General features: G+C 46.3%; 5 protein-coding genes across 34 annotated transcripts in view; 1 reads left to right on the plus strand and 4 right to left on the minus strand.

The window, feature by feature from the left end:
• Positions 1-2,939, plus strand: part of Camk1 (calcium/calmodulin dependent protein kinase I) — a 15,837-nt gene extending 12,898 nt beyond the window's left edge. For all 6 annotated transcript variants that reach the window (XM_045133672.1, XM_045133671.1, XM_004651467.3 and 3 more), the window contains 4 exons: positions 32-110; positions 209-296; positions 2,447-2,564; positions 2,672-2,939. In XM_045133672.1, coding sequence (XP_044989607.1) covers positions 32-110; positions 209-296; positions 2,447-2,564; positions 2,672-2,742 — 356 coding nt within the window. In that variant the 3' untranslated portion in view covers positions 2,743-2,939. The remainder of the gene's footprint in view (positions 1-31; positions 111-208; positions 297-2,446; positions 2,565-2,671) is intronic.
• Ogg1 (8-oxoguanine DNA glycosylase) lies at positions 2,874-11,776 on the minus strand. 4 transcript variants are annotated; one of them, XM_004651466.2, is made up of 7 exons: positions 11,574-11,776; positions 10,686-10,933; positions 9,536-9,715; positions 5,901-6,082; positions 3,602-3,752; positions 3,402-3,451; positions 2,874-3,206 (listed from the first exon to the last, which is right to left on the minus strand). In XM_004651466.2, the coding sequence occupies exons 1-7, from the start codon at positions 11,705-11,707 to the stop codon at positions 3,120-3,122; spliced, it is 1,032 nt and encodes a 343-aa protein (XP_004651523.2). In that variant the 5' UTR covers positions 11,708-11,776; the 3' UTR covers positions 2,874-3,119. The 4 variants fall into 4 exon arrangements, with proteins under 4 accessions (XP_004651523.2, XP_044989608.1, XP_044989609.1 ...); XM_045133673.1 differs by lacking the exon at positions 3,402-3,451; XM_045133674.1 differs by lacking the exons at positions 2,874-3,206; positions 3,402-3,451 and having other exon boundaries at positions 3,619-3,752; positions 5,990-6,082.
• A 3,684-nt stretch (positions 11,777-15,460) lies between these two features.
• Brpf1 (bromodomain and PHD finger containing 1) lies at positions 15,461-37,883 on the minus strand. Of its 7 annotated transcripts, none has more exons than XM_045133766.1 (14): positions 37,548-37,883; positions 34,778-35,383; positions 25,257-26,216; positions 23,978-24,140; positions 23,485-23,616; positions 23,033-23,161; positions 21,960-22,269; positions 21,353-21,673; positions 20,751-21,035; positions 20,157-20,304; positions 17,976-18,112; positions 17,755-17,873; positions 17,256-17,410; positions 15,461-16,317 (listed from the first exon to the last, which is right to left on the minus strand). In XM_045133766.1, the coding sequence occupies exons 1-14, from the start codon at positions 37,562-37,564 to the stop codon at positions 16,134-16,136; spliced, it is 3,666 nt and encodes a 1,221-aa protein (XP_044989701.1). In that variant the 5' UTR covers positions 37,565-37,883; the 3' UTR covers positions 15,461-16,133. The 7 variants fall into 7 exon arrangements, with proteins under 7 accessions (XP_044989701.1, XP_044989700.1, XP_044989703.1 ...); XM_045133765.1 differs by having other exon boundaries at positions 23,015-23,161; XM_045133768.1 differs by lacking the exon at positions 20,751-21,035.
• Positions 37,884-44,880: 6,997 nt separating this feature from the next.
• Cpne9 (copine family member 9) lies at positions 44,881-82,720 on the minus strand. 8 transcript variants are annotated; one of them, XM_045133779.1, is made up of 22 exons: positions 82,590-82,720; positions 82,049-82,089; positions 81,896-81,942; positions 81,716-81,819; positions 81,219-81,255; positions 81,059-81,061; positions 80,795-80,871; positions 71,247-71,310; positions 71,024-71,127; positions 70,776-70,880; positions 68,375-68,416; positions 67,996-68,071; positions 67,863-67,916; positions 66,290-66,351; positions 64,916-64,962; positions 61,923-62,104; positions 61,575-61,702; positions 54,859-54,961; positions 53,046-53,103; positions 52,652-52,725; positions 46,512-46,584; positions 45,085-45,275 (listed from the first exon to the last, which is right to left on the minus strand). In XM_045133779.1, the coding sequence occupies exons 1-22, from the start codon at positions 82,655-82,657 to the stop codon at positions 45,226-45,228; spliced, it is 1,599 nt and encodes a 532-aa protein (XP_044989714.1). In that variant the 5' UTR covers positions 82,658-82,720; the 3' UTR covers positions 45,085-45,225. The 8 variants fall into 8 exon arrangements, 7 of the variants coding, with proteins under 7 accessions (XP_004651527.1, XP_044989716.1, XP_044989712.1 ...); XR_006633456.1 differs by having other exon boundaries at positions 45,141-45,275; positions 52,630-52,725; XM_004651470.2 differs by lacking the exon at positions 46,512-46,584 and having other exon boundaries at positions 44,881-45,275.
• A 1,454-nt stretch (positions 82,721-84,174) lies between these two features.
• The window catches only part of Mtmr14 (myotubularin related protein 14), a 66,797-nt gene continuing 10,158 nt past the window's right edge, over positions 84,175-140,813 (minus strand). The window contains exons 3-19 of one of the 9 annotated variants that reach the window (XM_045133770.1): positions 139,901-140,009; positions 130,414-130,489; positions 130,049-130,109; positions 127,636-127,755; positions 120,677-120,750; positions 113,514-113,584; positions 112,234-112,308; positions 103,928-103,994; positions 103,551-103,636; positions 103,207-103,283; positions 102,697-102,733; positions 98,889-98,959; positions 98,174-98,244; positions 97,628-97,766; positions 96,788-96,967; positions 88,600-88,755; positions 84,175-84,741 (exon numbers count right to left, since the gene is read on the minus strand). In XM_045133770.1, coding sequence (XP_044989705.1) covers positions 84,558-84,741; positions 88,600-88,755; positions 96,788-96,967; positions 97,628-97,766; positions 98,174-98,244; positions 98,889-98,959; positions 102,697-102,733; positions 103,207-103,283; positions 103,551-103,636; positions 103,928-103,994; positions 112,234-112,308; positions 113,514-113,584; positions 120,677-120,750; positions 127,636-127,755; positions 130,049-130,109; positions 130,414-130,489; positions 139,901-140,009 — 1,654 coding nt within the window. In that variant the 3' untranslated portion in view covers positions 84,175-84,557. Of the gene's footprint in view, positions 84,742-88,599; positions 88,756-91,482; positions 91,660-96,787; positions 96,968-97,627; positions 97,767-98,173; positions 98,245-98,888; positions 98,960-102,696; positions 102,734-103,206; positions 103,284-103,550; positions 103,637-103,927; positions 103,995-112,233; positions 112,309-113,513; positions 113,585-120,676; positions 120,751-127,635; positions 127,759-130,048; positions 130,110-130,413; positions 130,490-139,900; positions 140,010-140,813 lie in introns of those variants that run through there. The other 8 variants (XM_004651471.2, XM_045133769.1, XM_045133775.1 and 5 more) reach the window with 8 other exon arrangements.

Here is a 140,813-nt window from a genome sequence, read left to right on the forward strand (position 1 = left end):
TGTGTGTCTGTGCTTTTGTTTGGGGCTTCAGCCAAAGATTTCATTCGGCACTTAATGGAGAAGGATCCAGGGAAGAGGTTTACCTGTGAGCAGGCCTTGCAGCACCCATGGTGAGAGCCTCTCCGCCCATGTTGTGTATTGGGATGGAACCTGGGGCCCCAGGCCTGCCTCTGCTCTCACAGGCAACCCTGCACATGCCCTAACCTAGGATAGCAGGCGATACGGCTCTAGATAAGAATATCCACCAGTCTGTGAGTGAACAGATCAAGAAGAACTTTGCCAAGAGCAAGTGGAAGGTAAGCCTCGTGTTCTTAATACTGGGTCCTAGTCTCCCTAGGCCTCTTCCCACCCCTTCCTAGGCTTAACTTGCACGACACCCAGCATTAAGTCAGACATGCAATAACTGTTCAGAGACATTTTCTGAAGGATCTTGTTCATTCACTCAACGAATGCTCTCTGATACTAAATTTTAGAGGGACCCTGACCTTGAAATCTAGAGGAAGAATATTCTGTAATTTTCCTGGAGGCATTTGATGCAGCCCATAGGACCCAAGAAGGATCACACATGTGGTGACAAACATGTCAGTAGAGTAGGAATTAGCCAGGCACAGGGATATACCTGAGGCAAGGGCGGGGTGGGGGGAGACATAGGGCAAAAGAAGGTAGCCACTTCAGGAAGAAAATGATAAGCCTGCTGGACTGGAGGCTTAGTTGAGGGGACTAGGCAACAGAAGCTTAGTCTGGAGAGAAGTTAGTAGAGGCTGGGCCACAGGAGGCTTCAGATACAAAGAGGAGCACACACTTGATGGGAGAGAGCTCACTTGAAAGGGCTCTCAGGATACACAGAGGGCATGCAGGGAAGACTGGGAGGCCCAGTAGGAACCTACGTCCGAGAAGCAGCAGATGCTGAGGGCTTGAGCTAGGGCAATAGGAAAGAGCAGTGGTTGAGAGCAGAAGTGCTGGGCCAGGCAAATCACAGAAGATGGAATCCATGTTGATCAAATGGGGAGGAGATGGCAAGGACCAGACCATCTTTCTGTTTGGGGACAAAATGGACAGTGGCACCAGCACTCTGATGGTGATCCTAGGGTCAGATATGTCTTGGGGGGTGGTTTAAGTTTTGGACATGGTCAATTTGAGGGGTGTGTATGACATCTAGGGGGATAAGCTGAACATAAAATGTTACATACATACTCACAAGTTACTTAAAGTTTATGTACTCCAGTCTCCTCCTTTGAAATTAAAGATATCTCAGCACTCAGGAGACTTAGGCAGGAGGATCAGAAGACAAAGGTCAGCCTGCCTGGGCTACATGACACTGTGTTTTAATAAAATCTAAATACAAAGAGAAAGGGGAGCCGGCGTGATGGCTCACGCCTTTGATCCCAGCACTCAATCGGGAGGCATAGGTAGGAGGATCACCATGAGTTCAAGGCCACCCTGAGACTACATAGTGAATTCCAGGTCAGCCTGAGCTAGAGAGACCTGACCTTGAAAAACAAACAAACAACAATAAAAATGATAGCAGTGTTTGCCAGCCTAGTGTGGTAGCACACATCCCAAGATGTGGGCAGGGGCATCCTGCTGTGAGTTTGAGGCTGGCCTGAGCCATACACCCAGAACCAGGCCAGCCAGGGCTACACAACAAAACTCTATCTCAAAAAACAAGCAACATAATAAAAAAAGGGCTGCCCTCAAGCTGGGTATGGTGGCACACACCTTCAATACCAACACTCAGGAGGCAGGGATAGGAGGATCACTGTAAATTTGAGACTAGTGTGGAACAACAGAGTTCCAGGTCAGCCTGGGGAAAAAAAAAAAAAAAAAAAAAAAAAGGTCCGCCCTTAGATAGTTTTGAAAAAGATAAAATGAGTAACACCAGAAAGTGCTTAGAGCAGCGTTTGACATGTGATTCATTTGCTGTGTGAATATGAATTATAGTTATGTGTCTATGTATACATTTTACATGTATGTGCATATGTAAACATGTAATATAACTGAATATAATGTAATAAGGCCTTGTAGAGGTTTGGGGAGTGCTAGGGGAGTCACTAGCTAGGAAGATGCTAAGTGGGTAAGAGTGCTTATTGTACAAACATGAAGACCCGAGTTTAATCCCAAGTACCCACATAAAGAGCCAGATCTGGCAGCTCCTGTAGCCCTAGTGCAGAGGGAGGCAGAGACAGAACCCTGGTCAGCCAGCCTAACTGAAAAACCAAGGGGCTTCAGGTTCAGTGAGAAACCGTCTCAGGAAAATAAATTGCAAAGAGGGCATTCAGCATCTTCCTCAGGCCTCCGTATGTGTGCATGCGACAAGCACATCTGCAACACCCCCTCCATGTCAAGAGAAATTAGTAGTAACACCTGAGTGACCATAACAGAATCACCGCAAGATTCCTACTGCCAACCCCTGGCCCATGATGTTCCTCCTCCCATCACCCTACAGCAAGCCTTCAATGCCACGGCAGTGGTGCGGCACATGAGGAAGCTACAACTGGGCACCAGCCAAGAGGGCCAGGGACAGACGGCAAGTCATGGGGAGCTGCTGACACCAACAGCTGGGGGTGAGGCCCAGGGCTTTGTGGAAGGGCACAAGTGCTCCCTGAAGAGGTACCAGACTGCAGCGGAGGGGTCTGCTCCATAGCCAACTCTGCCTTCTCTTCCCTTGCAGGGCCAGCAGCTGGCTGCTGTTGCTGCGAATGCTGTGTGGAGCCAGGCCCAGAACTGCCCCCACAGCTCTAGGGTCCTGGATTAGATGTCAGGATTTCTTCTGTGGGAAGGGCTGGGAGCAGCCTGCTCCCGGCCCCTCCCTAACTGGGGAGTTATCCTGCCCCATCCCCTCCTCAACCCTTTCCTTCTCATTCCTCATTGCATTTTCCATACAAATGTTTCTATTTTATTGTTCCTTCTTGTAATAAAGGGAAGAAGATAAAACCATATACAGCTCTCTTCAAACTGTCCCCATTCCCCCCTTGCTTTGTGACTTGCTTCATTTTGGGGGTCCTGGCCTCTAAGGTAGTTGCATGGAGTCCTCCCAGATGTGAGACTCGGAGGGGATGGGGAAGGGAAGGAAGGAAATAGAAAGGTGCTGGGAAATTCCTTTGTCTTGAACACCCCACTTAGCCTTCTGGCATTTTAGACCCCTTTCTGTGCTTTGCTGGTGGTTCTGGAGCCCGTGGGTGGTGCAGGTCAGCACTGAACAGCACCTGTATGAAGGGCATAAGGAGTCTGTGGGAGGAAGACATACTGGGATCAAGGCTAGGGTGTCTGTAGAGAACTTCTGGGTCCTGTTGGGTGGTGGTGGTCATGAGGATGGGTGGCTAAAAACTCACTAGGTCAGGGCTGAAGAAGGAGTTCTGTAGGGTCTTGATTAGACAAGGGGGCAATCTCAGAATACTTACTGCTTGTGCCCAGCCAGCATAAGGTCCCCACAGGTTTCTGAAAAAGTTTCCTACATCACAAGCAAGGAGGCTACATTAATTGATGCCACCTGAACCCCCGCCTTCCTATCCACAGAGATGGAGTGAGGGAGAGGTGATTGAGAGAGTAAGGATATTCTACCATCTCAGCCCAGTACTCCATTATCAGTCTGTCTCCTCACCCAGTTCCTTGTTGGCCTGGGGGCTTGGGCTCTTAGCCTGAGACTTGGTAGGTTGCCAGCTGTAGTCACGTCGGGCAATCTGCCACACATGGACATCCACAGGCACAGCCTGGGGTTTGTCCAGGGCCATTAGGCAGATGCAGTCAGCCACCTTCGACAGAAAGAGAAAGAGCCATTGTGAAGGAATGGCAGGATTCAGCAAGCATCCTACATCTATTTCCAAAGCCATCTGCTTTTTCCTTTATTCTGATACTACTGTTCTGCAAGATATATTATCTACTACTTCTAAAAACAGCTCCAAAAGTGCTATTTCTGAAGGAACACCTGTGTGGGCCACATTCTCATCATAACCGGAGAGAAAGTAATGCCATACCATTGTATTTATTTATTTATTTATTTGGGGGGGGGGGGAGGGAGGGATGGAGAGAGAATGGGCATGCCACGGCCTCCAGCCACTGCAAACAAACTCCAGATGCCTGTGCCCCAATGTGTTTATGTGGGTCCTGGAAACTCAAACTGGGATCCTTTGGCTTTGCAGGGAAATGCCTTACTTAACTGCTAAGCCATCTCTGCAGCCCTGCCATACCTTTTTTTTTTTTTTTTTTGTTTTTTCAAGGTAGGGTCTCACTCTGGCCCAGGCTGACCTGAAATTCACTATGTAGTGGCCTCGAACTCATAGTGATCCTCCTACCTCTGCCTCCCGAGTGCGGGAATTAAAGGCGTGTGCCACCATGCCTGGCCCCCCCCTTTTTTTTTTTTTTGGTTTTATGCCATACCATTTTTACAGACATGAAAACTGAGGCTATGAGGGATGAATTGTCTTGGCCAAAATCACATGACTAGCAACAGGCAAGACCAAAATTTAATGTCAGTCCATTAAAAAACACTCTAAGGGGGCTGCAGAGATAGCTTAGTGGTTAAGGCATTTGCCTGCAAAGCCAAAGGATCCCAGTTCAATTGTTCAGGACCCATGTAAGCCAGATGCACAAGGGGGCGCATGTGTACGGAGTTCATTTGCAGGGGCTGGAGGCCCTGGCACACCCATTCTCTCTCTCTCTCTCTGCCTTTTTCTCTCAAATAAATAAATCAAATATATTTTTAAAAAATACTCTTAAGGACTGGAGAGATGGGTTAGCGGTGAAGGTGCTTGTCCGCAAAGCCTAAGGACTCATGTTCAGCTCCCAAGATTCCACGTAAGCACACGCAAAGTCACACATATGCACAAGGAGGCACACAGCTGGAGATTGATGATAGTGGCTGGAGATCCTGGTACACCAATTCTCTCTCTCTCTTAAAAATAAAAAAGCCAGTTTGTTGGGCTTGCCTCAAAAAACAAAACAAAACTTTAAGCCGGATATAGTGGCGCAAACCTTTAATCCCAGCACTGCAGAGGTAGGAGGATTGCTATGATTTTGAGGATAGCCTAGGACTACAGAGCGAGTTCCAGGTCATCCTGGACTAGAGAGTAAGACCCTACCTCAAAACAAAACAAAATAAACAAAATCCTCTAAGCCAGGCATGGATGCTTATGGTTGTAATCCCAGAACTCAGGAGGCTGAGGTAGAAGGATCACCATGAATTTGATGCTAGCTTGGGCTACATAGTTTCAGGTCAGCCTGAGCTACAGTGTGAGACTCTGTCTCAATGTCCACCTCCTCTGCAAAAAAAAAAAATAAGTTCATTAAAAAAAAAAGTATAGCCAGGAATGGTGGCTCATGTTTTAATCCCAGTACTCAGGAGATTAATAAGGTACAAGCATCACCATGAGCTTGAGAACCTGGGCTACAATGATATCTCACCTCAAAAACCAAAAATTGGGCTGGAGAGATGGCTTAGTGGTTGAGGTTTGCCAGCAAAGCCAATGGACCCAGGTTTGATTCCCCACTATTCACTTCAAGTCAGATGCACAAGGTGGGACATGTGTCTTAGAGATAGTTCACGGTGACTAGAAGCCCTGGCAAGCCCATTCTCTTAGTCAAATTAAAAAAAAAAAAATTAGCCAGGTATGGTGGTACAGGCCTTTACTCATAGCACTTGGGAGGCAGAGGTAGGAGGATTGCTGTGAGTTCGAGACCACCCTGAGACTACATAGTAAATTCCAGGTCAGGTCAGCCGGGGCTATAGCAGGACCCTACCTGGAACGAAAAAACAAAAAGAAAAAAAAACAAAAAAACAAAAAAGCCAAAAAAGAAAGAAAGAAAGAAAAAAAAAAAACACCAAACAAACAAACCACACATGGGTTGTGTATGTGTATGTGTGTCGGGCAGGATATCTTCAGTATGGGTGGAGGGGGCCTCACCTTAGTGCCCACCCCAGGCAGGGTACAGAGGGCCTTATGGGCCTCCTCATAAGGACCTTCTCGAAGCTTCTGCAACCAAGCCAACCCACCTTTCTCTTCCAGAATGGCTCGGGCACTGGCACACACATAGCGGGCACGGTACCCCAGTCCCAGCTTTCTGAGGTGAGCCTCCACCTCTGGCCCTGTAGGGATGGAGAGAACAGAGGTCAGGCACCCTCAGGTTCCTATCCTTAGTTTAGTGTGTGAGCCCTCCATTTCCTAAGAACCCCCTTCATTCTTCACTGTCCTCCAGGAGTCAGTGGACACTGGGTTGGTGCATGCCTTTAATTCCAGCACTTGGTAGGCAGAGGTAGGAGGATCGCCATGAGTTCAAAGCCACCTTGCGACTCCATAGTGAATTCCAGATCAGCCTGAATTAGAGTGAAACCCTACCTTGAAAAAAACCAACCCCTTCCCCCCAAAAAGAGCCTGGGTTCTGCCCCCTGTAAATGTTTTCTAAGAATTTACCACATGCTGGGCTCTGGAGCAGGGATTGGGAAGGCCTCATTGCTCTACAGGAGCTCCCCATTTCAGGTCTTTAGCTTTCCCCAAAAATGTCAATACCCATGGTCTAAAAAATTATGACAATACCAAGAACTGTCTTCAAGTGTTGGTATCACACATTGGTAAAGTGCCACTTTGCTCACTTTCTCAAGGTCTCTAATGAGAAAGCATTGTCCTTTCAGCCCACTTTACAGATGAAAAAAAATAGGGCTGAGAAGACTAAATAACTTGTTCTAGAAAGGACATGGAGCCAGGTGTGGTGACATACACCTTTAATTCCAGCACTGGGAGGCTGAGGTAGGATAACTGCCATGAGTTCAAGGCGAGTCTGGGGCTGTAAACTCTACCTCAAACTAACAAACAAAATAAGTAAATAAATAAGAAAAGAATTGGCATGCAGGCTTGGGCAATGGCTCAGTTAGTCAAGAACCTGTAGAGTAAGCATTAGTGCATGTACCTCTTGTGCATGTGGGTCCTGGAGAGTTGAACTGGGATCCTTTGGCTTTGCAGGCAAATGCCTTAACCGCTAAGCCATCTCTCCAACCTCGCAATATATATATATTTTTGAGGTAGGGTCTCACTCTAGCCCAAGTTGACCTAGAATTCACTATGTAGTCCTAGGCTGGCCTTGAACTCACAGTGATCCTCCAACCTCAGCCTCGCAAGTGTTGGGACACCCAGCTAAAAATATTTTATTTACTTATGAGTAGGAGAGAAAGGGGCAGATAGAGAGAGCCTCTAGTCATGGCCAGTGAAGACCAGGTGCATGCACCACCTTGTGCATCTGGCTTTACATGGGTACCGGGGAACTGTACCCATGTCCTTAGGTTTTATAGGCAAGCATCTTAACTGCTGAGCCATCTCTCCAGCCCCTCCCCATTTTTTTTTTTTTTTTTTTTTGAGGTAGGGTCTAGCTCTAGCCCAGGCTGACCAGGAATTTACTATGTAGTCTCAGAGTAGCCTCGAACTCACAGCCATTCTCCTACCTCTGATTTCTGAGTGCTAGAATTAAAGGTGTGCACCACTATGCCTGGCCCAAAATTTTATTTATTTATTTATTGTTGTTTTTCAAGGTAGGGTCTCACTCTAGCTCAGGCATATCTGGAATTTACTATGTTATCTCAGGGTGGCCTTGACCAAAAATATTTTTAAAAAGGAGATTTTATTTATTTATTTGAGAGAGAGAAAGAGGGAGGGAGGGAGGGAAGGACAGAGAGAGAGAGAATATGGACATGCCAGGGCCTTCAGCCACTGTAAATGAATGATGCATGCACCACCTTGTGCATCTGGCTTACATGGGTCCTGGAGAATCAAACTAGTATCCTTTGGCTTTGCAGGCAAATGCCTTAACCACCACTAAGCCATCTCTCCAGTCCCCCACCCCCCGCCAACAAATTTTTAAAAAAAAGGAAAAAAAGGAAGGAAAGAGATGGTAGAGATGGGAGATCTTATACCAGGCAGAAGTGATTAGTGTCTATATTCTTTTTCTTTTCTTTTGACCTGGAATGCACTATGTAGTCTCAGGGTATTCTCAAACTCATGGCGATTCTCCTACCTCCGGCTCCCAAGTGCTGGGATTAAAGGCGTGCACCACCACACCTGGTTAGTATCTACATTAACTCATTCCTCAGCACAGCCTTAGGATCACTTTATTCACTCCCCAGCCTTTCTACATAGAGACCGTCATTCCCATTCTATAGTTAAGCCATGCTTGGAAAGGTAAAGGGACTCCTTGAGGCCTTACAACTAATAAGCCAAGAGCTGAGAGACTCAAGACCTGTTTTAAGCATCAAAAACATTCCCTTTTTGAGAATGAACCACAGACAGGCTCTCTCCTTGCTATTTCATCCCCAAGCACTATGCCTAGCTTGATTCTCATATCTGCCAACCCACATACTTGGTTCTGTAAAAACACTGGATTCCCGAGAGTTCAAGGCCACCCTGAGACTACATAGTTTTCCAGGTCAGCCTGGACCAGAGTGAGACCCTACACCTCGAAAAACCAACCAACCAACCAAACAAATAAATAAATAAATAAAAATAAAAAAAATAAAAACACTTGCCTCCCAGGGCTGCTGTGAAGGACACCATGAGTTCTTGGGTATAAAACTATTGGGCTCTAGCTGGGCAGGGTAGCACATGCATTTAATCTCATCATTAGCGAGGTAGGAGGGTCGATGTAAGTTCAAGGTCAGCCTGGAACTACAGAGTGAGCGCCAGGTCAGCTTGAGCTAGAGACCCTACCTCAAAAAAAACAAAGCAAAACAAACAAACAAAAAATTGTTGGCTGGGCATGGTGGCATACTCTTTTAATCCAAGCACTTGGGAGGCAGAGGTAGGAGGGTTGCTGGGAGTTCAAGGCCACCCTGAGACTTCATAGTGAATTTCAGGTCAGCATAGGCTACAGTGGGACCCTACCTCAAAAAAAAAAAAAAAAAAAAAAAAACAAAGCAAAGGATCCTGGTTTGATTCTCCATGACCCACGTAAGCCAGATGCACAAGGGGGCACATGCATCTGGACTTTGTCTCAGTGACTGGAAGCCCCGGTGTGCCCATTCTCTCTCTGCCTTCCTCTTTCTTTCTTTCTCTTAAATAAATAAATAAAACATGTTTAAAAAACATGTCCTTTAAAACAAAACAAACAAAAAATTGTTGGGCACACTGCATAGCAGCTTGTGTTCTCTACTTTTTTCCTGTGTGCTGAACACTGTGCTAGATGCAGAATGTGAATCCTTTATTCAGTTCTCATGAGGATGTGGACAGGTAGGTGCAACATTACTATCCCATTTCACAGAGAAACCGAAGCAGACAGATGCTAAACAATGTGCACAGGTGTTAGCTGGGATTTAGATCCAGCCAGCCTGTCTCTGGAATGCTGCTCTTAACTGCAAACTACTAAACAGCTACTTCTCTGATGGGACCTTGAACCTACTGGCAAACAGCACTGACTAAGTGCTGACATTTCATGGATGAACATAAAGAATGAAGTGTTATGGGGACTACTCAGACCAGGCAGGGTGGTTCTGGATGGAGGCAGTGTTTGGGAGGTGGAATTTTCCTGTATACAAGCTGAAGGGGATCCATTTACTCACCAGCCAGGGCCTGCAGGCTGGGGAAGCCATGGTAAATGACATCATCAAGTTGGATGAGCTGGGGTCCAAAGGCCTGGCACAGCCGGTCCACCATGCTGGTGATGCGGGCAATATTGTTGTTGGAGGAACAGATGAAGGAGAAGAGGCATTCTATGGGGTCTTGTTGTAGCAGTCGCACACCTAGAGACCAGAAAGGCAGGGTAGGAACACTACTTGCTTCCTTGACTTCCTTGCACCCCGACATCAGATCCTACACTGAGGTCCCAAAGGGATCCCAGGATAATAAGGGATTGCCTCAGTAGAGAAAGCAATTATAATATCTTGGGAAATTTGGATTACTACTTCATTCCACTAATAAGAAGAAACCATATAAGCAACCAAGAGGGTGGGAAATTATGTGCTTTTTTCTTTTTTTTTTGTTTTACAAGGTAGGGTTTCACTCTAGCTCAGACTGACCTGGATCACTATGTAGTCTCAGGGTGGCCTCAAACTCACGGCAATCCTCCTACCTCTGCCTCCCAAGTGCTGGGATTAAAGGCATGCAACACCATGCCTAGCTTTTTTTAAAAAAAAAATATTTATTTGCAAGCAGAAAGAGAAGAGAGAATTGGGCACTCCAGGGTCTCCAGCCACTGCTAACGAACTCCAGAGACATGTGCCACTTTGTGCATCTAGCTTTACGTGGGGCCTTAGGCTTTGCAGTCAAGCACCTTAACCATTAAGCCATTTCTCCAGCCCCTTTATGTTCATCTTGTCCCTTGCTATGTTCACAGTCCCACAGTAGATGCTCTGTAGATATTTACAGAATGTATGAAGTCACCTGCCCCAGGATGCACAGCCAGGACGCTGAGGCCCTATATCACTTTACTGTGGTGATCAGCATAGTAATAATGACAGTAATAATTACAATGTGCTAGACACTGCTTTAAGCACTTTACATCTACTAACTCATTTAATCATCAGAAAATTCAATCTCAGTTCACAAAGGGCAAACTGAATCACAGAGAAGTAACTTACTCTGTAACAACTACCATCACCAGCCAGCATGGTAGCTCATACCACTTGGGAGCTAGAAAGATGACTATGGGAATGAGGCCAGCCCAGGATACACAATGAGTTCCAGGACTATATCCCTACCCTTTGTACTCACCTTGGAATTTCTGAGCCACCTCTTGGAAGTGGGAGTCCACAGAAGCCCAATGGCTATATAGTTGTGCCAGGCTGACCTCCAACTGAAAGTACTTGCGTAAGGTCTCTAGCTCCTCTAGTGTGGGTTTGCCAACCGGGCCCTTGTCTCCTCGATACACAGTGCAATAGAGCTGCTCCTCAGTCTGCGTCAGTGTCCATACTTGGTCTGCCAGCACGCCACTCCAGTGTGCAGGGCTTTGTTCTCTCCACCTGAGTACCCAGGTGTAGACAGACTGGGTTATGTGTCCTGCATCCTTTTGGGTCCCTCCCATCCTACAAATGTCCTATTCACAAACTGATTCATTAATTATAGAGGAAAAGTTGTTATATTTGTCATCAGTTAAAAAAGTGGCCTTAGCCGGGTGGTGACGCACACCTTTAATCCCAGTACTTGGTAGGCAGAGGAAGGAAGATCTCTGTGAGTTCGAGGACAGCCTGAGACTACATAGTGAATTCCAGGTCAGCCTGGGCTACCTCAAAAGACAAAACTTCCTTGATCTGACTGCAGGATCCTCACAATCCTGCCTACTTACTACCTCCACATTGTAAGGGAGTATGTAATAGGCTCACCACCAGAACGTGTTCACTTTTTTTTTTTTTTTTTGTGGTTTTGATTGTTTTTCGAGCAGGATCTCGCTGTAGCTCAGGCTGACCTGGAGTTCTCTATGTAGTTTCAGGCTGGCTTAGAACTCCCAGAGATCCTCTGCCTCCGGAGTGCTAATTAAAGGCATGCGCCACCACATCTGGCACTCGTTCACTTTTTTACCCTGATGTAAACCCTATCAATCACTTTCACTTGGCAGTACTAAGCCAAGGTCAGGGAAGTGGTCCCTGAAGCGCAGTGACTCACCGGAAGGACTGTCCAGAGGCTAAAACCAGGTCCAGACGCAGCTCAGAGCGTGGACACTGGATAGAGGCCCAGAGGGCCGGGCTGGAGATTAGGGTACGATGCCTCATGCTCCCAGGAAAGGAGCGCGCTAACATTTGGGCAGCGGTCTCCACCCCATCAAGGTCCAGTCCACTCAGAACCCGACCATCAACTCCCGAAGACCCCGCCTACCTGATCCTACCTTCCTGTTCCGCTTAAGGGCCCTCCCCATTTAATTTGACCTTTCTTCCAAAGCCCTTCCTACTGCCTCCAGCTTTTCCGCAGGGCGGATCCTTCCTCCGCTTCCCGCCCGGCCCCGCCCCGCCGGTATTCCCGCTGCGCAAGCACGGTGCCCGGGGACTGGGCGCGCCTCACCGGAAGCACGTTGAACAGTGCCGCTCATTTGACCCAAGAGCTGCGCAAGCTGCTGGCACGCTCGGCTCGCTGCGCGCCGCGGATCTCTCGGGCGCTGCGTTCCGGGCGCGCTGTGCGGGCTAGCCAAGCCCTCCAGCCACTCCTCGGGGTAGCCCGTCTCGAGAAGTACCCCCTTGCCCAGCGTGGTGGAGCAGGGCTGTAAGCTCAGCACCGGAGAACCAGAGACAGAAGGATCGCGAGTTCAGGGCCAGTCAGCACCCACCCCAACACACACATCTTCCTCCAGCTCAACCCCAGAGAGCATTTCTTCACCTTTTTTTTTTCTTTTTTTTTTTTTTTTATTTGAAAGGGAAGAGACAAAGAGAGAGAGAATGGGCACACCAAGGACCTGGGAACTCAAACCTGGATCCTTTGCCTTTGCAGGCAAGCACCTTAACCCTTAGGCCATCACCCCATCCCGCCTTTCTTTTAAAAAATGTTCTATTTGAGCTGGAGAGATGGTTTAGCCACTAAGGTCCTTGCCTGCTAAGGCTAGGGACCCATGTTTTACTCTCCAGTTCCCACGTAAGCCAGATGCACAAGGTGACACGAGGTCACACAGCTCACAAGATGGCGGACACATCTGGAGTCCATTCAGTAGCTGGGGGCCCAGGCGCCCCAACTTTCTCAAAATACACAAAAGTATTTACTTATGAGAGAGAATATGAATGGGCGTGGCAGGGCCTCCAGCTACTGCAAACGAGCTCCAGATGCATGGGTCACCATGTGGCTTACGTGGATTCTGAATTGAACCCGGGTACTTAGGCTTTTCATACAAGTGCCTTGACCCCTAAGTCATCTCTCCAGGCTCTTTCCTCACCAATCACTTCAGTCTTTCTCTTCCAGCTGCCTTCTTTGCATCAGGAGCTTTGTTCTGGGGCACTTCAGAGCCCTGGGGATTGTCTACCTTTGTCCCCAGACCTCTGTTCTTCAGCACTGTCCCTGACAGCCAGGCCTTCACTGTGCAATCTCAGGCCTTCCAGTCTTTCAGAAGCTGGTTTCTGGCTTCTGGATTTCAGACACTGTCCACTGTCCAGCTGCTTCTTTCAGTCCTGAGCATTCCTTCAGTCTATGCCATCAGCTGCTCACACCCGTCTGCCAAATGGGGCCTAGAGGTTTTTCCTGGGGTTGGGCCCAGACAACAGCTGAATCCCAAGTGAAAATTCATGGCCCTGGCAGCCTAACTGTTCAGTACAGTTGGAAGTCCCTACCATCTGGACCCCAAAATGATAATCCTCCCCTCCTTTTTTTTTTTTGAGGTAGGGTTGCATTCTAGCTCAGGCAGTCCTGGAATTCAGTATGTAGTCTCAGAGTGGCCTTGAACTCAAAGAGATCCTACCTCTGCCTCCCCAGTGCTGGGATTAAAGGCATGTGCCACCACACCCAATTTATAATAATTCCTTTCTTGAGGAAAAGATTTCTGTATTTATTTGAGAGAGGGAGAATGGGCAGGGGAGGGCTTCTAGCCACTACAAACGAACTCCAGACACATGCACCCCCTTGTACATCTGGCTTACGTGGGTCCTGGGGAATCCAACGGAGGTCCACTGGCTTTGCAGGCAAATGCCTTAACCGCTAAGCCATCTCTCCAGCCCAAGAAGAGTAATTTTTTTTTAACTTTTTGTCTTTTCTTTTTCAAATTATTTATTTATTTATTTGAGAGCGACAGACACAGAGAGAAAGACAGATGGAGGGAGAGAGAGAGAATGGGCGCGCCAGGGCTTCCAGCCTCTGCAAACGAACTCCAGACGCGTGCGCCCCCTTGTGCATCTGGCTAACGTGGGACCTGGGGAACCGAGCCTCGAACCGGGGTCCTTAGGCTTCACAGGCAAGCGCTTAACCGCTAAGCCATCTCTCCAGCCCAACTTTTTGTCTTTTCAAGGTAGGGTCTTGCTCTAGCCTAAATTGACCTGGAATTCACTATGTGGTCTTAGGATGGCCCTGAACTCTTGTTGATCCTTCTACCTCTGCCTCTGAGTGCTGGGATTAAAGGTGCGTGATACCACACCCCCACCTGAGAAAAATGTGAAGAAAAACCAAACCAAAACAAAACAAAAGAAACAAAAAATAGGTGTGGTGGTACACGGCTTTAATCCCAGCACTCGGGAGGCAGAGATAGGAGAATCAAAATGAGTAGTGAACTCCAGGTCAGCTTGGATTTAGAGACTGACCCTACCTCAAAATAAACGGAGGGGAAAAGTAGTGAGTAGTCTCTGAAATCCATAAAGGATTTGGCAGTGGTCTTGTTCTTTGGCAATTCAGCATGCTGGCTAAAGAGCCTTGCACTCACAGCAATCCTCCCACCTCAGCCTCCTGAGTGTTGGCAACTTAGTTGTAGGAACATTTTTGGCAAGTTACCAAGTTTTCCTTCTTTTAGTATTTTTCTTTATTTGTAAATAAAGAGTGATGTGCTAGGGCCTCTTATGGCTGCAAAAGAACTCCAGATGTATGCACTACTTTGTGCATCTAGCTTATGTGGGTATTGGGAAAATGAACTCCAGGTTGTCAAGCTTTGCAAGTAAGTGCCTTTAACCCTATAGTTACTAAAGGGATTGTACATACATCTTAACGTACTTAAGTTTTAGGCCTGCCACCATAGAGACTACCACCCTATTACTAGCCCACCCCAGTCACCAGTGATTATGACAAACTAATGTATCTGAAGGCATGTAGTGCAAATCCTGCTACTCGGGAACTACTCCAGAAATGGGAGCTGTCATAGTATCTTTGCTATTGTGACCTTTTATTTATTTATTTTCTTTGAGGTAGGGTCTCACTTTAGCCCAGGTTGACCTGGAATTCACTATATAGTTTCAGGGTGGCCTCAAACTCACTGTGATCCTCCTACCTTTACCTCTTGAGTGCTGGGATTAAAAGGTATGTACCACCACACCCTGCATGACCTTTTATTTTTAAAGAAAGAGAGACAACCAGGACCTCTAGCCACTGCAAACGAACTCCAGATGTGTGTACCACCTTGTGCATCTAGCTTAGGTGGGTACTGGGTAACTGAGTCTGGGTCCTTGGGCTTCACAGGCAAGCACCTCAACCATTAAGCCATCTCTCCAGCCACCACCAACCCCCCCTTTTTTTTTGGTTTTTGAAGGTAGGGTCTCACTCTATCACAAGCTGTCCTGGAATTCATTATGTAGTCTCAAGGTGGTCTTGAACTCATGGCGATGCTCCTACCTCTGCCTTCCAAGTGCTAGGATTAAAGGCGTGCACCACCACACCTGGCTGAGAAAGTTTCTTGCTATGTAGCCCAGACTACTACTGAACTCATGGTAATCCTCCTGCCTTAGGCTTCAGAGTACTGGGATTATAGGCCTGTGCCACCATACCCATCTTACTTTCGTAAATCTTATAACTAACATGCACAGCAGCCAGCTGCCATTTAGGTCCAATTACATACCACCCTTTTGAATCCCTTTGTTCTGGTTGAAGGCAAAAACAAAGAAATCTAAATAGACTTTATTTTCTAAGAATCAATATATTTTATCCCTTTGAAATAAATACAAACCAGTTTGAAAGGTAAGGGGAATCTATGGGAAAGAAAAAGGAAGCGGGGACAAGCCCCAGTTTTTTGTTTTTTGTTTTTTTTTTTTTTTCAGTACCAAATGACTCTGGCGCGACCCGGAAACGCAGTTACAAATGAGAATAATTTAAATTCTCCAATAATTACAGTTATTTACAACAGCGGGGGGAGGGGGTCACCTTGTGCCCCTCGGACAGGCATCAAATCCCACTGCTAGGCTGGGCAGATGCCCGCTCACCTCACCATCTGCAGAGGCCTTAGGCCTCTAGGCAGTCTCCTGGCATAATCAGACAGAAGTGGTGGCATGGCCTGTTTTATGCAGTATTCTAACCTTGGCCCACCACCCTGCCCTATAACAACATGCGGTCTCTGGAGCTCTTTTTGACCTGTGGGACCTTCCCTCTCCTTGCACTGAGTGGCCATGGGCCCTTGGAGTGTTCTGTACAGTCCAGATGCACTCAGGGCAGGAGGGACCTCCCCTACCCAGCTTCCCCTGAGACTGGCCCCAAGACCAGGAATGAGTCAGTGCGGAGGCCCGTGCCACTCCAGGACAGTGAGCAAAGGGAAGGAGAGAGGTCACAGGGCACTGTAGATCAGTCACTATCGCTGGTTTCACTGCTCTGCTCCCCCTGCACCTTGCTGCGGTGCTGCAGAGCCCTGTGGTAGGCGATCTGCACTGACTTGCGGATGTTGGACTTGCGGCCCTCCAGCATCTTCTCCTTGTCCAGGTCCTGGTTCACACCCAGAGGAACAAGCTTAGTCCTTGGCAGCCACTGCCTATAGGACAAGAAGATCAAATAAGTTATCTTGGGGGAACAGGCACCTGCCTTCCTTACTCCAATTTATTTAGAAACATCTAAGTAGTGACTACCAGACTGTTTGGCACTGGAAAGATGGAGCTCAAGAGACATAGTCCCTACCCTAAAGGACTATGCAGCCTAGTGATAAAGAACCCAGTCATACTGGTTATACTGGGAGGATACACAGGGTGTTGTGAGTGCAAATCACAGGAACCCAAGCAAGGTGTGGTGGCACACACCTTTTTTAATCCCAGCACTAGGGATGCAGAGGTAGGAGGATCTCCATGAGTTTGAGGCCAGCCTGAGACTACATAGTGAATTCCAGGTCAGCCTGAGCTAGAGTGAGACTCTACTTCAAAAAATCAAGACGACGACGACAAAATTAGAAAAACAACAACAAAAGGAGCAGGAGCTCTGATCTGATCAGAAATAGGAACCCTGTCCCAGAAGCTCCAGGCAGATTTTCCCAACATTGAGTATCATCTGCAGGCAGTTGATAAAATTTGACAGAATATGGGCTTACAAGCCAGCCCACACCTTTAATTCCAGCACTCGAGAGGCAGAGGTAGGAGGATTGCCATGAGTTCAAGGCCACCCTGAGACTACATAGTGAATTCCAGGTCTCCGTGGGCTAGAGGAAGACCCTACTTTGAAAAACCAAAAAGAATATGGACTTAGAGCCTAAATGTTTATGCCTGCTTTATCCTCATCATCATGGATGAAGAGGTGGGAAAATTAAGTCCAGAAACCATCTGAATCTAAGAGTGGAGAGCCACTTCATGTTTGTTGCAGTCAGGATGGTTATGCTATGGTAAGTCCCTTCCACCTGGTCTGTTGCTGGAGTTTCTTGCCAGTCTGCTCCCACACTGCTACATCTGTGGCTATAAGTCACACCAAATGATCCCCTTTCCTTACCAGGTCCGTTTGTTGTCAAAAAAGAGAACGAGGTAGAGATGCTCTCGGGCCTCCTGTGTCATCTGCTCCCCAAGTTTCAGCACCTCAAGTGGGGGTACAGGAATGGGAACTCCATGGTGGAACATACCTTCTCGGGGCATCTTTGGATCAATGATCTGAAGGTACAATACAAACCCAGTTTGATTCAGTTTACTTCCTCCCCAAAGCTAATCATACCCAAGAATTTGGATATTATGTGTATAGTGTGGACAGACAAGCAATCACCATGCTGCTGCTAGGACTGCCATGCTGACCTATTGCTCTTTCTCATGAACTATTTCAGAACTTGGGGGTTAAGAGAAGGGACTGGCAGAGGCTTCTACAAGGTACTCAGGCTCTACTAGTTTATCTGCTAAGGAACCCTATATACTTCACAGATCAGCAGGGAAAGCCAACAGTTATTAGTCCCAGTTCTGGGGATGGAAAGCAAGGGGTAGGACAAGAGAAGTCAGAAACCTACCAGAGCTGGGTATGATGGGTAGCCTCGGCATTTGGCCCACACAAGGTCCAGAGCATCCAGTGGGGAGTCCTCATCCTCTGACAGCCAGCCAGCTCCCCGGCCCAGACTCTTCCTCACCACTTCACAGGAACGGGAGACAGGGGATGGATCAGCAGCAGGGTGGCTGGCAAGGCCCTGACACTGGGTTCCCAGCAGCCCTGGCTTTGGGTGAGGGTACTTACTGCTGTGGCCCACGCCGCGGCCAGTGCCCACGGAGTAGGCCTCGTTTTCAGTGCCTGAGGTATCTTCACTGCTGTCTTCTGGGAAGGTGCCTCTGGAGAAGGAGGGCTTGCCCCGACCTTGTTTTGAAGGTGTTGTGCTGTAGACAGGGCAATGAGAACACAATTTTAAAAAGAGGTAAAGAATGGGTAATGGTATGGCGGCTCTCCTCTTCTTGTCAAAACCCCCAAGTCTACATTGTAGAAAGCAGAGTCAGAATGAGAAATTTCCAACTCATAACATATCAGGCGCTAGGCTGGTGAATGGACTGATGTGGAACCCTGTCAAGCAGCAGGAGGATATGCCTGTTTAAAGGCACATTGACAAGTATCCAGACCTCTGTGTGTGCGTGTTACTGAGGACTGCATGTTAGGCAAGTGATCTATCACTGAACTATATTCCCAACCCTTGTTTTTTGAGACAAGAGTCTTGTTATGCAGCTCTGGCTGACCAGGCACTCACACTGCAGCTCCGGCTGCACTTAAACATGTAGTAATTCCCCTGCCTCAGACTCTTGAGCACTAGGATTATAGGCATGAGCTACCACACATAGCTGACTCTCTAATTTTTTTAATATATTTTTTAAATTTTATTTATTTATTTATTTGAGAGCAACAGACACAGAGAGAAAGACAGATAGAGAGAGAGAGAGAATGGGCACGCCAGGGCTTCCAGCCTCTGCAAATGAACTCCAGATGCGTGCGCCCCCTTGTGCATCTGGCTAATGTGGGACCTGGGGACCCGAGCCTCGAACCGGGGTCCTTAGGCTTCACAGGCAAGCGCTTAACCGCTAAGCCATCTCTCCAGCCCACGACTCTCTAATTTTTACCTGTTTGTTTTTAGACAGGTTATTATGTGGCCAAGGCTGGCCTCAAACTCACAATGTAGCAGAGCAAATTTTGAACTTGTGGTCTTTTTGCCTCCGTCTCCCAGGTACTGGGGATTACAAGCATGAGTCACCATATCTTCTGTTAGATCCTCTTGATTTTGTTAAAAGTTTTTTAAAACTTATTTATTTCAGAGAGAGAGAGGGCATGTATGGCATATCAGGGCCTTTAGCCACTGTAAATGAACTCCAGACACATGTGCCACCTTGTGTATCTGGCTTACATGGGTCCTAGGGAATTGAACCTGGGTCCTTTGGTTTTGCAGGCAAGCACCTTAATGCTAAGCCATTTCTCCAGCCCTTTTAATTTTTTCAATTTTTAAAATTTTTATTATTTACTTGAGTGTGTGTCGGGGTGGGGGAGATAGAATGGGCACACCAGGGCCTCCAGCCACTGCAAACCAACTCCAGATGCATGTGCCACCTTGTGCATCTAGCTTACATGGGTCCTGAGGAATTGAACCATGGTTCTTTCGCTTTGCAGGAAAGTGCCTTAGCCATTTCTCCAGTCCTTTTTTTTTTGAGGTAGGGTTACATTCCAGCTTAGGCTAACCTGGAATTCACTATGCAGTCTCAGGGTAGCCTCCAACTCACAGCAATCCTTCTACTTCTGCCTCCCAAGAGCTGGAATTAAAGGTGTGTGCCATCATGCCCAGCATTAATTTTTATTTTGTGTGTGTGTTGGGGGGGGGGGGAGGGATGGCAAGCACCTTAACTGCAAAACCATCTCTACAGCCCTAGATCCTTTTGATTTTTTTTAAAAAAAATTTTTTTTATATTATTTATTTGAGAGAAAGAGGGAGGGAGGGAATGGATGTGCCAGGGCCTCCAGCCAAGGCAAAGGAACTCCAGATGCATGTGCCCCTTGTGTATCTGGCTTACGTGGGTCCTGGAGAATTGAACGGGGGGAGGAGGGAAGGAGGAATCCTTTGGCTTTGCAGTCAAACACCTTAACTGCTAAGCCATCTCTCTAGCCTTGATCTTGATTTTTTTTTTTTTTTTTTTGATCCTCTTGATATTATGTCTGCAGACCAAAGCAGGCCACAAGGCACCAGTTTATATATATTCTCTGCTGTAAGCTATAGCTTATCTGGTATGGTGATACTCTGATTTATCCCATTTATTTTACACATACTTGGGTTTGAGCTCCTGTTAGGCTGAGAGGGCTGCCACCTGACTTCCAGCAGGAAAACCTGAGAAGGCCTGTGAACTCTGATGGGCACCCCTGGAAGCTACCCTTGAAATGGAGGGCTGGTACCTGGTCCGGTCTGAGGCGGCACTGCTACTGCTGCTGCTGCTGGACTCAGAGTCAGAGCTGCTCCGGGGAAGGTTGCAATCATTACGGTAAACCAAGAAACTCTTCTTCACCGGCTGGTTTCCACTGCTGAAGCCATTGGCTGGTAAGTCTTGGTTGGAGGAGGGAGGAGGAGGGAAGGAACCAGTCAGAAAGATATATATCAGAGCTAGCACAGAGGTAACATGGACCAAGGATATGGGTTTTCTTTTGGGCCTGGAAAATTTCTTCTGCCTTGGCCAACCTGCCCCACCCATACTTTCCTTGGCTGGAGGACCCAAATGTCTTAAAGAGCAGGAGATTCCCCAAAGAAGGTAAGAAGAGAAAAGGTAGAGGAGTAATAACAATGGAAAGAGCCTTGGGTGGGAACCTAGCTGGGTCAGTGTCTCTGGGTCTGTTTTCCCCACTAAGAAATAAGGGGATGAAATGACAGGATTATTAAAGGCCCTTCTAGCTCTATTTTTTTTTTTTAAGGGAAATAAAGCGATAGTTGGAAGTATGCTGGGAAGAATGGCAGCTTTTCTCTCTCTTGGGGGACTGGGTGATGGTGAAGCTCACCCATTGGGGGGTCCTCTGTGGACTTATCACTGTCGCTGTCTGAGCTTGAACTGGGCCGGGGGCTCCTACCCCGTTTGCGCTGACGCAGGGAGCCCATGATGGGAAGCTGGGGGGGCCCCACAGGACTGCCTCCGTGGCTGGGGGTCATCTGGCTCTCCCGGTTTTTGGGGGGCCGGCCCGGCCTCTTGGGCGGTCCAGCTGTCTTCGGGTTCTTTTTGGAGAACAGAACTGAGGTTCTCCTGCCCACCTCATGTGCGGGGGTTGAGGACATGTTGGGACCCAGGCCTGGAGCAGAGAAAGAAAGAAGAGTTGGTGAGGGGCCTGATGTGAGAAGGGTAGACATCCAGGGTAATGCCCTGGGAATATAGGACCATTACTGTAGCTAGAATTGAGAAGATAATTTAGGGGACAGGAATTCAAAGCCACGACTCATACAAATAACCACAGGGGCAGCTAAGAGAGACCCCTGACTGGGGAATGAGGGAGAGTGTGCAGCTAGCTACACAGGAAGGACCTCTGCCCAAGGGATGGCAGGGGCTGAGTATGTGCTGCAGAGCCAGAGCCTGACTTGTTTGGGGTCCACCTTGCCATAGCATTCAGACCTTTGCTTGTCTCCTGGCTGCTGCTCTCCTCTGCGGCACTGTCAGTCTGCCCGTCCTTGTCACAGGCTGCTGGGTGGGGTGTCAGACTCCCCCGGCTGGAGGAGCCATGTCGCTCAGGAACATCCCTTCCTGTTTCCCGCTGGTGAGCTAGCTTCCGCCGCAATGCTGTCATCTCTTTCTTGATCATCTTTGCTCGTCGGGAGCGGCCTGCGCTCTGCTTGCTGGCATTGACCTCATCCAGCCGCTCTAGGAGCAGCTTCAGCTGCTCTTCGACTGGCAGATGCTTCTGGTTCTCCAGCAGGACCAGCCGCTCTTCCTCCCCTGCCAGAAGGTTGGGGGGGAAAGTTCAGGCTCAGGGATGCCCACTGGGCCCCTTCAACTTTAGCAGGCAACAGGAAACTCACTCCTTACTCCCTTAGCTTCTTTCTAGGACAGCTGTGAAATAGTAGGACTAATATGTAGAATGGCAGACACTAGTATCTATTTACCCAGTCTGGCTTCTCAGCCCAGCTGTTTTCTGCCTACACTGCCTCTTCCAAGGAGGGGACTTTTAGAAGACTGTCCATCCCTGACACTGGCCTCTGTGTGCTTATAAATTATCACCCACCATCTTCAGTGTGGTGTGGGGCCTCCTCTCCAGGAAGGTTGTGGGGGATATGCATGCCCGTCTCAAAGTCGATGCCCATTTTTTCTGCCTGGCGCCGGGCCTGACGGAGCACAGCACCACCCTGCTCACGGAGCCGTACTGCTGCCCTGTAGAAGATGGTGTCCTTGGCATTATACTTGAGGCAGTTGCTGACAATTAGGTTGAAGTCCTCTTCAAAATCATCAAAGTTCAAGTAGCGGTAAGCCTCCAAGTTCTGCTTCATGGTGAAAAAGTCCATGGGCTTTTTGATGTGGTCTAGGTAGTCAGGTACCTGGGGAAGCCGGGTAGGTGTCTAAGTGGAGATATATGCCCTTGTTCTCCAAACCTTGCTCCTAATATTACCCCCTGAGATGCATCCAGCAATCTCCTCCCACCAGCTAGAGGCAGGCATATAGCACAGAGGAAAGCTGGATTCTAGTCCCAACTTTACCACTGTGTGACCTTGGTAATTCTCTTAATCTCTCTGGGCCCTTCTTTTTCTCTCCTGGAAAATGGTGATAGACATACAGCCAAGTACTGTAGCCATGTGTGGCTACAGTGAAAAAATAACCAAAGGAATTTTCTAGAAATAGCACCACCTTGTGTTTCTAATCATCTTTTTACTGATTACTAAGACTTATAAAAGGCTGCTTCCTCATGCCTCTCATGTTATATCTTTCAGAGAGAAAAGTCAGAACCTAGGACTTCAGAGTTGGGTCTTTAGATGCTGAGCCTTCTAAGTTTCTGTTCTATAGTTCAACACCCTGAACATGTCTTCCTGCCCTGGAATTATTCATCTGGCAGACTCAGTCCCTGCCTCTGGGGAAGGAGTGCAGACTGCCTCCCATTCTGGGCCCTTGGGGTGTGACAGAGACAAGACAGAGTCCAGGTGATAGATGTGGCTCCAGTTCATCCCGCCCCAGAGCCACTAACTCCCCTGGCCAAGGTCCCCATCTAGTCCCTGGGCCAGACCTGCAGCAGGGGTCCAATTGGGAGAAGAAGAAAAAGAAGGTGGAGTGAGGGGAAGGGATTCTTACTTCGTCCAATTCGGTTACCTCAGACAGAGGGACCGGCTCGCTGAAGATGTTGCCTGTGTCCTTTTCTTGCAGCTGCTCCAAGGTTTTTCGGAGGAGGATAAGGAAAGGGGTCAGCTGCATCTCCATGGCAATCTGCTGGACCTTAATCTGCCACACAGAAAGGCAGAATCAGCCAGGCCCAGACTTGCTGCCCAGCAGAGTTTGAAAGAGATGGTCCCTATTGGCTTCTTTGTTACCCCTATGCTAAGGAGCAGGCCCCATGCAGGAAAACTTCCCCCAGCCACTCTGGCCTTTCCTTAATTCAACAATGGTCTGAGTTGCCTGGGTCACAGAGGTTAGGATTCTGTGCAAACTTCTCTATGACTAACTTAGCTTTTCCTAAGTCTGAGAACACAGCATGGGCTCTGGTGTCTCCTGGCCAGGAGACACGCTCTTGTTCCTCCAAAGCTGTGTGACCCAGGAGCACTCACCGTCTCCCTCTTGAGCTTTTCCCGCTTGCGGATCAGTTCCACCAGCAGCCGAGCTCGCTCCAGATCATGCCGGAGCCGCTGCCAGGACTTGAGCTGTTCTTTGAGGGCCCAGTTCTTATCATCAGAATCTCTCTATATAGGCAAAAAGGGCATCAGGAGATAGTGAGAGAGCCAGAGAGTCCAGAAAGGAGCGCCCAGGGAACCCAGGCCATGTGCAGGGCAAGTTAAAGGAGGAAGTGCAGTAGACTGTCAGTAGCACCTCCATATATGTATTCCCAGGGTCTGGCACTGAGGAGTTGCTAGGTATGTGTTTGTTGAATGAATGCATACTTTCCAGCAAGCTAATAATGTATAAAGATCTCATGAAAAGCCTGGTTTGGAGGCTGAGAGAAGGAAATATCATAAGCTCTCTGGTGCTAAAAGCTATAGCTGCAAATTTTGGTTCTAGCCCTTTGGTACTGGTTCCCACAGCCCACAAGAAATTGGACAGTACCCCAACTTGATCACAGTTCCTCTGAGACTGCAGGTGTGTCTGTAGGCGTCGTAGCAGTGGGACCCCATTCCGTGACTGCCGCTTCAGGGTCCAGTAGCTATGTAGCCTCTGCATGAACTGGCTTTTCCTCTGGATGGTCAGGCGATTGGTGATTTTACTGAGCCTGGGAGCCAGGGAACAAAGGAAAAAGCTTGTTAGGTCCTTATTCTTGTAAACAGAAAAAAGGTCTCTGGTCAGAGTTCCTGAATGGGGATAAATGGAGCCTATCTCTTGACAAAAATGCCTGGTACCCTGGGCTTATGGCAAAGGACAATAAATGTGCCATGGGTAGAAGCACCACAGCAGACAAGAAGCTCTCACACTAAACCAAAACCACATCAGTCCGCCTCTAAGACTACTGTGGCTACTGCAGCCCAGGTCACAGTTTGACTCTGACTGAAACTTTGAAGGGGTTAAGATAAAGTATGAATTGTTCCTTATACTTCTTGGCCTTTTGGCTAAGATATGAAGATAAATTATAAGTAGAGTATAGTAGAAGATAAATTACAAGTATAGTGGCAAATCAACTAGATAGCATGCTAGTTAAAAATAATTGATCATAAACTGGGCATGGTGGTACATGCCTTTAATCCCAGCACTTGGGAGGCAGAGATGGGAGGATTGCCATGATTTCAAGGCCACCCTGAGATTTCTTAGTGAATTTCAGGTCAGCCCTGGGCTAGAATGAGACCCTACCTTAAAACAAAAAACAAAAAAAAAAAAAACACCACAAAAACTGATCATGCTGGGCATGGTGGCACACATCTTCAATCCCAGAACTCGGGAGGTAGAGGTAGGAGGGTTGCTGTGAGTTCAAGACCAACCTGAAACTACATAGAGAACTCCAGGTCAGCCTGGGCTAGAGTGAGACCCTACCTTGAAAAACCAAAAAAGACAAAAGAAAAAAATTAAAAAAGTACAGATTCCTGACATGTGGGAAGCAGGAAGGGGTAGAGAGCCGTTGTGGGAGTAGGGGCCCCTTCTTCTCAGCTGAGCTGGGCTGAGATGAAGGGAGCTTACCAAAGCAGGGACCTGGAAGTTCAAGAGGGGTGAAAAGCCAAAAAGAGCTCTTCTTTTTGCTTATATACATAACGCTAAAATGAAAGACAGTTTAAACACTTGCAAGGTTTCTTAGAAAAAGGTTCGAGTTTTGAATTTATTTTGCATTTCACTACACTGATCCTGATAGCAGGCCCTCCCCAAGGGCTTCTTCTCTCCCTTCTGCCTGCTGCCCACATACCTATGTGGTGGGATGCAGGGCACTGACACCACAGGTGCTGCTGCCCGCTTCTCTGCCAAAATCTTCCGAGCTTTCTTCATTTTTATCCGGGACTTAGCTTTAGCCTTCTTGACCTTCTCTGAGCTCCAGCCTTTACCCTCATCTTCCTCTTCCTCTTCATCTTCCTCACCCTCACTGTGGGATAGTGCAGGCAGGCGGCGGGCAGAACCTGGGGGTGTGTGGATGTCGCAGTAGGCTGTCTTGCGGACACTGAAGGAGGTGCCATTAGCACCTGTCTCCCGCACAGGCTCCATCTTCATGTACAGGCCAGCCTGCTGGGCACATGTCACATGGAAGGCTGTGTAGCAGTTGGCTTTGTGGCATTGGATGCAGGCTCCTGAGCCACGCTGTTTGCAAATGTAGCAGGTAAGCTTCCAGCGGGCTGGTGGGATATGCTCGATGCTGTCAATAGGTTCTAGGAAGACCGTGTTGGCAAAGCAGACCTCAGGGATCCACAGGGCACATACCACATGAGCCCAGCGTCCGTCATCTGTCTGCTTGAAGGCACCACCCTTGTTGGGGCACAGTGCACAGTCCACAGCACGGGAAGGTGACTGTAGGCAACGGCGGCACAGCCACTGGCCCTCGGGGATATAAGGGACACCGTAGCACTCCTGGTGCACGGCCAGGTTGCACATGTCACAGAAGAGGATGACGTTACTGTTCTGGCACTCGCCATCATTACAAATACAGCATACAGCATCTTCATCCACTAGTGCATTGGGGTCACCTTTATTGTGACTCTCAAAGTAAGATTCCTTCTCCAGCCGGTCCATTAGGTACTCAAAGATCTCCTGTGGGATAGGACTCACACCCTCGGTCTTCCGCCGCTCATTCATGATATCCAGCCAGATGTAGTCCTCTTCATCCATGTCATATTCCACCTCCTCATCCAGCTCCTCTGCAGACTTCTCAATGTACCTGCAGTGCACATAGGAAGTTTAGCATCAATGACTGACGCTCCCTGTTTAAGCGCTAAGCCTTTGCCTTACACACCTTGTCTCACTCCAGTCTACCTGAACCTAAGTCCCACAGATCCTGGAGTCATTCCTGTCTTGCAGAAAAGAAAGGGGACCTAAGTCTGAGGTAACTTTAATGTACCTGCCCCGGCTCACCTGTGAGAAAGTGGGAGAGCTGGATGTGACCCCAGGCTGGTCCTCTAGCTTAAGGCATAGCCACCATGTGACACGACAATGTCTCCCTTAAATGTGGTGGCTTTGGGCAGACTCCTCAAGTGAGAATGTTGGGGCAGTGAGGTCACTATGGTAGGCTGGATAATGTTATAGTCTGGAAAAGGTAGGTGCTCGGACAGTACTGGCAAAGTGAATACAGCCTGCTTTAGCACAGCTGACAGGGATCAGAGCTGCCACGGTTCTCTCAGCTGATACCAGCATCAACTCAGGACTCCCTCAAACACTAGCTACTAAGTTCTTTAGTAATATTAGCTAAGACTGATAGAGTGTTTATTATGAGCCAAGTAATGGGCTAAAATACAACATCTCTTCTCATTATAGCCATCAATGTACTTTCATATTGTCTTCATTTTGTAGATCAGGAAAGTGAAGCTTGAAAAACTAGTTCACAGCCTGTTACAGATAGGTCACAAAGCTAGGGAGTGGCAGAACTGCCATCAAATCTTCAGCCCTAGCACTCTCTGAGCCAGCAGGCCTGGAACAGAGGACTGTTCCAAGGTGGCTGTGACACAGAGTAAGGTACTCACCCTGCCATACCCTAGATGGTCAAAACTCTGTTATTATAAACTATAAAAAGGTGTGTGTGCTGTGTGTGGGGGAACGATGACAGGGCTTTGGCTTCTAACAAACCTGGATTTAAATTTGGTCTCTGACACTGTGATTTTCAGGACAGGACTGCTCTGCCTTGTACCTGTTTTACTGATAAGAAAATGACCATAACACTCAGCTACTCAAAGGTGTTGCCAGGACTAAATGTCATTACAAAAGTGAATGGGGGGTTAAAAAAAATGGCTTAGCAGTTAAGGCACTTGTAAAACAAAAGGACCCAGGTTTGATTACCCAGGACCCATGTAAAGCTAGATACAAAAGGTGACACATGCATTTGGAGTTTGTTTGCAGTTGCTGGGGGCCCTGGCACACCCATTCTCGATCTGCCTCTTTCACACTCTCTCCCTCACATCAATAAAATATTTTTAAAAATAGGTTTATAAAAAAGTGAGCCGGGCACATGCCTTTAATCCCAGCACTCGGGAGGCAGAGGTAGGAGGATTACCATGAGTTCGAGGTCACCCTGAGACTCCATCATGATTTCCAGGTCAGCCTGGACTAGAGTGAAACCCTACCTCAAAAAAAAAAAAAAAAAAAAAAAAAAGCAAATGAGCCAGGCATGGTCGTTCACACCTTTAATCCCAGCACTTGGGAGACAGACGTAGAAGGATCTCTGTCAGCTTAAGGCCACCTTGAGACTACATAGTGAACTCTAGGTCAGCCTGACCTACAGTGAGACCCTACCTCAAAAAAAAAAAGGCCGGGCGTGGTGGCGCACGCCGACCCTGAGCTACATAATGAATTCCAGGTCAGCCTGAGCTAGAGTGAGACCCTACCTCAAAAAAAAAAAAAAAAAAAAACCAAAACAAATTAAAACTACTTTGAGATTTCATCTCTCTCCTGTCAGAATGGCTACTACCCTCAAGGAAACAAATAACAATAAATGCTGACAAGGATGCGGAAAAGAAGAACCCTTCAACACTGCTGGTGAGAATGTAATCTGGCATAGCCATTGTAGAAATCAGTGTGGAGTTTCCTGAGACAGTTAAAAACAGATTTACCATATGACCCAGCTATAGCACTCTCAGGCATATATCCCATCCTTATAGCCTCACTACCTTAAGAGATATTTGCTCAGCCATGTTTATTACTGCTCTATTCACAATAGCTAGAAAATGGAACCAGCCTAGATATCCCTCAGCTGACGACTGCATAATGAAGATATGGTACATTTATACAATGGTGTTCTATTCAGCGGTAAAGAAAAATGATATGAAATCTGCATGGATGGATCTGGACAGGATTATACTGAGTGAGAGAACCCACAACTAGAAAGCCAAAGATCACATGATCTCTCTCATATGTGTATCCTGGCTACAAATGTTTGGACTTGTGAGTTGGAATAAAATTCAAGTAGTAGAGGCCAGTAAGCTAGAAAGGGAATAGAAAGGGAATAGAAAGGGAAGGAGGTGGTGGAGGGACTTAAAAAAGAACAGATTACTGGGGGTGGAAAAGCCTAAATGAGGTCAGGGGAAGAAACTGAGTAAAGGAAAGGTGGATGAAGGACTAATCAAAATCTAATGGGGGTGGGGAGGAGCTGGAGCGATAGCTTAGTGGTTAAGGTGTTTGCCTGCTAAGCCTAAGGACCCATGTTTGATTCTCCAGGTCCCACATAAGCCAGATGCACAAGGGACACATGCATCTGGAGTTTGTCTGTAGTGGCTAGTGGCCCTGGTGTACCCATTCTCTCTCACTTTCTCTCTCTGTCTCTAATAAATAAAAAAAAATTTTGAAATCCAACAGGGTATGAATTAGTCATATGGAAACCTACATTTTTGGAAAATGCCACATCCAAAGCCATAGATTGTTACGAGAAAATTTTCAGTGCCAGGGATGGGATACCTTCCATTGAGTTGTTGGCCAGGGAGGTCCCTGATGTTCCCAAAACATTACAGGCCATTGCCAAGGCCCACCAGGAATAGATGGTAAGACCCTACTGCTGAAGACTCCACAGACTTGGGATGTAAGACCACTGAGAAATCCTGCTGGAGCTGAGCTGAAATCCTCCTCCATGTAGACCAGCTGACAGAAAGCTGGAAAAAGCCATACTGTTTTCAGTTCAATGGGAGAGAGAAAGAAATCACCAGTGAAGATAACCAACAGTAGACACTGCAAGCCTTATATTTGGTCAACCCTGTCAAATGAGCCAATGGGTGCAATAGTGGCACATCTGTTATGGGGGAAACAAACTGCCCTCTAATTTGACTGGAGGCCTGCTCCATGGGAAGGAATACATCCCTGATACTGAAAACCTACAACAGGGGTAGTCATGAGCCCTAGGGGTATAATGTCTGCTGCTCTCTATCTAAATGTATATACCATGCTCATCAAACTACCTAGTAAGCATTTCTCTTATGCTCATACCAATACATTAATGCTACTTTCAGTTTTTCCTTAGAGAACTTTCTCTTTTCAGATAGTGGTGACCTTGAGATGACTCAGAAGGCATCACAGTGCTGAGAAGATATGACAGAGGAGTGCTTGGCACTGAAATATCTGTCTCCCCTTCCAAGGCTCAGGAAAAGGTGGCAGAAAGAATGTAAGAGCCAAAGGAAGGGTAGGACTCCTTACAGTGCTTTCCTCCAGACACAAAATGGCCTGGATATCCATGACCTCACAGTGCCTGACACTACCTAGACCAGACCATCATAATAGGAGGAAAAGATGACATCAAAATAAAAGAGAAGCTGGGCGTGGTGGCACATGTCTTTAATCCCAGCACTCGGGAGGCTGAGGTAGAAGGATCACTGACAGTTCAAGGCTACCCTGAGACTACAGAGTGAATTCCAGGTCAGCCTGGGCTAGAAAGAGACCCTATCTCGAAAAACTAATAAATAAATAAATAAATAAATAAATAAATAAAATAGAGACTGATTGAGAGGGGAGGGGATATGATGGAGAGTGGAGTTTCAATGGGGAAAGTGGGGGGAGGGAGGGAATTACCATGGGATATTGTTTACAATCATGGAAGTTGTTAATTATAATAAATTAATTAATTAAAAAATCTAACAGTGTATATAAAGAATATAAAAGCCAAAAGAAAGGTAGGACTCCTTACAGTACACTCTTCCATACACAAAATGGCCTGGATATCCATGATCTCGCAGTACCTGACATTATCTGCACAAGACCATCATAATAGGAGGAAAAGATGACAACATCAAGCCACCATCATCAAGCCAGGCATGGTGGCGTACGCTTTAATCCCAGCACTTGGGAGGCAGAGGTAGGAGGAGTGCATGAGTTTGAGGCCACCTGAGACTACATAGTGAATTCCAGGTCAGCCTGGGCTAGAGTGAGACCCTACCTTGAAGAAAAAGAAAGAAAGAAAGATAATGAGATGATGACAAAGAAAGACCTATTGAGAGGGGGAAGAGGTATGATGGAGAGTGGAGTTGCAAGGGGTAAAGTGTGTATGTGGTGTGTGGGGGAGGGAGGGAATTTCCATGCTTTGTCTATGATTATGGAAGCTGTCAATTAAAAAAAAAAAAAAAAAAAAAGTAAGAAAGAAAGAAAAAGCAAGCAAGCAAATGGACTAAGAGCTGGCAAGTTCAGTTGGTGGAGTGCTTGTCTAGTTGCATGAGCCCTGGGATCAATTCCCAGTACCTCATAAAGACAGAGAGGGTAGCACATAGCTGTAATCCCACCACTTGGGAAGTAGAGGTAGAGGGATCAAGAATCCAATGCCTTTCTCAACTGCATAGCTTGTTTGAGGGCAGCCTGGGTGACATTACATTTTTTTTCTTTCAAAAAGAAAAGTGAATGGCTTAGATCAAGTAGCACACAGCATACCCTACAAGTGTGTTAATTCCCATCACTACCTGCTCTCTTTATATGGAAAATGGAGCTCTGAAAGGCACTGGGTCTTCCACAATTTTATTTTTGGATATGTGTATGGAGGTCAGAAGTCGACATCAGTTGTCTTCCTTGGTCACGCTCTACCTTTTTTTTTTTTTTTGTAATTTTTAAAAACTTGTTTATTTATTTATTTGAGACACATACAGGAAGAGAGAGAGAGAGAGAGAGAGAGAGAGAGAGAGAGAATGAATGTGTGTTTGCCACTGCAAACGAACTCCAGACACAGGCACCACCTAGTGCATCTGGCTTACATGGGTCCTGGGGAATCCAACCGAGGTCCATTGGCTTTGCAGGCAAATGCCTTACCCACTAAACCATGTCTCCAGCCCTAATTTATTTTTATTTATTTGAAAAGGGGGGGGGGAATAGAGATAACGGGCACACCAAGGCCTCCAGCCACTGTAATCAAACTCCAGATGCATGTGCCATCTTATGCATCTGGCTTACGTGGGTCTTGGGGAATTGAACCTGGGTACTTTGGCTTTGCAGGCAAGTGCCTTAACTTGCTAATCCATCTCTCCAGCCCACTACCTTTTTTGCAATGGGGTCTCTTGATGAACCTAGGGCTCACCAATTCAGTTAGACTAGATAGCCAGAGTCCCAGGGATTCTCTTGTCTCCACCTCCCCAGTATTGAGATTACAGATGCACACCACCATACTCACTTTTTACATGGGTACAGGTTCTCATGCTTTTGCAGCAAGCACTTTACCACCTGGACTATCATTCCAGCCCCAATTACCTGGTCTCTATTACAGTATATGACCTCACGATCTCTGGACCTTGGTTTCCTCATCTGCAGAATGGTAATGCTAATTTGTCACACTGCTGTTAGCATGAGAGAGTTAATGAAGGTGGAGGGCCTCAAATGGAACAAATATTTAATAAATATTTACTTGAAACAGACAGAATGGGCATGCCAGGGTCGCTAGCCACTGCAAACAAACTCCAGATTCATGCTTTACATGGGTCCTGGGGAATTAAACCTGGGTCTTTTGGCTTTGCCAGCAGGTGCCTTAACTGCTAAGCCATCTCTCCAGCCCTAAATGTTAACTTTATTAATAGCCTTTTCACAGTTCTGACCCATTATGCCTTATAGTCAAGCTGTTTTGTGTCTGACTCCTCCACTGCAGGGTATAGTTAGGGTTCATGTGTGATTCACTGCACAAAAATAGACACCCAGTGTTGTTCATTTGAAAGGCATTTTGGGGTAGCAGGGAAGAAAGAGAGTGAAATGTCTGTAGGAAGCTACTTCTTCCTTAGACCTTTACTTCCCCAAGGTGAGAGTAACCAGAGCCCTCCCAAAAAGGTATGACTCAGGGCTGGTATGAACCATCTGGATGGTTCTAGACTTGTGCCAGCTCTCGTTAGCTCAAGGTCTCAACCTTTTGTTTGCCATGACACATGTCACAGAATGGGATGGTACATAACACACTCCCACAGGCTCCCAGATTATAGCTGTAGCACAGATAAGGTGGGCAGCATGCATGCCACATGTAATTCACAGCATACCAGTGACATGCCACCCTCTCTTCCCCTCAAAATGCATCAGAACACAAGCAAGAGAATGTGATGTTGTTAGAAAGAAGATCTCATTTTCTCTCAAGTTTGTGTAAAAAATAAATGATTTCCAAAATGTGGGCAATTTTGCTAACTTGGTAATTACATACCATATACCTCCTGATCAGCTGCAATGCACCAGCTGAGAACTGCTCCCTTGGAAAACAGAACTGATGCCGGAGAGGGAAGTGACTATGTGTGGGGGAGGAGGAGGAGGAGCTGAACAAGCTGGGCTGGACTGCCCATTACAGCAGAGACAGATAAAAGCCATTAGGTGGGAGTGAAGGCCAAGAGAGGGACCTGGGTTTGAGAGGTGAAATGAGTATGGCAGTAAGTGATAGTAGAAAAACAGCAGCATGGGAAACCAGAAAAAAGAAACTGGAATGAACAGATAAAATTAGATGAGGGAGACTGGCTAAGATTTGAACAGGGGAAAGAAAAGTAATATACTTATTTTATCACTGTATTCCCCCAGATTTACTTTTTAAGATTTATTATATCAGATAGACAACACTTTTAGCAAAAACTATTCTTCAGGGGCTGGGGAGATGGCTCAATGGTTAAAGGGGCTTGCTTGCAAAGTGTGGTAGCTGCGGGTTCAATTCCTCAGCCATCTACATAAAGCTGGATGGGTGTTGACTTACAGAAGCAAGAGACCCTTGCGTGTATGTATACACATATCCACCAAAATAAAAAAAAAAAAATCAACAACTGCTACTCATATAAGGACCTTTATGGTAAAAACAAACAAAATGCCCTCTGCTTTGGGCATTTTGGAAGCCAGATTCTACTAAGGAAGTTTTACAGTGTATGTGTACCACTTTGTACATCTGGCTTTATGTGGATACTGGGGAATCAAACTCAGGTCCTTAATCTTTGCAGGCAAGCCCCTTAACCACTGAGCTCCAGCTCCTATAGAGGATTTTTTTTTTTTTTTTTGAGGTAGGGTCTTGTTCTAGCCCAGGCTGACCTGGAATTTACTATGTAAATTCCTCAAACTGGCCTCGAACTCATGGTAACCCTATCTCAGCCTCCTGAGTGCTAGGATTAAAGACATGTGCCACCAAGCCTGGTCTATAAAGGTAATTTTTGTTCATTGTTTGTTCCATTACTGTCTCCATCTATTCTTTAGCATGTTTAAACAATGTTTCCATTGGTTATATAGTAAGCAGGTTGGCCTTGACCTCACAATGATCTTCTTACCTCTGCCTCCAGAGTGCTGGGATTAAAGATGTGTACCACCACACCCAGGGACCCTTAGATACTTCATTTATGAGAAAGAATTGGCGTGTCAAGGCCTTAGCCAATGCAAATAAACTCCAAACAAGTGAGCCACCCTGTGTGCATGTGCTACCTTATGCATCTGGTTTGTGGGTTCTGGGGAGTCAAACCTGGGTTCTAATCCTCTGTCTTCACCTCCCAAGTGCTGGTATTACACACACGTACCACCACCCAGGACTAGGCTAGGCAAACACTCCAGCAAATGAGCTACATACCTAGCCTATCTCTAGAGATTTATGAACTATTTTTGTGGACAGTGTCTTCTATATTTAGGGAAGAATAGTACACCTGCATACCTGCTCTGTAGATGGGGCCTCTAGAACACCAAGAGCTGTATTCCCCAGGGTCACACTGGGAGAAGGAAAGAGGGTCAGCAATCTAAACCGAGATCATTGGGTACAGTGGAAACAGTGCAGCTTTGGAGGCAGAGGGATCTGGGTCAGCTCTCCCAACTCAGCTATCTACTGCCATCTTTCAACAGGTTTAATACTTTTGGGACCATGTTCTCCTCATCTTTGAGAACTTGTAGGGAGGTTCTAGCAGGGGAGTCCAGCTACTCATATGCCCTTGACCAGTCCTTCTCTATTTGGGGAAGGTGGCCCTCTTCAATGGAGAGTCCAGCTTCAGGAGGGATGACATGGAGGGTAAGGAAGGAAGGGGTCACCTGCCTAGCCAGCCAGACCAGATAAATCAACCCTGGTGATCAGTGGGGTTACAGATGTTGAAGCCAGATCTCCCTCAATGCCTGCCTGTAAGAGTTGTAAGAATGGAGTTAAGGGGTGGCTGTAAAGTCCTGAATGCAGGGCCTGGTGTGTGGCAGTCAGACTAAAGGACAGTTCCTTTCACTGCCCTGTAAGTCCAGTGTCCCCTTACTGTCCTTTTCCTGCTATCATTGCACTTATCTAACTATTGCTCTCTCTATTTCTGGCTCTGAGCCCTGTGTGACTAGTTCTCCAGACGGAGAAGGTGGAGGTATCCTTACCTGTAGTAGGAAGTGGGCCGGGGTGGGGCATCAGGGGTGTCCTGGTCCAGCTCACGGTACACTACCTCCGGTAACTTGGGAGCAGTGCTGGCAGGTGTGCTGTGGTGGTGGTGAATGGAGTCCTTGCGCTTATCCTTGTTCTTATGCTTGCCTGACTTGGGAGTAGCTGCAGGAGTCTCTGTGTTCTCCTTGTTGCTGCCATTCTCTGGAGTCTCCTCAGGAGCCTCCTCGTCCTCTGACACCACATCCAGGTTGTCAAAGATGCTGATGCGGTGCACACGGCCATGTAGGTCCACCTCTACCATGCGCTGCGCCTGTGCATAGCTCATCACCTCACGGCCTGGTGACTGTGAGACCTCAGAGGGGCTGGGTGACTGCTTGTTTGCTGGGCGTGATTGTCGCCCCTTCTTCTTGTGCTTGCGGAGTGGAGTCTGCTGTGGAGGCGGTGGGTTGTCGTGGTCATAGTGGTACAGGTGGTACTCGATACCACTGTAACTCTTGTAAACCTTGCGGCAAGACTCCACAGGGCACTCATATGGCGGCTTAGTTGCCCGCAGGTTGTGGCAGAAGGTCTTCACATCAAAATCTACCCCCATGCTGTCACATCTACAATATATACATCAGTTAGCAAAGGCCTGGAAAGTGTTCTTGGACACCTGCACCACAGAACCCACTTTCTCCAATCTATTTTCTCCCCAAAGCTTACTAGGTCCCCCTTTAGAGCATCTCCAAGTGCCACCTCCTCCACTACAACTCAGGTCTGGGCTATCATGTCCATCCTTCCTATGTCAAGAGTGAGCTTTCTTCAAAGTAACAATTAGCAATGTTCATGCCAATCTCCTGTCTAAAAGCCTTCTGATGCTCCCCAATTTCTTCAGAACAATGTTCAAACGATTCAAGACACTCCTTTTAATATCTAGCTCAGTCTTTCTAGATTCTCACCAGTACAGCTCTTTAAATCTACACACAGTAACCAGCCCTTCCCTGAATGTTATAATCTCTCAAGGTATAAAATAATCTGCATTAGGAATGCCTTCCATCTTGTCTGATTGGCGTGCTCCCATGTGTTCCTTAAAACCTGCCTTAGAACCGGGCATTGTGGTGCACACCTTTAATCCCTGTGAGTCCAAGGCCACCCTGAGGCTACACAGTGAATTCCAGGTCAGCCTGGGCTACAGCGAGACCCTACCTCAAAAAACCAAAAACAAAACAAAACAAGAAACCTAGCTCAAATGCCACTTCTGGGGCTGGAAAGATGGTTTAGCGATTAAGTGCTTGCCTGTGAAGCCTAAGGACGCCGGTTGGAGGCTTGATTCCCCAGGACCCACGTTAGCCAGAGGCACAAGGTGGCACATGCATCTGGAGTTCATTTGCAGTGGCTGGAGGCCCTGGCATGCCCATCCTCTCTCTGTGTCTATCATTCTCAAGTAAATCTTTTAAAAATGCCACTTCTGTTATGACTTCTTTGACTCTCCCAAGAGGGGCTGTGTTTCCTCCACATTGCATTCTCAGCTCTGATCAGCCCAAGAGCTCTGCAGTAGACAGCAGACCCTATCCTTTTCTAAATCCCCTCTACTGAGCATGTGTCATACTCTCAGGTTTCAGCAAATGAGGAACCTGCTGAATGCATAACTCAATGAGGAGAGCACCAGACCTGGAACTGAGAGGAATCGGGAAAGCAAATAGAAATCACTACATCAGAGTATTGCTGAGGCTTTTACAGTGCTCCTCACTCTGACCCTGGAACTGGGTTGGTGTATGGTGAAACCAGATGGAAACAGATTGTTTACTGCATTGCATTTGAGTTCCTCATTCAGATTCAAGTAACATTAACTAAGAGCCTACCAAGCGCTAGGCCCTAAGGCAACAAACAGGAACAATCCAGGCCCTCAGCTCCAGGGACTAACCCTTCCCCCTTCCCAAAGTTCCTGGGTTAGTAGACAGCAGATGGTCCCAAACCCCAGGACGCCCAGCTTACTCAGAAATTGCCCCAATTTTCTCAGACTAGTTGAGTTCAACAATTCAAGCAGAGTACTTGGCACCACCCCAGGCAAAGCCACTCTGGTCTCCTACATAAACATCGACTCCTCTGGGCCTCTCTTCCGTGGCTGAATCAGGTAAGTAAGCACCTCTAGCCCCTCTGTCAATAGCGCCTGCCAGTAAAGCTTTCCGTTCAACACCAACTCGCATCTACTTCCTACCTGCCGCAGTGTGTCTAAACACAAAACCAACCAAAGGCACCAACTCATCTCTTTCCAAGCAGGGTCCCAAGTGAACGCTGCTGTTTGGGCTCGGTTGCCCTGGTTCCCGAAGTGGCACAGTGCCCACAGCAATGTCTCGCAGGGCCCCCCAGCAAGCAGAGGCACAAGGGTAGACCAGAATTTAGTTCTGAAAGCCCGCGGGAAGACCTCGGGGCCCAGGGGTAGGGCAGCTGCATTAGCTCCCCGGAGCTCCGCAACTCCCGGAGGCTGAAGGAAGTAAGCGGACCGGGGCGGAGGGCCCAGGTCCTGCCCCGCGGCGCCCGCGGCCCCGTCGGCCTCCCGGAGGCGGCGCCGCTTCCCCCGGGTGGAAGTGTAACAAGGCGCTCTCCGGCCGCGGACCCAGACAGCCCCAGTGGATACAAGGTCGTCTGGGATGCCGGCGGGAGCACACGGCATTTTCCCCGCCCGAGGAGGACAAAGGTCCGGAGGCCCACTGAACCGCGCGCCGAGGCAGCTGCCCCTTCCCTGCTGGCACTCCCACTTCGGCCCGGGCCGCACTCACCGCCCACCTCCAGTCCGGGCTCATCGCCGGGGGTGCCCGCCTGGGCTCCGACCCCGCTAGGGGAGGCCGGCGGAGGAAGACAGGCCGGCAAAAGGAGCCCCAACTCCGGAAACCGCGGAGCTCGCCGCCTCGGCCCCCGCACGCTCCTGCTCCGGCTTGCCGGGATTCCCGCGCAGACCCCCGCAGCTCCCGGTCCCGCCGGCGCCCCAGTGTCTAATTCCGCCGGCCGCTTTCCCTCTCGCGAGCTTTTAGACTGCCTGGACTGGGGACCCGATGCTGCTGGGACAATGGGGGCTTCCAGAGGCTGCGCGGGGACGGCGGGCGCGGAGACCGTGGCGGCAAAGGCTGTGGCGGCGGCAGCGGCAGCCGCGGAGGCGACGGCGTCTGCCTGAGTAAACGCGGCGCCGTGGCTCTGCCACGTTGCACTTTCGCCACAGATACCCGCTCGCCCGCTGACACTCGCGCGACCATTCTCGGTACTTGGAGAGACCCACGGGCACCCCATAGGGCTCGTCTAGCACCTCTACGTAAGCGATGAGTTCCTGGAGCCTGAAGTAACGGTTCATGGGACGCACTTCCTCGAGCCTGTTGTGGCGAATCTGCGACCGCGGACAAGGAGCGCCGGGCTGGGCGTGGGGAGCCCGCCCTTCTGCCCGCCCCCTCTACCGCCTCCTGCTGGAGCGGCGGCTGCGGTAAGGACCTGGCCACGGTCAGGGACAGGACGAAGGGGCGGGGCGGGGCGGGGGCGGGAGCCGCGGGGCGGGGCCAGGCCAGAGCCGAAGCACAGCAGCTGTCGCGAGGGGGCGGGGCGACGCTGGAAGAATCGGCGGGCGAGCGCGCTCGGGCGGGGCTTGCGGGAAGGGGCCGGGCTGTGCAGCGTAGCCCCCTGGGGAGAAACAGAGCCGAGCTGGGGCCCTCAGGCGAACACCGGCCTTGAGAAACAAGGATGGAGCTTTGCATGGGCCTGGAAGCGGCAGCTAGGCTCAGGAATAAAGGATACCGCAGGACAAAAAAGGACGCGTGGTTGAAGGGAAAGGGCGGGCCTTCTGAGAGTAAGGGGCTTGGCTACGGGGAAGAAGGGTGGGACCGAGGAAATCAAGAGGTGAGGAGCGAGGGGAAGGGCGGGCCTTAAACAAGTAGAGGGTTGGGCTGGAGGGAAAGGGCGGCATGGCTTGGGGAGAGCCTGGGGAATGGGGAAAAGGAAGGATCTTGGGAAAGATGTTAAAAGGGTTGGAAGGGAGGTGTGGTCTGAAGGAGGGGACCCAGTTTGGAAGAACAGGCTGGGTACTGGGTGCTGGTGAATGCGAGAGGGCAGGTGTATTAGGATAAAATGGTGTGATTGAGGTAGTGGGGAACCCACAGGCTGGCAGCTAGAAGCCACACGAAAGGGTTGCTGATTGGAAGATAATATAAAATCCAACTGCCACTTGCTAAGGGAGTGAACATGGGAAACTTGTTGAATTCTTCCTTGGATTCCTTATTTGTGAAACGGAAGCTGGAAAACTCTTATAGTCAGTTCTTGTGGTTTCAGAGAAATAAGCTATCCTTATTAACAATGTCTCTGGTTTTGTCAGAGGAGTGTGAAAGAGTCTTCCAGGGTTTGGGGCATCTGAAAGATCCAATTTAATTTTAATACAAACTTTGCATTTACCACTCTAAAATGCATATTGTGTTTTCTCTCAAGAAATCTCAATAAAATTGACCCTCCAGGAAGATGGTTTTGGGTTTAATCTTGGGGTTGTGTCAAACATGCATTCTCTTAAAGAAATAGCTTATCTATAAGCCTCAGTACCTCATTATTAAATGGAGGTAATATATAGTATAGAACTTCTGTTCTTGAGTAATCATGGGAATTAAAAGACATTATGCTTACACGTTATTAACAATGTCTGATAGGTAGTTGTGGTAGTTTGAATAGATGGCCCCCAATACATTCAGTGTTTTATTAGTTTGTAGTTTGGATCTGAACTCACCTGGCTGGAGGAGGTGTCACTGCAGGGAGGGGGGGTGTGAGGTGGGTGGCGGGGGAGGGTCCTTAAAAGTGTGATGGTGGGTTTGAAATTCCAGTCTAAAGATATGCAAAGTGTGCCTAGTTCCACCTGGAGTTCCTGCACTGTGCTGTGTGGCTTTTGCGCTTTTTTTTTTTTTCTCTTTCTATTTGGACCTATGAAAGCAGGGCCAGCTTCTTCTGTTATTATGGAACATACCCTGGATCTGCAAGTTTCAATAAGTCCCTTCATTCCATAACTATGGCTGGTCTCGAAGTTCATCTCAGTGAACCTGAAGCTGTCTGCTACAGAAATTGGTACCAGGAGTAGGGTGAGATGAACCTGACCATGTGGATTTTGGTCTTTTGGAACTTTTGTTTTGGACCAACAGGCATGGACTTGGTGTTTGTAAGTGAAGATGACTTCTGGAGCAGTAAGCTAAGTATTATGGACTATTCTGATGAGAATTTGAGAATGCTAAGTGTAGACAATACTGAACTTCGAGAGCTGGCTTATGAGCTTTCTAAGGGGAAGGAAAGACTGCAGAGGACTTTGTTGGAAATGGGCTTAAGGGCTGGCTGTGTTCTGCTGCCCAGGCCCATAGAGTTTGATTGACATTAAATTTGTTATGGACTGGTGTGCTTGGCTAAAAATACTGGACTGAGAGATTTAAGATTTTAAATTGGAAAACCTTAAGCAAGTTAAAATTACAGACACTGAGACTGGTTTTAGGTTACTGAAGCTACTATTGTCAACATATTAGCAATCTTTTAAAAAGAAGAGAAAGAGTCACAGACAGAGAGAGAATGATGGGCACACCAGGGCCTCCAGCCACTACAAATGAACTCCAGAAGGGCGTGCCACCTTGTGTATCTGGCTTACATGGATCCTGGGGAATTGAATCAAAGTTCTTTGGCTTTGCAGGCAAGTGCCTTAACTGCTAAGCCATCTCTCCAGCCCCACATAAGCAATCTTTTTTTTTTTCAAGGTAGAGTCTCACTCTAGCTCAACTGACCTAGAATTCACCCTGTAGTCTCAGGGTGGCCTCAAACTCATGGTGATCCTCCTACCTCTGCCACCTGAATGGTGGGATTAAAGGCATGAGCCACCAATCCTGGCTCACATTAGCAATCTTAAGGAAGACGGCCCAACCGCTTTATACTGAAACAATGGAGAGGATGCCTGAGGAAAGACAATGATAGAAATGCAAACTCTTTTGGGAAAGAGTTGAATGGAGAAGGAACCTGCTTTTCAAGGTTATGATTTATTTCATCCCTGAACTAAGAATATGGTTGTGTCCTACTCACCTGATATTAATTTTGGAAGCATGAAAAATGCATGGTGTGAATCAAGAAGTGCATATATGGTTCCAGGAATTGCTGCTGATATGTGGAATAATGCAGGGCCTGATGACCCTGATACGAGCCTTTGGAAGATGGACTGTGGTTTGCATGGAGACCTGAAGACATTTTGGATATAGCAGGACTGTGTAAGGGCTACCATGGGGGCTGTTAGCTAGGGATGGAAATTTTCCCTGGCTATGCAGCCCAGCTAGAGGGCTGGAATTGGAAAATCTGGAGACTGCCAGTCACTAGACTTGAACTGCAGAAGTTTGATGTTTGCTTGGTGGTGGTTGAGTTTGCATTGTTCTAGTCTCTCCTTGCTATGCCTTATACCAGTTGAAAATGTTTACTCTGGCCGGGCATGGTGGTGCACACCTTTAATCCCAGAACTCAGGAGGCAGAGGTAGGAGGATTGCCATGAGTTCGAGGCCACCCTGAGACTACATAGTGAATTCCAGGTCAGCCTGGGCTACAGTGAGACACTACCTCGGAAAACCAAAAAAAGAACAAAGAAAGAAAATGTTTACTCTGTAACTGTATGTGTTGAAAATATTTAACTTGTTTGATTTTACAGGACTCACAGCTAAGAAGAAAATCTTAAATCTCAGAGGAGACTTGGGATTTTAGACCTATCTTAAGTTGGTCAAACTGTGGGAACCTTTGAAATTGGACTGAATACAATTTACAATGTGTGATGGTTTTGAATCTATTGGGGGCCAGGGGTGAAATGTGGTAGTTTGAATATATGGCCCCCAATATATTCAGTGTTTTATTAATTTGTATCTGCAGCCACTTGGCTGGAGGAGGTGTCACTGGGAGCAGAGGGGGATCTTAAAGGCCTGATTGTGGGTTTGAAATTCCAATCTAAAGATATGCAAAGTGTGCCTAGTTCCACCTGGAGTTCCTGCACTGTGCTGTATGGCTTTTGACTTGTGGCTTTCTCTCTCTGCTTGGACATGTGAAAGCAGGCCAGCTTCTTCTGCCATTATGGAACTTCTGGATCTGCAAGCTTCAATAAATCCCTTCCTTCCATAATTGTGCCTGGTCTGGAAGTTCATCTCAGCAAACCTGAAGCTGTCTGCTACAGTAGTGAATACACAAAGAAAAATTAGCTGTTATATTCATTCAGAAATTTCAAAATTAGCTGCGTTCAGTGGCTCATGCCTGTAATCTCATCTCTCAAGAGACTCAGGCAAAAAGATTATGATTTCCAGACCAATCTAGCCCACTTAGTGAGTTCCAGGCCAATGTGGGCTACACAACAAAATGAAGCAAAGCAAAGCACAATAAAAGAATAAGTGTGTCTGATTTGGATGCCATTCAAAAATGTCAAATTAGAAATAGGAGGTCTTCTGCAAGCCAACCCCAGACCAGCTGTTCCCAAGAAGTTCTAGAAACTTCTCTCCTTATTTGCTCTCCTACCCTTTCCTCTCACTCACCCCTTCCCTGGTTCTAGATGGAGTTCTACCTAAAAATTTCTCCTTAGCACAAAGCATGGATTTATTTGTAACTTGACTAATGAAGATTGGTGAGGCTTTCAAAGACTGAAATCAAGCTGCATGGCAGTCTTTTCTTTGTGTTTTTTAAAAATAAATAGTTGTTACTGGTCAAAAAAAAAAAAAAAAAGAAGTGTGTCAAAACAGGTTTATACAGTACTTATTTAGATGGTATGTGTAAGGTTCAGGAGTGACCAAGGACCACGGAGACCACTCTGAGGCAAAGATGGAAGTTTTTATTCTGGGGGAAAAACAAGAGCTGCCAGGACTGACTCTCAAGAGCGGAGCAGTCAGTCTGGGGTTACAGATAGTGGGTTCTAGAGGTTTTTTCAGTTGGGGGAAGCTGAGAAAGAGGAAGGAATTTTCTTGTCAGGGCAATAAATTTCTGTTCTTTTACATTATCCATATGGAGAGACCAGGAGTAACCTGGTGAGAGATAGGGGGACAGTAAATCTCTGATCTCAGGGTGAGACCTGATGAGAGATAGGGGACAGTAAATCCTGTTCTTGGGAGCATCCTTCTTGAGGAATGTGGATGATCCATTTCCTTATATCTCCCTATAGCCATCCTATTTTTCTTTTGGTGACTTCCTTTTGGGAAGCCCATTTTGACCTAACAGTATGGAGGCTTGAACCTAGGACCCTGCACATGACATTCTAGGCAAGCCTTCTATCACTGAGCTATATCCTCTACAGCCTTTCTTTCTTTCTTTTTTTTGGGGGGGGGGTATAGGAGGGGAGGTTTCAAGATAAGATCTCATTTTTGCTAAGGCTGACCTGGAATTCACTGTGTAGTCTCAGGGTGGCCTTGAACTCATGGTGATCCTCCTACCTCTGCCTCCTGAGTGCTGGGATTAAGGGTGTGTACCACCACGCCAGGCTTTTTTTTTTTTTTTTATTTAAAATTAAGATAAGGCATCACTAAGTTACCCTGGCTGGCTTTGAACTCACTCTGTAGCCCAGACAGGCCTTAACTTGTGATCCTTTGCCTCAGTCTTCTGAGTAGCTGGGATGAGAGTTTTGTACCATTAGGTTTGCCTTATAAACAGTCATTTTTTAAATTTTCTTGAGTCCAGACTGACCTGGAACTCACTCTGTAGCCTAGACTGGCCTCAAATTCATATCAGTACGCCTATTTCAGCCTCCCAAATGCTGGGATTAAAGATTTGAGCCACCAGGGCTGGAGAAATCACTTAGTCCTTAAGGTGCTCACCTGCAAAACCTAAGAACCTAGGCTCGACTCCCCAGAACCCATGTAAGCCATATGCACATGGTGGTACATGCATCTGGAGTTCATTTACAGTGGCTGGAGGCCCTGTTAAACCCATTCTCTCTCTTTCTATAATAAATATAAAATATAATTTAAAAAAAAGAAAAAGTAGCCGGGCATGGTGGCGCATGCCTTTAATCCTAGCACTCAGGAGGCAGAGGTAGGAGGATCGCCATGAGTTCAAGGCCACCCTGAGACTACAGAGTTAATTCCAGGTCAGCCTGGACCAGAGTGAGACCCTACCTCGAAAAACCAAAAAAATAAAATAAAATAAATAAATAAAAATAAATAAATAAAAATAAAAAAAAGAAAAAGAAAAAGAAAAAGAAAGCTACTTCTTTTAAAAGACAGACATGGTGGTACATGCCTTTAATCCCAGCACTTGGGAGGCAGAAGTAGGAGGATCACTATGAGTTTGAGGCCAGCCTCGGCTCAAAAAAAAACTACTTTGCCAGGAGCTCCTCTGGGAATCTGATGAATGCTAAGTGTCTCTGTCTAGAGAAACACACAGAGGTTTGTTTATTCCCTTTTTAAAATTTCAATTTATAGGCTGGAGAGATGATTCAGGAGTTAAATTAGGCCTGCAAACCTAACAGCCAGGCTTGATTCCTTAGTACCCACATAAATCCAGATACACAACGTGTGCATGCATCTGGAGTTTGTTTGCAGTAGCTAGAGGCCCTGGCATGCCCATTATCTCTCTGTCTCTCTCTGCTTGTTAATAAATAAAATATTTTGAAATTTTTATTTATTTGCAAGGAGAGAGGGAAAAGGAGGGAAATGGGTGCACCAGAACAAATTCTAGGCACATGTGCCATTTTGTACATCTGGCTTTACATAGGTACTAGGGAATCAAACATCAAATTGAAGCTGTCAGGCTTTGCAAGCAAGTGCATTAACTGCTCAGTCATTTCTCCAGCCCTGTTAATTTCTTTCTTTTTTTGGGGGGGGGGTGGAGTTTCTACGTAGGATCTCACCCTAGTTCAGGCTAACCTGGAATTCACTGTGTATTCTCAGGCTGGCCTCGAACTCACAGCAGCCCTCCTACCTCTGCTTCTCGAGTGCTGGGATTAAAGAAAGATGAGTGTCACCACACCCAGCTTACTTTCTTAAAGTAATTGAAAATATATGAAGAGATTGGATAAGAGTGTTAGGATGAAGACTGATGCAGCTGCAGCCATTTTTGCTCCCTCCCTCTTGGTGTGAGTCCCCTACTTTCTCTTTCCATGACCATGACACAGAGGTGGAGTAAAGGTCAGCTTTATTGTTGGCATGAAGGCAGGGAGGTGATGACAGTGCCAGGCCCTTCTGCAGCTGAGGGGGTGGAAAGCTTGCCAGCACTGACCAACCTAGCTGGCCCTCCGGGTGAGGCCTAGGGTGCCAGGAGCCTCTAGCTTTCAGCAGAGGGTGTGAGCAGACAAGCAGACTGCTAGGCTTTGTTTGTGTGGACTCCTCAGGGCTGTTCTGGAGCTGAGGTTGGGCTGGGGTTGACAGGGGGTGGGGCCCGAGGCTGGATGTCCCTGGTGCGCATGTAGGACAGCAGCTGCTCCGGGATCTCAGCCAGCACATCCTTGGCCAGTCGCGCCATACTAAGCACCTGGTTCCCCGATCGGTCGACATAATCTCGGAATGGGACAAACTAGGACAGACAGACAGGAAGGAAGCTATGGCCGGGGTAAAGAGTAGCTTTGTTTGTTTCTTCAAGATAGTCCTCATTCTAGCCAGGCTGGCCTGGACTTCATTCTGTAGTGTCAGGGTGGCCTCAAGCTCACAAGTGATCCTCCTACCTCTGCCTCCCAAGTGCTAGGATTAAAGGCATGTGCCATTGCACCACCACCATACCTGGCCTTGTTTTTGTTTTTTTTTTTTTTTGAGGTAGGATCTCACTCTAGCCAAGGCTAACCTGGAACTCTGTAGTTTAAGGTTGGCCTCTTACTCATGGCACTCCTCCTACCTTTGCCCCCTGAGTGCTGGGGCTAAAGACAAGTGCCCCCATGTCTGGCAGGGGTAGCTTTTTTTTTCACAAATATTTTATTTATGAGAGAGAGAATGGGCATATCAGGGCCTGTAGCCACTGCAAACAAACTCCAGACCACTTTGTGCATCTGGCTTACATGGGTACTGGGGAATCGAATCTAGGTCCTTAGCTTCACAGGGAAGTGCCTTACCACTAAGCAATCTCTCTAGTCCAATAAGTAGCTTTTTAAATTCCCTATATCTCTTTCCAACATCTCTTTCCAAATATCACACTAGCCTTATTCTCTAATCTTGAACAGTTTTCTACATCTGTTTCTCTCCACTCTTGAATTCCTGATCCTCCTGCCTCTGCCCCTTCACCAGTTTCCTACTGGCGTGCAACACCACAACTGGCCTCTCTGCACTCTTTTCCTCCCACCTTCTATTCAGCTGAACCCATTTTGATTTGGCTTGACAGTTCTGAATTTGCACTTGTTAATGTCTTCAATAGCCATGAGGCTAAGTCAGTGCAGTGGACCATAATCTTCAGTTGTCATCATGCCAGGATTCTATTTGTGGTCTTTTGGATTGACCCAGAGTCTTGTGCATGCTAGGCTAGTGCTCTACCACTACACTACTCCCCAGCCCCATATCCAACTCTTTTTATTTTATTTTATTTTTATGTTTTCTTAAGGCAGAGTCTAGGCTGTCCTAGACTTCACTATGTAGTCTCATTGTGGCCTCCAACTCACAGCTATCCTCCTACCTCTGCCTCACAAGTGCTGGGATTAAAGGTGTGCACCACCAGGCCCGGCCATATCCCACTCTTGACACTACCACTCTGATTATTCTTCTACCTTTCTGGAAGCTTCTCTCCACTCCCTACTCTTATGCCTCTGAGTGTATCTATTCTTTGAACCTATTCCTGTTTCTGTCCCACTCAGCTCTTTCTGGATGATTTCATGTACTTCCATGACTTTAAAAACTTCTTCCTGCAGGGAAAGAAAGGATAACATTTATGTGGGTATTGGAGATTGAACTCAAATCCTCACTTTTCTTTTTGAGGCAAGCCCAACAGACTGCCTTTTTATTTATTTTATTTTATTTTTTGTTTTTTTGAGGTAGGGTCTCATTCTGGTCCAGGCTGACCTGGAATTAACTCTGTCGTCTCAGGGTGGCCTCGAACTCATGGTGATCCTCCTACCTCTGCCTCCCGAGTGCTGGGATTAAAGGCACGCGCCACCACACCTGGCTAAGACTGCCTTTTTAAATGTGTGTGTGTGTGTAAGAGAGGAGAGAGAATTAGTGTGCCAAGGTTTACAGCCACTACAATCAAACTCCAGATGTCTGTGCTCCCTTGTGTGCATGTGTGAAGTTATGTGCTTCTGTCACTGTGCATCTGGCTTACATGGGATCTGGAGAGTTGAACATGAGTCCTTAGGCTTTCCAGGCAAGCCCCTTAACCACTAAGCCATCTCTCCAGCCCAAGGGCCCTCATTTTTGCAAGGTAAGTACTTTACAGACTGAGCTATCTCCCTAGCCCTTAGTTTTGTTTTTTTTTTTTTTTTTTTTTGTTATTGTTTTGTTTTTGTGGCAGGGTCTTACTTGAGCCCAAGCTGATCTAGAACTCACTCTGTACTAACAGGCTAGCCTCAAACTCATGGTGGTCCTCTTACCTCAGCCTCCCAAGTGCTGGGATTAAAAGTGTATGCCAGTGGCACACCCAGAACCCATAGATTGTTACTAGAAAAATTTCAATGCCTGGGATGGGATACCTTCCAGTGAGTTGTTGGCCAGGGAGGTCACTGATACCCCCAAAACATTATAGGCCATTGCTGAAACAGTTGGTTTCCCACCAGGAATATATGGTAAGACCCTATTGCTGAAGACTCCACATTCTTAGGCTACAAGGCCACTGAGAAATCCTGCTGGAGCTGAGCTGAAACCTCCTCTGTGTAGACCAGATGACAGAAAGCTGGGAAAAGCTATGCCTCATGCAGTTCCATGGGAGAGAGAGAAGTCATCAGTAGATAAACAACAGTGGACACTGCAAGCCTTAAGTTGGGCCAGCCAGACCAAATGAGTCAGTGGGTACAATAGTGGCATGTCTGTTATAAGGGAAATCAACCACTCTCTAATTGGCCTGGAGGCCCGCTCCATGGGAAAGAATACATGCCTGATACTGAAAAAACTATTACAAGGGTAGTCATGAGCCCTAGAGGTGTAATGCCTGCTGGTGTCTGCATATAAATGCATATATTATGCTCACCAAACTGCCCAGTAAGCACTTCTCTTAATATTCATACCCATATATTAATTCTACTTTCACTTTTGGTTAGAGAAGCTTCTCTTTTCAGATGGTAGTGACTTCCAGAATGACATAAAAGGTACCATAGTGCTGAGAAGAAGTGACAGAGGAGCATTCAGCACTGAAACATCTCTATTACACCTTCCTAGGTTCAGGGTCCATTATGGAAGAGATGGTGAAAAGAATGTAAGAGCCAAAGGAGGGGTCGGAGGCCGGGCATGGTGACGCACACCTTTAATCCCAGCACTTGGGCGGCAGAGGTAGGAGGATCGCCATGAGTTTGAGGCCACCCTGAGACTATATAGTTAATTACAGGTCAGCCTGGACCAGAGTGAAACCGTACCTCAAAAAACAAGACAAACAAAAAAACAGCAACAAGGGAGGGATAGGACTGCTTACAATGCATTCTTCCAGACACAAATGGCTTGATCTCCATGACCTTGCAGTGCCTGGCATTACTTACACAAGACCATCATAATAGGAGGAAAAGATGATGACATCAAAATAAAAGAGAGGGCTGGAGAGATGGCTTAATGGTTCAGGTACTTGCCTGTGAAGCCTAAGGACCCAGTTCAGTTTCCCAGTATCAATGTAAGCCAGATGCATAAGGTGGTGCATGCATCTGGAGTCAGTTTACAGTGGCTAGAGTCCCTTGTGCACTTATTCTCTCTATCTGCTTCTCTTTCATCCTCTCTACATACATACATATGTACATACATACATACAATATTAGAAAAGAAAAATCTGAGGCTGGAAAGGTGGCTCTCTATCTGCCTCTCTCAAATAAAATAAAAAGTTAAAAAATTTGGATTAAAAATTATTTGAGAGACAGAGAGAAATAGGGGGAGAGAGAGAGAGAGGGAGAGAGAGAGATTGAGAATGGGCACAGCAGGGCTCCAGACACTGTAGATGAATTCCAATATATGTGGACGGGTACATGGGTACTGGGGAATTGAACCTGGGTTCTTAAGCTTGGCAGACAAGCACTTAACCCTTGATCTTTAGCACCCCCACCCTTTTTGGATTTTTTGAGGTAGTGCCTCATTCTAACTACGGCTGACCTGGAATTCACTCTGTATTCTCAGGGTGGCCTCAAATTCTTAGGCATCCTCCTACCTCTGCCTCCAAAGTGCTGGGACTAAAGGTGTGCGCCACCACACCCAGCTAGCCCCCATTTAAAAAAATATATATATATATTTTGGAAAACCATCCCTTTGTGACTGCGGGATCTGGCTTTATTTATATATATATATATATATATATATATATATATATATATATATATATATATATGAATGAGAGAGAGAGAGAGAGAATAAGAGTGCATTGGGGCCATTAGCTGTTGCAAATGAACTCCAGATGCATGCACAATCTTGTGCATCTGGCTTAAGTGGGTCCTGGGGTCCTTACGTGAAACTGGGTCCTTTGGCTTTCTAGGCAAGTGTCTTAACCACTAAGACATTTCTCCAGTCCCCCAATACCCTTTTTCTTCCTTCCTTCCTTCTTTCCTTCCTTCCTTCCTTTTCTTTTTTCTTTCTTCCTTTTTTTTAATATATTTTTTAAAATTATTTATTTATTTATTTGAGAGCGACAGACACAGAGAGAAAGACAGATAGAGGGAGAGAGAGAGAATGGGCGCGCCAGGGCTTCCAGCCTCTGCAAACGAACTCCAGACGCATGCGCCCCCTTGTGCATCTGGCTAACGTGGAACCTGGGGAACCAAGCCTCGAACCAGGGTCCTTAGGCTTCACAGGCAAGCGCTTAACCGCTAAGCCATCTCTCCAGCCCTTTTTTTTTTTTTTTTTTTTTGAGGTAGGGTTTTGCTCTAGCCCTGGCTGACCTTGAATTCACTATGTAGTCTCAGGGTGACCTCAAACTTATGGTGATCCTCCTACCTCTGGCTCCTGAGTACTGAGATTAAAGGTGTGCCCCACCACACCTGGCTCCCCAACACCCTTCAAAAAAAATTTTAGTTATTTACTTGAGAGAGAGAGAGAATGGGCATGCCAAGGCCTCTAGCCACTGCAAACGAACCCCAGGGTCATGCGCCCCCTTGTGCATCTGGTTTATGTGGGTCCTGTGGAATCGAACCAGGGTCCTTTAGCTTTGCAGGCAAATGCCTTAACCACTAAGCCATCTCTTCAGCCCCCAACACCCTTTTAAAAAATATTTATTTGAGCTGGGCGTGGTGGCGCATGCCTTTAATCCCAGCACTCGGGAGGCAGAGGTAGGAGGATTGCCATGAGTTCAAGGCCACCCTGAGATGACAGAGTTAATTGCAGGTCAGCCTGGACCAGAGTGAGACCCTACCTCGATAAACCAAAAAATATATATATTTATTTATTTGAGAGAGAGAGAGAGAGAGAGAGAGGGAGGGAGGGAGGGAGAGAATAAATTTTTTTAAAGCTGCTGGACAAGAAATGCTCATGGTCAGCTTTCTTAAGGGAGATGCTGAAATAAATGGTGGATCCTAACTGCTCCTTCTCAGGAAGGATGTCTAAAAATGGGGAAGGGAGGGCTGGAGAGATGGCTTAGTGATTAAGGTGCTTGCGTGCAAAGCCTAGTGGTCCAGGTTCAATTCCTCAGTACCCACATAAAGCCAGGTGCACAAAGTGGTGCATATGCATCTCGATTTAATTTGGAGTGGCTAGAGGCCCTGGTGCACCCATTCCTTTTTTTTGGTTTTCAAGATAGGGTCTCACTCTAGCCCAGGCTGACCTGAAATTCACTATGTAGTCTCAGGCTGCAGGCTGACTTTGAACTCATGGTAATCCGCCTACCTGTGCCTCCTGAGTGCTGAGATTAAAGGCATGCACTTTTTTTTTTTTTTTTTTTTTTTTCAGTTTTCCAAGGTAGAGTCTTACTCTAGCTCACTCTTCTCCAAACTGACCTGGAATTCACTATGTAGTCTCAGGGTGGCCTCGAACTCACCATGATCCTCCCACCTCTGCCTCCCGAGTGCTGGGATTAAAGGCTTGTACCACTACACCCAACAACACCCATTCTTTCTGTCTATCTGTCTTTTATCTCTTTGTGCTTGCAAATAACTAAAAAAATAATAATTTAGGATATGGAGAAACTGGCTCCGTGGCTGAAGGCTTTTGCTTCTAAGCCGGCTAGCACACATTCAATTCCCCAGTGCCCAGGTAAAATCAGATCCACAAAGTGGTGCATATATCTGGCGTTTGTTTGCAGAGGTACGAGGCCCTGGCTCACTTGCTATCTCTCCTCCCAAATAAATAAATAAAAATTAAAAATTTAGCTGGGCGTGGTGGCGCACACCTTTAATCTCAGCACTCAGGAGGCAGAGATAGGAGGATCGCTGTGAGTTTGAGGCCACCCTGAGAATACAGAGTGAATTCCAGGTCAGCCTGAGCTAGAGTGAGACCCTACCTCAAAAAACCAAAAAATAAAAAAGTAAAATAAATATAAAAATTTAGAATACAGGGCTGGAGAGATGGCTTAGTGGTTAAGGTGCTTGCCTAAAAAAGCCAAAGGATCCAGGTTCAATTCCTCACAACCCACATAAGTCAGATGCACGAGGTGGCACATGTGAGACTACATAGTGAATTCCAGAGTAGAGGGCAGAGGCCTGGCACCTCCTCCCCCACAAATATACTGGAAGCTGCAAGCCTCCTGTTCTGCAAAGAATGCTTTCAAAACCAGGCATGGTTATGCACACGAGTAATCCCAGCCCTCTGGAAGGCTGAGGCAGGAGGATTAGGAGCTCTGGGCTACACAGCTAGATTTTGTAGTAATAGCAACCATAAAAGCTAGGAGTGGTGGCTCATGCCTGTAATCCAAGCACTCTGGAGGCTAATGTAAGAGGATTGTTTTGAGTTTGAGGTCAGGCTGGACTACAGAATGAGCCTGGGCTAAAGTGAGACCCTGCCTCAAAAACCAAAAACAATTTTTTGGAGGGGTGTGGCAACACATACCTTCAATCCCAGTATTTAGGAGGCAGAGGTAGGAGGATCACTGTGAGACTACATAGTGAATTCCAGGTTAGCTTGGGCTAGAGAAAGACCCTACCCTGAAAAAAAACAATAAACAAAATAAAATAAAAACAACAAAAAACAAATTAAAATGGAAAATGTTCAGTGAATGAGGAAGGTTTCAAGAGTGAGGGAGAAGCTGGCCCTGGTGGTGCAGGCCTTTAATCACAGCACTTAGAAGGCAGTGGTAGGAGAATAGCTGTGAGTTCAAGGCCACTCTGAGGCTACATGGTGAATTCCAGGTCAGCCTGGGCTAGAGTGAGACCCTACCTCAAAAAACCAAAATAAATAAATAATAAAAAGAAAAATAAATAAATGATGAGGGAGAGCCAGCATGGTGGTACATGCCCTTAATCCCAACAATGGGGAGGCAGAGGTAGGAGGGTCACCGTGAGTTCGAGGCTGAGACTACATAATGAATTCCAGGTCAGCCAGCGTTAGACTGAGACCCTACCTTGAAATGTAAAAAACCGGGTGTGGTAGCGCATGCCTTTAATCCCAGCACTTGGGAGGCAGAGGTAGGAGGATTGCTGAGAGTTCGAGGCTACCCTGAGACTACATAGTTAATTCCAGGTCAGCCTGGACCAGAGTGAGACCCTACCTCAAAACAAACAAACAAAAAAAAAAAAAGGTAAAGAAATTAAAATTAAAGAGAGAGAGAGAGAGTAGAATGGGAAGGTAGTAAGAGAGTGGCTCCTGCTGTATTCTCTCCCCCTCATTTTTCTCAGCCTCACCACTGCCGGGGGTCAGGTCTACCTGGACGATGTCCCGCTCTGCATAGCGCCCCCTGGAGGACACACGCACATCATCGCCATCTAACTCTTCCATTGCTGCAGAAAAGACAGAGCTCAGCTGATGGGCATCTCCAACCTATTGCCCCTGTCTTTTAGGGCCCCTTCAGAATCAACACAAGATACCTTGGTTGCATTGCACATCACCATGGAATTATTCCTACTATTATAACTACACCTTCCTGCCCATTCCATCCTCCTGGTGCTAATGCCATCAGCCATGGTTGTGAAGAGAAAGCAGGTCTGACTTAGCCAAGGCTTAAGCCAGTCTTGTCTTTGAGACAAGCCTGAGTCATCCAGACACCTCCCATTCTCCCCAGTTCTTACCTCCACCCATGGACACCTTCCATGCTACTCACCCTCAAACATGGCAGGTCCCACACCAACAATAATGATAGACATGGGCAGTGAGGAGGCCTGTGGGAGAGAAGGGGATGACTAGGGTGAGCTGTAACAAGAGAGGTGACTGCTAGGTTAATTGCGTGAGCCACACACTCATCTTGTGAGCAGAAACACTGATTCTGATTCTCTCTCTCTCTCTCTCTCTCTCTCTTTTTTTTTTTTTTTTTTTTTTTGGTTTTTCACTCTAGTCCAGGCTGACCTGGAACTCACTATATAGTCTCAGGGTGGCCTAGAACTCACAGAAATCCTCCTACCTCTGCCTTCAGAGTGCTGGGATTAAAGGCATGTGCCACCACGCTCAGCTTGCTTTGTTTTTTGAGGCAGGGTCTCACTCTGTAGACCTAGGCTAGCCTCAGACTCACAGGGATCCTCCTACCTCTACCTGCTTAGTGCTGGGATTAAAGGCATTCACCACCATGCCTGGCCAATCCTCTATTTTTTACAAATATTACTTATTTATGTGCAACTAGAGAATGAGGTAGATAGAAAAGAGACAGAATGAGAATGAATGGGCGTGCCAGAGCCTCCAGCTGCTGCAAATGAGCTCCAGGTGCATACTGCACTTTGGGCAAATGGCTTTATGTGGGTACTGGGGAATTAAACCCAGGTTGTTAGGCTTTGCAGGCAAGTGCCTTACCGTGTATGTCACCATGCCTGGCCCTATTTAGTATTTTGTTGTTGTTGTTGTGGTTATTTTGAAGTAGGGTCTCACTCTGGTACAGACTGATCTGAAATTAACTATATAGTCTCAGGGTGGTCTCAAACTCATGGCGATCTTCCTACCTCTGCCTCCTGAGTGCTGGGATTAAAGGTGTGCACCACCATTCCTGGCTAGTATTTTTTTAATTAATGAATTTTAAAATATTTTATTTATTTGACAGAGAAAAAGGGAGAGAGAGAGAGGAAGAGAATGGGCATGCCAGCACCTCCAGCCACTGCAAACAAACTCCAGACACATGCACCCCCTTGTGTATCTGGCTAACGTGGGTCCTAGGGGATCGAACCTGGTTCCTTTGGCTTTGCAGTCAAATGACTTAACTGATAAGCCATCTCTCCAACCCTAATTAATTTTTTTGAAGTAGCCTCTCACTGTAGCCCAGGCTGACCTTGAATTCACTATGTAGTCCCAGCCTTGAACTCAGAGCAATCAGATCTAGTATTTTTTTAAATTTTAATTTACTTATTTGAGAGTGAGCGAGAAAGGGGCAGATAGAGAGGATGAGCATGCCAGCGCCTCCAGGCACTGCACATGAGCTCCAGATGCATGTGCCATCTTGTGCATCTGGCTTACATGGGTCCTAAGGAAATTGAACCTTGGGTCCTTTGGCTTTGCAGACAAGTGCCTTAACCAGTAAGCCATCTCTCCAGCCCCATATCTAGTATTTTTAAAAAGGTCTCCCTGCCAGGCATGTTAACACAAAGTGTAATCAGTACTCAGGGGACTGATCCTGGAGTCCTGCATCTTCTGCCAGCATCCAAGAAACTGATAGGCAAACTTGCTAGGTTGTAAATTGATAAAAATCTCAACCTGAGCTGGGTATGGTAGCGCATCACTTTTTTTTTTTTTTGTACGCCTTTAATTCCAGCAATTTGGAAGCAGAGGTAGGAGGAACACTGACTTTGAGGCCACCTTAAGACTACAGAGTGAATTCCAAGTCAGCCTGAGCTAGAGTGAGACCCTACCTCAAAAAAAAAAAAGAAAAAATCTCAACCCCTTCCCTGAGTGGACAGTGACCCCCCTCCCTGCTAACCCTTCCTCCTCAGACTCACGCTGACGATGGCCTCTTTGGTCTGTGTCATGTCGGAGATGACCCCATCAGTGATAATGAGCAGCACGTAGTACTGGGACCCATCAGAGATCTTGGCGGCGACCCTACATGAGAGACCAAGGTCAGTATGCAGTTGCAGGCCAGAGGTGTAAGGTAACACTCTAAACCCAGACAGCATGAGTGCAGTGGGCAGGGACTCACGTTCCTGGCTGCCTATCCTTACCTGGTATCTTTTTGTTTGTTTTTCTGTTTTTTTTTGTTTGTTTGTTATTATTTATTTACTAGAAAGAATAGTTGTGCCAGGGTCTCTAGCTACTGCAAATGAGCTCCAGATGCATGTGCCACCATGTGCATCTGGCTTATGTGGATACTGAAAAACTGAACCTGGGTCTTTGCAAGTGCCTTAATGGCTAAACCATCTCTCCAGCCCCCCACTCCTGCTTTTTTTTTCACCCCTGCTTTTAAAAAAAATATTTTATGAGCCAGGTGTGGTGGTATACACCTTTAATCCCAGCACTTGGGAGTTAGAGGTAGGAGGATCGCCATGAGTTCAGGACCATCCTGAGAATACAGAGTGAATTCCATGTCATCCCGTAATAGAGTGAGACCCTACCTCGAGAAACATATATGTATAATTTATTTATTTGAGATAGAGAGAGAGAGAGAGGCACATAGAGAAGCCCTTTAGCCACTGCAAACAAACTTCAGATGCATGCATCATCTTGTGCATCTATCTTATGTGGGTACTGGGAAATTGAACCTGGGTCTTTAGGCTTCATAGGCAAGCACCTTAACCACCAATCTATCTCTTCAGCCCCCCCCTTTTTCCAAAGTAGGGTCTCCCTCTAGCCCAGGCTGACGTGGAATTCACTACGTAGTCTCAGGTTGGCTTTAAACTTATAGTGATCCTCCTACCTCTGCCTCTCCAGGACTAGGATTAAAGGTATGCACCACCATGCCTGGCCTTTTTTTGTTTCTTTGAGGCAGGGTCTTACTCAGTAGCCCAGGTTGGCCTGGAACTCAATAGGAAGCTGAAGATGAATCTGAATTACTTATCATCTTGGTTCTAAAACCTCCCAAGTGCTGGGTTACCAGCATGTGTTATCATGCCAGGTTGCCTTTTCTTATCAATCTTTGAATGCAACTTTCCATCTGAAAAGGACTTCAGATGTCACTGAGTCCTGTGCCCCTAGTTTACACAGACCTGTCTTCTGATTTCTGGTCGTACATCCTGAGTGGACTGGAAAGAATGGAGTGGTGCTGCCCAGTAAGGAAGCCCTAGCCACATGTGGATGTGGACATTTAAGTTACATTGAATTAAACTTTCCATTCCTTGGACACACTACCTGTCAGTGCTCCACATCTGTGTGTGATTGGTAATTGGATGGCATAAACACAGGCTATTCTCATCACCTCAGAAAGTTCCGTTAGACTGTGCTGCTATTTAAACCTGCCCATGTAGCCTTCCTGCATTCTGGCTGCGTCTTCCTCAGAGGCCTGCCTTTATCTTGTCACAATCATTTTACAAAGTCACTGTGCACATGCTGTATGTTAGCACAAAGCTTGGTGCTCAGTGTGCAGTGGGGAACAGGATACATCTATGTGCATGCTAGGATGCACTGGAGGATGTGACAGTTAACCCGGGAGTTGAAAACTCTTAAGGGATGGAGGTGGTGGGCCACAAAGTAGGAAGCCAAGGCTGGAAAATGGAGACTGGAAGATCAAGGCCAGGCTGAGCTACATAGTCTCAAATAAACAACACTAAAGTCACACGTGAGCAGGGTTAGCCGGCTGGTGAGGTCTAACAAGCAAGCCCACAGAGGAGATACAGGAGTTGAGCTCAGAACTACAGGAGACGAGCCACTAGGGGGCTTATGAGTAGGGGCAGTGGGCAATATGGTGGGTTTGGAATATGGGGTACATCTTGCACTCCCAAGAGCGTTTAGATCTGAAAGTTGGCTGAGATGGGGAATGGCATGGTGAGGCCTGTCTGTGTCTTCTTGGGCTGTAGGATGGGAAATAGCAGAGTCATCTGTGACCATCTGAATCCCAGGTACATGCTTGACATCTGAGTTTCCTTCAAGCCTTACTCACTTTCTATTTAAATTTTTTTTTTATTCTGGGGGGAGATGGGCTCAAGGCAGGGTCTCACTCTAGTCCAGGCTGACCTGGGATGTCAATCACCCTACCTCAGCCATCTGAGTTCTGGGACTAAAGCTCTGCACCACCACTCCTGGCTCTTTTTTTTTTTTTTTCTTCAGTATTTTGGGTTTTGTTGTTGTTGTTTTTTCAAGGTAGGGTCTCCCCCTTATCCAGGATGATCTGAAATTAACTAATCTCAGGGTAACATCAAACTCATGACAATCTTCCCACCTCTGCCTCCCGAGTGCTGGCATTAAAGGTATACACCACCATGCCTAGCCTGATTCTTGTTTTTTTTTTTAATATTTTTTGTTCATTATTTATTTATTTATTTGAGAGCGACAGACACAGAGAGAAAGACAGATAGAGGGAGAGAGAGAGAATGGGCGTGCCAGTGCTTCCAGCCACTGAAACGAACTCCAGACGCGTGCGCCCCCTTGTGCATCTGGCTAACGTGGGACCTGGGGAACTGAGCCTCGAACCGGGGTCCTTAGGCTTCACAGGCAAGCACTTAACTGCTAAGCCATCTCTCCAGCCCTGATTCTTGTTTTTGATACAGGATCTTGTTTTGTAGCCCAAGTTGTCCTTGAATTCTTGGGAATCCTGTCTTGGCCTTGTAAGTGCTGAGATCACCATGCCCCTTCATTCCTATTTTTATTTTTTTTAAATATTTTATTTATTTGCATGTGCACACATGTGTGTGTGGGGAGGAGTGTCAGGTTGTCTTGCCACTGCAAATAAATGTCAGGCACATGCATCACTTTTGGCATTTGGCATGGGTGCTGGGGAATTGAACTCTGCTTGGTAGGCTTCACAAACAAGTACATTTAGTTACTGAGCTATCTCCCCAGCCCTAATTCCTTTTTTTCTTTTTTTCCTTTTTTAGCTTTTTGAGGTAGGGTCTCACTCTAGCCAAAGCTGACCTGGAATTCACTATGTCGTCTCAGGGTGGCCTTGAACTCATGGTGATCCTCCTACCTCTGCCTCTTAAGTGCTGGGATTAAAGGTATGTGCCACCATGCTCAGCTAATTCCTATTTTTAAAATGATTAAAAGATGCTTGCCTGCAAAGCCAAAAGATCCAAGTTCAATTCCTCAGGACCCACATAAGCCAGGTGCACAAGATGGCACATGTATTGGGAGTTCGTTTGTAGGGGTAAAGGCCCTGGTGCACCTATTCTGTCTCTCTTTTTTTTTTTCTCTCTCTCTCCTTCTCTTTCAAATAAATAAAATAAAATGAAGTTTGGAAGGCTGGAGAGATGGCTCAGTGGTTAAGGTGCTTGTCCATAAAGCCTAATGACCCAAATTCAATTCCCCAGTACCCATGTAAAACCAGATGCACAAAGTGACACATGCATCTGGAGGTTGTTTGCAGTGACTGGAGGCCCTGGTGCACCCATTCTCTCTCTCTCTCTCTCTCTTTCTCTCTGCCAGGAGTGGTGGCACATGCCTTTAATCCCAGACCTTGGGAAGCTGACATAGGAGGATTGTTGTGAGTTTGAGGCCAACTTGAAACTACATAGTGAATTTCAGGTCAGCCTGGCCTAGAGCAAAACGCTACCTTGAAAAAAACAAAACAAAACAGTAACAACAAAAGAAGCTTGAAGCCAGGTGTGGTAGAACATGCCTTTAATCCCAGCACTCAGGAGGCAGAGGTAGGAGGATCACCATGAGTTTGAGGCTATCCTGAGACTAGGTAGTGAATTCCAGGTCAGCCTGGGCTAGAGTGAGAGCTTACCTTGGAAAACCAACAACAACAAAAAAAAAAAGCTTGGAGAATTAAGCAGCAGTCCCTAGTGGTGATGAACCATGAGGAGTCCCATCAGCCTGCCCCTGGACACTCCTCCTTGTATCCATATGCTCAGCATCTCCTGAGCTTGTCCCATAATGTCTCTGTGCTATGTGTATTCTGGTCTCTCCACTGGACCTGCTTGCCCCCTTCTTGTGATGTAGTCTAACGCCCTCTCTAGACCTATCCAAGAAGCCCCTCTACCTTAAACCTTTACTCTGCCTCCTCTGGGATACAGCCATGCCCACCAGGATGGGTGGTCTGCTCTTCTAAGAGGGTTCTCACACCAGAGGGTCTGAAGTGAGGTAACCCAGGCCCAGAAAGCCAAATGCCACATGTTCTCTCTTATATGTGGATCCTAGTTACAAATAACTGGACTTCTGTGTGAGTAGGAAGAAAACTCAGTAGCATAGGCCAGTAAATTAGAAGGGAGATATAAAGGGAGATATAAACTGAAAAACCTGCTGGAGCTGAGCTGACAGAAAGCTGGAAAAAGCCATGCTGCATGCAGTTAAATGGGAGAGAAATCACCAGTGAAGGTATCCAACAGTGGACACTGCAAGCCTTATATTTGGCAAGTCAGGCCAAATGTGCCAACAAGAGCAATAGTGGTTGTTATGGGGGAAACCAACCACCCTCTAATTTGACTGGAGGCCTGCTCCCTGGGAGGGAATATATCTCTGATACTGAAACCTACAACAGGGGTAGTTATGAGCACTAGGAATGTAACGTCTGCTGTTGTCTGGCTAAAAGTATATACTATGCTCACCAAACTTTCCAGTAAGTACTTCTCTTAATGTTTATACCGATATATTAATGCAATGCTACTCTCACTTTTGGCTAGAGAAGCTTCTCTTTTCAGATGGCAGTGACCTTGGGATGACTAAGAAGGCACCATGGTGCTGAGAAGTGACAGAGGAGTGCTCAGCACTGAAATATCTCAACCACACCTTCCATGGCTCAGGCTCCATTGTGGAAGAGGTGGTAGAAAGAATGTACGAGCCAAAGGAAGGGCAGGACTCCTTACCATGTGTTCCTCCAGACACAAAATGGCCTGAATATCCATGACCTCACAGTGCCTGACACTACCTACACAAGACCATCATAATAGGAGGAAAAGATGATGACATCAAAATAAAAGAGAGACTGATTGAGAGGGGGAGGGGATATGATGGAGAGTGGAGTTTCAATGGGGAAAGTGGGGGGGGAGGTAATTACCATGGGATATTGTTTACAATTGTCAGTAAAAAATATTAAAAAAAAAAAAAAAGAGGGCTGGAGAGATGGCTTAGTGGTTAAGGCCAGACATGCAAAGGTGAGGCAAGAGCAAGTTTGCACATGCCCACTAGATGGCACAAGTTTCTGGAATTCGATTTCAGTAGCTGAGGCAATTTTGAGCCAATTCTCTTTCTTTAAAATAAAAAGTAAATAAAAGAGAAAAGATGAATGTATTAGAATTAAATTACATATAACACTTTACTAAAAATAATTCTATCCCTAATTTTGGACTCTGAATATATTTATGTTACTAAACAGACTTCTTAAACATTATCTTGGGCAACTACACTGATTCATTTCAGCTGAGGGTCTCACAGTGTGGATTCTAGACCCTGACTATGTTAATACATTGACTCACACGGCAGCTGTGTGGCATTGGTGAGGACTCCTAGTAACCCTATACCTGGGTCCTCATTTGTAAACTGAGAATATTTACACCACAGGGTTGTCATGAGGACTAGTTAACATGTGTCAGCGCTTGGAACGGTACTTGCACCATGATAGGCATTCTGAGTGGCCATCATTACCATCATTACTATTCAGAGGGCAGCTGGTCTGTGTTCAGCTCTCTGCTGGGGCATTGGAGACTCACAGATGGATCAGCTGTAGTCCCTGCCCTTGGGAGCACTTGCTTAGGTGCAGGACACAGAAATAAAAATAAATCATCACTTCTGTAGGCCCAGCTTCCCAGAATTTTCTAGCAAGTTGGCAGCAAAAGCATGAAACCGCATCTTCTGGGGACTTGAGGGCACAGCTGAAAGCAGCTAGGCTGAGGACTTTGATGTTTCCATATTTCATTTTATAAAGCCATTCACTTTTTTATCCTCTTCCTGCATCATGTCTGTGTTTTCTACAAATTTGCTTAAAAGGTGTTTTAGGTGCCCTTCAGCCCTCTGGCTTCATCTACCAAGTCAAAACCTAAGGACCCAAGTTCCATTTGCCAGGATCCATGTTAGCCAGATGCACAAGGTAGTGCATGTGTCTGGAGTTTGTTTGCAGTGGTTAGAGGCCCTGGTGTGTCCATTCTCTCTCTTTCCCCCTCCCTCCCTCTCTCTCTCTCCCTATCTGCCTCTTTGTCTATCTCAAACAAATATTTTTTTTTAAAAAAAAGAATAAAATAAGCCAGTCATGGTTGTGCATGCCTGAAATCCCAGCATTTGGGAGGCAGAGGTAGGAGGATTGCTGTGAGTTCGAGGCCAGCCTGAGACTATATAGTGAATTCCAGGTCAGCCTGAGCTAGAGTGAGACCCTACCTAGAAAAACAAAACAAAACAAAACAAAAAAGAATAAAATGGAGGCTCTAATAAACAGGCTAAGCCCCCAGCACTTGGGAGAAGAAGGCAGGAGGATGAGAAGTTTAAGGTCATCCTTGGTTACATAATACTCTGTCTCAAAAAATAAACAAAAAAACCTAAGGTTGGCCAGAGTGGTCCTGTCTGGCTTTTGGTGTGGGGGTCAGTCTCCTGCCTGTATCCCATCATTTCTTCCACCTCCACCCTGTTTCCTTACCTGGCCACCTGGTTGATGACTGGAGCAAAGTAGGTGGGCCCGTAGAGTTGCACCGTACGCAGACTCTGGAAATAACTCTCCAACACGCCCTCAATGCCTGCACAGTTGGGGTCCTCATCATTGTTGTTCTGTCAAAGAAGATATTCTGCAAGCGGAGACCACACAAGGGGCACCAGGTGTGCTCTGATCCCTTTCCCCACCAATCACTCTCATGCTTCCTCTAAACCCCATCCTGCCCCGCCCCTGGCACTTTCCTACAGCTTTCTGCTCCTCTGTGAAGGCATTCACTCATTTGGGTGGGTCAGGCACTCAGGCACCAGGGAGTGTAGACTCTGGTCCATACTGTACCAGGGGGAATTGGTGGGAGATCCGTCCCTCTGGGGGCAGCTTGGCCCCAAAGCCATAGGCTGGGAAGAGCTTGTCGCTGTCATAGTCCTGGATGATCTCTCCCACTGCCTTGAGGGCCATGGCGTAGGCGCTGAGCTGGTAAGGACTCATGTAGTGCAGGGAGGTAGGCTGCAGGGGGTTCCCTGTAAGGACACGGGAGCCCTGACCTCATGGTCACCTGGTCATCCATGTAGCCATTGGCTTATCCTTGTATACTGTTATCCACCCTCTGCCTGCGGGCTCCCTCATTCTGTTATTTCATCACCTATCTTTATTATCCATGTAGAAACTGACCTTCCTTTACCTTTATACAGCCACATAAACATCTACCCACACATCCATCTACCCATCTGCCTGCTCAGACATTCTTTTTTCAATGTATTTATCCATTCTATTCAGCCACTTCTATATTTTCTTTCTGTTTTCTTTTTTGGTTTGTTGTGGTAGGGTTTTCCTCTAGCTCAGACTGGCCTAGAACTCACAGTGTGAGGCAGGCCTCCTACCTCAGCCTCCCAAGTGCTGGAATTAAAGGTGTGTGCCACCACACCTGGCTTTAACTTTTTTTCTTTAAAGATTTTATTCTTATTTTACAGTGAGAGAGAGAGAGAGAGAATGGGTGTGCTAGGGCTTCTAGCCACTGCAAACAAACTCCATACACATGCACCACTATGTGCATCTGGCTTACATGGGACCTGGAGAATCAAACCTGGGTCCTTAGGCTTCACAGGCATGCACCTTAACCACTACACCATCTTTTCAGCCTCATTTTTTTTCAATATTTTTGTTTATTTTTATTTATTTATTTGAAAGCGACGGACAGAGAGACAGAAAAAGGCAGACAGAGAGTGAGAGAGAATGGGTGCACCAGGGCCTCCGGCCACTGCAAACGAACTCCAGATGCATGTGTCCCCCCTGCCCCCATGCATCTGGCTAACGTGGGTCCTGGGGAATTGAGTCTCGAACCGGGGTCCTTAGGCTTCACAGGCAAGCACTTAACCACTAAGCCATCTCTCCAACCCTCTTTTTTTTTTTTTTTTTTTTTTTGAGGTAGGTTCTCACTCTAGCCTAGTCTGACCTGGAATTCACTATGAAGTCTCAGGGTGACCTTAAACTCATGGCGATCCTCTTACCTCTGCCTCCCAAGTACTGGGATTAAAGGTGTGCACCACCACGCCCAGCAGAAAAAAATTTACAGAGAGAGTATGGGCATGCCAGGGCCTTCTACCACTGCAAATGAATGCCAGATGTATGGGCCACTTTGTGCATCTGGATTTACATGGACACTGGGGAATCAAACGTGGGCTATCAGGCTTTGCAAGCAAGTGCCTTTAACCACTGAGCCATCTCCCCAACCTCTACTCCTGTATTTTAAAAAATATTTTATTTTTATTTATTTATTTGAGAGAGAAAGATACAGAAATAGGGGGAGAGCTCCATAGTGAATTCCTGGTCAGCCTGGGCCAGAAGTGAGACCCTACTTCAAAAAACCAAAAAAAGAAAAAACAAAAAAAAAAAGAAATAGGGGGAGAGAGAGAGAATGGCCATGCCAGGGCCTCCAGCCACTGCAAACAAACTCCAGATGCATGCACCCCTTGTGCATCTGGCTTATGTGGGTCCTGGGGAGTTGAACCTTGCGTCCTTTAGCTTTTGCAGGCAAGCGCCTTAACTGATAAGCCATCTCTCCAGCCCACCCCCTCGTTTTTTAAAAATCTACCTATACATCCATACATCCAGCCTCTTTTCTACCAGCCATTTCTTTCATCTTCCTTTCCTATTTTTTCTTTTCTTTCTTTTTTTTTTTTTTTTTTGGTTTTTTGAGGTAGGGTCTCACTCTGGTCCAGGCTGACCTGGAATTAACTCTGTAGTCTCAGGGTGGCCTTGAACTCATGGCAATCCTCCTACCTCTGCCTCCCGAGTGCTGGGATTAAAGGCATGCGCCATCACGCCTGGCTTTCTTTTGTTTTTTTCAAAGTACAGTCTCACTATAGCCCAGGCTATCCTGGATGAAACTCACTGTAATCCTAGGCTGGCCTAGAACTCACAGTGATCCTTCTACCTCTGCCTCCTGAGTACTGGGATTAAAGGCATTTTTTTTCCCAATTTATTTATTTATTTTTATTTTTTTTTTTTTGAGACAAGCCCAGCAGACTTGTCTTTTATCTTTTTTCTTTTCCTTTTTTTTTTTGTTCATTTTTATTTATTTGAGAGCGACAGACATAGAGAGAAAGACAGATAGAGGGAGAGAGAGAGAACGGGCGCACCAGGGCTTCCAGCCGCTGCAAACGAACTCCAGACGCGTGCGCCCCCTTGTGCATCTGGCTAACGTGGGACCTGGGGAACCGAGCCTCGAACCGGGGTCCTTAGGCTTCACAGGAAAGCGCTTAACTGCTAAGCCATCTCTCCAGCCCTCTAATTTTTTTTTAAGGCAAGGTCTCACTTCAGCCCAGGTTGACCTGGAACTCCCAGTGATTCTCCTGTCTCATCCTCTGGTATGCTGGGATTAAAGGTACATTCTTTTTTAATAATTTATTTTTATTTCTTTATTTGCAAGCACACACAGAGAGAGAGAGAAGAGAGAGAGAGGGAGGAAGAGAGAAAGAGTGAGCACGCCAGGGCCTATAGCCACTGCAAATGAACTCCAGACACATGTGCCCCTTGTGCATCTGGCTTATGTGGGTCCTGGGGATCGAACCCAAGTCCTTTGGCTTCGTAGGCAAACGCCTTAACTGCTAAGCCATCTCTCCAGCCCCATGCTCAGTTTCTATCTAGCATTTTGATTTTGACCCGTTCACCCATTTTCCCTATGCCTTCTGCCCATCCTTGCACCTAATAATTCTCCTTCATCCTTCCTACCCAAGTACCATAAGTATGGACTTCCTGGGAGGTAGGAATCTAGGCTAATCCTAAAGGTCCCCTAGAACCTGCACACCCCTGTTCCCTTGTCCACATCTCACCGTTTGAAGCAGTGAAGTCAATGGCTACGGTAAAGTTCAGCTGTGTCCTGTGGGGAAGCAGATGGGCTGGTTAGTGAGGGACTAACGATGGTGCCACCAACAACTTCAAACAGTAATGTGCATACAGGTTACCTAGGGATCATGTTAAATTACAGATTCTGACCTAGGCGGCCTGGTACCAAGTGATGCTGACACTGCCAGTCCATGAACCATGTTGATTAGCAGGATTAAATGCCCAGTCTATGACAAGTGTATCATATGTGTTTTTAAAATCTCCAGGTTAGGGGCTGGAGAGGTGGCTCAACCATTAAGGTGCTGCCAGCAAAGCCTAAAGACCCTGGTTAGATTCTCTAGTACCCACATAAGCCAGATGCACAAGGTGGCACCTGCGTCTAGAAGTTCATTTGCTGCAGTGGCTAGAGGCCATGACATGCCCATTCTCTCTCTCTCTCAAATAAATAAATAAATTTAAAAAACTCTCCATTTTATATATAAAAAAGTACATTTTCCAAGCCTGTACCAAGCAAAATGTCTCCTATCATCTACTTGACTTCCCCTTTCTTGGCCTCTCTTTGTCCATAAAGCTGTTTAATTTTATTTAATTTTTATTTCTAAAAAAAATATTTCTTGGGCTGGAGAGATAGCTTAGCGGTTAAGCGCTTGCCTGTGAAGCCTAAGAACCCCGGTTCGAGGCTCGGTTCCCCAGGTCCCACGTTAGCCAGATGCACAAGGGGGAGCACGCGTCTGGAGTTCGTTTGCAGAGGCTGGAAGCCCTGGCGCGCCCATTCTCTCTCTCTCCCTCTATCTGTCTTTCTCTCTGTGTCTGTCGCTCTCATATAAATAAATAAAAAATTAAAAAAAATATTTCTTTATGAGAGAGAGAGAGAGTGAGATAGAGTGAGTATAGGTGCACCAGGGTCACTGCAAACGAACTCCAGACATATAGACTTTGTGTGTGTTTCTGTCTTTCCATGGGTACTGGGGAATCAAACCTGGGCAGAAAGGCTTTGCAAGCAAGTGCTTTTAATTGCTGAGCTATCTCCCCAACCCCAATTTTTAATTGTTTTGGATTGAGATCTGGGCCCAGTGGGTGCTAAGTACCACCAAGCTGTACTGCAGGCCTTAGATTTCACCTGAACCCTATTCATGTTACTGGAGCCACTCTTAAAGATCACTAACCTGGCTGCCATCTTCAAGGGGGACGGAAAGGCAGCCTCCTGAGCAGAACTAAGAGGAGACAACCCTGTGTGCACCCTAAAACACACTTGATAGTTTTCCAAGTGCCATAGAGTTTATCTCCACGGGATTTCTACCATTCATAAACAAGAAATCCCACCACCAGGCTTTTAGCACAAAGCTTGCCTTGTTACTCACCCTCCTTTGATGTAATCAACAAAAGTGAATTCAGAGTCCACGGAGAAAGAGAGCAGTGTCACCTGTAGGACAGAAGAGACAGCCCTACTACTTTGGAAGGACAGCTGAGGAGGCAGAGGGAGAGAAGCATAGTGAAGGCTTTGAGGTGCACAATGAGAGGCACATTGCCTATGCTGGCCTGTTCTCCCCCTCTGTTCTACCCCTGCCCACCTCTCCGAACTTGTTCAGTTTTTGAAAGGAAAAAGGGGGAAACTGTCAGAAACTTATTTGGATGTCCAAAAGTACATTTAATTTGAGGAAGTGCAATTTAAGGATTAAAAAGAATTTTTTTTTTTTTTGGTGTTTCTGAGCTAGGGTTTAGCTTTTATTTAGGCTAACCTGGAATTCACTATGTAGTCTCAGGGTAGCCTTGAACTCATGGTGATCCTCCTACCTCTGCCTCCCAAATGCTATAATTAAAGGCATGTGCCACCACCACACACAGCTTTTTGTTTTCTTTTTTTTGTTGTTGTTTTTTTGAGGTAGGGTCTCACTCTGGTCCAGGCTGACCTGGAATTCACTATGTAGTCTCAGGGTGACCTCAAACTCACCACAATCCTCCTACCTCTGCCTCCCGAGTGCTGGGATTAAAGGCGTGTGCCACCACGCCTGGCTCACACCCAGCTTTTTTAAAAAAAAAAAAAAAAAGTTTATTTATTTATTTGAGAGAGAGAGAAAGAGGCAGATAGAGAGAAAGAAAGACTGGGCACACCAGGGCCCCTAGCCACTGCAAAATAACTCCAGACGCATGTGCCCCTTATGTATCTGGCTTACGTGGGTCCTGAGGAATCAAACCAGGGTCCTTAGGCTTTGCAGGCAAACCCCTTAACTGCTAAGCCATCTCTCCAGCATTTTTTTTCTTTTTTAATTTTGCAAAAGTATAAAGATCAGAAACAGGGGTTGGAGAGATGGTTTAGTGGTTAAGCGCTTGCCTGTGAAGCCTAAGGACCCGGGTTTGAGGCTCAATTCCCCAGGACCCATGTTATCCAGATGCACAAGGGGGCCCAAGCGTCTGGAGTTCATTTGCAGTGGCTGGTGGCCCTGGCAAGCTCATTCTGTTTATCTCTCTATCTGCCTCTTTGTCTGTTGCTCTAAATAAATAAATAAATAAATGATAACAAAAAAGATCAGAAACAGTTTCCTGCTGGGCATGGTGACTCACACCTGTAATCCTAGCACTTGGGAGGCTGAGGGAGTCAAGGCCAACCTGATCTACATAGCTCAGGATAGCTTGGGTTCCAGACTGAGACTGTTTGTCTCAACAACAACAATAACAACAACAAAAAGAAAGAAAGGAAGGAAGGAAGGAAGGGAGGGAGGGAGGGAGGGAGGGAGAGAGGGAAGGAGGAAGGAAGGAAAGAAAGAAAGAAAGGGAGGGAAGAAGAAAGGAAATGAAAGAAAAAGAAAAAAAAATCCTGGTGAGAAAGCATTACTATACTCAGATAACCTTGTGTACTGTCTTTCCCAACCACCTGGAATTGACATGTATATCAGTAGGACAGAAACAGAAGCTAGCACTCCAGGGGTCACTCACGGTTCCTGAATTGATGTATTTCTTCTTCTTGCATTTCTTCCGCGGGTTAAGTACCTAAGCAGAGGAAGGGAGGTTGTGGTGACCGTGGGAAGCGGGCGGCCGCACACTGAGTCTCCTGGGATGCAGCTCTCACCTCATACACTGTGAACTGGCTCTGGGCCTTGCTCAGCTCCCGGTAGCTGGTGGTGAACTCGCCAATGAAGTCGTGACTACAATGAGGCCAGAGGTGGGTTAGCGGCCACTGCTCTAGAGGCAGACCTGAATCTTTCACTGCCCTGTCCTAAGGTCCTTCTGAGGCTACAGGGCAGTAGGGCTGGGGTCAGAGGGGAAGAACAAGGAGGAAGACAGTGTACTACAGAAATAACTAAGGTGATCAATTGTGCCCAACCTAGATTCTATTGCCACCCTTCTGGCTCCCAAAGTTGCTTTGGAGTGTGCCTAGTGAGTGCACCACGTGGTACCAAAACCATTTCAGTGAGCACAGGTGAAAAGGGACACGTGGGCACATCTACCTTCCATCTCGGTCCCAGTCATATACATCAATCTTCACTGTTCTGAAATGTACAAGAAAGTCACAGGCTGTATGTACATGATAAATTCTTCCATCCACAAGCCACCAATGTTTTTCACCCTCCCATCTGTCAGTCCACACATGCTTGTAACTGTATACCTCTATCACTACTGCTGTTATGAGAGCCATACCACTGTTCTGTTGCCATTTGAGTCTTACTGTATTCTAGGCACTGCTTCCAGCACTCAGACCTGATCTAACAAACCCTCTAAAGAAAGCAAGTACAAGGGCTGGAGAGAGAGCTCAGTGGCTAAGGCACTTGCCTGTAAACCCTAATGACCTGAGTTCAATTCCCCAGTACCCAAGTAAAACCAGATGCATAAAGTGATACAAGAGTCTGGAGTTCGTTTGCAGTGGCTACAGGCCTTGGTGCACCCATTCTCTTTCTCTTTGTCTGTCTCTTTTATGTCTGTCTCTCTGCTTGCAAATAAAATGAAAAAAAAAAAAAAGAAAGCAAGTACTATCATTCATATTTTTGGATGAGAAAATTAAGACATTCTGCCTCATCCAAAAAATCTCCAAAATACAAGTAACAGCTAAGATCCACTCAAGTAAGTGACTAAGTTGATATTTTAAAAATATTTTGGGGGGGGGGACTGGAGAGATGGCTTAGCAGTTAAGGCGCTTGCCTGCAAAGCCAAAGGACCCAGGTTTGATTCCCCAGGACCCACGTAAGCCAGATGCATAAGGTGACACATATGTCTGGAGTTTGTTTGCAGTGGCTGGAGGCCCTGGCGTGCCCATTCTTTCTCTCTCTCCCCTTCTCTTGCCCTCTCTCTTTCTCTCAAAAAATCAAATATTAAAAAACATATTTTTGTTTATTTAGTTTTAGTTTTTTTGTTTTTTTTGTTTTTTTTGAGGTAGTGTCTCTTGCTCTCTGTTTATTTATTTAATTTTGTTTTTCAAGATAGGGTCTTGCTCTAGCCCAGGCTGACCTGGAATTCACTAAGTAGTTTCAGGGTGGCTTCCAACTCATAGCAATCCTCCTATGTCTGCCTCCAGAGTGCTAGAATTCTAGGCATGTAACACCAAGCCCAGCTAAAGGATATTTTACAAATTTATTTAATTTATTTATTTGAAAGAGGCAGACAGAAAGAGAGAGAGAGAGGGATAAAGAGAGAGAGAATGGGCATGCCAGGGCCTTCAGCTGTTACATGGATACTGGGGAATTGAACCTGAGTTCTTGGGCTTCGCAGGCAAATGCTTAACCACTAAGCCATCTTCCCAGCCCTAAAAATACCCCAGACAACCTATTTTCAAAGACCTTGTCCTTCTTTCCCTCCTTTCCTTCTTTACTTTCCCCCCTCCCTCTTCTTTTCATTTCTTCCTTCCTGAGATAGTCTCACTATACAGCCCAGGCTGGCCTTGAACTCAAGACCCTTTTACCTCAGCCTCCTGAGTGCTGGGAGCATAGGCATGTGCCACCAAAAACCTGCTCCCAAAGACTTTGCCCTTAACCAATGCACTTAAGTAGTCCCATATATCTGTTAGTATCAGTCTATCCAACTGTCTATTAAGACACCCATTTACCCATATATTTGCCTTTTTTTTTTTGAAGCAGGGTCCCAACCTGGAACTCTCTGTGGCTCAGACTGGCCATGAACTCACAGCAATCTTCCTATTTCAGCTTCCCAAGGGCTGAGAATATAGGCATGAGCCACCACCCCTCACTTATACTTGACAATTCAATTATCCATTAATCTATGGTTTTATTCACCTATCAAACTATACATGTAATCATTCACCATTCATCCATTCAGGTACACAATCAAACATCCACCCATGTAACATATGTCCCCCTTATCATCCGTTCATTTTCATAGCCATCCATCCATCAATTCTACCTCCCTCCCACATATTCACCCATTTTCATACCACCCATCTATTAGTTCCTTTGGGTCAGCCTATCCATATACTCATCTATCCATTCATCCATCTACTATCCATTCCTCTGGCCACCCACCAACACACCTGTTACTTCCTATCCTTTTCTAGCCCACTTGATTTCTTCATCTATCTCCCTCTCCAGATGTGCATTTCTCATATACTCACCCATCACTCATCAGCTCATCCACTTGTTAGTCATCTGTCCATCCCAATCTACCCCTCTGTGCAATTCTGTGTTCATCTTCTAGCGTTTCATCCACCTCCCATTACCCACCCACCCTCTTACACACTCATCCACTCACTAGCTTATCCACTCATTTCACCATCTATCCCTGGATCTGCTCACTCATTTGTCCACCTGCCTTTCACCCACCCAGGTTTTTCCTCATTCTGTGGCTCAGGAACCTCACTGTTATGCCTGGTGCCCTGAGACCTTGGCTTATGCTAACACACACCTGTCATAGTCTCCATTGCACAGTGCCCGCACAGGGATGCTGAAGGGCTGCCACACGGGGTTCAGAGTGTTCTTCACAACCTCTGTCTTATGGCAGATGGTGAACCTGGAGGGAGACAGGAGACTGGAATGTTCCCAGGAAGTAGGACTCAGTCCAGAGACAGCACTCACTAGTCGTGGATTCCCAAGATTCCCCACTTGTTAAGCGCTAACCCCACACATCGCCTCAGTGCAGCAGTGGTGACTCACGTGCCATCCTCATTGCTCCGGTAGAATACAAGGAAGGGGTCTGACTTCCCAAAGAAGTCCTTCTTGTCCAGCTTATTTGCACACAGCTGCATAGTGGCAATGTCCTAGGAATGCACAAGGTGGGACTGTTGAGACCTGACTTGCCCAGAGCCTTTCCATGGTCCTTTAGCCATAACTTGGGGAGCAAAGGTGCTTGCAGGTGTAGCATGTGGCCCTTACTGACCCGACAATTGCTGAGCTCCTCTGCAGTCAGAAGGATGGTCCCACACTTCTTGCCTGGTACACCCCTGGAAGCAGAAAGGGCCTCTTATGTGAGGATGGAGGGTAGATAACAAGGGTTAGGGTGACCAGTCTGGCTTGGGTGAGCCAGGGCATTCAATTTGCCATAAGTTTGCTCCCTTCTGCTCTGAATGAGTCCTGGTGCGGAAAGGCCTGCTTTGACTTGAGAGGGGTCTATAGTCTGGTAGGAAGGCATTAGACTAGCCTAGGAAGACATGGAATAGTGGCAGTGTAAGAATGACCTGGGATTTAGAATTGGTGGGTTTGGGTAGATTTTATGATTTTCAAGCTTTCTGACTCTTGGCAAGTTACTCCTCTTTGGGGTCTTCTTTTCTCCTCTATGAAACTGCAACTAGTTGTGAAGGGACCTGAAGGAGAACCTGGGAAGCAAAGCAGTTTGTAAACATTGTAGATAAAAAGTGTGGGTTCTGGGCTGGAGGGATGGCTTAGCAGTTAAGGCCTTTGCCTATAAAGCCAAAGGATCCTGGTTTGATTCTCCAGGACCCACGTAAACCAGATGCACAAGGGGGCGCATGCATCTGGAGTTCATTTGCAGTGGCTGGCCCTGGCACACCCATTCTCTCTCTCTCTCTCTGCCTCTTTTTCTCTCTCAAATAAATAAATAAATAATATATTTAAAAAAAGAAAAGAAAAGTGTGGGTTCTTCTCAGAGTGGTACTGACACTATGGCCAGTGCCCTGCTAGACAGAAATTGGCCAGCTGGCGCTCTGCAGCTCCGACTCTGCCCTCAGGGAGTTTCCAGGGGAAGTGGAATGTCAAAGCAACAGAAAAGTAGACAAGTATATATAAATGAGGGAGAGGAATATCTATTGAGATCCAGGGGGAAATCCACTGTGTTTTGTACAGTAAGAAGGAAGGGAGGGAGGGAGGAAAGGAGGGAGAGAGGGAAGAAGGGAAAGAAAGAAAGGAGGAAAGAAAGAGAAGAAAGGAAAAGAGTAAGAAAAATTCATTGTATACATGTATAAAATTTCAAAAATAGCTGGGCATGGTGGTGCATACCTTTAATCCTAGCACTCAGAAGGCAAAGACAGGAGGACTGCTGTGAGTTCGAGGCCACCCTGAGACTATATAGTGAATTCCAGATCAGCCTGGGCTAGAATGAGACTAGGTAGGCCTAAAACAAACAATTTTTCAAAAATAATTAATGATAAACCAGGCATGGTGGTGCATGTCTTTAATCTCAGCACTTGGGAGGCAGAGGTAGAAGAATTGCTATGAGTTCAAGGTCAGTGACTTCCATATAAGCCTGGGCTAGAGTGAGACTGCCACAAAAGAAAATTAATGATAAAAAAATTGATTTGGGGGATAGAGATATGGTTCAGTGGTTAAGGTGCTTGCCTGCAAAGCCTGGATGCTCAAGTTCAAATCCCCAGTACCCACATAAAAAATAATAATAAAAGAGCCAGGCGTCGTGGCGCACGCCTTTAATCCCAGCACTCAGGAGGCAGAGGTAGCAGGATTGCTATGAGTTCAAGGCCACCCTGAGACTGCTTAGTGAATTCCAGGTCAGCCTGGATTAGAATGAGACCCTACCTCAAAAAATAAAGAAAAATAAAAAGAAACCCAACAAAACAACAGCTGAATGTTGTGGCACATGCCTTCAGCACTTTGGAGACAGTGGTTGGAGGACTGCTTGTGAGTTCAAGGTCAGCCTGGGAGTACACAGTAAGTTTTAGGTCAACCTGGGCTAGAATAAGACCCTACTTCAAAAAAAAAAAAATAAAATAAAAACCCAAGACCCATGTTCTACTCTCCAGATCCCAGTAAGCTAGACACATGAAGGTGAGGCAAGCGCAAGGTTCCCAGTAGGTGGCACAAGCATCTGGAGTTCAATTTCAGTGGCTGATGCCCTGGTGTGTCAATTCTCTCTCTCCTTTCTCTCTAAAAGTATTTTTAAAAAAAAAAAAAAAGTGCTTGAAAAAAGGCAAAAACAACAAAATCTTCAGATAGCAAAAGCAAAAGACAAAAGATACAATAAAAGGGGAGGGGGCAAAGGACTCCTTACCCCCTCCTGATTCCAGAAGGGACACTGAAAGGGTATGTCCAGGAATCCTCATAGCCTTAGATGCCTGAGAAATAAAGGGCTTTTTGATATAGGCCTGTGAACCCTGACTCCCAAAAGGATCCAAAGGGGTACAAAGAGAAAGCTAGTTTAGGAGGGTTCTGAGTGCAGCATTAAAATGGGAGGGTTAGCCGGGCATGGTGGCGCATGCCTTTAATCCTAGCACTCGGGAGGCGGAGGTAGGAGGATCGCCGTGAGTTCAAGGCCACCCTGAGACTACATAGAGAATTCCAGGTCAGCCTGGGCTAGAGTGAGACCCTACCTCAAAAAAAAAAAAAAAACAAAAAACCCTTAAAATGGGAGGGTTTAGCCCAGCATGGTGGTGCATGTCTATGATCCCAGTAGAGGCAGGCTCAGTCTAGAAAGCAAGAGGATTTCTTAAGTCTGAGGCAGCCTGCCAACCCTACACAGTAGGTTTTAGACCAGCCAGGGGTACACAGAACTTGTCTCATGAAAATAAGCAAGCAAGTAAACTCTGGCATTGGCATCTTGGTGCACAACTGTAATCCCAGCACTTGGAGGGAGATGGCAAGAGGATCAGGAGTTCAAGGTCAGCCTGGTTACATGAGATCAAATATGTTTCAGATAACAAAAATAAAATAAAATAAATGAGGAGAGTTGAACTGTTTTACTTTTTTATTTATCTATTTATTTATGTTTTTTGAGATAGCATCTCATTCTACTGTGACCTGGAACTCACTATGTAGTCTCACGGTGGTCTTGAACTCACAGCAATCCTCTCACCTCTGCCTCCCGAGTGCTGGGATTAAAGGCGTGCATTGCCATACCCACTTCTACAAATCAATAAATATTTTTTAGAAAACATAGTTCAGCCTGGGCTAGAGTAAAACCCTACCTTGAAAAAAATTTGTTTATTTGTATGGAGAGGGAGAGAGAGAGAGAGAATTGGCATGTCAGGATCTCTAGCCACTGCAAATGAGTTCCAGATGCATGCACAACTTTGTGCATCTGGATTTATGTGGGTACTGGGGAATTGAATCCAGAATGTTAGACTTTTCAGACAAGCTCCTTAACCGCTGAGCTGTCTCGCCAACCCCTGAACTATTTCTATTTTTTTTTTCATGGACGCCTCCATGTCCTCCCGTTCTCATCCAAAATTGCAGTTGCTTGCAGAATAACCACACCCTGTGCCTCCTCTATTCCCTGGCCCTTCTTTAATATGCTTACTTACAGAACTACAGCCCTAGTTAAATCCAATTCTCTGCCTAACCCATGCTCCACCAGTGTGACTGCACATGGACAGAGGAAAACATACACTTCAGCTAACTGCTCTCACTTTCAAATGCATGGCCACTAGCCTCAGATGGTCCTTAATGCAGTCTAGTAATCCTGCCACACTTCCCACCACCTTTCCCTCTCTAGTTTGGCTATGTGGCAGTTTTCCTCCTAATTTCTCCTTCCCATCCTCTTTCAGCCAGTGACCTGGTTTCCTACTTGCTGACAAACTGAAGCAACCAGAAGAGACAGTCCACCCACTACCACACTACTGTGCCACCAGCTTCTTCACCCATATGGCTGTGCCTTCCTACGGCTGCCATAAACGAACCCTCATGAGCCTTACCGTCTTTTCTGCACAAGGACATCAGGCCAGTCATCCTCCTCCTATTTTTTTTTTGGGGGGGGTTGTTTTCAAGGTAAGGTCTCACTCTAGGCCAGGCTGACCTGGAATTCACTCTGTAGTCTCAGGGTGGCCTTGAACTCATGGTGATCCTCCTACCTCTGCCTGCTGAGTGCTGGGATTAAAGGTGTGTGCCCCCATGCCCGGCCCCGCTACCTTTTGTTGAGATGGAGTCTCACTCTGTAGCTCAGCTGGCCTGGAAGTCACTATGTAGTCCAAATTGGCCTTGAAATCATAGCAAACATCCTGCCTCAGTCTAAGTGTGAAGATTACAGGTGTAAACTGCTACATATCGCTTTCTCATCCTGTGCTTTAAAATTTTTATTTATTTAAGAGAGAGAGAGAGAGTGCAAGCTGGTCATGGTGGCACACACCTTTAACTCCAGCACTTGGGAGGCTGAGGTAGGAGGATCTCTGTGAGTTCAAGGCCAGCCTGAGACTAGTTCCAGGTCATCCTGGGCTAGAGCAAGACCCAACATCAAAGAGAGAGAGAGAGAATGGGCATGCAGGGCCTCTAGACACTGTCAATGATATTTAGACTTCAGACACATGCACAAAGCCCTGGATTTACTCTCCAGTACCATATTATCAGATGTAATGGAATAATACTGTAATTCCAACATTCCACAAGTGGTTTCAGGAGAATCAGAAATGCAAATTTGGTCTGTAGAGATAGATGGCTTATGGTTAAGGTACTTGCTTGCAAAGCCTGCCAGTCTGGGTTTGAGTCTCCAGTGCCCACGTAAAGCCAGACATACAAAGTAGTGCATGCATCTGAAGTTAGTTTGCAGTGCCAAAAGGCCCTTGTGTGCCCATTCTTTCTCCAAAATAAATAAATCAATAAAAATATTAAAAAAAGGTCTTACTATCTAGCCCAGATTGCCCTTAAATTTAAGCACCTCCTGCCTCAGCCTCGCACATACTGTGATTACAATGTTTGCACCAGCATGCCCTGCACAAGCCTATTCATATTCATATATATATATATCTGTGTGTGTATATATATGCATGTATTTATATGTATATGTATATAATATATATGTATGTATATGTTTGTTTCTCGAGGTAGGGTCTCACTCTAGTCCAGGCTGACCTGGAATTCACTATGTAGCCTGGGATTACTGTGTGTGCACCAGTATCCCCTGCACAAGTGTATTTTATTTGTTTGTTTGTTTTTTTGGTTTTTCGAGGTAGGGTCTCACTCTAGCCCAGGCTGACCTGGAATTAACTATGTAGTCTCAGGGTGGCCTCGAACTCATGGCGATCCTCCTACCTCTGCCTCCCAAGTGCTGGGATTAAAGGCGTGTGCCACCACGTCCAGCTCACAAGTGTATTTTAAAATACACTTTTTTTTTTTTTTGAGGTAGGGTCTTGCTCTAGTCTAGGCTGACCTGGAATTTACTATGTAGTCTCTAGGTGGGCTCGAACTCATGATGATCCTCCTATCTGTCTCCCAAGTGCTGGGATTAAAGGTTGTGTGCCACCATGCCCAGCTTAATTAATTATTTGCAAAAAGACGGGGGGGGGGAGAGAGAGAGAGAGAGAGAAAGACATGGATGTGCCAGGGCCTCTAGCAGCCCAGATGCATGTACCATCATGTGCATATGGCTTGGGTTCTGGGGAATTGAACCTGGGTCCTTAGGCTTCTCAGGCAAGCACCTTAACTGCTAAACCATCTCTCTAGCCCGTAAGTCTATTCTTGACCTCAGTTCTGCTCCAACACCTCTCCTTTTCTCCCTTTGTAGCAAAATTCCAAAACTCCCTGAATCCTATTTCCTTTTTCCACTCTTTCCTAACTTTTCCAACCTCCATCTCTTCTTGTCAGTCACCAGTTTTCTCCATCTTGCTAAATATTTGCTAAATCCAATTCCTAATTCTCATTTTACATGACCTGTATTAGATGAGATTTCTTGCCTCCACCCCTTCCTGTTCTTTTTCTCCTTTCTTTTCTCCTGAGCCATCTCTCCAGGCCCCTTCTTTCCTTTCTTTCTTTAATATTCTCTCTCTCTCTCTCTCTATGGGAGAGAGGGAGAATGGACACACCAGGGCCTCCAGCAACTGCAAAGGAACTCCAGATGCATGCACTACTTTGTGTATCTGGCTTTACATGGGTCCTAGGGAATCAAATCTGGGTTGTTAGGCTTTGCACACAAGCACCTTAACCACTAAGCCATCTCTCTAGCCCCTCTTTCTTTTCTTTTCTTTTTCCTGTTTTTCAAGGTAGCATCTCTCTCTATTCCAGGCTGACCTGGAATTCACTATGTAGTCTCAGGGTGGCCTTGAAATCCTGGTGATACTTCTACCTCTGCCTCCTGAGTGCTGGGATTAAATATATGAACCACAGTGTGCACTGCAATGAAGCCTTTTTGTGATGATAGGAAATCTGACCTTCAAACTATGTTTCAAAACCAGGCGTGATGGTGCATGTCTTTAATGCCAGTAGTTGGGATGCAAAGGTAGGAGAGTCACTGAGAGTTCGAGGCCACCCTGAGACTACATAGTGAATTCCAGGTCAGTCTGGGCTAGAGTGAGACCCTGCCTCAAAAAACCAAAATCATCATCATCATCGTAATAAAACAAGATAAAATAAAAAATTATGTTCCATGGAAGACTCTTTTATACAGTCTAATATGAGGCTGGATGGTACATAATGGTAATCCCAGAAGCAGGTGAATCAGGAGTTTAAGGCAAACCTTAACTTCAAAGCCAGCCTGTGTTACATGAGACCTGTTTCAAAAAACCAACCAGAGCTGCCGAGATGGCTTAGCAGTTAAGGCACTTGCTTTGAAGCCCAAGGACCCATATTTGACTCTGCAGATCCCATGTAAGCCAGACCTATAAACGTGAGGCAAGTGCAAGGTCGCACATACCCACTAGGTGGCACAAGTGTCTGGAGTTCAATTACAGTGGCTGAGGCCCTGGCATACTCTCTCTCTCTCTGTCTTAAAAACAAAAACAAAACAAAACAAACAAACAAACAAAAGCAACCATAGGGCTGAAGAGACAACACAGTGATGTGATTAAAGGCACTTTCTTACAAAGCCTGCCATTCTGAGTTTGATTCCCCAGTACCCATGTACAGCTAGATGCACAAAGTGGCACATGTGTCTGGCGTTCAGTGACAGAGGGCCTGAATGTGCCACTTTTCTCTCTCTCTTAAATAAATGAATACTTTTGAAAACCAACCAAACAACAACAACAACAACAACAAAAACTGATTGCTATTATGACTGATACTCACAGTGTCTTTCATGTTGCAAGGGTCACATGGTAAAGGTAAAACTTTTACACTTATACAAGAGTGTGCCCTCAACGGAAATAAAAAGGCAGTCATGGCGCACGCCTTTAATCCCAGCACTTAGGAGGCAGAGGTAGGAGGATCACTGTGAGTTTGAGGCCACCCTGAAACTACAGAATGAATTCCAGGTTAGCCTGGGCTAGAGTGAGACCTGACCTTGAAACACACACACACACACACACACACACACACACACACACACACACACACACAAAGGCATTAGTAATAGCCATTGTTTTAAGAAGAAAGACAGGTGTGGTTACACATGCCTATAATCCCAGCACTCAGGAGACTGAGGCAGGAGGATCAAGAGTTCCAGGCTATGTGAAGCCTAAGGACCCCAGTTTGAGGCTCAATTCCCCAGGACCCACGTTAGCCAGATGCACAAGGGGGCGCATGCATCTGGAGTTCGTTGGCAGTGGCTGGAAGTCTTGGCGCACCCATTCTGTCTGTCTGTTGTTCTCAAACAAATAAATAAAATAAACAAAAAATAAAAAATAAAAAAAAGACCTCCAGGCTAGGGCTGGGGAAATGACTCAGTAGTTAAAAGCACCTGTTCTGCAAGCTTTCCAACCAGAGTTTGAATCATCAGCACTCATATAAAGCCAGATGCAAAAGTGGCTCATGACAATAGGAATTGGAGTTAGAAGCATCCTAAAGCTCATTCCCTGTGGCAAAAAAATCAATGAGATTCTGTCTCAAGATGCTAAGGACAGGACCAATACCCTGAGGGTGTCTCCTGATGATACATGTGTATTAGCATGCCCAGGTCCATACATACACACACACATATCATCATACAAACACACACACGCAAAAGTAAGAGACTAGCCTAAGATATATAGCAAGGTCCTGTCACTAAATGAAGCACAGAAGATACTAGGTAACTTGAATGAACAAGTCTCAACCTTAGCAGAACACCTACACATCTAGGTTTCATGTTCTTACCATTTAGCTAATGCCTCCTTTCAACGCCTGTCCAATCGAACATACAAAATTCAACAAGTCACACTGAATCCTTCCTTCCAAGCCTGCTCTTCTCTCCCTTTAAAAACACTATGAGGACTGGATGTGGTGGTGCACACCTTTAATTCTAGCACTTGGGAGGCCAAGGAAGGAGGATCACTTTGAGTTTGAGGCCAGCCTGAGACTACATAGTGAATTCCAGGACAGCCTGGGCTAGAGTGAAACCCTACCTTGAAAAATAGAAAAAAAAAATTGAGATGTCTTTGTGTAGTCCTGGCTGTCCTGGAACTCACTATGTCGTCCAGGATGGCCTTGAACTTGTGGCCATCTGCCTGCCTCTGCCTCCTGGGTGTTGGGATTAGGTGTGAGTTACCATTGTACTTAGCAGTTAGCTCCCTTTCTGTTCCGTCTTCCATTTGCACTGTTGTCTGGGACAAAGGCCTTTTCCTCAGTTATTCTTTTCCTCTCAAGAGCACGTCTAAATCTGTTGACATCACTTTCAAAATATGTCTGCCACTTCTTCCAGTCTTCACCACTGCACCCTGCACTACTCTGTCAGCCTCTACTTAGCCCTGGCTTCTACTTTGCCCACACAGGGTTTATTCTCAACCCAGGGGGTGGCAGCATAGCTCACGGAATTCCTCTGCTCAGATCCCTGCAGTGACTCCCATCTCAGCCGAGTGCGCATGACCTCATCTTGGCCATGAGGTCCTAACTGGGAGCTCTCCAACCTCCCCTCCCTGACCCTCCTCTCATCTGGTTCCTCCCCCAGCCCTCCGCCGGCCTGTGTGCTGCTGGTTGACATGGCCATCCCTCTGCCTGGAGCATTGTTTCTCCACATCTGCACTTCTCGCTTCTTCTGCCCTTCAGGGTGTTGCTAACTGCTTGCCGCTTCTATTTCAAACTGATTCCAGCCTCCTACTCTCAACTAGTGACAGCGTAGGCTCACCAAGGGCAGGGACCTTTGTTTTGTTCACTATTGCAGCTCGGGCCCCCACAACATTCTGTGGGTGACACAGAGACGTTCCACAACTGGTGGGACAGGTGGATCCTGATCCCTGGTGCAGGGCATGGCATTGGGATTCAGCTAATATAGGCATAGTGTGTGGATTTGACTTTGATCAAGGAAGCATCCCAGTGAAGGGGGGCTTGAAAGCGGACCTTCAAGGTTGAATTAGACTTAGCAAAAGAATGAAGAGAGGGGCCAGGCATGGTGGTGCACACCTTTAATCCCAGCAGAGGTAGGAGGATCACCATGAGCTCAAGGCCACCCTGAGATTACATAGTGAATTCCAGGTCAGCATGGGCTAGAGGGAGACCCTGCCTCTAAAATAAAAATAAAAGAATGAAGAGAGCAGACTTTCTCACTGAAGTGATAGGAGACAGAGAAATTTCTTGACCAAGGAGGGAAATCCTGACCTACACAGGTATTAGCTAGCAATCTCTTTGGGAGGGGCAATTTGAAGGGGCCTGTCCCCCCCCTGCACCCCTACCCATCCAACTCACGTGAGAGATCGCTCTACTCGGCTGCCTTGGCCTCCAATCACCTCTCCCAGGGCCAGGAACGCTTGTCCCAAGAAATCCTGTGTCAGAACACAGTCAGTGAGAATGGGAGGTCCAGGGAGTCCATCCCACCCCCCGTGATGCTCTTGACCAGGGTAATTTTCCAAGACTTCCCAGCGGGTTCTTTAATGAATTGTGGGAGGTAGGGGGCTGCAGGGCATCTTTACTTCTTGGTGGCCTCACAATAGCATCCTACTTCAGCCTTACCTTCTTCAGGTCCCAGAGGAGGCAGAAAAGGAAGAGAAGCAGTTAGTAAAGGGAGCAAGGTGGAGGTCAGGGCCTTGAAGAGACTGGGTCTAGAGGTGGGAAGAATACATCTGAGCGCTTTCTGTGGGCCCTGCCAGCCCGCGAGGGTCCACTGGCTTACCGGTTTGGAGATGTTGGTTTTGGAATCGACGTTGTACCTGGGAAGAGAGTGATGCCGTCGTGGAGTGGGGCTGGACGGGAGAGTGTGGGACAGGGTCAGGTTCAGAGTCAGGGTTGAAATTGCGGGTTGCAGGAAGGGGCATCTTTGGACCAGAATTCTGGTTTGGGACAAAACTCTTTGGGGTCAAAGATGGTCAGGACTGCCTGCGGCGAGGTCAAATTGGGGATCCAAGGCATGGGAACTGACAGCAGGGAATTACATTGAAAGGGACCAAGGCCAAAGTGGAGGGAGATTAGTGGGTGGGGCCTGCCTTGGGGGCGGATCTGGACTAAGGGCGGGGTCAGCATCTCGGAGGAGTGGAGCCCATCAGAAAGGGTGGAATTAGGCCTGGGGGAGGAGCCAGGCCGAGAGGCGCGGCGGGGGCGGGTCTAGGCGGAATTCCAAGCTGATCCAGGTCGGGGGGGCGGGCCAGGCGAGCATTCTGGGCGGGGCCTCACACATCGAAGCGCAGATTTTGCTTTTCTTCAAAGAAATAGTCGAGGACGAATTTGCGCACGAAGTCTGGGTTCAGCGTATTGTCAATCACCTCGGTCCGTCCAAACTGGGTGGGGAAGGGGGACGGAGGATCAGCGCGGGATGTGCAGAGGACGGGGGTCCCGGGGTGGCTCTGGACTCACCTCCCGCCACTCCTGGCTGGCCCGGCTCTGCATGTAAAGCACCACCACTGCGGGTGGGGGCGGGGAGGGAAGACGTCAGGTCTGCCTGCACCCCTCACAGCCCCGCCCCCTGCTACACCCCAAGTTCCTCCTCCCGGCCCTGAAGACGCTTACTGGGGTCGGACTTGGAGAAGGTATCGAGATCTAGCAGGTTCCTAGAGAAAAGCAACAGACAGACGGACAGAGGGTGGATCATTCTGGACCCCATCACATTGACGCTGTCTCGAACCGGGCACCGGGAGAGGCATGGTCCCAATCGCACCCCCTTTCCTCATTCCTACCCCCGGTGTGTGTGCGTGTGGGGGGGAATCAGCGCTGCTAGCATTCCGGACAGCACTGGAAATCTGCCAGCTGGTTCCATAGGTGCCCGCATTGTCTTCGAGGGTCCAGAACTTTGTCCCCCTGGGTCCCAGCTCCTAGTGAGTCCTCACGACCCATGCCCGGAGCCGGTAGACTGAGCCCTCTTGTAGGGTGGAGCTGCCCAAAGAGAGCCCCCTCCTCCATCCCGCCAGCGACTCCCATCTCCAGCCCCGGCTCTCTGCCTGTCTCCCAGACTGTCCCCCGCCCGGCGGTGCCCGTCTCCGCACCGAGCCCGGAGCTGCGTGGGGCTGAGGCAGTGCCAGTACCTAAGCCCTCCCCAGCGCGGCCCGCTCACCGGCAGGACACGGTAATTTCAATCTTGGTGGCCGGGACGCTGCGCTCCGAGGCTCCGCTGAGAGACATGGCTGGTCGAGTGGCGGTGGCCGCGGGGTGCTGCGAGGATCCCGGCCGCCCGGGCTAGGGGCGGCGGCAGCGGCAGCGGCAGCGGCAGTGGCGAGGCCGGCCCATGTGCGGCGGCGGCTCCCTCCAGCCCTGCGTGCGCTCTGCCGCTCGCGCCCTGGCAGTGGCCGCCCGCAGCAGCAGCTCCAGATGGCAGCACAGCCCCGCCCGGGCCTGCGGGGGGGCCCCCCGCCCCATTGGAGCAGCCAGCAGCTGGAACCTTACCCAAACCCCAACTCCAGCCCACACCTAGGAAAGACTCAAACCCTAAGAACTATCCATGGTTCTGAAACATTTGTGGTACCTCAGGCACTGGGGTCGTGGCCCCGTTCGCTCCTGAAGCTCTTTCGACACCTTATATCTTCCTTTTCCATTACTGGCCTCCCTAGGCCTCTGATTATTGTTAAATTGTCCCTAAAAGCCATCTGACCTTGAGCAAATTACCTCACACCTATAGTTCAGTCTCACTGAGAGGCAAGAACAGCTAGCTACTTGGAGTTACTGTGATATTTTATCTAGATAACTCAGACTGTTACTGGTGTTCTGACTTCTGGGCATTCACATTGATGACATCTTTTGTGCCTAAAGTCAGATCCGGGAACACTATTAGAGAAACTACTATTTCAAAAGTAGACTATTTGCCTAGAATGTTTAAAAGCCCTGGGTTCAATCCCCAGTATTGGGAGTGGCAGGGAAGGGGTGATCAGCAGTTGGTACTGTGCAAAACCCTCAAACCCTTTGTTGATGTCTTCGAGTCTTGACATTCAAGAAAAGATCTCCAGGTCACACTATGAAAATAATCTTTCCACATCACAGTATGTATCAACTGCTGTCTCTAAAGCAGAGAAACCCATCCCTCCCACACAGGCAGGCCCTAAATTAGGGGGCTCTCACATGGCCTACTCTAGGGCCATTTTTAATCAAAACAAGCTAAGATGGGCCTGGAGAGATGGCTTAGTGCTTAAAACACTTGGTTGAGAAGCCTAAGGACCCAGGTTCAATTCCCCAGTACCCATGTAAGGGAATTGCCCGAACTGGCACATGTGTCTGGAGTTCATTTGCAGTGGCTGGAGGCCCTGGTGCACCCATTCCATCTGCCTCTTTCTCTCTCAAATTAAAAAAAAATATTAAGAAGAAAACTAGCCAAGATGAATTCCCCCATCACAGAAAATGAGGATGCCTGGAATCTTCATAAAGGTGACTGGGGCCCACACTCAGGTCTAAGAATGCCTATCTGTACCTCCCTCCTCTTCATGGTTTGAGTTGACAAATAGCAGCTGCAGGTTTGGCTCAGTGGTAGAGCACTTGCAGAGCACATCCAAGGCCCTGGGTTAGATCCCAGCACACAGAGCGTCAAACTCCCTTCCTTCTTCACCTACTTCCCCCACCTTCCTCCCACAAAACCAAACCCTTCATCCAGCACATGTAAGGATGATAAGGTGGTTCTGGTTCCAGGCAGCAGTCACAGAACGCAAGAGAAGTGTTCAAAAAGACCTTGATTTTATTTTGTGATCAGTGTCAAATGCCTCATTCTCAGTGCAGGTGACCCTGCCTCCCCAGGAACCAAGTGGGGAATGGGGTCTCTTCTGGTGTTATGGCCTCCACAAGGCCTCAGGAAAGCCCCACACAGTTCTAAGAGTTGCAAAGACCAGAGGGTGGGAAGCAGTACAAGTGAGGGTGGTGGTCACCAGTCGGGAGGCTGAAACCTAGTCGTTGGCTCTGCTCATCCTTGGGGCTGCCATGTGCATGGTGGAGAAGGGGTGTGAGATTCCCCTTGCTCTCCAATTGCCCCTTGGCCAGGCATGGCTTGATTCCACTAAGGGCTCAGCTGTGAGGAGCAGGAAACTGTTGTGGGCTGGCTGCTTCACAAGGTGCCAGTGCTTGTGCCTCGAAGCCCAACACCACGGGCAAATTGTTCCAGCAGGCCTCCGATAGCACCAGAGGGACTAGGAGCTGCTGCCCGAAGCCCCACAGTGCTGCTATATGCAGCTAAGAAGGCCGAGCGGACCTCCTGTAGCCTTGTCTCCCGGTCACTCAGGGCTGCAAGCCTATGGGGATGGAGGGAGAGAGAAGATAAACACATTACTTTAGGGTAGGAGCTTCACTACCCACCAGGCCCATCCTCCCATGTCCAAATGCATAAAGCCAGCATTTGTCCTTGACCCTTAAGATTCCAAATATTTGTCTCACTCTCCCCTTCCACCTGAGAGCAACAACTTATATTGCAGTACTGACCCAAATTTTTGGATGGGTTACTATTCATCCCAGTGATGATGTGGGGGGAGAAGCAGCAGTAAATTTGCCCCAGCAGCTGTTGGCTCCCATTTCTCAGTAAGAATGAGCTGAGAGGTTTGGAGAGATGGCTTAGCAATTAGGGTGCTTGCCTGCAAAGCCTAAGGGCCCAGGTACACACAAAAGCCTGATGCACAAGGTGGGGCACATGTCTGGAGTTCGTTTGCAGTGGCTAGAGGCCCTCTCTTTCTCTCAAGTCAACAAACAAAAAAAAAAGTGTATATATATATATGTATTAATTTATTACGTATTATTTATGTATTATTTGAGAGAGAGGAAGAGAAAGAAAATGGACACACCAGGGGCTCTATTCACTGCAAACGAACTCCAGATGCATGCACTACCATGCACATCTGGCTTATGAGGGTTCTGGAGAACTGAATTTGGGTCCTTAGGCTTTGCAGGAAAGCGCCCTTAACTGCTAAGCCATCCCTCCAGGCCAAATAAAATATATAAAAAAGAATGAAGATGCTTGGGAGGCAGAGGTAGGAGGACTGCAGTAGTTCGAAGCCATCCTGAGACTACATAGTGAATTCCAGGTCAGCCTGGGCTAGAGTGAGACCCTACTTCAGAAAGAGAGAGAGAATGAGCTGAGGCACAAGTTATACCTGCCAGTAAGGAAGACACCCAGTATGTGGTAGTGGAAGACCTCAGCATTCTTTTTTTTTTTTTTTTTTTTTTGAGGTAGGGTCTCACTCTAGCCCAGGCTGACCTGGAATTCACTATGGAGTCTCAGGGTTGCCTCAAACTCATGGCAATCCTCCTACCTCTGCCTCCCAGAGTGCTGGGATTAAAGGCGTGTGCCACCATGCCCAGCTGACCTCAGCATTCTTGATGCCAGGACTTCCTGGGAGGAGGCTCTGGCCCTAGGAGACTCAAATGCCTGGGTTAAGGTCTACTGTGGAAACCCCTTGAACAACAGCTACACCTTCAGCTATAAAAGTGCATGTTTTTCCCTTCCTTGGCCACTTTGGGCATTGATCACATATGGAAAACTGGAAGTCTTGCTTCTCTCCTTGTCTAGAATGACAGGTCAAGAAGGGGACCAGGCTTATCCAAGTGTGAATTCCATTTGAGGCTCTTTGATACTGTCGAGGCTCTGAGGCTATCAGCAGTTACCCAACTTCTGGACTCAAGGTCAGGTACTTGCACAATGTACCACTACAGGGTTCCCTGGAAAGCCCTCTTTCAGGGCCACAGACCTATGTGAGACATGCTTCCACATTCCCATCGACCTCAGTACTAAGACTAGCCAGGCCCACTAACTTGGCACCCTCTAAAACCCATCCTTGGGGAATCCCTCCCTGGGAACCTGTCAAAGTTATTAGTAATGTACCCCCTTCCTAAGTCCGGGGCCTGAGAATAGAGGACAGTTTTGGGGTAAGGGTGAGGACCGACAACCCTAGGGATGTAGACTGGTGTGAGTCATTCATGAGGCAGAGAGAAGTAAGCAGCTCTGGGTGAAGGAAAGTCAAACAGCTTTTCTAGCAGCACTAAGAAAATGAGGTGATGCTAGAGGCCTGTACACAGGATCAACTCTCATGTCCAAAGGCAAATGGTGGAGACATGTCTCTCCAGACTTTTTTTTTTTCTTTCTTTTGAGGTAGGGTTTCACTCTAGCCCAGGCTGACCTGGAAATTCTCTATGTAGTCTCAAGGTGGCCTGCAATCCTCCTACCTCTGCCTCCCTAGTGCTGGGATTAAAGGCATGCACCACCACACCCGGCTATAGAATTTGGACTGTTTTCTGACAACTAAGTCCAAGGGCACTTCATTAGGAATTGACCTACACACACAACCAAGACCCAACCCACAATCTTGGAGGCTCTGAGCTCAAATAGGATCTGTTATCCTCTGGGAACTCTGCTGGTCTGGAGGTATGGACAAGAGCCCCAAGCCGCCTGCTTCAATACCTACCCAGGTAAGGGATGCTGTCAAGCAGGATAGGGAGGTCTTCTGTTGCTTCTAGAGATAATGCTTAGTTTAGTCAGGCTAAAGTAGTAGTCTCTACAGAGAAGGATTTTTTTTTTTTTTTAAGACTAGCTTTTTTATGTGAGAGCAAGAGACACAGAGAATTGGCATGACAGGGACTTTAGTACTCTAATAGAACTCCAGATGTGTGCATTACCTTGTGCGCATGTGTGAACTTGCGCACTTGCATCACCTTGTGCATCTGGTTTACATGGGACCTGGAGAGTCAAACAGGGGTCCTTAGGCTTCGTAGGCAAGTGCCTAAACCATTAAACCATCTCTCCAGCCCAAGGAATTTTTTTTTTAATCTTCCAACAAAATCTAAGAAATGGAATGGGGTTGTGGCTTAGTTGGTAAAGTTCTTGCCTGGCATGCAGGAGGCTCTGAGTTCAATCCCTAGCATGCATAAACCAAGCATAGTGGGGCATGGCTGTAATCCCAGCACTTGGGAGGTAGAGGCAGGAGGATTGTAATTCAAGGTAATTTTTAGCTATATAGCAAGTTCAAATGTTTTATAATTATTTTTTAATCATTGGGCTTTAATTCCAGCACTCTTTGAGGTAGAGGTAGGAGGATTACAGTGACTTGGAGGCTACTATGAAACTACACAGTGAATTCCAGGTCAGCCTGGGCTACAATGTGACCCTACCTCGAAAAACAAAACACAAACAAACAAAAAAACTAAGAGACATAGCTAGCTTCAGGCCTAGGAGCCTGGTTGCAGAGAAAGCTGGGCCAGACTTTGACCTTGAAAGCCCTATGGTAATCTCTCAGTAGCAGAACCACGGCCTGGGAATACCATCTGGGTATTCCAAGGTCTGTCTGTCTCGTTCTTGCTTGCTCCTAGGTGGAACCACTTCTTTCCCAATTTCCAAAATACTTGCCTCCATCTAGAGCACAGAGAGGGAAAGACTGCAAGTCAGTCAGCCCACTGTGTGTAGGTGACAGGAAGGCTTGCTGACAGCCCCTCAGGTAGCTACATCTGAAGAACAGGTGCTGCTCCCTGGGCACAGAAGCTCTCCTGCCTGGCATCCATGAACCAGTAAAGCAGGCTGGAGGGCATGCTGCTTCTCCAGGGCAGCGCCCTATAAGATTTGGAAGCCTAGTTTTAGAAGCTTGGAGGAAGAGGGTTTTACAGGCATGTCATCATATTCTCATCCTTGCCCAAAAGCAGAAGTGAAAAGGGTGGGGTAGTAAGTAACCCTTGGTTCTGCTAAGGAGCACAGGCTGGGGCTAGCGCAGCACCACTCTGCTCTGGCCTCCAGAATGTCTACCTCCTTTCTACCCCCACTGCTCTGCTTTCAAAGGATCCTCATACCAAGCAAATACTTGTACAGAAATAGTATCTTCTATAGTTACAGTCCAGCTAGCTTTCCCTCAGGGTACACCTGACACATCTGTGGATGGGCTCTGAAAGCTAGGAAGAATGAATATGAATACTATGCACTTCCTGAGCAGAACATGAGTGACCTTCACACCTTGGAATCCAGCAGCAATAGACAAATGGGAGACCCCAGGCCACTCCCTCAGGCCAGCCTCTGCTGGCCTACTCCACTTTCCCCTACTCCTGACCAGCACTCCTGACCACTCTCCAGTTTCTGACATAGGCAGGGAGTATCCTGCCTTCTCAAGCAAGACACTTACAGACAACGGTTAGGGAGCTCATCCGGGAAGCTGAAAGGGAGAGAGGAGTCTGTGTGCAGGACAGCCCGCTCCTGAATACTGCCACAGCCTGTTACCATCTGCCAGCTGCCAAAGTCTGTGGAGAGAGAGGATCCGGGCAGGGGATGGTCCACTGATCTGGGGCAGAGAGAGAGAGGGGAGATGGTGTATAGTCAGTCACATGCCTGACAGGGGCGCCTTGGGTGAGGGTACAGTGGCCCTGTGCCACAGCTCAAAGTCAGCTACTTTTTCCAAATGAGCAAACAAAGCAGGGTAAGGAGCACCTGAGAAAGAAGAGACTGTAAGGTGTACCAGGCAATGAGCACAGTGCTTTAGAGAGATACAGAAGCAAAAAGAACAAGAGCAAAGCAGGGTGGCAAGAGGCAAGGCAGACATGAAGCCTGGGCAGGATGTCTTCACTGGTCTCTGAGGCAGTCTCACCTCAATTGCCCGATAAGAAGAGAACAAGACTGAGGGACCAGGGTGCGAATGCAGGAGGGAATCCAGTGCCACAGAGATCTTATCAGAAGGGAAGTGAAGACAGGCCTCTTGGGGACTATGGAGGGTGGTGACCTAGATTGGAGAGTGAGACAGGAGCCCCGAGGAACCTCTTCATTTGCAGCGCCTTCCAGGAGTGAGAGTTTGTATTCAGGAGCATCACCCAGCAAACTCATGGGCTATGCCCAGAGGGAAGGGATGAATCAAATGAAGCTGCAAATGGACAGCTTCACCAGGCCTTTTGTGAAGGCTCTTGTTTGGGAATAAGGGAGAAAAGTTGTGATGCCACCTCCTCCCAACAAACTACCAAGCACTTGCCTCTGCCCTGGGCAGGAGCCTGACCTGGGACTGTGTGGTGGTGGAGGGAGATTAGAAGAAGATAGGGAGGCAACAAGCAAGGCCATAGCATCAAACCTGCAACTCATTCAGTTCAGGCTGCCCTCAATCTTGTGGCAATCCTCCTGCCTCAGGCCTCCCAAGTGCTGGAATTGGTCCTTTATTGTTTAATTCAAGTACAGTGAAGAACAGTCAAAGCGGCTCCCACAAGAGCTCAGAAATGATCAGAGAATAAATAGTAGTAGGACCCAGGGAGCAGAGGAAAAATATTTAGTGACCCTGGTACACTCAGCTCTTGAGGTGACAGCTACCATCAGTCACGAGGTCAAGTTCATTGTTAGTCAGCTCCAACCTGGAGGGAATACTGGGGATCTTTATCCTCCTACAGATAGGACTCAAGGTTACATACCAAGTTTTTTGGAGGGAAAGGTTTGAGATAGAATCTTATTTTTTAGCCCAAGCTGGCCTTGAACTTGCAGCAATCCTCCTGCCTTAGTCTCCGAAGAGCTGGGATTATAGGCATGAGCCACCATGGTACTTTTTTTTTTAAGGTATGGTCTCACTCTAGCCCAGGTTGATCTCCAATTTACTATGTAGTAGTCTCAGGTGGCCAGAGATCCTCCTAGCTTGGCCTAGTGAGTGCTGGAATTAAAAGTATCTATCTGGCCTATACCAGGTTTGTTTGTTTATGAGAAAGAGAAGGGGGGTTGGAATGAATGGACATACCAAGGCCTCTAGCCACTGCAAACAAACTCCAGACGCATGCGCCACCATGGGGGAGTCAAACCTGGGTCCTTAGCTTTTGGAGGCAAGTGCCTTAACCACTAAGCCATCTCTCTAGCACTTACAACAGTTTTTTTTTGTTTTTTTTTCCTCCGACAATCTGGTTTCCAGTTTAGTTTTAGAAAGGGTATTTATTTATTCATTATTTGAGACACAGAGAGAGGGAAAGAGAAAGAGAGAGAGAATGGGTGCACAAGGGCCTCTAGCCACTGAAAAGGAACTCCCAGACACATGTGCCACCATGTGCATCTGGCTTATGTGGGACCTGGAGAATCGAACCTGGGTCCTTAGGCTTCACAGGCAAGTGCCTTAACCGCTAAGCCATCTCTCCAGCCCCTACAACAGGTTATTTTGTTTGTTTGTTTGTTTTTTGAGGTCGGGTCTCACTCTGGCCCAGGCTGACCTGGAATTAGCTATGTAGTCTCTGGGTAGCGTCGAACTCACTGCAATCCTACCACCTCCACCTCCTGAGTGCTGGATTAAAGACATGTGCCACCACACCTGGCTTTACAACAGGTTTTTTTTTTTTTTTTTTAATATTTTTAGTTTTATTTATTTGAGAGAGGAGAGAAGAGACAGACAGAGATAGTGACCTTCAGCCACTGCAAATGAACTCCAGATGAATGTGCTCCCTTGTGCATCTGGCTTATGTGGGTCCTGGGGAGTTGAACCAGGGTCCTTTGGCTTTGCAGGCAAATGTCTTAACAGATAAGCCATCTCTCCAGCCCCTACAACAGGTTTTTAAAACCCAAGTTTGACTGCAGGTTTGTCCTGAACCAGAAGCACCTTGAGAGAAGGAAAACAGATGGCTTTTGATGTTAAAGCTGCTGAGAACTGGAACGCCTTTAACACCTGGCCTTGCCACATCCATCACTGGGGTGATCCTGTGGAAGGCATGTGAAGGCACCATCCAAAGAACAGGACATAGTCTTTAACCTGATGTTAAGCCTGAGGGTGACAAAGCTTGGCTTCCTGGTTTCTAGATGGAAACTCTGGTTAGGCTCAGGTAGTCTGTGAATCAGATACAGCCTCCCAGGAAAAGCCTGTCCTGGGCTTTCCCCAGGCATGCTGGGCCTTTAGCCAGCACAACCCTTCCACAGGCACAGCCTGGTTCCTTAGTCTCCTTGGCTGCTCTAAGTGATGGGTAGATTCTTTTCTAGTTCTATCAGCTTATGAGAAAACAGGCTCTAAGATTCAATGTTGAGGAGATGGGAAGCTGAGAAGGACAAAGCACTCCTGGAGGCTAACCCAGGGAAATCAGAGATGATGGGATGCAGTTACAGCCTGGTTCTCCTCAAGCATGTCGGTTTCCCAAGGGTAGTCACTTCCTTTTGCTTGCCAGTATCCCAGGGGCAAGACCAGCCAAGAAAAATACCCCGAGCAGTCCGATGGATTTGGCAGCAGGGCAACAAGAGGGTATATCTCCTATGGAAAAGAAAATAGCTCTCAGTGAGCATCCATTGTTGATGGACCCTAACTTTTTTTAAGGCTGACCTGGAATTCACTATGCAGTCTCAGGGTGGCCTCAAACTCATGGTGATCCTCCTACCTCTGCCTCCAGAATGTTGGGATTAAAGGCATACATCACCATACCCGGCCTTCCTGACTTTTTTTTTTTTCTTTTTCGAGGTAGGGTCTCACTCTAGCTCAGGCTGACCTGGAAATCGCTCTGTAGTCTCGGGTGGCCTCGAACTCATGACAATCCTCCTACCTCTGCCTCCCAAGTGCTGGGATTAAAGGCATGCGCCACCACGACCGGCCTTCCAGACATTTTTCAAGAATGAACAGGTTCCAAATGAACTTTCCTATCTGAGGCTTTTGCAAAGAACATATGAAGTAACCATTCAGTTCCTGTGTTTGAAAGCAAGGGGCCACACTAAGCAGAGAGGCACTCAGAAATACTGGCCTGGAGAAGCAGGAAAGGAGTCCCTAGGGAAGGGACCTGTGACTATGTACTCAAAGAAGGAAGGAAGACCCTGTTAGTTCAGTAACTGAGTTAACCTAATCAGCTTTAATAAGGCCACAAACTTTTCCATCCAATGCTGCTTCAAGTGCCAACACAATATAGAGTGAAGGGGCCTGAGCTCCACCTCCTATTTTTCTCCTCCAGGGTTTAAACCTCTGCACAGAGGGCTGGCTTCTTGATAATACTTCACTCCTTCAGCTGGTTGTAGCCAAGCCCTTCTCATGGTTCGTTGGATTCCTACCTCCTGCCAGATCCTCTATAGAGTGTAGTTCCAAGACATGAGGCTTCTGGCTAGTCCTTTCTATACAAGAATACCAACACAAGTAGTGGTCCTCAGATAAATTCTTGATAAGAATAGGTGCTTAACCATAGCTACAGTTTTCTAAACATTTGTGGAAAAAATGAGTATTTACTGTGCCAGGTACTTCACTTCATTGTCTCATTAAACCCAGACTTACACTGGGGCCAGGCTCAACATTCCACATTACAAATGCAATGGGGGAAACAACAACAACAACAAAAACAACAACAAAACCCCTAGGTTTACAAGGGAAGTGATTTATGCAATGGGGAAAACAATAACAACAACAACAAAAAACCTAGAACAACAACAACAACAAACTACATGTACAAGGGAAGTGATTTATTCTAACCCACACAGCTGGAAAGGGTAAAGCTGTGACTGAAATCAGGTCTAGCTGAATAATCTATCTAGACAATAATACACTGATTTCCTCTTCCTCTTTTTTCTTTTCTTTTTTGAGGTAGGGTTTCACTCTAATCCAGGCTGACCTGGAACTCACTATGTAATCTCAGGGTGGCCTTGAACTCTTGGCAATCCTCCTACCTCTGCCTTCCAAGTGCTGGGATCAAAGATGTGCGTCACCACACCTAGCTCTTTCTTATTTATTATGCATGCCATATTATATTATGCATATTATGCATGTGCATGTGGAGGTCAGGAGACAACTTTGAGGTGTCTGTGCTCTGCCTTAAGATAGGACTTCTTGCTGCTGCAAACGAGTGCCACTAGCTGTCTCTGCTGGCTTTGGATGCAGGATCCTGGCTTCACCTCCATTGTTGTAGTGCATCTGGATCACATATGTATGTGCCACTCTGCATTCAGCTTTACATGGGTGCTGGGAAATTGAACCTGGACTGGCAGGTTTTAAAAGTAAGTATCTTTAGTTGCAAGAGGACAAAACCCACCTGTGTAGAGGCAAGGGGAAGGACCCACAGGAAAACAGAACTTTGATCAGGCAAAGTTCCCTTGTCACTGGCCTCCTGCATATTTTTATTAATTGTTTAAACTAGTTCAATATGCATTTTCTGTTACTTGCATTTTGAAAGCATATCAACTAACAAGGCTGCCATAAAAAGCCTTAAGAATAGAACAGAATTACCTCTTTTAAGCCTCTGATTACACAGATTAGAAAAAGGAAAACGCAAATCATTAAGTGACAAGTCTACAGTCATGAAGAGAATTAGTATTTGAATCAAGTTGTGTACTTTTAGGGGACCTATGTCACCTGATCCAAACTTATTCTCTTCCCTCAACACCAATCCTCAATCCTGCCTCAGATGCTCTGGAATGATAGCACCATGGCCTCTGCTCACGTGAACACCAGCAGAAATGGTGCCTTCCCAGTCTGGCCTTCTGCCTACTGCATGTGTGTGCACATAAGCTCACCAAGGATTTCCACTTTCCTACAGCAGCTCCAGGGAATGTTTTGAGATTAAAGTTGACTCCTCTAGGTCTCACACTGAGATTGCCTTAGGTTTCTCAACACTCAGACCAGGTATGGAACAGTTCATCAGGCAAGAACAAAGGTTCATGGGACAGGAACACATGTGCTTCAGAGAAGCTTTTCTGTCTTATTGTGGGAGCTCACAAAAAATGGCAAGTTCTGGGATGAGTAAGATACCCTGGCTCAAAGAATGGGTGAAAGACCCAGTGTTCTGCCCTGACCACTGCAGGCAAGCACACCCACAACAGGTAAATGCATGGGGTGCCATATGGCTACATATATGTGCATTCTCCCTCCCCAGCCCCCCAAAACAAAACCCAAAATAAGGTGGCTTGGGACAGAGCTCACGGCTTTTTAATGAGCAGTTTTGTAGGTGGTGAAGGCTGGGGGAGCAGCTAACTGGGCTGTAGAGGTTGGTTCCTGTGTTGCTACTTAGCTATTCAACAAGGCTGCTGGGTGTCCCTCAGCCAAGTTCATCTGCTCTTCAGGTGGCTTGGCTTCAAGCTGGGCTCAGTAGTGGCATCATCCTCCTAGGTCATGGGTAGTGCTGTGCCAGCAATCCCACCCCACCCCTAAGGGATGTCTGACACCAGAGCACAGACCAAAGCCATGCTAAGTTAGAATGGAATGATTTCCTAGCTTGGGCTAGGGGCAGACATGTGAGCTCAGATTACTGGTCCTGTCCCTCACCAGTGCCTAGTCATATAGCCATTCTACCCTGGCAGTGAAAACTATTGAGAAACCACTATCACTATCTTCCCAGTGACAGAGGTTGAGCTGGGGCTAAGAATCAGCACATCCCAGATCTTTCCTCCTTGGCAATGATTAATGCCTCACAAGATTCCATCCATGGGGAAGTTTGCTTTAACAGGGACAGAGCCGGAGAATATGGAGCACATGAAATGCACAGCACTCACATTAGGAGGGAGTCTGGCTTCCTAAAGGGCTACTTTCCACACAGATCCTCCTGCCTCATTGAAGACAAGATGGGCTACTGTTACCCAAGAGGCAGAGTAGCTAATGACAGGATCCCTCAGGCACTTTAAGATAAAAGAGACTAAATTAATTTTAATATTAATGGAAAGACATAATTAGAATGCTCCAAATCGAAATAGTCTACTCCTCAAAACCTCTGGCAAACAGACATCCCATTCAGAAGAACCCTGCTGCCTGGCCAGTCAAGCATGGCTCTGGGCAGATATTCCCAGAATAGATCTGCTGAAGGATCAAACACTTCACAGTAACTGATGCACTCTTTGTCTGCAAGGTGCTCATCTAGGTCCAGCCATGCTAGCCTCAGCCTTGCTTAGGGTACACGAGGGCTTTGAGGCCAAGTGGTTTGCCCAGTTCTCCTCGGTCTACCATATGGTAGGGTCCTTCATGGCTATCCTAGACTAGCTATGAACATCTGAGTCATTCATAGCAGAAAAAGAAACCACTCATGACATTGAAGAAAAACTTATGGCTAGAAAGTGGGGTCTTCTGGCAGGAATAATAGGGGTGACAGAATGGTGGAGTGTGAGAAAAGTTAACAGGTCAGCATGGGAGTTCCTTATAGTTGGTACAGTTAGGACTGGGGTGGGCTCCAGACAGTTCTGAGGAAATCATTTGGTTTTCTCCTTCCTCTCCTGTTGTCCAGCAATGCTACACAGACAGAAAAGGAGACAGGAGAACCGTAAGCAGGAACTGCAGCCCAAGTAGCAAGTGTCACAGTACCACTGCAGCCCCAGAGTAGCCCCAAGGACAGCCAGGCATGCATACAGCTACAGGCTCACATGCCAGCCCCACGTGCAATGTATGAGCAGGTACAAGGCATGTGGGCTTTTCTGCCTAGCCCCATTTCTGTTCATCCTCATCCAGCAAACCTCTAGTGGGGCCGGGGCTATGGTCTTGGTTTAACAGACTCAGCTCTGACACCTACAGGCAGCAAGTGCTGAGGTGAAGGGCTCACCCTCAGGCAGGGCACACAGGACCCGTCTGGCCACAGCAGCTGGAGCTCCTGCTTGCTTATAGCTTATCAGCTCTGCTTCCCTGTGGAGAATGCTCCTGCCCCTTTTCCTCTGTTGCCTGCTCTTGTCTAGAGAGTGGAGGAAAGGCCCAAAAGATTTTATAAAGTGTTGCCTTATAACAGGCCTGTTACCAAGGAGGAAACTGAGCCCAAAGTTACAATGACATTACATGGTAAAGTAGGGCTCAAATCTGGAACGGACTCATGCCCATCTGCCAGAAGCCTCCGCCCCCCCCCCCCCCCCCAAGTTAGAGTCTCACTTTAGCCTAGGCTGACCTGGAATTCACTATGTAGTCTCAGGCTGGCCTCAAACTCATGGCAATCCTCCTACCTCTGCCTTCTGAGTGCTGGGAGTAAAGGCGTGTACACCACACCACACCACACCCAAAGCCTTCTTTGCACTGGTATTAAGGGTCTTTTAGGCCCCACACAGCTTTATGTTCTCTAGAAGGACTAGACATTCTCCAAGCTTTAGAAGGCAAAGCAATCCACAGGACCCTTTCCTTGGAGATAGGAGATGGAAAGAGTAGTACTCTCAGCCAGGAAATGTATTCCACAAGTGCCAGACCTCCCCTCAATGCTAATCCCTGGCTCAGGAGGCAGCACACAGCCTTTGTGGCCTTATCGTGGGTGCAAATGGCTGGATAAATGGCTGCTTTTCAGATGTGTGGCACTGCCATGTTTTCTGTAGCCACACATTTGGTCCAGCTCCTATCTCTCACTGCCCCATTAATGTGGACATGAATGTGAACAATAGAAGGGGCCCATAGCATCCATCTTATGTCATAATCCAGCCCCTCCAGCAGGGTCCTTACTCCTTGGGCTACTTACCTGGGTTTGGGGACCTCAAGGGGACTGCTACCCATCCTGAAGAAGTTGTCAGAATGGTTTGAGGATGAGGAGCTGGAAGACTTGGCCTCAGCCAGTCCATGGTGGGAAGGCAGACGGTCCTCAGAAGGCTGTGGCCGATTCCAGAGCACACTCTGTGGGGAGGACGAGTGGCTCTTCCTCCTGTGACAGAAGAGCAGGACTATTGGTTGGGGCTGCCCTAACATGCCAATGGCCCCCAGAACCCACCTTCTGTCTATGGAGAAAATGCCATACAAAAAACACTTGGTACTCTTCCAGACTCAAGTTCATGGGCAGCAAGGATTGGGGCTTTACAGAAGGGCTAAGATATTCAAATCACACTGGTTCACCAGCCTCAGAGAATATGCAAGAAAAGGATTCTTACTGCAGTAACTAATTCACTCTCCCCACACTGCAAATGCTATGCAAACTCTACCATGTGTATAGGGCCTCAGTTCCCATCACATTTCCAACAGAAGACCCTCCAAACAAGTCTGTAACCATTGTATATACCCACTTTTGTCTTCTTTAACTAAACTGGCCCCTTCAAAATGCTTCTCCAATACCTATCTCCCTGATCTGACTGCTGCTCCTTGGTTTCATGGGGAGCACCAGTCCTTTAAGCTCTTGGGCCACTACACAGTGCCCCTCACCAACCAGATGGTTGGCCTCTGAGGCCCGGTACAGACAGCAGGGGATGGAGATGTGCTCTCAGGCCTTCTGCCAGGATCCCCTTTGTTCCTGGGCCTCCAGCCTGGCTCCCTAGGGCTAGTGGCACTGAGCCACAGCTGTGCATTTGCTCTGTTACAGTCTGACCCTCACCAAGCTGCCTGAGTTGGTGCTCCTGCTGGAACAAGCTCCATAGCCTCGTAGGTGAAGCTTCCTGCAGCTCCAGGGGAGCTCTCCATGACCAGAGAGAAGTCACTGCCCAGGCTGGTGGTGCTGCCACGATCTCTTCGTCCTGAAGGAAGCCAGTGCCATTGTTTAGTGTATCATGTTCTTTCATTACAATCTTCCACCTTTCCCACACATGGGTAGACAAAGTTTCTAGAACCACTGCCACATGGTCTACACTCAGAAAACTGTGCTAAAGAAGTAAAGCCAGGGGCTGGAGAGATTGCTTAGTGGTTAAGGCGCTTGCCTGCAAAGCCTAAGAAGCTTGGTTCGATTTCCCAGTACCCATGAAAAGCCAGAAGCACAATGTGGCACGTGTGTCTGGAGGCCCTGGCACCCATTCTCTCTTTCCACCTCTTTCTCTATCAAATAAATAAATAAATAAATAAATAAATAAATAAATAAATAAATAAATAAGTATTTAAAAAATATTGTTTAAAAAAGAGGTAAAGCCAGCTAAGGCACAGGACTCACTCAGCATGCAGATATCTTCCACAGTGAAGCCTGCATCCCGGGCTGGCAAACTCTTCCTCCTAGAACAAGAACTCCAAAAAGAGAATTTCTAGCTGGGGTATCCTTTGTCTCCAACCTCTCAACCCTGACCACTCTGCAGAAAGCATCAACTCATCAGCAGCTCATGGAGTAGGCCTTATCTACAAAGTGCTGCTAAACACCAGGTTCACCTCTAGGATCCATCCACCTAGCTCTACCTATCACAGGTATCAGACTTCTGATAGCAACACAGTCTGCCTCCTCCTTACCAGTGTGGCCCTTGAGAACTCAATTAAGGTCCAACATATTAGAAGCTTGCATGAGAAAGGCAAGTCAAAGTCATAAAGACCCAATTTCTCCAAAGGGGTCTTAAAGCAATTGCCAGCCATGAAGACTACATTTCTCAGGCCAGATGCAGACTTTACTGTGGGAGCTCTCTGGGGTGCACATGGCCTACAGTGTTCCAAAGAGGGTGGCCATCAGTGATGTGGGAGTGGGGAGTCCTGACCCAGGGATCATTTCTTCCTGTAGCATCATAGCTGGTCTCTTTTCTCACCAGAGACCACTCACTGCCCTCTTCTTGCAGGGGCCCATGGCAGGGACCTTGCCCTGACCTCCAAAGGAGACAGAGCTGGGCTAAGTTGTAAGACTTCTCTGCTGTGGAGTAGTGCTCCTGAGTGCCTTGGCCTCCACTTACCTCTGTGTCTTGAGAGCTGAGAACTCCTCAGAGGTGATATGCTTCAAAAAATTGAAGCAGAAGAAGAAAATCTGAAGGAGACAGAAAGCAGGAGACAATATGAAGTCAGCCATTCCCAGCAAGGACAGAAGATACAGAACTCAGGGCGAGAATGCTGGTTGCTCTAGCTAGTTCCTGGCTGGAGCTGCTTTAGGGACCCCACTGGGCTGGGTTCCTTCCCCAGAACATGAGAAGTCAAGATATGGTTCCCAAACCTACTAAAGTTTTCTTTTTCTTTCTTTTCTTTAAAAATATTTTTACTTATTTATGGGGGGGGGGGCACAGAGATAGTGGGAACGTCAGGGCATCTAGCCATTGTACATGAATTCCAGATGCACACACTACTTTGCGCATCTGGCTTTATGTGGGTACTAGGGAACTGAATCCAGGTTGTTAGGCTTTTGCAAGAAAGCACCTTAACCGCTAAGCCTTCTCTCCAGCCCCAACAATCTTTTTTTGTGTATGTGTTTTTTTTTTCTTTTTTAAAAAATGTTTTTTGAGGTAGGGTCTTGCTCTAGCCCAGGCTGGCCTGGAATTCATTATGTAGTCTCAGGATGGCCTTGAACTCCCATTGATCCTCCTATCTTAGCCTCCCAAGTGCTGTCACCATACCCGGCCCCTTTATGTTTAACACACATGTTCTCAACATGTTACAAAAGATGAAGATGACAGCAACTTTTCCCTACCATCCTCTAAGAGCCCAGGAAAAGAAGCTGACAGGGAAGGACAGCTAAGAAGGATGACATCTGAGGCCAGGGTGCACCAAGAATAGGAGCAGGATAACTGGAGTGGAACCAGCCATCACCTGGCTCAGAACCTGCCCTGCTCAGGAACTGTGAGGGCCAGGTCTTAAGTTTGAAGTGGACACAGGCGGGAGGCTCTGACTTATGGCTGCAACCCCATTCCTATGAGCAACTACTCAGCCAGTGCGTCAGTCTAGCAGCCTCTATGAAGTTTAGAAGAGGCTTCAGGTTATGTAGTCTTTACAAATACAGCAGTACCCACCAATGGAGCAGCCCATGAAGCCCTCACTCAAAGAAACACCCACATGGTACCCCATAAGGTCCCATAAAATTACATCAAAAAGGCAGAGGGGCCAGGCATGGTGGCGCATACCTTTAATCCCAGCATTTGGGAGGCAAAGGTAGAAGGACTGCCATGAATTTGAGGCCACCCTGAGACTACACAGTGAATTCCAGGTAAGTCTAGGCTAGAGTGAGACTCTACCTTGAAAAGCTAAAGACAAACAAACAAAAAAAGCAGAGGGTTGCTTAGGCAAGAGACGAGCATGAAAATATGTTATATAACATTAAGTAAGTGTTTTCACACAGACTCTTTCCAGTCTTTTATTCTTTTTTTTTTTTTTTTTTTTTTTTTTTTTGAGGTAAGGTCTCACTCTAGCCCAGGGTAACCTGGAATTCACTATGTAGTCTGAGAGTGGCCTTGAACTCACAGCGATCTTCCTACCTCTGCCTCCCAAATGCTGGAATTAAAGGGGTGTACCACCATGTCTGGCCTTTTCAGTCTTTTTTTTAAAAAGGAAATATTATTTATTTATTTGCAAAGGGGGGTGGGGGAGAGTGCGCACAGCAGGGCCTTTTGCTGCTGTGAACTCCAGACAGGTGTCACTCTGTGCATCTGGCTTTGCATGGGTACTGAGAAATAGAATCCAGGCTGTCAGCCTTTGCAAGCAAGTACCTTAATCAGTGAGTCACCTCTCTAGCACGCCCCCCAGATATTTTTATTTTGGGGGGGGGCAGTTTTGAGGTAGGGTCTTGATCTAGCCCAGGCTGACCTGTAATTCACTATGTACTCTCAGACTGTGCTCAAACTCATAGAGACTTCCTACCTTGATCCTCCTACCTGGCCTCCTAGAGCGCTAGGATTGAAGGCTTGCTCCACCATATCAGGTCTTTATTGTGTTAATGTATTCTGAATCTCAAAGACAGGGGACAAGGTAAGGATGCACTACTAAGGCCTGTTTCTGGTCTGTTTAGTCAATGTCTATAGCTTGGGGAGGCAAGAGAAAAGCACAGCCCTCATGCCCCAGATACCCTAGTACTATAGAGACCTTGGCATGTGCTGAGACTTCAAGGGGTGAGACTGAGAGCCTGGTCACCTCAGCTGCATCTTTGCCCCTTCTCTAGGGATGCTCTAGGGAGCATCTGGCATGCTCTGTGGGAGGAGGGAGATGTTGGGGAGGACAGAATGTCCTGAAGCACAAGCAAAATCCCCAAATGAGAGGCTACAAAGAGGTTTTCTGCCCAGATTTCAATGCCAAAGTCATTGCCTCTAACAAAGTTCGCAGAGGCCTCTAAGGAACAGGCTTATGAGCTCTGAAGTTCTGGCAGATGAGATAAGTACTCAGAAGAGATTTGGAAGGGAGAAGAGCAGCTGGGCAACAGCAACAAAAGCAGGAGACAGATAAGATGCCCAGGAAGGAGGGCAAGAGAGGAGGAGAAGGGAGATGCTATGAGATGATGGGATGGGGAAGAAGTCAACACTGTGGATGCTTTCACGATAGTCATTGACACCTAAGTCTCTCAGCGAGGCACTTGGAAATGCAAGGTTAGGCATGCTGCCCAAGGTCACCCAGGCTATATGCAGGGGTACATCCAATATTCAAGGTCCGTGAGTTTGGAAAGAAAAGCATACCAAGCAGGCAAATATGTGAAAGCAGAAAGAGGGTTGGGACATGGAAGAGGAGAGAGGACACTAACACACTTAAGGAAGTACAAGGAGAAATGGAGGCAGCCAGCAAGCAAGAAGCAGGGTAGGACCCTGTGAATGTATACTTCCCTGGATATGGGAAGGCACTCAGTGAGTTTGATGGGACGGAAAGCAGAAGTCCTATGTTTTAATCCTGAGATGAGAGCCACAGAAAGGGTCTTGGTCACAGGTGAGTGCAGGAAATAAATGGCCAGTAAGAAGGAAGGCAAGAGGTGCAAAGACACTTGGGCAATGCCTGTCAACCCAGGTTCAGTTCCCCAATACCTACATAAAGCCAGATGCACAAAGTGGCTCAAGTGTCTGAAGTTTGTTTGCAGTGGTAAGAGGCCCTAGTGCACGTATACTCATTCTCCCTTGCTTTCTTTCTTCCTCTGTCTCTCAAATAAATTAAAAAAGTAATTTTTTTAAAAAAAGAAAGGGGGGGGGGGCTGGAGAGATGGCATAGTAGTTAAGATGCTTGCCTGTGAACTCAAAGGACCCAAGTTCAACTCCCCAGGATCCACATGAGCCAGATGCACAAGGTGGCACATGCACCTGGAGTTTGTTTGCAGTGGCTATAGTAGGCCCTGATGTGTCCATTCTCTTTCTTCCTTTATCTCTCTCCAACAAATAAATACAATTGAATACTTTCAAAAAACAGAAAGGAAAAACCAGTGTGGTGGCACACGCCTTAATCCCAGCACTCAGGAGGCAGAGATAGGAGGATCACTGTGAGTTTGAGGCCACCCTGAGACTACATAGTGAATTCCAGGTCAGTCTGGACTAGAGGAAAACTATCTTGAAAAAGAGAGAGAGAGAGAGAGAGAAAGGGAAGAAGGCTGGCTTAAAATGATCAGTGCCCTGATACTCTCTGTGGTGCAAGGGGGCCCCAAAGTCTCAGATCGGAGCTTTGTGCTCTTGCTTTTCCCACTCTCTTCTCTGAGAGTAGAGGACGGAGACCTTACCTCAATAGCCCCATCAAGTGACTGCCTCCATTGTGTCAAAACCAGTATGTTATTATGTCTTAAGCTGTGTTCACAGCCCTGTGAGGGAAACTTACCTCCTCTCCTTTGCTGAGCCGATCTACCAGCATGTGCCTGGGAAAGGAGGGAAGAAATGAAAGGGTGTACCAAGGGAGGCCTAAGCATCAGGAACAAACTGTGTTTTGATACCACTGCACTAGGTGAGTCCTGTGAACATTTTTTATTTTATTTTATTTTATTTTATTTTATTTTATTTTATTTTATTTTATTTTATTTTATTTTATTTATTTATTTATTTTTGAGGTAGGGTCTCACCCTAGCTTAGGCTGACCCTAGTAGAATTCACTATGTAGTCTCCGGCTGGCCTCAAACTGACAGTGATCCTTCTATCTCTGCCTTCAGAGTGGTAGGATTAAAGATGTGCACCACCACGCCCAGCCTGTGAGCAATTTTTATCCTTTCCATGAGAACAGAACTATTTTCTTACCTATGAGCCCTGTCACAAAGCCACCACATTACTTACATAACACATAGTCACCAAGACACTATTTAACCCCAAAGCTCAGTGTTCTTCCTTGAAGGCTTACCCAAAGAGGAACCAGTCATAGGCCACAGTCAGGTAGAGGATCTCAGCAGGCTTCAGGGACGTGTGTATGAGTCCATCCTGGAAGAGACCATGGGTATCCAGCAAAATCAGAAAGCTGCCTTCTCACCACAAACCTTGTCCCAGGAGCAAATCACACCCACAGACTGGGTAACCATTCTGGCTGACAAAAAAAACCCCAAGAACAGGGTTCAATGCAAAATCTGATGAATGGCTCCCTCACCCACATTTCTGCATCTTGAAGACAGTCCTTAAGCCTCCAGGGATAGACCTTACTAGGGTTTCTGCATGCTCCCAGACCCAAGGGTCCAACCCATCCATACTCACAGCCCATAGGGAAAGGCGTAGAAGAGAGATGAAGAGGGGGGTCCGGTCCCAGCCTGAGATACAGTGTACCAGCAGCCCGCTGTCATCTATCTCAAAACGAGAGCACAGGAGAGAGCCAGACAGGGGTCAATGAGAAGGGAAGGGCAGAGAAGGACGCCAGGCTAGATTAGTTTCTTCTTCCCCAGGGGCCTGCCCAGGCTCTTCCCCAATCTATTTCCAGAAATGGGGGAAGAAATGTGGGGGACATTTGTCTTGTCTCCATCATCTCTTCTCTGGCTGAAGTTCACACTATGTTCCCAGGAAGAAATCCAGCCTGGACAGTCCCCTCTGCCCAAAGGCCTCAGGTGGAGCTGACCCCTATCCCTGCCCAAACTCACCATCACTGTTAACTATGGAAAGCAGCAATTTCAGGTAGTTTTGGGTTTGTTGCACCAGGTCCCAACTCTGTTGTATAAGACAGAGAAAAGGGTTCTAGAAATAAACTCAGACTTGGAATTTAAAGTATTTTAAAAATCAAATGCTGGCTAGTCATGGTGACACATGCCAAGACAGCACCACTTAAGAGGTTGAGGCAGGAGGAGAGTGAATTTAAAGCCAGCCCCGCCCACATATCAACACTGTCTCAAAAACCTAGAAGAACAAACAAATAAAAATGCCAACTGAAGATAAAGGTCAGTGGTACAGCACGTGCTTAAGCATTGTATGAAATCCATGTTCTATTCCAACATCAAAAAAATAAAAATAAAAATGCCAACAGAGCTGGGCATGGTGGCACATGCCTTTAACCCCAGCCCTTGGGAGGTAGAAGGAGGAGGATTGCTGTGAGTTTAAGGCCAGCCTGAGACTACACAGTAAATTTCAGGTCAGCCTGGGCTAAAGCAAAAACCTATGTCAGGAAAAAAATTTCCAACAGAATGGTGGCATATGTTTATTATCTCAGCTCCTGGTAGGTAATGAGATAATAATCATGAGTTCAAGACCAACCTTGGCTATACAGTGAGTTTGAGGTCAGTGTGGGATATATACGACCATATTTTAAAAGCTCAAAATAAACAAATAAAATATGCTGAGTATTATTTAGGGGCAAGAGCACACAGGCTCTTGGTCTCAGGCCACAGGCCTCAATTCCAGAGAATCCAAGGTACCTATTCCCTAGCTCCACAAACTCCTTCTAGCTTTTCCTGTGCCTATCACCCTGCACATCCCTTATACATGTGTTCTGTCTAAGTAGACACAGGATGAGGAACGGAGTTCTGTAGCAAGGACTCTCTAACAACCATGTATCAGTGGCTCCTAAGTCTCAGGTGCCTAGTGTGGCTGTATGAGTAGTCAATAAAGGTAAGCAAAACTTTGAGAGTGGGGCAATGCTTCCAAATGGCCATATAAGAGTGATTCCTTCATCAACCACCTCAAACACTGTTTTATTCACTTTTTTAAAAATGAAAGTTCCCTGGGCTGGAGAGATGGCTTAGCGGTTAAGCGCTTGCCTGTGAAGCCTAAGGACCCCAGTTCGAGGCTCGGTTTTCCCAGGACCCACATTAGCCAGATGCACAAGGGGGCGCACGCGTCTAGAGTTTGTTTGCAGTGGCTGGAGGCCCTGGCACGCCCATTCTCTCTCTCTCCCCCCGTCCTTCTCTCTGTTGCTCTCAAATAAATAAAAATTAAAAAAAAAAAATGAAAGTTCTTTTTTAAATATTTATGTTTGTTTATTTATTTGACAGAGAAAGGAGAGAGAATGGGCATGCCAGGGCCTCCAGACACATGTGCCCCCTTGTGCATCAGGCTAACGTGGGTCCTGAGGAATTGAACTTGGGCCCTTTGGCTTTGCGGGCAAACGCCTTAACTGCTAAGCCATCCCTCCAGACCTTATTCACTTTTTATGGTACTCACTGCATACTGTCATTTATTTATTTGTTTGAGACTGTTTCATTCTGTAGCCCAGGCTCTGCTAGAACTCAATCTTCAAGTCTCTACCTTCTGAGTACAGGTGGAATGTACCACCATGCCTATCTATATACTGTTATTTATGGGTAATAACAATATGTTTAGCAGACAAAACTCTGTTCTAGGAGGCTCAAGAGGTAGGAGATGGGAAATAAAAACTATCTAGAGATCACAACCTCTGTTCTAGCCCAAGTGAGAGGCCTACATCAATGGCTCTGAAGCAGCTCTCTCCAAATCTGGGATTCCATGGAGGGGCCTGACCCAGTTCTATAGAGTCCTTTTCCCTGGCTGGGGACAGCCTTTGCTCTCTTAGGACACAATTGCCTATCAGTTATCTGGGCTGTGCAGAGAGGGTGGAGCATGCCAGTAAAAGAGCACTTCCCAGGGGGGAGGGGAACACGGCACCTGTAATTGCAATGGTTTTCCCAGGAATTTAAAGCAGGCTCATTTATCTGACCTTCTCACGTCCCAGGAGAGTTCTGACCCACTTTTAGCAGCTCAAGAGACCCACTGCAGCAATGTGCTAATAAAGCCATTTCTGGCAGAAGCACAAGGGTCTCCTAAACACATCTGGCTTAACATGTCAGACACATTATTGCCAAGAGATTTCCTCAGAGCTGGGATCAGGAATAAGACACAGGATCTATGTTGGAGGAAGCCCAGTGAATGGAGAACAGGCTGGGAAAAAGGCAGCAGTCAGAAGAGGGCAAGAACCAAGCAGTACTGATTAAAGAATTCAATCAGAAGCCCATGGGGAGGGCTGGGCAGGAAGGCCCAAAGCCACACAGCTGATCTGACAGACACTCTTAACCATTAGGTACAGTGTAAAGCTTGAAAAGTATGAGGGGACCGTTGAATGTAAGGAGGGCCTGTTAGAACCTCTGCCCACATTTGACACTCATCTTATGTGTTCTATTAAAAAGCCTGTAAGATGGGCTGGAGAGACGGCTTAGTAATTAAGGCACTTGCCTATGAAGCCTAAGGACCCAGGTTTGGTTCTCCAGGTCCCATATAAACCAGATGCACAAGATGGCACATGCATCTGGAATTCATTTGCAGTGGCTAGAGGCCCTGGCATGCCCATTCTCTCCCTCTCTCTGTTGCCAATAAATAAATTAAAAAAATTTTTTTAAAGCTTATGAGAGGCACTGGAGAGATGGCTTAGTGGATAAGGTGCTTGCCTGCAAAGCCTAAGGATCCCAGTTTGATTTTCTAGTACCCATGTAAGCCAGGTGCACAAGGTGGCACATGTGTCTGGAATTCATTTACAGTGGTTGAAGGCCCTGGCATGCCATTCTATCTGCCTTTCTCTCAAATAAATAAAAACCAAGCTGGATGTGGTGGCACACACCCTTAATCCCAGCACTCAGGAGGCAGAGATAGGAGGACCACTGTGAGTTTGAGGCCACCCTAAGACTACATAGTGAATTGTAGGTCAGCCTGGGCTATAGTGAGACCCTACCTGAAAAAACTAAAACAAGGGCTGGAGAAATGGCATAGTGGTTAAGGCATTTGTCTGCAAAGCCAAATGTTCGATTCCCCAGGACCCATGTTAGCCAGATGCACAAGGTGGCCACATGCATCTGGAGTTTGTTTGTAGTGGCTGGAGGCCCTGGTGCGCTCATTCTCCCCCTGCCTTTCACTCTGTCAAATAAATAAATGAATAAAATATTAAAACAAAACAAAAATATTTTTCTTTAAAAAAGCCTATAAGAGCAAAGGAGGGTAGAGCAGAGTGAGTGCCACGCATCTGCATGTGCAGATATTCCAGGAGCATTTGTTTTCTCCCTTCAAAAGCCCAGCACCAGCCTAATCCATGGAAACCACTGGACAAGACTTCTTGGAGGTGAGAGAATGTAAACAGGAGAGGGAGGGATCATGTGTTTCTGACAGAAAGAAAAACATGTGACAATCTGCAGAAAGCACTCTTCCCTTAAGGAGCTTTTTTTTCAGCCAGTTGTGGTTGGTACTCATTTGTAATTCCAGAATTTAAGAGAGGCAGGAGAATTGGGAATCTTGGGCTACATGAGACCCAATCTCAAAACAAAACAAATCCAAAACTGGGTAGTGGCACATACAATCCAAACACACGAGAGAAAGATTGCTGCAAGTTTGAACTTGGGCATCCTAGGCTACTGAGTGACCTTCTGTTTCAATAGATGAGCAAACAAACAAACAAGAAGTGGGGTTAGGAGCCCCCCAAAAACCAAACACACAAACGAGAGACAGACACACAGGCAGACACACACAAAGAGAAAGAGAGAGAGAGAGGGAGAAGAAAGGGAGGAAGGGAGTGTGCTTTCAGTGTCTCTGGGAAAGAATGAGGGAGCCCCAAAAACAGGTCAGGCCAGATTGCATGGAGCTGAGCAGGCCACTGCAGGACGCTGAGAACCATGGAACATATGTTGCAAGTTTTAAGGCATCAGTGATGGCAATGGCATTGCTCTATCATGTAAGCCAGGCTCTCAGTGCATTCTGTTCACCATTTCTAGTTTTCCATAAATGTGGCTCAATGCTCAGATGTGAGATGCACCATGAGTTGGACAAGCTAGTGCACAAGAGAGAGATGAGAAGTGGACAGCTCCACCATGGGCAGAGTGAGAAAACTAAGGGGATTTGGTGATGGATGAGGAGTTTTTGGTTTGAGTACCTGGGGTAAATGATGGGGGCTATGACTGGCTGGTTGGCCTGGTGGGAGAAAGCCTGCCTCTGGGGACACAACTCTCCTGTATTCACTCAGGCAGTTGTTGAGTATCTACTCAGGAGGAGTATAAAGAGGTAAGATAAGATTAATACAAACCTCCCTGCCATCAAACAAGAGAATCAAATGAAATACAGGCCTCTAAAGTGGCCTGAGAAAAAGAGAACTTAAGATTGACTGGAGTTGTTCATACCAAAAGATAGAGGAAAATAGGGAGTAAATGGATTTTCAAATACTCTTGGCTTAGCTGTTTCAACCAAGTGGCAAGGGTGAATATGCCCTGTAGCTGCTTCCTTTTCTGTTTTGATTTTGTGTGTGTGTGGTGAGTGAGTTGAGATAGGGTCTTGCTAAGTAGCTCAGGCTGGTTCCAAATTTGCAGTGATCCTCCTGTCTCAGCTTCCCCAGTGATGAGATTGTATGTGCCACTATAACTGGCTTTCTGTGCTGGGGATGCATAAGCCATGGGTTCCTTAGTCTCTTGGAGCTCATAGATGTGGAGTTCTAAATCAGTAAATAAAACCCAGTGGAAAATTCATAGATGTACCTAAGCTAGATGCAAAAAATCCCACCCATCAGGCAAGTTTTCCTGAAACTGGCACTGAGGCAAATCCTGGAGGTGAGTGTGTTAGCCAGTGAAGGGAAGCTGAGAGAGGGCAGGTAGAACAGGATATGGGGAAGGTGGCAGGAAGCACACAGCTACTCATTCTGTCCTAAGTTGAGTGACAAGGGAGATTATTGGTAGCCTTTAGCCTGTGCAGTCTATAAAGGTGAAGAAATATATCCATCTTTAAAGTTTCTATAGTCAAATGAGGTCATTAGCTCTGCAATTCCTTTAGCACAACACATATTTAAAAGTAAAAATGGGGCTAGAGAGATGGCTTAGTGGTTAAAACATTTACCTGGGAAACCAATGGATCTAGGTTCGATTCCCCAGGACCCACATAAGCCAGATGCACAAGGTGGCACATGCAAATGGAGTTTGTTTACAGCTGCCGAAGGCCATGGTGTGCCCATTCTCTCCCTCTCTCAAATAATAAAACAAAATAAAAGTAAAAATGGGGGCTGGAGAGATGGCTTAGTGGTTAAGCGCTTGCCTGTGAAGCCTAAGGACCCCGGTTCGAGGCTCAATTCCCCAGGTCCCACGTTAGCCAGATGCACAAGGGGGCGCACGCGTCTGGAGTTTGTTTGCAGAGGCTGGAGGCCCTGGCACGCCCATTCTCTCTCTCCCTCTATCTGTCTTTCTCTCTGTGTCTGTCGCTCTCAAATAAATAAATAAAAAATTAAAAAAAAAAAAAGTAAAAATGGAAGCCAGGTGTGGTGACACAGACCTTTGATCTCAGCACTTGGGAGGCAGAGGTAGGAGGTGTGCTGGTTTGATTCAGGTGTCCCTCATACACTTAGGTGTTCTGGATGCTAGGTTTCCAGCTGATGGCAATTAAAAATTAAAGCCTCCTGGAGGCAGTGCATTGGGCTTATGGGTGTTATAGCAAGTTTCCCCTTGCAAGTGTTTGGCACACTCCCCTGTTGCTATGGTCTACCTTATGTTGGCAACTCTTTGCCCATGCCATCGTGAAGCTTCCCCTTAAGCCTGTAAACCAAAATAGACCTCTTTTTCCCATGAGCTGCTCTTGGTTGGGTAATTTCTACCAGCAATGTGAACCTGACTGCAACAGTAAAGTGGTTTTGAGGAGTGGGGTTGGTGAGGACACCTAACTGTGTGGCTTTGGCCTTTTGGAGCTGATTTTCAAGAGGAATGTGGAAGGATTTGAAACCTTGGCCTAAGAGATGGCTTGCAGTCCTGTAAGTACAGTTTGACGGAGTATTCTGGTCAGAGTTAGACCTGAATGCAGTAAGAACTATGGACTGTGAGGTTTGGCTTACGAGGGTGAGAAAGAGCTTTGCTTGGACTAGGCTAGAGGTAGTTTGTGTGGAAAGCTTGCTGTTATGCCTGTCTTGAGAAGTTGTGCAGGGTTGCTTTGTGTAGAAATGAATTGGTATGAGCAGAGGGATATGATACAGAAAGAAAATTCTTTGGATGAACTGCTGCCCATTCAGTTGCAATTGAGAGATTACAACCTTTGAGATTGGGCCACATGACCTGCGCTGGGGCAACAGGAAGAATGTAGACTCTTTTGAAAGGGCCTAAGTACTCAAGAAGTGTCCTGATCTTCAAAGTCTGCTTTAGCCTCCTCCCCCCTGGATTAACAAGTTGGCACCCTACCTGGTATTGTGGAGTACAAGAAATGCAGGAAAGAGAGGGTCATGGAGTTTGCAACACGGTCTTGTGTTTTGGAAATGGCCATAGGCAATGTGAAGCAGGTTTGCTGGATGCCTGCATGGAGGCCCCATGGGGCCATGAGGATGAACCGTGGATTGCAGTGGAGACCAGTGAAGATGCCGGGACCACGAGATGGCTGCTAAAGAAAGCTGTCAGCCCTGGATGAAGTTTTCCAGGACTATGAGTAGCCCAGCTGGAGGGGCGGAATTGGAAGACCATAAACTTGTTGCTGGTTAGTTATCGGACTGGGAGATTTGTCATTTAACTAGAGTTGTTGGACTTGGAGCTAGAGTTTAGTGTTTGCCCTCGTTGTTTTAAATCTTGTATTGGGGGCTGGAGAGATGGCTTAGCGGTTAAGCGCTTGCCTGTGAAGCCTAAGGACCCCTAAGCGCTTGCCTGTGAAGCCTAAGGACCCCGGTTCGAGGCTCGGTTCCCCAGGTCCCACATTAGCCAGATGCACAAGGGGGCGCATGCGTCTGGAGTTCGTTTGCAGTGGCTGGAAGCCCTGGCGTGCCCATTCTCTCTCTCTCTCCCTCTATCTGTCTTTCTCTCTGTCTCTCTCGCTCTCAAATAAATAAATAAAAACAAACAAAAAAATTTAAATCTTGTATTGGCTGAATATTTCTTTGTTATGCCCAATGCCATCTTTCTCAGTGTGAATGTTTATTTTATGCTATTATGGGTTTTGGGGGATTTTCTTGGTAGTATGGCTCAGTTAGAAGATCTTGGACTATGGGAATGTATGAACATCATTGGAATTGATAAAAACTATGAGGACTTTTAAAGTTGGATGAATGCACTGCATTTTACATCATGTATGGTTATCAGTTTATGGGGTCCAGGGGTGGAATGTGTTGGTTTGATTCAGGTGTCCCCCTTAAACTTAGGTGTTCTGGATGCTAGGTTCCCCAGCTGACGGCAATTGGAAATTAAAGCCTTCTGGGGGCAGTGTATTGTTGGGGGTGGGCTTATTGGTGTTATAGCCATTTCCCCTTGCCAGTATTTGGCACACTCTCCTGTTGCTAGGGTCCATCTTATGTTGGCCAGGGGGTGATGTCCTCCCTCTGCCCATTCTATCATTTTCCCTGCCATCATGGAGCTTCCCCTTGAGCCCCTGTAAGCCAAAATAGACCTTCCCCCTTCCACGAGCTGCTCTGGGTTGGGTGATTTCTATCAGCAATGAGAACCTGACTGCAATAGGAGGACTGCCTTGAATTCGAGGTCATCCTAAGAATACATAGTGAACTCCAGGTTAGCCTGGGCTACAGAGTAAGACTCTACCTGGACTAAATAAACAAATAGGGCTGGTCATGGAGGCACACACTTTTAATCCTAGCAAAAGGGAGGGAGAGGTAGAATTGCCGTGAGTTTGAGGCCAGCCTGGAACTACAGAGTGAGTTTTAAGTCTGGACTACAGTGAGATTCTACCTCAGTAAAAATTAGTCTATGAACACATCCAATCTTATCTAAAAGTCAAAATGCACAAAGCCAGGAAAGCCCAGATATTGAAAAGCAGACTACACGGTGACCCCTGGAAACAGATTCCACTGGTGGATATTAATATTTGACTTGTATAAAGACGACTTTGACTCTCTGGGCCAAGAGCAAATCGGGAGAGACAAGGGATACACAAATAAGCAGTTCTTCCTTGCCTGGGTGATGGGAGAAAATGCCAGTAACAGCATGAAAGTATCACACGGCACAAAGTAGGTCCCCTGGTCACCCGACCCCTTATCTTGCCTGCTTAATCAGGGCCTCACCTGATACTGGCACCAGTCAATGTTCAGAGCGTGAGTCAGGAAGTCGGGGATGCTCAATGGGGCATCGACATAGTCCTGAAGGCAGAATGACACAGTGAGATGCAGACTGGCAATAGGAGGTTGTAGTGACAGCTGTGGCCACAAGGGACATCTCTCCACAGTGCTTTCCTTCTCAAGGCCAGACATTTAGGCTAACTCCAAGACTAAAGCTTGAAAATTCAAAGTGACCAGGTCAAGGCAGGCACGGTGGGGCAACTTTTTAATCCCAGCACTCAGAAGTCAGAGATAGGAGGACTGCTATGAGTTTGAGGCCAGCCTGGAACTACAGTTCCAGGTCAGCCTGAGCTAGAGTGAGACCCTACCTTGGAAAAACCCAAAACAACAACAAAAAAAGCAAAGGGAAAAAAAAAAACCAAAAAAACCCAAGCTGGGTGTGGTGGTGGTGCATTCACCTTTAATCCCAACACCCCAGGACTTTTGTGTAGAAAAATCACAGCAATAATTTCTGTTATGGGTCTGACACTATACTGAGCATTTAAAATGCATTATTATCTGGGTGTGGTGGCATATGCCTTTAATCCCTACACTTGGAAGGCAGAGGTAGGAAGACTGCTGTGAGTTCAAGGCCACCTGACACTACATGTTAGCTTGGGCTAGACTGAGACCCTACCTTGAAAAACCAAAGGACAAACACACAAAAAACTTTAATCCCAGCACTCAGGAGGCAGAGGTAGGAGGATCGACGTGAGTTCAAGGCCACCCTTAAATTACATAGTGAATTCCAGGTCAGCCTGGGTTAGAGTGAAACTCAACCAAGAAAAATCAAAAATAAAACAAAACAAAACAAAACAAAACAAAGTGACAAGGTCACTGAAGCTGAGTGAAGTCTATCTGTGAGACACTAAAACAGCCACTGCTACAATAATCAGGAGCAATCTGCATTCAGCCTCCAGTAGGCTCCCTGTGCATGATCCACTGACGGTGGAAACAATGCTGCTCCTAGTCTTCATATACAGAAACTGGAGGAGGGAGAAAGGACCTTTCCCATCTCAGTTCTGAAAACTTTCCTCTATGGAGAGGCAGCCATTAAAAGAGGAAAGGAAAGTGTATAGTGAGATGTTAACATGTACATACAAGCAGAAGAGGAAGAGAAACAAACAATGAGATTAAACCAGTCAAAAAGAAAAGGATAGTTATTTTCCCTAAAAGGATGACTAGCTCTCTTCATGACCTCTTTAACAGAAAACCACAAGACCCAAGTTGAATGTTGTTGCTCATACCTGTTTCCAGTTAAATATGAGCCCTTCAGCCATGTAATCTCGGTCCTTATATTCTTTGAAAAATTCACAGCCTGAAAAGGAAGGCAGAGTTATGATACCTCCTGTCTAGTGCAAAGGTTCTTGAGACACATCCCTGGTCAATCTTCAGCTCTTGGTACTGGAGAACTGAGGGGCCACCAGCTCACCCAGCTCTCTACAGTGGTGGCCCTGGAGAGGCTGAGGCTGACTGACAGAGTGAGATCAAGAATGGGCAGCACTGGGGCTGGAGAGATTTGCCTGTGAAGCCTAAGGACCCCAGTTCGAGGCTTGATTCCCAGGACCCACATAAGCCAGATGCACAAAGTGGCACATGCATCTGGAGTTCATTTGCAGTGGCTGGAGGCCCTGGCATGCCCATTCTCTGTCTACTGCTCTCAAAAAAAAAAAAAAACAAACAAACAAACAAACAAACAACAAGAGCAAAAATACCATGGCCAGCATTATACACAGGATTCCCATGAGGCCTCACCTGTCCTCTTCATTACTGGTCACTTATCCCTTACTGAAGGTCCCTTTGCATGATGAGTTTTAGTGCTAACCCTTGCAACACTTAGCAACCCACTTGCTTGCAGGGATTAGCCACCTTCATCTCTAAGACAGGGCAACTATCCCAACCTCACAGGCTGAGTCAATGAGGACTGCACTTTGGAAAGTGCCTGCAACTTAACAGGTTCTCCAAGAGACACTACCACCTCCAACCTGACAGGCAAAAGGTAAGTTCTGCTTCATTCACTCAAACTCCCCAAAAATCTCCAGCAGACGGATGCCTCAGGAACATAGAAGAAGTAAAAAGTGGAGGCTTCAGCAGCATGCTCAACTTCAAACCACAGCTTTTTACCTGGTCCTGTGACTAGAAATAAGCTTGCTAATATTGTTAAACCTTGGTTCCCTACTTCTGAAATGTTAAGGCTAAAAATAAGACAGCACATCCCAAGTACACAGGACATTCAAGTAGCAGTACACCACTGTCATGCTACTTCTTCTGTGGCAGGAGCCCTCAGAGCCAGCCCTTTACCTTAGTCAACTGCTTTGCTCTGTGGCAGCAGCCAGTTGCTTTAGTCAGAGATGAGGCATGCATCTGGGCAGGGGGGGGGGGGGAGGGGGGTGGTGTGTGTGTGGGGGTGAGTGGGTGGGGCGGGCAGGGAGGGAGGTTCAGTGGAATAATGCCACAGGGCAAAGAACTTGGGGAGCAAGTGTCATAATTAACTCTCAGTTCTTCAACCAGGGCCCATGCAGACTTAAGAGGGCATGTAGCTTTTGCTATACCAAATCTCTCTAGATTTGGGAAGGCAACAGAATTACTTTTTAAATTCTGTGAAAGTAGAAGCTGAGGAGACAGCTTAGTTGGTAAAGTGCTTGTTCTCTAAGCATCAGGACCCAAGTTCAATTCTCAGTATCCATGTAAAATTCTGGGTGTGGCAGTGTGAGCCTATAATCCTGTCATGGGGAGGAGTAGACAGGTAGATTTCTGGAGCTCACAGGCCAGGGAAATCTAGCCTAACTGGTAAGCTCCAGGACAAGGAGAGAGACTCTGTCTCTAAAAGAGGTACACGAGGGCTAGAGATGGCTCTGTGGTTAAAGGCGTTTGCTTGCAAAGCCTGACAGCCTGGGTTGGACTTCCTGGTACCCACGAAAAGCCAAATGCACAGTGGTACATGTGTCTGGAGTTCATTTGCAGTAGCTGGAGGCCCTGGTACACCCATACTTACTCTTTATGACCCCCTCTCTCAAATAAACAAACATATTAAAACAAAAGAGGTGGATGACATACTTGGGAAACGATACCTGAGGTGGTCCTTTGACTTCCACAGGCATGTGCACACACATATATGTGTACCCACAGAAACATGCACCCACACATGCAAAAAACAATTCTGTGCCAAGTGGCCACAAGCTACATTCATAACGGACTCTACAGTAACTCTTGGGCCCTGGAAAAGAAGGTTGGTTCCTGGAGAGGAAGTCTGGAGACTCTTCTCATATGCCCAGTACTGCTTTCATTTCACACACTCCAGTACTCTACCGTCCTAGGCCTCAACACTTAATGAGAAGTCAGGAGATAATCTTTAACCATTATCTTTCAGCCTATTCTAGGGTGCCTCATGAGGAGAAAGAAGAATTATAAATATCAGATTGAAGTCTTGAGCTTATGAGCTCAGGCTAAGTGGAGACACTAACTCTTAGGGACTGAGGAAGTGCTCTGCTTTCTCAAACTTTTGTGGTTCAGATCAACTCTGCAGGCCCCAGGCTGAGCACTATTTCTGAGAGAAACCCAAGAGCTCTGTCTGCTGCTCACCACCAGAAACTTCTTGACTTCCTTACCAGCAGGCAAGAGGGGACAAAAAGGGGCAGCAGCAACTCATTCAGAGGAAATCAGTTAGTATGTGTGGCAGGGTTTGGCTCCATTTATTTTAGTGCCCTGAAGGAAGTGCTAGGAACATTTCCTATTTCCAGTCTAAGTTAAATAGTTCTGGTCTGAGCCTTAAAGTCCTTATAGGGCTCAAGTGAGATTCCCTAAAGGCCATCAAAGGCATTTTATGACTTTGATAATTTTCCTTTTCATAAAGTAATACAGGCATGAAAAAAATTTAAGAATGTAGATCTACCAAGTAAAAAGTGCTTCTCCTATCATCTGACCCCCTTATCTTTGCAGTGGGTATCTCCATCTCTGGATTTTTATATTTGCTGGTACCTTGTACTCTCCCCCTAACACATACCATCACCAATAAAGTTCATAACAACTGAGGGAAAAATGGGAAAAAAGATTCAGAGATTTTAACATTTTGGCATTTTTCCAACTTTTTTTTTAAAGAGAAAGTTTCCCTTTATGTAAGTGGAAATGTACTAAATGAGTCTGTATTCCCATCTTTTCTTTTCATGAGACAGGGTCTCACTATGTCGCTGAAGCTTGTCTGAACTAGACCAGACTGGCCTTGAATTTACAAGGAATGATTCTCCTCTGCCTCTCAAGTGCTAGGATTAAGGCACATACCACCATGCCCAGACTCCTGTTCACCATCCTGAGCATTCTTCCATGATTATATAATATTTAACTCATGGACTGAAACACCATTACTTCTTATTCTGTCTTAATGTAAATATGGCCTGAATTTCCTATTACAAACAGGTTTCATGTAAACATCACCCAATCACCCAAATCAGCTGTACTGTGACCCAATGGCACAGTCTTAGGAAAATAAACAAGGTATTAACATTTGAGTTCTCTAGTAAATTGCCAAGCTGCAGCAGAAGACATACTGCACTACTCTTCAATAGTGGTATTGATACTTCTAGCAAAACTAGTTTTTCTAACCAAGCCCATTTTGGAACTGAAATATACACAGAAATTGATGCCTGGCTAGGCATCACACCTTTTCTTACATAGAGTAGCTGAGTTTGTAGCAGCCTGAGACCTCTCCTAGGAGTAGAAGGCCAGGTCTAAAAACCAGCTGAATAGCCACTGCCCGCTCCAGCAAAGAATGTCAATATAGGATATCAAGTAAGGACAATGCTGGGGCAGATGGGCTTCTATCACAATGTGGTTATGGTACTTCCAGACCCAATATATCACCATCATAAGTTGTATCTGCCCAAGGTTGCTCTTAGGCAAGAGAAGGTTCTAAGAGTGTTTCTTCCCGCTTACCTCTCATTAAGGCCATTAGTTACTGAGATCATCACTTTACTGTGAAGCATATTTTCAGATTCTGAAAGATGAAACTGATGCTCAGAAGGGTTGAGGGGCTTGCTCACAGATACATGCCACTAAGGATAGGAGTCACCCCCAAACATACAGGGAACCAAACACTAGGTGCCATGAGATTGCAGTGGAGGCCACTGAAAGAGTGCCAGGTCATGAAGGGTGGGTCTGACCATCAGCTACATGATGATGAACAATGGCTAACAGAGTAATAACGTGTCATTTCCTCTTATGTAATACTTTATGCACAAAGAGCTCTTGGATATGCAAGATCTAATCTTTATAACAAACCCAAGTTAAACCTTTCCAAGTTTCAACTGTCACCTGAGGAAATTTGAGGCTCCCAGAAGTGATAGAACTTACACAATACTGTGGCCAGGGCCAGGTCTCAATCCCTAGGAGAACCTGTGATCTGGGGCCCAAAAGTCCATTCCGGCTGCCACAGTTCCTTCTAGAGAGCTCCAAGGCACTAGTGTACCTAGGAAAAGAAGCTTTTTCCTGGGAAGTTGCTCACAGATCTTTACTACTGAGCCTATCTATTTTTTCTGAGTTTTAACTTATAAATCATAACCTGACATTTTTTCTTCTTTTCCTTTTTTGTTTGCTGGTGGAATTCCTAAACATTCTTGCCCTGACACTTTGGGGCTTGCCCACATCTTTCCCAGTAAATCTCCTTTTCCTTACTCATGCTTCTTCATCCATATGCCTTTGTGTGTGTGTGTTAGTGAGACAAAGAGCAGAACAGTATGAAAATACGCAACATTAATGAAAATCTAAGAGGATGCAAATAAATCATATGGAATCCTCCGGTTTCAGACAATGGAACACTCAGGAGCCATAGATCATTGTTAAAAAATTTTCAGTGCCAGGGATGGGATACCTCCAGTGAGTTGTTGGCCAGGGAGGTCCCTGATGCCCCCAAAACATTATAGGCCATTGCTGAGGCCCTTGGTTTCCCACCAGGAATCGATGGCAAGACCCTATTGCTGAAGACTCCACATACTTGGGCCGCAAGGTCATTGAAAAACCCTGCTGGAGCTGAGCTGAAAACCTCCTCCATGCAGACCAACTGACAGAAAGATGGAAAAAGCCATGCTGCATACAGTTCAATGGGAGAGAGAGAAATCACCAGTGAAGATACCCAACAGTGGAAACTGCAAGCCTTATAATTGGCCAGCCAGTCCAAATGAGCCAACGGGTGCAATAGTGGCATGTCTGTCATGGTGGAAACCAACTGCTCTCCAATTAGACTGGAGGCCCACTCTATGGAGGGGAACACACCCCTGATACTGAAAACTTAAAACAGGGGTAGTCATGAGCCCTAGGGGTGTAACATCTGCTGATGTCTGGATAAGTATATGTACTATGCTTATCAAACTGCCCAGTAAGCACTTCTCTTAATATTTATACCCTTATATTAATGCTACTCTCACTTTGGGTAGAGAATCTTCTCTTTTCAGATGGCAGTGACCTTGGGATGACTCAGAAGGTATCACAGTGCTGGAAAGAAGTGCCTGGAGTACTGAGTAACATCTTGATCACACCTTCCAAGGCTCAGGGTCTAATGTGGAAGAGGTGGCGGAAAGAATGTAAGAGCCAAAGGAAGGGTAGGACTCCTTACAACATGCTCCTCCAGACTCAAAATGGCCTGGATATCCATGACCACACAGTGTCTGACACTACCTACACAAGACCATCGTAAGAGGAGGAAAAGACCATAAAATCAAAATAAAAGAGAGACTTATTGAGATGGGAAGGGGATATGATGGAGAATGGAATTTCAAAGGGGGGGGGAATATAACCATGGGATTTTTTTATAATCATGGAAAATGTTAATAAAAAGTGAGAATTAAAAGAAAAATATGTAACATTTTGGAGGTCTCTCCAAGATACTGTAAGATGAGAAATTTCAACCTTCATAGAATCAACTATTGGGTCCAAAGAAATGACATGACTGTCTATAGAACTAAAGTTGACCCACCCTCAAATGGTCCTACAACAATCTAACTCCACCTATCTGGGTCCCCTTTGTCCTCTAAAGCCTATAAATTAACATGAGTAGAGACTCTAAAAACCCCTCTATGTCCCACTTCAGCCTGAAAATTCTGAGTTGATGCCAATCTCCTAAATGAATTTAGAGTCCCAACTATTTTTTTTTTTTTTTTTGAGAGAGGGAGGGAAAGAGAGGGAAGGAGGAAGAGAACTGGAGCACCAGGGCCTCCAGCTACTGCAAATGAACTCCAGATGCATGGATCACCTTGTGAGCATGTATGACCTTGCACACTTGTGTCAGCTCATGAATTTGACTTACATGGGACCTGGAGAGCTGAATATGGGTCCTCAGGCTTCACAGGCAAGCACCTTACTACTAAGCCAGGTCTCCAGCCCTAGCTAGAGTCCCAACTCTTGAAGGGGGATATCATATAGGTAGCTAGGTAGACATTAGGCCTTGAAGTCACTTTAGACAGACCCATCCTACTATTTCCATGGTAACACAAGAATAGGAAACGCTTGCTTGCAAAGCCAAAGGACCACAATTCAATTCCCTAGGACCCACATAAGCCAGATGCACAAGGTGACACATGCGTCTGGGTTCGTGTGCAGTGGCTGGAGGCCCTGGTGCACGTGCCCATTCTTTTTCTATCTGCCTCTCTCTCAAATAAATAAATGAATAAAAATGTTTAAACAATTTTAAAAAAAAAATTTAAAAAAAAGTATCAGTATTGCTCCTCCATGGGATTTAAAACACCTTATGAGGAAAATGGAAGCATCCAGGCTTAGGTTAAGGGGACGCTAATCTGAGTTTTATCACTGGCCCTGGGAATATGATATCCTGAGCAACTCGAAACACACGATTATGGTCCCCTTTATTTTATTTTTTGTTTTTTTGAAGTAGGGTCTTATTCTAACCCAGGCTGACCTGGAATTCACTCTGTATCCTCAGGGTGGCCTCAAACTCATGGTGATCCTCCTACCTCTGCCTCTGCTGGGATTAAAGGCGTGTGCCACCACACTCAGCTTGGTCCCCTTTCTTAAGAGTTAATCCAAGTGATATTGTAGATCACCTGGACAAAATACCACCTATGCTAAAGAGGGGAGGCATAATTAATCCCTTAAAGATACAGCATACTTAAGCCAGGGGAATTCCTCTCATGTTGCAGTTTTTCACAGATCTTAACTTCTGAGTTGGCCTACTTGGAATTCTAACTTAGAAAGCATTTTCCCTCCCTTTCTTTCTCCTTTTTAGATGTGGGTCAAAATGCAAGAATCCAGAATCCAAAGAATTCTTGCCTTGACACTCTGGGGCTTTCTCATCTTTTTTCTCAGTAAATCTTTGCCTTAAGAAAAAAAAAGGGGGGGTTCCAAAGTTTCCAAGGGCCACTCAAGCCTGGGAAGCTAGTCATGTGGCTAGAAAAGAATTCCCTACCTGGATACGGGATGGAGAGGAGAGTGAAGTCGGCATAACGCTGAGCTTTGTCCACTTTCTCGGAGGAGGTTACACTATAAGACAGGGACACAACATGTTAATAGTACCTCAGCACACACAAACACAGGCTCTTCCCCAGATGAGTGCTACTTAAAGTATGTGTCATATGCACGTATGTGTGCAGATGCATGTGTGCCATGTGTAGAGAGAATATGGAAGGATGTTGAGTGTTTTTCTCTATGGCTCCTCTACCTTACGTACTTAAAACAAGACTATCACTTAACCTGGAACTTGCTGTTATTGGTTAGACTGGCCAGTGAGCCCCAGCAATTCTGTCTGCCCCAATCAACACTTGGTTGTTGTACAGACACACATGGCCATGCCTGGTTTGTTCACATGGGTGCTGGGGATCTCAGGTCTGATGAATTTTGCTAAACTCCTAAAATGAGCTTGCTGCTAAATAGAATATCCTTCAGATTTAAGAATGACTGCTCTCAGCAGAACTCTTAACTTCCATGCTCTTACCCCAATGATCTCAAGTAAGAGAGATCATTTGCCGGGAGTGGTGGTGCATGCCTTTAATCTCAGCACTCAGGAGGCAGAAGTAGGAGGATCACTGTGAGTTCGAGGCCATCCTGAGACTATATAGTGAATTCCAGGAGAGCCTGAACTAGAGTGAAACCCTACCTCAAAACAACAACAACAAAAAAAAGAGATCTTTTTCATTTTAACACCACAAGCCTCACTAGAATCTACACTGGAGGACTGCCCTACACAGTAGACCCATAAATACATGAGGTGTAACCATCTGAGAGCAGTAGAAAACAGCCAAGTAATGACAGGAGGCCACTTCTAAACTTAGCCAGCAAGTACTTGGGAGTGGTAGTACACGTCCGTAATCCCAGGGCTCAAGAGGGTGAGCCAGAGGATGGGCACAAGTTCAAGGCTAATGTGAGCTACAAAGTGAGTTCAAGACAAGTCTAGACTAGATACTGAAATACAATATACAAACAAAATGAACGAACAGTATTTGAAAAGAAGCAGGATAGGGGGCCATCCTGACAAACTGATGAATGGGTTCAGGGACATTAAGGTATCTTATAGGCTCTGATTTTAGCCTATGTCTTATCTTCTAAGACAACCTTTTAGGGTATCATCAAAAATACTGAACAAGGGCTGGAGAGATGGCTTAGCGGTTGAGCGCTTGCCTGTGAAGCCTAAGGACCCCAGTTCGAGGCTCGGTTCCCCAGGTCCCACGTTAGCCAGATGCACAAGGGGGCGCACGTGTCTGGAGTTCGTTTGCAGAGGCTGGAAGCCCTGGTGAGCCCATTCTCTCTCTCTCCCTCTATCTGTCTTTCTCTCTGTGTCTGTCGCTCTCAAATAAATAAATAAAACACAACTTTAAAAAAAAATACTGAACAAGCTGGGTATGGTTCTCCATGCTATAATTCCAGCACTTGGGAAGTAGAGGCAGGAGCATCAGGAGTTCAAGGTCAGCATGTATATGAGACATTCTCAAAAACCCAAAACCAAAGCCGAGCATGGTGGCACTGGGCTACATGAGATCCTTTGTAAAAAAGAAAGAAAGAAAAAAAAAAAAAGGACTGGAGAGATGGCTCAGTGGTTAAAACCACTTGAAGCACTTGACTGGTAAAGCCTGAAAAACTGGGTTTGATTCCCTAGTACCTACGTAAAGCTGGATGCACAAGGTAGCGCATACATCTGTAGTTCATTTGCAGCTGCTAGAGGTCCTAGCCTCTAGCCCATTCTGTCTTTCTGTTATCTCCACTTATAAATAAATAAATTGATTAAAGAAATTCTTTTAGGGCTGGAGAGATGGCTTAGTGGTTAAGTGCTTGCCTGTGAAGCCTAAGGACCCTGGTTCGAGGCTCGATTCCCCAGGACCCACGTTAGCCAGGTGCACAAGGGGGCGCATGCGTCTGGAGTTCTTTAGCAGTGGCTGGAAGCCCTGGTGTGCCCATTATCTCTCTCTCCCTCTGTGTTTCTTTCTCTCTCTGTCACACTGAAATAAATAAATAAAAATGAACAAAAATATTTTTTAAAAAAGAGAAATTCTTTTAAAGTTAAAAAAAATGTCAGACATGGTCGTGCACACCTTTAATCCCAGCACCTGGGAGGCAGAGGTAGAAGGATTGCCATGAGCTCAAGGTCAGCCTGAGACTACATAGTGAATATCAGGGTCAGCCTGGAATAAAGTAAGATCCTACCTCAAAAAGCAGACAAACAAACAAAAACCAACCAACCAAACACCAAAAGCAAAGGTTAAAAATATAAATAAATAAAAAGAAAAAAATAGGGCTGGGGAGATGGCTCAGTGCTTGCAAAGCCTGCTAGCCTGGTGAAGGTGGTTAGGAGAAAGTTAGGATTTTTAGACAGTTTCAGTTAGGGACTGAAGCTCAAAGACAACCGTGAGCTGCCACTACAAAAACTGAACACCTAGTGGGACATGGTGGTGCATGCCTTTAATCCCAGCACTTGGGAGGCAGAGTTAGGAAGACTGCCATGTATTCAAGGTCACTCTGAGACTACATAGTGAATTCTAGGTCAGCCTGGGCTAGAGTGAGACCCTACCTCCAAAAACAAAACAAAACAAAAAACAAAAGACCATCAGTCTGATTGAGAATGATCTATAGTGCTGCCTGCTGCCCAGTCTAGCATACTATCTAGACAGGCAGCCCAGTATGGGCTGGCCTAGGGATCCTTAATCTACCAACCATTCGAGTCTTCCCCTTGCCTATAAAGGCTCCAGTCTTCTTCCTGTCAAAAACCCTACCCTTTTGACTTGCTTGTCTGCTTGGCCTGCCTAATCGTTGTTTGGGCCACAAGAATACATGTGAGTTTCTTGGTTTGGAGGGCTTTTCTGATTGGGGTAACTTCTCCCTTTGATTACATGCATGATTTTCCTCTGGTTTCTGAATCTACCATATGCAGCTTCTCCCCAAGTTTCCCCACACAAGTTCCTAGCTTCTACTTTCCCCTTGCCAAGAAGCTTTACTCTAATTTTTCTTTAAAAGCCTCAGTTTCTCTTAAGTCCACATGCTTTTGGCTCTACTCCAATTCCTCCTCCCCCCGCCAAAACCTCACTTTATCTTAAACAAACCTTATATGCAGTGTTTCTACATAAGAGTGTGTTTCCTAAGCCCTACAATTTGTGATTTCTCCCTTAAATAAACCCCACAATTTGTGATTTCCCCCTCAATTAATAATTCATAATTTTGGGCTGGAGAGATGGTTTAGCGGTTAGGCGCTTGCCTGTGAAGCCTAAGGACCCCTGTTTGAGGCTTGATTCCCCAGGACCCACATTAGCCAGATGTGCAAGGGGGCGCATGCATCTGGAGTTCATTTGCAGTGGCTGAAGGCCCTGGCATGCTCATTCTCTCTCTCTCTGTGTGTCTGCCTCTTTGTTGCTCTCAAATAAAAATAAAAAAAAGTTTAGAGAGCCAGGCGTGGTGACATACGCCTTTAATCCCTGCACTTGGGAGGCAGAGGTAGGAGCATTGCCATAAGTTCGAGGCCACCCTGGGACTACATAGTTAATTCCAGGTCGACCTAGACCACAGTGAGACCCTACCTCGAAAAACAAAACAAAACAAAACAAAAAAAAGTAAAAAAATCCATAATTTATCCTTCTTCAGTCTGTCTTTATCAGTTCCTTGTTAAAGGTAAGAAAGAACCCAAAACTTGGGGTTCCATATGTTGGGGGACCCCTCCTAAGCTCCTGAACCCCCAAATCATGCATCACTGGGGTTGAATCTCCAGTATTTATGTAAATCCAGATGCACAAAATGGCACATACATCTGGAGTTCGTTTGTAGTAGCAAGAGACTCTGGTATGCCAATTCTCTCCACTGCTTGCAAAGAAATAATTTTTTTTTTTTTAAAGTCACAATTGGGGGCTGGCTTAGCAGTTAAAGCATCTGTCTGCAAAGCTGAAGAATCCCAGTTCAATTCTCTAGGAAACACATAAGCCAGATGCACACGGACACACATGCATCTGGAGTTTGTCTGTAGTGGCTGGAGGCCTTGGTGCATCCATTTTCTCCCTCCCTCTCTCTCTGAAATTAATTAGTAAATAAATTTTAAAAATCACAATTGGGGGCTAGAGGAATGGCTTAGCAGTTAAGGCATTTGCCTGCAAGCCAAAGGACCCAGGTTCAATTCCCCAGGACCCACGTTAGCTAGATGCACAAGGGGGCACACGCGTATGGAGTTCGTCTGCAGTGGATGGAGGTCCTGGAGCGCCCATTCTCTCTCTTCCCCTCTTTCTCTGTCAAGTAAATATATAAATAAAAACAAAATATTCTTTTTAAAAAAGTTATAATTGGGGGCTAGAGATATGGCTTAGCGGTTTAGGCATCTGCCTGCAAAACCAAGGGACTCAGGTTCGAGTTGTCAGGACCCACGTAAGTCAGATGCACAAGGGCGGGGGGGAGGGGTGCATGCATTGGGTTTATTTGCAGTGGCTGGAGGCCCTGTCATGCCCATTCTTTATCTGCCTCTTTCTCTATCCTTCTCTCTCAAATAAATAAATGAAAAAAAAAAAAGTCACAATTGGGCTGGAGTGATGGCTTAGTGCGTAAAGTACTTGCTTGAAAAGCCTAAGAACCCAGATACACAAGGAGAAGCAGGCATCTGGAGTTTCTTTCTTTTTTTTTTTTTTAAATTATTTATTTATTTATTTGAGAGCGACAGACACAGAGAGAAAGACAGATAGAGGGAGAGAGAGAGAATGGGCGCGCCAGGGCTTCCAGCCTCTGCAAACGAACTCCAGACGCGTGCGCCCCCTTGTGCATCTGGCTAAGGTGGGACCTGGGGAACCGAGCCTCGAACCGGGGTCCTTAGGCTTCACAGGCAAGCGCTTAACCGCTAAGCCATCTCTCCAGCCCTGGAGTTTCTTTACAATGGCTAGAGGTCCTGGCACACACATTCTCTCTCTCAAATGAATAAAAAAATATTTTTAAAAAGTAAAAAATAAAAAAAATAAATAAATAAAAATAAATCACAATTAAGCTGGGCATGGTGGCACATGCCTCTAAGCCCAGCAGTTGGGAGGCAGAGGTAGGAGGATTTCTGTGAGTTCAAGGCCACTCTGAAACTACATAATGAATTCCAGGTCAGCCTGGGATGAGACCCTATCTCAAAAAAAAACACCAAAAACAACAACAAATAAAAGGAACCTGGATTAAGGTAATTGTAGAAGATTTTTCTAAGACTATTTATTGTAACTTTTTTTGTTTATTTGTTATTTGATTTTTTTCAGGGTAGGGTCTCATTCTGGTCCAGGCTGACCTGGAATTCACTATGTAGTCTCAGAGTGGCCTTGAACTCAGAGAGATCCTCCTACCTCTGCTTCCCGAGTGCTGGGACTAAAGGCGTGTACTACCACACCTGGCCTGGTTCCATTCTTCTAAGTGTGTATGTGTACATGGTATATGTATATAGGCCAGTTGTTGGCAATGGGTATCCTCTTTAATCACCCTACCTTGAAAGAAAAAAAAAAAATCAGTGCATTGGCATATGTTGATGCATTGGAGAGGAACCCCAAAAGTATGGTTTCAGTAGGGTCTCACTGTAGCCAAGCTGACTTGGAACTCAACTCGGTAGCACCAGGCCAGCCTTGAACTCAAGGCAACCCTCCTACCTCAGACTCCTGAGTGCTGGAATTAAAGGCATGTACCACCATGCTGGGCTCCACTTTCCTTTTAGAGGCAATGTTTTTCACTGAACCTAGAGGTTACCAATTCAGTTAGACTGTCCTGTGAGCTCTAGAGATCCACCTGTTTCCACCTTCCCAGTGCTGGGATTAAAGGTACATTCCATTATGCTGGCATTTTACATACATGCTAGGGATCCAAACTCAGGTCCCTAATGCACGCATGCAAGCATTTACCCACTGAACTAACTCCTCAGTACAGGTTCCACTCTATAAAGATTTGCCTTAGAATATAAAAAGTTGGTCCACATATTTTTATGTAATAGAAAGTATTGGGTATACACTGAATTTTGGGGTCATTATTTTTGCTTCTGCTTGTGTGTGTGGTGTATGAACATGTATGTGCCCTTCAGTGTTCCATGTACTCACTTGTGGTAGTTGTGCCTTTCCTGAACACTCCTGTGACTGAGACTGAGCCCAGTGCCACTGACTAGCCCAGGACATGCTACTGATTTTACAGCCTCCTGTGAGTCCCTGGTCTCTGCTTCCCTACAGGACTGGAGTTGCAGGTGAGCATGACCATGCCCAGCTGATTAACATAGATTCTGGAGACTGGAACTAAGGCTATCTCAGGCCTCCCTAGGGCTTCATGCTTAGATATGAAGCATGTTTAACTGCTGAACTGTCTCCAACCCCCTGGCTTTATTTTTTATTTTTAAAGATTTTATTTATTTATTGGGGGGGGAGGGAGGGTAGGAAGGGGGGTATAGGCACACCAGGGCCTCAAACCACTGCAAACAAACTCCAGATGCATGCGACCCCTTGTGCATCTGGCTAACATGGGACCTGGAAAATCGGCCCGGAGTCCTTAGGCTTTGCAGGCATGTGCCTTAACCGCTAAGCCATCTCTCCAGCCCCTCCCCCCCAGTTTTATTTTAAGAGAGATAATAATATTGCCAGAGATGGCAGAGCCAAAGAAAAATAAGTCTAACTAAAGGAGGTAGTAGAGTACTGGGTACAGACTCACACAGAGCTCTCCCTGTCACTAATGTGGGAGCCTGAACAATTTACCTGCCTCTTTGTGCTTTAGTTGTCTAGAAAAACAGGGCACAAAAAAAAAACCCAAAAAATAAACATAAAAACCCAGCTTGTTTAAAAATGCAGCTAGATGTTGCACAGACAGCCCTCACAGACCAATACACCAGAACTGCGATGCACCATGGCCAACCCTGTAAGTTCTGAACACATGGCCTGTACCTGCTTCAAGCTAATGCTCTGTACTTACTTCATGCCAAACTTCACCTTCTTGTTCTCTACCATCAGGTCACAGATGTACTTGACTGACAGGTAACGAAGCAGCCTGATGTCATAGCCTCTGACCTTATCAAAAAGGTGTGTGTCACCACTTCTGAAATAAAATTAAGATAGAAATTACAATGCATGTTCATTCAGAGGAGGTTGGACTGGGGAGCTCCTTTAGGAAAGAATGGATGTCATTGGCAAGAATTTGTGTTCAGCCGGGCGTGGTGGCACACGCCTTTAATCCCAGTACTCGGGAGGCAGAGGTAGGAGGATTGCCATGAGTTCAAGGCCACCCTGAGACTACATAGTTAATTCCAGGTCAGCCTGGACCAGAGTGAGACTCTACCTTGAAAAACCAAAAAAAAAAAAAAAAAGAATTTGTGTTCTCCAGAAGTCATAGGCAGTGGGTGAGAAAGTGGCTTTGAAGAGATTATCCCCATCTCTGGGATGTTTAAAAGGGAGCAATTTGCAGCTGGAATGGGAAAGGGCTTCCGGCACTACTTGACATTAAGTCAGAAGACTTGAGATAATCTCCATTCTAAAAAGCAGCAAGCTGGTGGCTGATGGGAGTCTTAAGCTTCAATTACAGAAGATCACCCATGTCTCTTTTAGGACCATTTTTAGCTGCATGCCTTATGAAGGTAACAAGCTGAAATTCTAGGGCAGATAAGACTTTTTAGAGTTATTTTATCAACTGATAGCAAAACACTAGCAAGTGAATTCCATCTACTTTGCAGGAGAAAGATAAAACATGGATTCCCCAGGCTACCTTCTTATCAGCTATGTAGACGAGGCAGAAACAGAGACAGCAAATATTCACCATTAAATGTTTTTAAGTACTCACTGCATGGTCAGTGCCAGCACTCTCCTCACTTACAACAGTGTATGCTGGACAAGGCAGAAGTCAACTGACCTTGGGGTAAGCCAAACATTCCTGGACACAAGACAGAGCCACTACTTTTGGAGCTAATGGCAGAAGCTGGGCATGGCAAGGCATCCTTCCATGAACTGAACCAGCTTAGACAGCTGATATTACTAGGGTGCTCATGTGCATTCCAGAGATGCTTGGTGGTGGTTAAAGTCTTTTCACATGGTACTGGCCATGCAATGATTTTCTAAACTATGCTGGAGGCTTGCTTTTATAAAACTACTAGAACAGGAAAAGTGTGAACCAGCCCATTTTTCCCTTTTAAAGGGGTTCAAGAGCTGGGTATAGTGGCACACAGCTGCAATCCAAATACAGTTAAGCAGAAACAGGAGGATCAGGAGTTCAAGGTCATCTTAGTCTATACAGCATGTTGATGCCAGGCTGGGCTACATGAGACCTTGTCTCAAAACGCCAAAAAATAGAGCTGGGTGTTGTGACACACACCTTTCATTCTAGCACTCCGGAGGTAGAAGTAGGAGAATTGCTGTGAGTTCAAGGTCACCCTGAGACTACATAGTGAATTCCAGGTCAGCCTAAGCTACAGCGAGACCCTACCTCAAAAAAAAAAAAAAAAAAAGAAAAGAAAAGGCCAAAAACTAGGGCTGGAGAGATGGCTTAGCACTTAAGGTACTTGCCTGCAAAGTCCAAGGACCCAGGACCCACATAAGCTAGATGTAGAAGGTGGTGCATGAGTCTGGAGTTCATTTGCAGAAGCTGGAGGCCTTGGCATGCCCATTCTCTCCCCACCTCCCCGACCCTACTCTTTCTCAAAATTAAAAAAAAGCCAAAAAATAAAAATTAGAGCACAACATGGTGCTTTTATGAGAACCTGTCTTAAAAAAAGCTGTATGTGGTGGCACTCATCTTCAATCCAAGCACTTAGGAGGCAGAAGTGAATTCGAGGCCAGCCTGAGACTAGAGTGAATTCCAGGTAAGCCTGGGGTACAATGAGACACGACCTCAAAAAACATTTTTGAGGGGGAGGGCCCTCAAAATGCAGTTATAGGACTTTGAGTTGTTACATGTATACTCCAAGCTTGACCCTCCATGGAGACTGTATCCTTGGCCCTGTAAACTACTATCAATTGTGCTGTGTGATACCTGGACAGATAGATAATTGGCACCCTAGCTGCACACTGGATACTCTGTGGGGCTTTGAAACAAATATAGATAGCTGGGGCCTATCTCGAACCTGCAGTACTGAGACATTGGACAGGGGAAGGTAGGACATTCTCCCTGATATCCTGATATACCTTGATATTGGATACAAACTGTTCTAGTACTCAACAGTGTTGAGATAAATCTACTGGGTGGACCTCAACAGTGCTATTTTGGGATATGTATTTAGAAGATAAGAGGGGAAGAGCCAATTCATTCACTTGGACCAGAGATGAATGTATGATACCAGAAGAACATGGCTAGCCACACATCCCCACAGCAAGTCCCTGCCCACAGTGTTGCAGCTCACCGGAGAGCACAGTCCTCCTCTGTGACATCCTCCACATCTGCCCAGGCATCATCTGCTCCCCCTGACAGAGAAAACATTCAACATTTATGTTGGCAGCATGGAGATCCACCCAGAGTTGTCCTTACCAGCCTTCTTCCCCACTGAGCCAAGTTCAAGCTGAGTTAACCTGCTTCCATGCCAGGGTCAGCCCTCACGTCTCCAACACCATATGCCCACCTGTCTGGCTATTTGCTTTAGTACTCAAGTGACCTGCTGGTCCCACCTAGCCTACTTGTACCTTCTATCCATACCACTGTGGCTATGGCAGAGCTGGTCTTATGACTACGTTCCCATTCTGAGTCTAGAAAAGGCTGTTCAATATTCACCTGAGAAAAAATAGTTGTATCCAGAGCGTCCATATAGTTCCCCCCATCCAGCCAGTGTGGCTGACCTGCAAATGTGCTGGGAGACAAACAAGATTTCCAGTCAGATGGTTTTGAAGCATTTAGAGCCAAAGAATGCCTGATACTCCTGGTCCTCCCCAAAGTCTTACCAGCATCAAAACTACTGCTGCCAGGCTGAAGGATGCCAAAACCATAATCTGCAATCTATAGCAAAGGAGACTTTTCTTCCAGAGACCTCCCCGCCCCAAGTATCATAAACAGCAAGGAATAAACCTTGGTGGTAGAACATGTACACCAGTATTGACAAAAATCACACCATCTTCTCATTGAACCCTCACAAGCCCACAAGGAAGGTGTGTGGCAGGCAATAGGTACCACTGCCATTTCAAAGATGAAGGAAAGGAAAACTCGTCCAAAGAGGATAATGGATATAAAATACACAAGGGTAAGGTGGGAACTGATGTTAACCCACTTACCTCCAAAGCCCATGTGTTTATTACCTGGAACTGTCTAGCATAGAAGAGAGCAACTTTTGTAGTGGAGGAGGCAATTAAAGGAGAAATATTTGGAGGCTTAGTTTTTAAAAGGAAATTAATGAGCCAGACATGTAATCTCAGCACTTAGGAATAGAGGGAGGAGGATCAAGGCCAGCCTCAGGTATATCCAGCCAGGGCTGCATGGGACTCTGTCTCAAAAAATCAAAACTGGGGGGACTGTAGAAATGGCCTAGCAATTACGACATTGGCCTATGAAGCCCAAGGACCCGAGTTCGATTCTCCAGGACCCACGTAAGCCAGATGCACAAGGGGTCACATGTGTCTGAAGTTCATATGTAGACGCTAGCTGCCTGGCATGCCCATTCTCTATCTGTCTCTTTCTCTATCATAAATAAAATATTTTAAAAAATCAAAACTGGGGCTGGACAGATGCTCAGTGGTTAAGGCACTTGCCTACAAAGCCTAATGACCTGGATTCAATTTCCCAGTACCCACATAAAGCCAGATGCACAAAGCGGCACATGCATCTGGAGTTCATTTTGCAGTGCTGGAGGCCCTGGTGTGCCCATTCTATCTGCCTTTCTTCTCTCTTTCTGTTTGCAAATAAACAAATACATAAATTGAAACTAGCCAGGCATGGTGGTGCACACCTTTAATCCCAGCATTCAGGAGGCAGAGGTAGGAGGACCGTTGAGAGTTCAAGGCCAGACAAGATTACATAATGAATTCCAGGTCAGCCTGGGCTAGAGTGAGACCCTACCTCAAAAAACAAAATAAAGAAAAAAAAAGTCAAGGCTAGAGGGATGGCTTAATGGTTAAGGTGTTTGCCTACAAAGCCAAAGGACCCAGGTTCAATTCCCTTGGACCCACATTAGCCAGATGCACAAGGGGGCACACACGTCTGGAGTTCTTTTGCAGTGGCTGGAGGCCATGGCACACCCATTCTCTCTCTCTCTCTCTCTCTTCCTCTCTGTCAAATAAATAAAAATAAAACATTTTTTTTAAAAGTCAAAACTGAGGGGTTGGGGAAATAGCTCAGAGGTTTAAAGTGCTTGCTTGCAAAGCCTGCCAGTATGGGTTCAACTCCCTTGTACCCTCATAAAATCAGACAAAGTGGCACATGCATCTGTGGTTTGTTTGCAGTGGAAGAGGTCCTAGTACTATGCCCATAATCTAATAAATAAATAAATAATTTAAAAAACTGAAAGGGGGAAGACAGTGGAGGGAGGGGGACAGGAAAAGGGAAGGAAAGAAAATAGATCAAAGAAATTTAGTAGTTACTACTAAGCTTAATTTTGGAGAGATTACTGGAGATCGAATATAATGCCTTATCCATACTAGGAAAAAGTGCTCTCCTCAACTATGTCTGCCCCCCACCCCAATCATTAAAGCTATCATCCCTTTGAGAGTTAGAATTGTAAGAAAGTAGGTAATTGCATGAACCTTGGTATCTAATTTTCAGGCTACACTTTTAAATAAATGGGGTTTGCTAGATCCTGCAGTGTTGGGGGAATGGGAAGAGATAGATGCCTAGTGATGTGAAGCAAACCAACCTAATTGGTAAAAGCTGGGAGAACACTCTCATTCTACTACAGAGCAAGGAGCTGGCTGTGAGGTGCCACAGTAGGTACAGTTCACTTCTGAATGGGTCACACAATCTGGTGGGGTAAAGTGGATCTCTGGAATATTACAAAACACTGTGCTTATCTTCCTAGAAGGTAATGAAAGTTAATAGTTGGCTACTGCAGGAAAAGGGGGTGTGGGTAGGAACCACTAGGTGGTCTGGTCTCCCTGATGGTTAGAGCAGGCAACAGAAAACCAACCTGGATGTCACCTATAGTAGGCTGGGTACTTTCTCAGTGTTCTTCACACATCTGCTCTCCTCTGAACTCCAGGAGTACCTTATTCATCTTTCCGCAGCATATAACCTGGCAATCACTACTGCTTTATCCAGAGCAGCACCTTCCCATGGAGCACACATGTCAATCTTTGCTTATAGAGACACTGTAAAGAAATCCACGGAGAAGGGCTAGGTTTGGGGTTTGGGGTTTCTATGTAGGATGGACTCTGAGTGAGCTTAATAACATTTGAAGCTGGATGTGGTGGTGCACGCCTTTAATCTCAGCACTTAAGAGGCAGAGGTAGGAGAATTCACAGCCAGCCTGGGCTAAAGAGACAGCCTACCTCCAAAAACCAAAAAAGAAAAGGAAAAAAAAGGGAGAGCAAAAGCAAAATAATAATAATAATTATTATTATTATTATTTATGGATTGGATAGATGACTCAGCAGTTGTCTGCAAAGCCTGACAGCCTGGGTTCAATTCCCCAGTACCATGTAAAGGCAGATGCACAAAGTGCATGTGCACATGCTTATGGCAGCAGAAGGCCCCAGTGTACCCATTGTTGCTCTCACTCTCTAAAATAAATTTTTTTTTTTTTTTTTTCAAAGTTAAGGTCTCACTTTAGCCCAGACTGACCTGGAATGTACTCTGTAGTCTCAGGCTGGCCTCTAACTCACAGTAACCATCCTACCTCTGCCTCTCAAGTGCTGGGCTTAAAGGTATGCACCACCATGCCCAGGAAATTATGTTTTAATTTTGGCTTCAGACAGGTCTAAGTTGCCCAGGCTGCCCTTAAACTTTCAATCCTTCAATCCTGCAAGTACATGGAATTACAGGCATCTGACACCACACTTAGCTAGGTATTTTTTCTTTGTTTTTAAATTTTGCAGATTTTTTTTTTTTTTTTTCTGAGACAGGGTCACACATTGTAGCTCAGGTTGGCCTTAGAATTTTACTAAGTTGCCTAGGCTTGCCTCAAACTCACAGTCATCTTCCTGCTTTAGCCTTCCAAGCTCTAGAATTACAGGTGTGAGCCATAATGCCTAGTTTTTCCCAAATATTTCATTGAATATATAATCACCTGAAAATCAGTATTTTATATTGTATTATGAAGTTTTTAAAGGGCAGGAGAGATTGCTTAGTGGTTAAGTGCTTGCCTGTGAAGCCTAAAGACCCTGGTTCCAGGCTTGATTCCCCAGGACCCACGTTAGCCATATGCACAAGGGGGTGCATGTGTCTGGAGTTCGTTTGCAGTGACTAGAAGCCCTGGTATGCCCATTTTCTTTCTCTCTCTCTCTCTCTCTGCCTCCTTCTCTCTGTTGCTCTCAAATATAAATAAATAAATAAATAAATAAATAAATAAATAAATAAATAAATAAAGTTTTTAAGGTCTGACATTCTAGCCCAGGCTGACCTGGAATTAATTTATTATGTAGTCTCAGGGTGGTCTCAAACTTACAGCAGTCCTCCTACCTCTGCCTTCCAAGTGTTGGGATCAAAGGCATACACCATCAGGCCTGGCTCCTCCAAGTAGTTTTTAACAACAACAAAAACCTTTTACACTGCATCATCTTTAGTAAATATTAATTGTAGAAACAAAATGATACATTTGGGGAGGGGGAAACAGCCATGCATGCTGGCACATGCCTTTAATCCCAGCACTCAGGAGGCAGAAGCAGGAGGATCAACATGAGTTTGAGACCACCCTGAGACTACACAGTAAATTCCAGGTCAGCCTGGGCTATAGCGAGACCTTACATCAAAAAACAAAAAAATAGAGAGTTCTCAAAAGAAGAAGCACAGATGACATGTAAACATCTAAAAAAAAGTTCGACATCCCTAGGCATCAGGGAAATGAAGATTAAAACTACATTGAGATTCCATCTCACTCCTGTCACAATGGCTACCATCATAAAAACAAATAACCATAAATGCTGAAGACGATGTGGAAAAACAGGAACCCTTCTACACCGTTGGTGGGAATGCAACGTGGTCCAGCCATTGTGGAAATCAGTGTGGAGGTTCTGAGTCAGCTAAAAATGAGAGAGATGAAAACAGATCTACCATATGACCCAGCTATAGCACTCCTAGGCATATATCCTAAGGACTCGGAGTCGTCTCACTACCTCAGAGATACTTGCTCAACCATGTTTATTGTAGGTCTATTCTCAACAGCTAGGAAACAGAACCAGCCTAGATCTGTCCCTCAACTGATGAGTGGATAATGAAGATGTGACACATTTATACAATGGAGTTCTATTCAGCAGTAAAGAAAAATGAAGTTGGGCTGGAGAAATGGCTTAGTGGTTAAGCGCTTGCCTGTGAAGCCTAAGGACCCTGGTTTGAGGCTCAATTCCTCAGGACCCACTTTAGACAGATGCACAAGGGAGTGCATGCAGCTGGAGTTTGTTTGCAGTGGCTGGCAGCCCTGGCAGGCCCATTTTTTTTTGTCTCTCTCTACCTCTTTCTCTCTGTGTCTGTTGCTCTCAAATAAATGAATAAAAATAAATAGAAAAGTTATTCTCATTAAAAAAAATGAAATTTTGAAATTTTCAGGAAAATGGATGGATCTGGAAAGGATTATACTGAGTGAGGTAACCCAGGCCCAGAAAGCCAAACGTAGCATGTTCTCTCTCATATCTGCATCCTAGCTACAAATGACTGGACTTCTGTGTGAGTAGGAAGAAAACTCAGTAGCACAGGCCAGTAATCTAGAAAGGAGACATAAAGAGAATAGAAAAGGAGGGAGGAGGGACCAAATAGGATGGTATTGTATATATGTAAGTAGAAGAACAGATTAATGGGAGGGGGGGTGAAAAGGCCTAAGTGAGGTCAGAGGAAGAGATTGAGTAAGGAAAGGTGGAGGGAGGACTAATCAAAATCTAAGAGGATATAAGTAAGTCATATGGAAACCTACTTTTTTGGACAATGGAGCACACAGGAGCCATAGATTATTAGAAAATTTTCAGTGCCAGTCATGAGATACCTTCCAGTGAGTGAGTTGTTGGCCAGGCAAGTCCCTAATGCCCCCAAAACATCACAAGCCATTGCTAAGGCCTTGGTTTCCCACCAGGAATAGATGGTAAGACCCTATTGCTGAAGACTCCACATACTTGGGCTGCAAGGTCACTGAGAAACCCTCCTGGAGCTGAGCTGAAAACCACCTCCATGCAGACCAACTGACAGAAAGATGGAAAAAGCCATGCTGCATACAGTTCAATGGGAGAGAGATCACCAGTGAAGATACCCAACAGTGGACACTGCAAGACTTATATTTGGCCAGCCAGGCCAAATGAGCCAACTGGTGCAATAGTGGCATGTCTGTTATGGGGAAAACCAATTGCCCTGTAATTTGACTGGAGGGAATATATCCCTGATACTGAAAACCTACAATAGGGGAAGTCATGAGCCCCAGGAATGTAACATCTGGTGCTGTCTGGCTAAAAGTATATACTATGCTCATCAAACTGCCCAATAAGCACTTCTCTTTATGTTCATACCCATATATTAATGCTACTCTCACTTTGGTAAGAGAAACTTCTCTTTTCAGATGGCGGTGACCTTGGGATGGATGACTCAAGAGGCACCATGGTGCTGAGAAGGGACAGAGGAGTGATACACACCTTCCATGGCTCAGGGTTCACTGTGGAAGAGGTGGCGGAAAGAATGTAAGAGCCAAAGAAGGGTAGGACTCCTTACATCGTGCTCCTCCAGACACAAAATGGCCTGAATATCCATGGCATCACAGTGCTTGACACTACCTACACAAGACTATCATAAAAGGAGGACATCAAAATAAAAGAGAGACTGATTGAGATGGGGAGGGGATATGATGGAGAATGGAGATTCAGAGGGGAAAATGTAGGGAGGGATGGAATTACCATGGGATACAATTACAATTATGAAAGTTGTCAATAAAAAAACTATTAAAAAAAAAAAAACATTTGGGCTACAGACATGGGGCAGTAGTTAAGGTGCTAGCCTGCAATCCTAATGACCTGGGTTCGATTCCCCAGTACCCACATAAAGCCAAATGCACAAAGTAGCACATGCATCTGGAGTTTGTTTGCAGTGGCTAGTGGCCCTGGTGAGCCGATTCTCTTTCTTTCTCTCTGTGCCTGCAAATACATAAATTAATTAAACATTCACTTAGTTACACTAGGCACACTGGACTGAGTTTGTAAGGAAGTAAGCATTTCTGAGCATACTTGCTTCACATCCTGGAACTGGGAGAGGAAAGTACCCTATGCTGGGCATGGTGGTACATGTCTTTTTTTTTTTTTTTTTTTTTTGGTTTTTCGAGGTAGGGTCTCACTCTGATCCAGGCTGACCTGGAATTAACTCCGTCATCTCAGGGTGGCCTTGAACTCATGGCAATCCTCCTACCTCTGCCTCCCGAGTGCTGGGATTAAAGGCGTGCGCCACCACGCCCGGCTGGTGGTACATGTCTTTAATCCCAGTACTTGGAGGCAGAAGTAGAAGGATTGCCATGAGTTTGAGGCCACCCTGAGATTACACAGTGAATTCTAAGGTCAGCCTAAGATAGAGTGAGACCGTATCTCAAAAACAACAACAACAACAAAAGGGCTGGAGAGATGGCTTAGTGGTTAAGCACTCGCCTGTGAAGCTTAAGGACCCTGGTTCGAGGCTCGATTCCCCAGGACCCATGTTATCCAGATGCACAAGTGGGTGCATGCGCCTGGAGTTCGTTTGCAGTGGAAGCCCTGGTGCACCCATTCTCTTTCTCTCTCTCTCTCTGTTGCTCTCAAATAAACAAAAATAAACAAAAAAAATTAACAACAACAACAAAAAGAAAGTACCCTAAAGAAGAGTCAGTAATAACACTGCCATCTCCATTCAAGGTACAAGTGTCTGCTGGGAGCATGTAGCTGAGGTTCAGGTTCCCAGCTCACTGCAGAAGCCACTCTTCTACTCTTGCCAAACTCCTTCCAAATGCTTTCTCCATTACTCAAGCTTCAAGGACAATTTTGTTCTCGTGTCTCAAGACTTAGCCCAGGAACCACTAATACTTTATCCAGAGCAGCAACTCCCCACAGAACATGCACACACTTGCCAGCAGTCTGCTAGGAGCCATGAGGACAGAAATAAGTAAGGCTTCTGTCCTGAAGGGATAACACTACAAGGGACAGATGTTTCAACATACATCTAGGATGACATATTGGACTAGGGATATAACTTGGGGGTACCATGATTGCCTAGCATTTGTGGACTGGGTTCAATACTTAGCAGCACAAATACAGGTTTACTCACAAAACCAGAAGGAAGCATACATAAATACTTATACTTATTCATATATAAAAATGTCATTCCTACCTGGATAAGAAGGTTCAGAGAGAAGAAAGAATTTATGGCAAAGTCTCCTCAGACTAATCCCTCACAGAAAATTTCCTCATAGCTACTCACAACCCCTCTGTAATCTACTGCCTAGGCTCTTATACACCTAACTGGGATGTATGTGTGATCACCTGTGTATAGCAGCTTTTCTCAACTAAGCCCCAAGAATCAGAAGAAGAGTGATATATGCCCTCTGGGAGACTAAGGCACAAGAAATGGCTCAAATTCTGGGCAGCCTGAGCTCCATGTTAAGTTCCAAACAAGCCATAGCAAGACCCAAATGCATTCTAAGTTCCTTACTCGTGGTCATCAAATGAAAGGGAAGCATGAGAGTGCTCACAGCTGGAATTATGTCAATGTACTATACACATAATGATGCAATTATGAATCTCATAATCAAGAGGTTAGGCTGAATCTAATATGCAATACTTCTCATTTTTGCATGGAGATATGATCTCACAGCCCACGATGACCCTGAACTGATACTCCTGCTACTCCTCAAGTGATTTGAGCACAGGTATGCATCACCATGCCTAATTCAAATTCCAACTCTTTTTTTTTTTGTTTGTTTTTGGAGGCAGGGTCTCACTCTAGCACAGGTTGACCTGGATTTCACTCTGTAGTCTCAGGGTGGCCTCGAACTCATGGCGATCCTCCTACCTCTGCCTCCCAAGTTCTGGGATTAAAGGCGTGTTCCACAATGCCTGGCTCAAATTCTAACTCTTGATGTTTAAACTTGTACAAGTTACGTAACCACTCAAAACCTTTGTTTCATTTGATGGTGAGGGAGTATCCTTCATACCAAAAGACATTCAGACAGCCGAAAGGAAATCATATCAGGGAGCCAAATTAACAGTACCCCTGCAAGCCTAAGCATTTTTGTCTGCTATACACGCTGATGTACCTCAAGGCCTGAAACAGTGCCTGGCACACAACTAATAAGTATGTAACTGAAAGAATGAACAAACAGCATATTATGTGATGTAATCTAATCTACAGATTTGTAGGTATGGTTACTGTTTCCATTTTATACAAGCATAAACTGAGACCATAAATATCAGGAATGGGGCTGGAGAGATGGCTTAGTGGTTAAGGCATTTGCCTGCAAAGCCAAAGGACCCGGATTCGATTCCCCAGGACTCATGAAAGCCAGATGCACAAGGTGGCACATGCATCTGGAGTTCATTTGCAGCAGATGAAGGCTCTGGCATGACCAATCTCTCTCTATCTGCCTCTTTCTTCTTCTTCTTTTTTTTTTTTTTTTAATTTTTTTTGTTTTTCAAGGTAGGGTCTCACTCTGGCTCAGGATGACCTGGAATTCACTATGTAGTCCCATGGTGGCCTCGAACTCACGGCAATCCTCCTACCTCTGCCTCCCGAGTGCTGGGATTAAAGGTGTGTGCCACCATGCCCGGCTTTATCTGCCTCTTTCTCTCTAATAAATAAATAAATAAGTTTCTTAAAAAAAAAAAAAAAAAAAAAAGGTCGTCTTAAAAAAAAAAGAAAAGAAAGAAATACCAGAGTTTGGGATCTAAGCCTAGGCAGTTTAGCTCAGAACTCAGAGTAGGGTACTCAGGCATTAGATCGCTTCCCTTCCTACAATTATCTTTGAATTGGAACTGTCTATTGCTCTGGCCTGTTTCCCACAGTACCAGGTACCCAATAACCATCTCACCTTTGGCTGGTAGAGAACAAATATGCCCTGCACTCTATCTAAACTCCAGGCAAGTGACTCGAGGAAAGGGGTCATCAAATGAGGCTGTGGGGTGGGTCTTACCTTTCCTTTGAAGAGGATCACTGGGCAGACAAACCGTCCTCTGCACCTGGCCATCTTGCTGCGGTTAATGAGGTCTTGCAGCTTGCCCACCTGCACTGTGCTCTGGAACCTAGCACATAGAATAGAGAAAGGTCAATGTGGCTCATCAGTGTGTGTGCCTGTTCACAAGGACCCCACACAAGTCTACACATATTTGGAAGCATACTCATCACAACTAATTTATTTTTATTTTTTAATTAATTAATTATTATTATTTTTTGCAGTAGGGTTTCACTATAGCCCAGGCTGACCTGAAATTCACTATGTAGTTCAGGGTGGCCTTGAACTCACAGTAAGCCTCCTACCTCTGCCTCCCGAGTGCTGGGATTAAAGGTGTATACCACCATACTGGGCTTGTTTTGTTTTTTCAAGACAGGGTCTTGCTCTAGCTCAGGTTGACCTGGAATTCACTGTGTAGTCTCACAGTGGCCTCAGACTCACATTAGTCTTCCTACTTCTGCCTCCCCAGTGCTGGGATTAAAGAAGTGTGCCACCATGCCTGGCTTATTTTTATTCTTTAGTATTTTATTTATTTGCAAGGATAGAGAGAATAGGTACACCTGAGCCTCTTGCCCTGCAAACAAACTCCAGATGCATGCACTACTTTGTGCATCTAACTTTACATGGGCACTGGAGAATTGAACCCAGGCAATCAGGCTTTGCAAGCATTCACCCTTAACCACTGAGCCATCTCTCCACAAGTCCCAGCCCTCTTTTTTCAGTCGGTTTAACATAAAGACCCACTCTTAGCTCAGGCTGGCCTTGAAATCACAGTGATCCTCCTACTTCTGCTTCCTGAGTGCTGGTATTTTTGTTTTTTTAAACAAGGTTTCACTATATAATCAAGACAGACATAAACTCACCAGGTTGGTCT

This window comes from Jaculus jaculus, chromosome 14 (assembly GCF_020740685.1).
Source record: "Jaculus jaculus isolate mJacJac1 chromosome 14, mJacJac1.mat.Y.cur, whole genome shotgun sequence".
In the NCBI taxonomy this organism is placed as follows: domain Eukaryota; kingdom Metazoa; phylum Chordata; class Mammalia; order Rodentia; family Dipodidae; genus Jaculus; species Jaculus jaculus.

Coding starts and splice junctions, on each gene's coding strand:
- Brpf1 (XM_045133762.1), bottom strand. Junction 24,141..25,256: donor CCCTGCATCCCACCACATAG/GTATGTGGGCAG, acceptor CCTGGCTCCCAG/GCTCAGTAAAATCACCAATC. Junction 21,674..21,959: donor CCCACACCACACTGAAGATG/GTGGGTGATAAT, acceptor ACCTTCTGGCAG/GGGAGGAAGAGCGGCTGGTC.
- Ogg1 (XM_004651466.2), bottom strand. CDS start 11,707: ATGTTAGCGCGCTCCTTTCCTGGGAGCATGAGGCATCGTACCCTAATC. Junction 10,934..11,573: donor GCCTCTGGACAGTCCTTCCG/GTGAGTCACTGC, acceptor CTGGGTACTCAG/GTGGAGAGAACAAAGCCCTG. Junction 3,207..3,401: donor ATGCTGGCTGGGCACAAGCA/GTAAGTATTCTG, acceptor CCCTTCATACAG/GTGCTGTTCAGTGCTGACCT.
- Cpne9 (XM_004651470.2), bottom strand. CDS start 82,657: ATGTCTCTCAGCGGAGCCTCGGAGCGCAGCGTCCCGGCCACCAAGATT. Junction 68,072..68,374: donor GACTGGGACCGAGATGGAAG/GTAGATGTGCCC, acceptor GCCTCATTGTAG/TCACGACTTCATTGGCGAGT. Junction 67,917..67,995: donor GCCAGTTCACAGTGTATGAG/GTGAGAGCTGCA, acceptor TCCTCTGCTTAG/GTACTTAACCCGCGGAAGAA.